The 123,300-nt window shown below is 34.6% G+C and overlaps 8 protein-coding genes across 18 annotated transcripts; 3 read left to right on the forward strand and 5 right to left on the reverse strand.

Annotated features, from left to right (window-relative positions):
* Window positions 1-14,370: 14,370 nt before the first annotated feature.
* On the reverse strand, window positions 14,371-19,107 carry LOC106665634 (H(+)/Cl(-) exchange transporter 7-like). 2 transcript variants are annotated; one of them, XM_014392195.2, is made up of 17 exons: window positions 18,951-19,107; window positions 18,839-18,892; window positions 18,587-18,785; window positions 18,434-18,537; window positions 18,235-18,378; window positions 18,009-18,174; window positions 17,739-17,870; window positions 17,514-17,679; window positions 17,307-17,457; window positions 17,155-17,248; window positions 16,928-17,094; window positions 16,690-16,872; window positions 16,429-16,626; window positions 14,848-14,976; window positions 14,700-14,783; window positions 14,547-14,627; window positions 14,371-14,482 (listed from the first exon to the last, which is right to left on the reverse strand). In XM_014392195.2, the coding sequence occupies exons 1-17, from the start codon at window positions 19,032-19,034 to the stop codon at window positions 14,390-14,392; spliced, it is 2,229 nt and encodes a 742-aa protein (XP_014247681.1). In that variant the 5' UTR covers window positions 19,035-19,107; the 3' UTR covers window positions 14,371-14,389. The 2 variants fall into 2 exon arrangements, with proteins under 2 accessions (XP_014247681.1, XP_014247691.1); XM_014392205.2 differs by lacking the exons at window positions 18,839-18,892; window positions 18,951-19,107 and having other exon boundaries at window positions 18,434-18,521; window positions 18,587-18,675.
* Window positions 19,108-20,035: 928 nt separating this feature from the next.
* LOC106664982 (chloride transport protein 6-like) lies at window positions 20,036-26,555 on the reverse strand. 4 transcript variants are annotated; one of them, XM_014391098.2, is made up of 18 exons: window positions 26,133-26,547; window positions 25,983-26,077; window positions 24,684-24,734; window positions 24,422-24,620; window positions 22,778-22,881; window positions 22,572-22,715; window positions 22,316-22,511; window positions 22,122-22,253; window positions 21,904-22,066; window positions 21,695-21,845; window positions 21,405-21,498; window positions 21,165-21,331; window positions 20,936-21,115; window positions 20,673-20,870; window positions 20,494-20,619; window positions 20,346-20,429; window positions 20,203-20,283; window positions 20,036-20,143 (listed from the first exon to the last, which is right to left on the reverse strand). In XM_014391098.2, the coding sequence occupies exons 1-18, from the start codon at window positions 26,257-26,259 to the stop codon at window positions 20,051-20,053; spliced, it is 2,385 nt and encodes a 794-aa protein (XP_014246584.1). In that variant the 5' UTR covers window positions 26,260-26,547; the 3' UTR covers window positions 20,036-20,050. The 4 variants fall into 4 exon arrangements, 3 of the variants coding, with proteins under 3 accessions (XP_014246584.1, XP_024084241.1, XP_024084240.1); XR_002910578.1 differs by having other exon boundaries at window positions 20,119-20,143; window positions 20,494-20,609; XM_024228473.1 differs by having other exon boundaries at window positions 24,817-26,555.
* Window positions 26,556-38,006: 11,451 nt separating this feature from the next.
* Window positions 38,007-58,379, forward strand: LOC106664937 (trehalase-like). Its single transcript, XM_014391041.2, has 12 exons — window positions 38,007-38,133; window positions 38,202-38,307; window positions 52,965-53,078; window positions 53,134-53,309; window positions 53,368-53,468; window positions 53,524-53,687; window positions 53,744-53,868; window positions 53,928-54,061; window positions 57,336-57,505; window positions 57,560-57,743; window positions 57,794-57,993; window positions 58,047-58,379. Exons 1-12 carry the CDS (start codon window positions 38,042-38,044, stop codon window positions 58,176-58,178), a joined length of 1,698 nt encoding a protein of 565 aa, XP_014246527.1. The 5' UTR covers window positions 38,007-38,041; the 3' UTR covers window positions 58,179-58,379.
* A 2,994-nt stretch (window positions 58,380-61,373) lies between these two features.
* Window positions 61,374-65,513, reverse strand: LOC106665102 (40S ribosomal protein SA). The gene is made up of 6 exons (XM_014391307.2): window positions 65,411-65,513; window positions 63,000-63,162; window positions 62,729-62,934; window positions 62,495-62,653; window positions 61,986-62,342; window positions 61,374-61,444 (listed from the first exon to the last, which is right to left on the reverse strand). Exons 2-6 carry the CDS (start codon window positions 63,130-63,132, stop codon window positions 61,412-61,414), a joined length of 888 nt encoding a protein of 295 aa, XP_014246793.1. The 5' UTR covers window positions 63,133-63,162; window positions 65,411-65,513; the 3' UTR covers window positions 61,374-61,411.
* Window positions 65,514-66,088: 575 nt separating this feature from the next.
* LOC106668410 (adenylosuccinate lyase) lies at window positions 66,089-81,956 on the forward strand. The gene is made up of 8 exons (XM_014397160.2): window positions 66,089-66,423; window positions 78,461-78,664; window positions 78,728-78,852; window positions 78,940-79,097; window positions 79,176-79,545; window positions 79,605-79,785; window positions 79,845-80,021; window positions 81,830-81,956. Exons 1-8 carry the CDS (start codon window positions 66,295-66,297, stop codon window positions 81,917-81,919), a joined length of 1,434 nt encoding a protein of 477 aa, XP_014252646.1. The 5' UTR covers window positions 66,089-66,294; the 3' UTR covers window positions 81,920-81,956.
* LOC106668812 (protein snakeskin) lies at window positions 74,224-76,018 on the reverse strand. The gene is made up of 3 exons (XM_014397979.2): window positions 75,909-76,018; window positions 74,518-74,724; window positions 74,224-74,455 (listed from the first exon to the last, which is right to left on the reverse strand). Exons 1-3 carry the CDS (start codon window positions 75,954-75,956, stop codon window positions 74,231-74,233), a joined length of 480 nt encoding a protein of 159 aa, XP_014253465.1. The 5' UTR covers window positions 75,957-76,018; the 3' UTR covers window positions 74,224-74,230.
* A 329-nt stretch (window positions 81,957-82,285) lies between the features above and the next one.
* On the reverse strand, window positions 82,286-114,590 carry LOC106668523. Of its 7 annotated transcripts, none has more exons than XM_014397642.2 (7): window positions 114,548-114,590; window positions 114,335-114,455; window positions 85,244-85,370; window positions 83,517-83,606; window positions 83,257-83,463; window positions 82,815-82,890; window positions 82,286-82,760 (listed from the first exon to the last, which is right to left on the reverse strand). In XM_014397642.2, the coding sequence occupies exons 3-7, from the start codon at window positions 85,366-85,368 to the stop codon at window positions 82,539-82,541; spliced, it is 720 nt and encodes a 239-aa protein (XP_014253128.1). In that variant the 5' UTR covers window positions 85,369-85,370; window positions 114,335-114,455; window positions 114,548-114,590; the 3' UTR covers window positions 82,286-82,538. The 7 variants fall into 7 exon arrangements, with proteins under 7 accessions (XP_014253128.1, XP_014253199.1, XP_014252959.1 ...); XM_014397713.2 differs by lacking the exons at window positions 114,335-114,455; window positions 114,548-114,590 and adding an exon at window positions 93,246-93,543 and having other exon boundaries at window positions 83,257-83,371; window positions 83,447-83,463; XM_014397473.2 differs by lacking the exons at window positions 114,335-114,455; window positions 114,548-114,590 and adding an exon at window positions 105,829-106,033.
* On the forward strand, window positions 85,777-118,814 carry LOC106668455 (protein henna). Its single transcript, XM_014397283.2, has 8 exons — window positions 85,777-85,872; window positions 110,226-110,354; window positions 111,849-112,023; window positions 115,753-115,915; window positions 115,973-116,169; window positions 117,874-118,136; window positions 118,193-118,422; window positions 118,482-118,814. The coding sequence occupies exons 1-8, from the start codon at window positions 85,843-85,845 to the stop codon at window positions 118,639-118,641; spliced, it is 1,347 nt and encodes a 448-aa protein (XP_014252769.1). The 5' UTR covers window positions 85,777-85,842; the 3' UTR covers window positions 118,642-118,814.
* The last annotated feature ends 4,486 nt before the right edge of the window (window positions 118,815-123,300 follow it).

Below are 123,300 nucleotides of genomic sequence, written 5' to 3' on the forward strand. Positions count from 1 at the left end.
TTTTTATTTCAAAGCTGAATTGGAATTGCGGTCGAAGTGACCATCAATGACGCGTTTTCACCTTTCCCTATATTCAGCACAGTGGAAGATTCGTTGTAGATTTGTTTGTAAGATCGTTAAATTAGGTTTGGATTTCGCCGGTCAGACTTGGAAACTCTTTTATTATCTGGTTAAGAAAAGTACCCGGAAAATAATGTGTTCGGCATCGGATCTGATTGGCGGTTACGGGAAGTGGAAAGACAGGGTCCGCCGGATCGCCGCAGATACGGCCCGATCGAGAAAGTCTCTCGAACGGGGTGAAAACGCACTTTCAGCTCACATGCTTTACATATCCCAGGGGCCGGGTAATAATTACTGGAGTGTCAGACGGCTACCGTACTTCGCCAGGGGGAGAAAACGATCTACGATATCGTTCCTGGGATCCAATCTCTTTCGTAATAATCATATTTGATATAAATGGTGTGGGTTCAAAACGACACTTATGCTAAAATTAGTAAAACTTTTACTATTTTTGCTTAACTAAAATATACCACTCTATATATACACCAAACTGTATTAAATGTAAAAATTAAAATAATTTCTGTCATACAGGAGGGCTTAATATCCGCGAAGAAAATAAATTAGATTCAGTACGGAGTATTTCCTTCTCTTGCGTTTATCATGTTTACATTCGACGTGGTATCGATTTTATGAGGTGTTATTATTTTTGCTTTTTATGTAGTGCTTTGTAGTATTTTCATTGTTTTCCCACAGCGCCGGTCTTAATCCCTTCAAATTCTCTTGCTTCACTGGAACTCTTTCTGCCCTGTTCGACAACTCGTCCCAAAGGTGTTCGATAGGGTTTAAATCAGGACTACATGCTGGCCACTACAAACATTGAATTGAAGACCGTTCCAAGTAGTCACTAACGATTCTAGCTGTGTGCGGGCTTGCATTGTCATGCTTAAAAACCTAATGCATAAAACAGTCGCCAATTAGTACCGTATAAGACACACCATCTTCTGACCTTGTGTAGATTTGTATGTGTGATAATCATCGAAAGCTTGGCATGAAGTTGGAAGATTCATCGTATACGTGACCTAACACTTGATTATCACACATACAACTTCTTCTTATAACAATTCTTCAATGTATCGACCAGCTGTTGGGAACCCCTTGATAAATTGTACGGCAATCCATAGAAATGCCTGCCCAAACCATAACACCTCCAAATAGCTTCTCCGGAGTTAAAATGTCACGGGGATTGATCGTTTCCTGTTCTTCTCCAAACCCTCTTTCGGCGGTCAGAAGACCTTAAAAAACCTTGACTCATATCGGACCAAATATTGTTGTAAGATAATAAAGGGAGGATTGCCTAAGAGATAACTTACAATTTTAAGGGTGGACACTTTTTTCCCTCTCAGTGTAGTTTCTCAGAATGGATTAATTACAGACATTATGGTATGGTAAAAAAAAGGATACAAGGAAGCAGCCTTTTGGCTTATTGTACCTTCCTAGTTAGTTAGTTCAGTGCAATAGATCCTTCTCCTTAGAAGTATCAGGTCATTGTCTGTCGCTGCTGCAATTTGATTCCCTAAGTTTTTTCCATACGTTAGGTTAAAATTCCATTGAGCTGTTGAGCAATCGAAGATGATATGGGTGGCTGTTTCCTCCTCCTCATTACATAATCTGCAAATGGGATCATCGTTGTATATACTCATGTTGTATAGATGTCTTCTCAGAAGTGGCAGAGCCCTGTCAAGAGTCCAACCAGAATCCTGGTTCGCTTGTGGTTGCCTTCCAATAATTTTGTAAGTCCTTCTACGAATCTCTTCGCGTGCCTCATACATTTGGTGGATGCCAAGACACAGATGAGATTTGCAATACCATAATACTAAGACCCAGAACGTGGGATATGGTATGGTATGGCACTGTAAAAAAGGAAGTGGGGTTTGTGCTCCCCAGGCACGGCTTATTGTATTTTCCTAGTTTATTAGTTCAGTGTAATAGACTCAATCCTTCAACTTAGAAGTATCAGGTCATTGACTGTCGCTGCTCCAATTTGATTCCCTTAGTTTTTTTCCATACGTTAGGTTCAATTTCCATTGAGCTGTTGCTTCGCATTCGAAGATGATATGGATGGCTGTTTCCTCCTCCTCATTACATAATCTGCAAATGGGATCATCGTAGATGTTTTCTCAGATGCCGGTTAGTAGTCCTACCACTCCTCTGAGTCCGGCCCTCTCCAATTGCAGCAATGCTTTTGCCAGTCTTGGTGAGGGTTGTTTCATCACAACTTTACTATGTCCAGTGCCGCTAGAGTTTATACACTTCTCCTTTAGTTTTGTTTGGATCCCTTCTGCGATTGAGGATTCTATATTTGTTTTTGTTATCCCCAGTATAGGTTTGGGCCTATGTACGGTCTTGCAGATCCTCCTCTGGCCAGACTGTCTGCTTTCTCATTACACAAAATTCCCCTGTGCCCTGGCACCCAAGATATCATCAGGTTGTTGTGTTTCCCTAGGTTTTGGAGATTTTGGATGCATTCATTCATTAATTTTGATGTGATTCTTTTATATGCTAATGCTTTAATGGCCGCTTGGCTGTCAGATCTTATGTTTTTTTGCCAGTGTAACCTATTTTTAGATTTTCCAAGGCTCAAGCAGTGAATTTCTGCTTGAAAGACCGAAGTGTACTTCCTTAATGAGTTTGATTGCTCATATTTTGAGCTTGTACAGAAAATGCCCGATCCGGTTCCTTCGTTTGTTTTGGAGCCATCTATACGATGCCATACCATTGTATCTGATGCTCTCCTGTGTTCTTCTTCTCCTTTATAATCCGTTGAGACGTTGTAGGAAGTTGTGAAGAATGTTTTCGGGATCAAACATTTCTAATAATGGGTGTCTGATTGTGTTGATTCTGGTTTTATGCCCGAATTGTTTAGGTTCTATCCAATTTAATTTTTTCTGAAGCCTAAGTGAGCTTTTCCTAGCCTCTCCTTGTATAAATATTTCCATTGGAGGTAGGTCTAGCAGAGTTTCTGTTACATTTGTAGGGGTTTTTCTCAGTGCCCCTGTGATAGGTTTGCTAGTCTTTGTATGGTGCTTAATGTTTGAGTAGCTACTTTTTGTTAAATCTGTTCCACCAGATCAGTGATCCATAGGTTATTCTGGGTCTTATTACTGCCTTGTATAGCCAATAGGCCATTTTCGGTCTTAATCCCCAAGATTTGTCTAGGGTTCTTCTTGTGGTCATTAGCGATATTTTACTTTTTGGTATATTATGTTGCAGGTGAGGGTCTATCATCCCTAACCAGCAGGTGAGGGTTCCATTACAGGCATTAACGTATTTATATTTTATAAAGAGTAAAGGTTATAAACAAAGCATCTGAAGTCCCCAAGTAAACGAACTTGTGTGTAGTACGGTAGAAGGTACGATTTCTTTTAACATTTGATTTTTTTTTTAAATTTCGTTTAGGTGATAAAACAAATAAGGTATATATATAACAAAATAATCATAGGTGGTAGGTCAATTTATAGAGAACAGGTTTGTACAAAGTGCTTTTTTTATAAGCCATGTGTTTTGTTTTTCTCGGATTACTTTCTTCCGTCTGAAACAATTAGTGTACCGTTCATGTCCGTTGGATGCGAACCAGTGTCTGAATACCTGTTTTAGGGGGGTTGGCTACGGGTCAGCCCCAGATGCAAGAAACTGGTCGAGTGGCTAACGGGACGAGCCACTGGTTTTACATTCACTGACTGATTATACGTACGACGTCAGACGGCAAGGGCAGAAATTTGTCATTTCCTGCTTCTTTCCTTTTTATCCCGAGCCTTTGTTTATTTTCTCTTCTTTCCGACGGAAAATATAAAATCTTAGACCGAAAGGTCATTTACATTTTTAGGTCAGACGAGATACACATCTATCAGAGCTCGCATGGAGAAAGCTCCCTGTTTGGTTGACTCCGTGATTGGTAATTAGTCGTTACGTGTATTAATTTCGTTGTCTTCGTTTCTTCGGCGTTGTGGAGTTAGGATGAAATTATGACTACAACCACGAAAAAAAATAATTTCACAATTGCCAGTTTCAACCCGCTTATTATGCTTGAGAATAAGCCTGGCTTAATTAACAATATGTGCATTTTTGAAGTATGTCAGTGTGCCATTTACTTAATATAATCACTGCAGTAAAAAAAAAATGATGTGTCTGAGTGAAGAATACAGATCGGATCCTCTCCGATTGAACTGTTAATCAGACATGCTTAAATGTAAAGGAATTTTTAAAATAAACACTGTCAGAATAAAACCAGCGATAAGTGGATTCACATTATACACCCGGTCGCAGTGCCCGCTGGAATTACGGAAAATCGCCAAAGAACTTTCTTACAAGAAAAAGTGCAGGCAGAACCCCAAACCATTCTGTAGAAATCAAGATAGTAAAATATTGAAAACAAATAAAGAAGCAGAGGTCTTTGCGAGAAAAGATCGAACTCTTCTGCAGGACTTATGAGAAGCAATAATCAGAGGAAAAATGAACAAGCAGAGGTGCTTGCAAGAAAGGAGCTGGTAAGATTTCATTCTGCATGACTAAGGGCACACAAGAAATATGAAAATTGAAGGACCGAGGTCTTTGAGAGAAAATTAGATGGCAGAACCCAAACCCTTCTGCAGGACTAAGTACACAGAACAGGGATTAAAAAATGAACAAGGAGACATGCTTACAAGCATACGACCCATCTGACTTGCTTTGAATTAGGAGAAATAAATCATAAATTTAAAAAAAAGCTTGCTGGACTCGAACTCTTCTGCAGAACCCAGGAGAAGAGAACGAGCGGACTTTGACAAAAATTTTGGCAGGATTTGATTCTTGTCCAGGACACACGGCATTTTGAAATTAGAGAAAATGACCAATCTTTGCAAGAATAGGAGCTGCCGGAAACCGAACTGTTCTGCAGGTCTCAGAATAAATGAACAAGCGGACCTTTTTGGAGAAGAGGATCTTGGATGGCCCAACCATTCTGCACGACACAAAACACGCGGGCATTGTGGGAAATAAACTAGAGGACGTCTTTGCAAGAAAAGGAACCAGCAGGATTCGAGCCCTTCTGCTGGACTCAAAGCACGCGGGCATTATGAGAAATAAACCAGAGGACGTCTTTTGCAAAAAAAGGAACCAGCAGGATTCGAACCCTTCTGCTGGACTTAAAACACGCGGGCATTATGGGAAATAAACTAGAGGACGTCTTTGCAAGAAAAGGAACCAGCAGGATTCGAACCCTTCTGCTGGACTTAAAACACGCGGGCATTATGGGAAATAAACTAGTGGACGTCTTTGCAAAAAAAAGGAACCAGCAGGATTCGAACCCTTCTGCTGGACTTAAAACACGCGGGCATTATGGGAAATAAACTAGAGGACGTCTTTGCAAGAAAAGGAACCAGCGATTCGAGCCCTTCTGCTGGACTCAAAACACGCGGGCATTGTGGGAAATAAACTAGTGGACGTCTTTGCAAAAAAAAGGAACCAGCAGGATTCGAACCCTTCTGCTGGACTCAAAACACGCGGGCATTATGGGAAATTGAAATAGCACCAATGACCTACAGAAGGACCGAGTCACCAAACTGAACTAATGAAATATACAATAAGCCAGAAAGCGGTAATGGTTTGGGAATACAGAACTCTCCCTTCCTAGCATTTCATCAACTCCATCACCCAGCAATATTGGAATACTGTACTTTCAATGCTTAATTTTTAAATGTGGTGATGTAATTTATTATAGGACCATTTCTTAGCTATCATTCTATTTCAAGTGAAATCCTATAATCCGAAACAAAATTGGTTTTGTTGTTTTGATTGTTTGAGTTCGGCAAGGATGTCTTTTTAACATTTTTATTAATGGTTTCAAACTCTCATCAAAGTTCCGTTCTTCTTATTCCCAGATGACCTAAAAAATTATAAATTCATAGTCTTTCGATCGTATCAAAAAACTCTTCATGCCTTAAGTGAGTTCCCAAAATCATTTTGCAGTTGAATATTTCCAAATTTACATGATATCGGCGTTCCCTCCCCTTCTCAGACTTACAATCTCAATCTTTCCCCTCTTACTCTGACCTGAATCAGACCTTGGGGTTATGATGGACGAAAAGTGTGATAACAACAAAGAAATCTTTAAAAACCTTAGGATTTACAATTCCCTGTTTGGCTTGCCGTACCATAAAAGCTCGTCTGTACAAAAATGGTACGCGGTCGAGAAAGCATGGGAACGGAACTTAATCGGCCTTGGCTTCTAAGCTCGGAAGCTTATAAAAAAGTCAGAGATGATCATTTGGACAAGGAGCTTTTAGAAATCGGATTTGTCGGATACAAATAACCGATTAAAAACACTTTTACTTTGCCATTTTCTCCAATTAGCGGATCGAAAAACGATTCGAATTATTTTTTTTATCCAGTGGCTCGTTGAAAGCTTAAACGTTTAGTCTTAATATCTAGTTACTGAATGGGCAGGTTGAAGCTCCGGGGGGGGGGAAATAATCAACGCCAGTGCAAAATCGTTTCGCAAGTGTGAAGTTTTTGACCAGCTGTTCCTACTAAGTTACGAAATGTCAGACATTAATCTCGCAATGGTTTAAGGTTAATTCGAAAATTATTGTGATTTATGATTGTCGACGTTGGTCCTAACGAGAAGACGGAGGATTCTCACACCGTTTCAATGGCCCTTACACGGCTGGCATAATAGTCTTATCCTTTTGTAAATGTTTGTTAAGACGATTAATGGAAAGATGGGAGAAGGCGAACATTACTTTATTTGGCATTAACGTTCGATAATAAAAGGTTGTTAAATGATAGTGCAATTTTTCTGAGTAATTTGGGAAATAAACCGTTTGATGTGTACGCGAATTATCGTTTTTTCTTCTCACCTTCCTTCCTCTTACATATCCCGAATTTTCTAATGTTCCAAAGCAAGTAAGGACATTTATTTGATCGGATCCTGCTCTGTTACTTGCAAGAACTTCCACTTTTTCATATCCACTAATTCCTGAGACCTCCGGAAGTATCGGGTCCTATTGGTATTACTGAGGAGTACCATGGGCCTCTTTCTTTTCCGTTTAAAAAGTGTCTTGATTTAATTTAATAATAATATCCTGAATGTCTAGATTTAGAGAGATGTTGCACGTGAGTGCTAAAAGAGAGCCGGGGCAAATTATTAAGATGGAATGTGCAATATAAATTATCCATTATATTTAGTGATTGACCAAATTACTTCTTTCAATTAATTAATCTTATGTAAGGTTTTGGTTGAAATAAACAAGCTAGTGCCACGAGCGGGATTCGAACCCACGACCTTCGGCTCCCGCCGCTGCTCTACCACTTGAGCTATCGTGACTTCGATCCACTAGGACACCAACATTGAAAAATGGCAAAAAGGAGGGAAAATTCGAAAGATTGAGATGGGAAGTTAGTGTCTGAGTGGAATCGAAGTCACGATAGCTCAAGTGGTTATAGCAGCGGCGTGAGCCGAAGGTCGTGGGTTCGAATCCCGCTCGTGACGCTTTTTCTTTTCAAACAAAACCTCACATAAAAAGATTAATCAGTTGAAAGAAGTAATTTGGTCAATAGACCATTAAATTTAATGGCTTTTACTAAATAATATAACAATATACAATGTACAATAATATACAACGCAACTCTTTGGAGAAAAAGAAAACGAGTCGTAAAAATATCTACAATCCCTGTGGATGTGTGATGCATAAAATGTATTTCCTGTGTCGAATCCTTTAGTAATTTCTCATCTCCATTTTTATTCGCTACGCTTAAAATACCAGCCATTGGATAACAGTAAATCAAAGCGGAGAGAACAAAAAAGCCTGGGTGATCAGAAAAGACCGAACTACCAACAAGAATGCTCTGTACTGAATAAATTGCATTAATTGTGTTGCAATTAAAAAATAACAATAATAATAACCAATTCTAGCTGTTTCTGTTAAATCAACTGACAACAAAACACTGAAAAAGAAATCGGAAAAAGAAATTACTCAACCCTGCAAGATTACAACAAAAAAGCTAAAAACTAGAACTAAAAATAAAAACTTATCGTCTATATAAAATATTTGTATTGTCTTGACATTTATTATTGACCACTCCTATTCACTACTAAATAATTAATTGATAAACAGTGAACAAAATTATTTGGTTCATATGGCATGAAAGGCGCGTTTCAACCTGTCCACCCTTTGTGTATTGGTACCCGTCGTAAAATTTTATGCGGACGGTATGCAGTTTATTCCTCGTAAACATTGTTCGCGTCTATAGGTGAAAATACGACGGAAATTTTTATCTGCAGGCTGTTATACCGTTCCCTTGATGATTTTCAATACGCAACTCTTCGGAGAAAAAGAAAACGAGTCGTAAAAATATCTACAATCCCTGTGGATGTGAGATGCATAAAATGTATATCCTGTGTCGAATCCTTTCGTAATTTCTCATCTCCATTTTTATTCTTTACGCTTAAAAATACTGAGACTTATTTACTAATAATATGTTTACCTAGTGTTAGAAATTGTCACCTATATTACCTTCGAATTCAAACCTAGGCTACCAAGAAGACTAGGGCAAAAGAATTGTATCAACTGACAATCATTGGCCCACTAATTTTGAAAGAAGGATGGCGTCAATTGAACAGAACTAAAGAACTAGGAAATGTGCAATACGCCAAAGAGATGCAGTGCTTGAGGAATGTCATACCTCTTGCTTCCGAGTATCAAAATCATCATCTGGCCTTTTCTTCGAACATTCACATTGAAAATATAAATCTAAAAACACACCATAAGCTCTTTACTATCTTAGGTTACGCTGTGGAGGAGATACAGGCAGATGCCATTCTAGGTATGTCAATTGATGCCACAACTCCAAAGTACGACTCCACCAAGAAGTACAAAGTACTGACAGAACGGGAAGAATTGGCCAAAGGAACACCAATAAAGGCAAATTCCTACTGTTATACTGACGGCTATAAAACCGACAAGGGTACGGGAGCTTCTTGGGGTCCATCCCAAAGACCGAACTGGCGGTAAACCTAGGCAAGTATGCTACAGTTTTCCCGTCTGAAATCATAGCGATTGAACAATGTGCCAGAGAAATAAAAAGGCTAGGAATACATTTCCGGTAGATAGCCATTTTCTCTGACAGCCAGACAGCTCTCACGGCCTTAAGCTGGGCGCACACTAGGCCGGTAGCGGTCGGACGCCATATTTCTAAAGAAGAACCCAACGTGAGTGACGTGGGGACTCCTGGAAACGCAAAATCAACACTAAACCGCAGCGCTAGCCAGATGGAGAGAGAAAATTCGATCAACGCGGCCGAGAGCAGTTCCTACGTAGTATGTGGACCTTCACAATTCCGCGCCGCGCCGCCCCACCGACCTAGTGTGCGCCCATCTTTAGCCTCATGCGAGGCGAAGGCAAAGAGTATTTTTGAAATGCATGGAGGCCCTGGAAGTCAGCGACACTAATGACCTGGCCCTGGCATGTGTCCCTGGACATTCGGGTCATAGAGGCAACGAAGGGTTGGCCAAAAAGGGAGCCACCAATATGGACTCTCTAGGCCCAGAACCCTACTGCGGCCTAGCAGCCTGCCACAAAAAAGGATACATCTTAAAATGGATCCTTAATGAGTCCAAAACCTGGTGGAACAACCGCAGGTATGAGGCACGCGAAGAGGTTCATAGAAGGACCATCCGCAAAACTTACAAAAGAACTACTGGAAGGCAACCACAATCGAACTAGGATTCTGATTGGACTCCTAACGGGGCACTGCCACTTAAGAAAGCACATGCACCGGATAGGAGTACAAACAGAAGAAACACTGTGCAGATACTACCAGGAAGAGAAGGAGACCGCAGAACACATTTTATGTTTCTGTGAAGGTTCTTGCTACTAGGACAAGAAAAGCCACAAGCAAGATCCTACACCAAGGAACTGCTGGCAAAGCTGTTGAGGCTGGTTAATATCCTGAAGCTGGCCAGTGAGTTATAATTAACAGAGGAGCCTTGTGGCCGCCTCTTTTATCCCTATCCCTATCCCTAGGTTACGATGTGGATTCTTCTGTACTTACAAAAACAACAACTTACAACAAAGGAAATGTGCACTCGTAGTCGAAGGGTAAAAGGACGTGGCAATATCCCAACATTCCTCCTAATACATTAATGTAAATCTTCCCCTGTCAAAAGGTCCATTTATTATTTACATATTAAGGCCTTTTCTCCAATCAACTTTTCACGGTATCATTTTTGATATAAAAGGTTCAAGGTTGAAAACGATTTTACAGAGCCAAGTTTTGAAAATGTAAATTAATTAAACCACACAAATGTACGAAGGATCATCATAATTTGTTTTTGGCCGTCACTTTAGCCCATTATAATTAGCAGTGAGGCTGATTGGACTGAGAAGGACGAGCGTTAACGCCTTGGCGCGATTGATGTACGAAGAAATTTTTTTTAAACCAGAGACCATGAAGTCGTTAAAGCTAAACGGCCCGGAGCTGTAATTTTGATTTCCATTCGATTTTGTATGGCATGACGCCACTGGAAAAACAAAGAAAAGAGCAGATTTTTTACGATTTTTATTTTTATTAATTAACGGAGAATTTTCCTTCCTTATCATTCTTGTGAAACTCCGAAAATTTTTTGGTTTATTAATCCCTGACACTTTTTCCTATGTTTATACATCTTACATTTTTTATTTACTATAATATCAAAATACTTTCAAATTTATTTAATGTAAAATCATTACATTTATAGGATTGAGCGATGCACCTTTCAGAAGAAAAAACTGACACATCTCCAGGGTTTATCATAGATCGAGTTCTTCTATTATATATACATTCCCAAGAATTATTTCAGTTTACTCTCATGTATCAAGAGCACTGTCCATAGATGGCCCACGGAGGATCTGACTTATAGAAGGGGGGGGGTCATCCTTACCCGATTAAGAATAGGCCATGCGAGGCTACCACCCGGAGACTTTTAGGCCAAAGCAAATGTATATGTCCGGCGAAAGGTTGTTGTTCTTAGCATGTGTTAAGAGGGAATGTATCTATTGGCGTGACTGATTAGTGGGAGAGGCCTAATGGCGGAATATTGATAATAATTGCAATAAATAAACAATAACTATGCAATAAAAATAATTTTAACAAAATACTAAATGTAAGTTGACCTACGAAAAACAAATGTTATCATTTGAAAATCGGCCTAGTTGCTATAAGAAAAATATAGAACGATTAAGGAAAAATAAAAAAATCTATTCTTCAATACAAAAAAATATATTGAGACGTTTCAAGTTGTCTGAAGTTATACTTAAAAAGGACGCTTCCGACGTGGGATCAATCAATTTTAATGAAACTTTTTTTGGAGATACTAGGTCGAAAAACATTAGCCTTTGAAGTCTAGTAAAAAATTAAATAATTTAAACAACTTGAATATTGTAGGTAAAACGATTTAGATAATATAAAAAATTACAACAATGAAGAAACTTCGAGTAAAATAAGCAACAAATGTATTTGAAAATAATTCGAATTAGTTTTAAGCACTCTTTTAAAGCCTTTAATACGAATTTTAATAGCAAACTAAAAATATAATTTTTTGTGTTGGATCACCCTGGGAAATTTTTTTTTCTCGCTCATATTTCACTCATCTGCATTTTACTTTGACTAGTCATTGCGTCAAAATTGTATTTGGCAACTATCCTCTAGCTTATCATAGATAAAGACAATTTGTGACCGAGCGACGTAGGAAAGTAGACAAAAAAATTTTAACAAAGAAACAAACTTGATATTCGTTTTCTGCACACAACACTTTGCAGGAGTGACATTTAGAAAAAAATCCAGAGGAATTTTGAATTTTTTAATGGAACACCGGGCACAAAAATTGCTCCCGGCTGATCCAGATCAAAAATTTCTATATTTTGTTTACTATGAAAATTCATATTTAAGGTCTTTAAATGGTGCTTTAAAAAAATCTGAATGAGTTTTTTCAAATAAAATTGTTTCTGGCCTACTTTACCGGAATAGACTTTTAGTTTTTGTAGCTTCATATATATAATCTCATTTAATACTTTCTTACGTATTATTGTCTAATTATTGTCCTACGTGCAAATTAATCTATTCATATGCAATAAACATATTTAAAACAATTATGAAAATAATTTTCTAAATTTATCGGTACCAAGGGCAAGAACGCTCGGGCACTTGTCTAATATTTTTCGACCAATCATCACTAAAAAGATTTTTCATTTCGGTTTCATTAAAATCCCACGTCTCTTGTTAGAGATGCACAAAAAAAATCCTGAAGACTAGCATGCGAGTGTACGATTAATATTGTAAGTATTCGACAATAAAAAAATTAAAAAGTCTTAAAGATTGAGTTCTACGTAAGAATGAAATCATTTGGAAGGGATCTGATAGATAATAAAATAATAATGAAATAATAAACATAATAAATCTTTTATATTGTATTTTTAAGATGATTTTTTTTCCTGTCGGGCTTAAAAGGGACAAAGTGGGAAATTTGATTATTTAAACTTCACAGTTTTCACCTTGCATGTATGCAGTTAGGTCATGAAGTCCCTGAAGTTCGAAAAATTTATCAAAGACGCGAATTTTATAACAGACATGTACGCAAAGCCATTAGTAAAACGACACTTTTCTTACAGCATCCCAAATATATAGAATTGTTTTGTACATTTCACCTAATTAAATAATATTGAATATAAACAATAGTAAATAAACTTTGTAGTCGATCCTTAGAAAAAAAAAATTCATAATTGTTATTACTATGAATAAGTCGAGATATATTTCATAGTAGAAAACACAACTTTGAAATCAAATAATTATGCTTAGATCGTTCAAATCTAAGTCTGAATATTTTCACTCGGAAGGAAACTTTTAGTTTGAAGAAGAGTTTTGGAAATCAAATCCCTGAAGAAGTCGAGAACTTGATTAAAGACCCTCATTTAGATGTTATAATCAACGTTTAAATATAAAAAAAGTCAAATGTAAAAATTTTAAAAATTAAACAAGTTCTGAAATCCGAAAAAATGAATCCTGTTAGCACACTTTCTTATGAATTGAAGTCTCCGGCCTACTGATGAAATATCCTTATTTTATTTTTCTACTATTTTTCGTTTGAAATATTAATCGCACCAGGGAGAATGAAATAATGTCTTACTGACCTGTGGATGTTTTTAAACGGAATCCATATGAAAAGACGTCCGTCGGCGAGAGTCGGTTATGAGCACAGTGGGGCACAGAACACGTGAGGGTCTCGATTCTGACTGAAGACTGGACTCGGAGTTGCGGACCGACGGATCCCCTCCAAGGACCGGGTTCGAGCCTGAGGTGCGCCTTGATTTTCACACGGTTAGGCCAAACTCATAACTCCCGAGTGTTACACCAAGGATAAACTCAACCCAATGGGAAAAAAAGTTCGTTTTCGATGTTTATTTAACTGCAGCAAGTTTGGGTGACGGGGCTTCAGAGGTTATATGGAGCAAAACAATTTTTTGGGCTGTGCTAAACTTTCGATGGTTTACTCCACCATCATCAGGGCCTTTTTATTAAAAAAATTAATTAACAAAAATACAAAATACCTTAATATTAAGCCATTATGGTTAGTTGATCCATAAGATTAAAAGAAGTGTATTAAACGGTACATGTGAATATCTAAGAACATCTTCAAACAAAATTTGAAATTTATAAAAAATATAAAATTTTCTAAAATTTAGATGTTACAGTAAAGTCAACAGTAAAACTTACATTTATTGCCTTGAATAAAATCTACCTGGTATTTGCTCTATTCCTGCAATTAATGGTGAGCCATTTATTTTTGATATTTCCAGGTAGTCAGGTAGTATGCACAGATGTTTGGCAGTTGTTTTGCTCGCTCCTATGACCTCTGAAGAAGATCCCATAAACCAAACTTAAAGCAATAAGTGATTCTCTTTTTCTACTAGGATACTAAGATAAGTTCGGTTCGGATGATGGCTTGTTGGACTTGTTGACCTCATGCTTGCTACTAAAGCATAGTCTCCGGTTATACTTCCTCTTCTCGCTAGTTTTGCCTTTCAGGCAAGGACTTTTTACCATATTCAGTTGATCTGTTTGTTATTTTCTCTTCCTTTCATATGTTTGTAAATATTGAAAATGAATTAATTCAGGTTCTTTTTAATGTTTGCTTCAGATTATTGTGTTTATCAATATTTTATGTTAATTATTGATTCCTAGGTTGCTATTTTGTATTGAACTGTACCATGTGTTTGTATATTAATAAATTTACCTGTTGAAACCCAAATCACTTTGAACTTAATCACTTCTTAATTTTAAATGAAATAATATGATAAATAATTGTTAAATTCATGTTTAATTAAACTTTAGGTAGTTTCACAACATGGACACCAAATATTGAACTATGTTCTCTATATATTAAAACATCTTTCCTGGTCAAAATGCCAAGAACCTGTAAAATAGATTGAAAATGTTAAAAACTAGCCTTAAAAAAAGTACTTAGCTACTTTATTTACTTCGTTCCTTTTGTTGACAACCAATATATGTCTTGTTCCCACAAATGTTATCATGTTATAAGCGTTGTTGTAAGAACTGGTCTGAAATTAATATGCAATGTGATGTTTTTTTGTTTTTGTTTTTTTATTTCATATATGTTCAATTTAACTTACGCCTAGTAGTACACAAGGGGATTTGTTCATATAAGGTTCCAGATCCACTTCTGCGTTGTTGGGATAGTCTTCTTTTACAATATCCTGAAAAAACGGTAGATTTAAAATTTTATGAGACGGTTGACTCGGAGATCGATCGTTTACTTACCGCTATTGAATATGGAGGGTGGTCTTTGAAGGCATACTGTCTATACACTTTTTTTATATTGTTATTCTCAAACATTTTATACTTGAGGATTTTAACCAGCTGATATCTGAGTATTGTTCCCTCTAAGGTCTGAAATGAAATTTAATTGAGTACAAGGATGAAAAACCAAACAAGAAAGGAATAATCAACTTTTGGCTATATGAAAGTCAGCTATGAAAATGTAAAAAAAAAGTAGAGGTTCAAGGATAGAACCTTGAGGTACACCTGATGACACAAAGAAAGGATCAGAAAGTACATCACAAAATTTACATATTAGTAACTTTCCACCAAATAGCTTCTGGACCAATTAAGTAGCAAGCTATAAGCTTATGAATTAAAAAGAAATGGTTCACCTTGTCAAAAACCCTCTGGCTGGGTATCAATCTTCCTTTCTAACACAAAGAACTGAAAAAATGGCTAACATACATTAGTAATGTAGAAATTTATTAGTTAAAAAACTCAGGGGAGTACATCTTGTTAAGAATCTTATACAAGAATAAAGCATCAAGATTCAAGGAAAATTAGCTTGCTGCTGCAGGATGTTGATGGCACATCATAATAGTAAATACCCATTTTCCTGCAGTGTATCCACTTAAGGAATTTATGCTGAATTAGTTAAGTTTAAGTGTTGTAGTGTGAGGACCAGAATAAGGAGCAATTTCTAATAGGGAATGGACAAGGGTAGGGTATAGGAAGGTAGAAAATGGAGGAATTAAAATCTTTGGAGTAGCGACGTATAAATAATAATAATTCATTTGCTCTATTGGCTAGTAATAGTAATTTAGTAATAAATCAAACACATTTCAGCATTGTGTCATCTTCTTAAGTTGCCTGATTGACTGTGTTAAAGTTGATGCTAATGATAGATAAAACTATTAAAATTTAAATTTTGAAACAAGGGGCTGTTTTGCAACGATCCAGATTTCGAGCCTTTTAGCTCATCATAAGGTTGAAGGACTTCCACAACCACGTCTCTCGACATGAAATAGGGGCTGTTTTGTCAAGGTTTTATTGGTGTGCAAATGTATTTATTTATTTTTTACGAGGGTTTGAAACAGCAGAGATCAAATCAACCCTCAACCAGTGTTTTTGAAAAAAGGCCCATTTGTAAGTATGTCGGGTTCAAATGCAGGGCCGATGGATGTATTTTTACCTTACAGTGATGAGCGCCATGACAACGCCAAAACTGTTGCGACCACTGACGCCCCCTGTGTGTGAATGTAATTTAGTAGTGTGAATGAAGGAGTTTTTCCCCAATCACCTCAAAATTTTCAAATGTTTTTATTTTTTATTATATGTATAAAGTATTTTGTGTTTTTACATATTTTATCCTCGAGTGACAACGCCCTGAGATAGAGAGAGGCTGGCAATAGGGTAGAAAAATTACAGTCAGGTATCTTAACAGGCAAAACTTAATAGACAAATATAACTGCAGGCTGCAGCATCAGAAAAATTAATTATTAGGCAGAAAATGCAAAAAGAAAAGGAGAACAGCAAACTCTCTATAATATATGTATACATCAAGTTTTCATTTAACCTCACCTTATGTTTCAGGATGGGATACATGTTGTGTTTCGTGTTTTTCAACATTTCTATAATATTATGAATTTTCTCTTTTCTCTTGAATGATTTAATAGCCGTGCTCATTAAAGTTTGCACTTCGATGTCCATGCAGAATGGTGGAGGCTCTGTTTCTGCGATCGGCATACCGGCGAGGAAGCACTGAGTATGATATATTGACTGGAACAAAAATATATCATAAGTTGCTTGTGAGTTTGACAATCGCTCTCATCATCAACACACATGATTGAATATATTTCCGACAATTGTCGTTATTATCTGTGACAAGAAAACTGGGATTACATATTGCATCGTGCCTGAAGATTCCATCATTATAACGCCGAGTGTGTATGGTATCCTGATCACACCACACAGCTGGCATGCTGCGCCAATAATTGCAAATACAGAAGGCCTGAAGTTTTCATCCTTAAAAAAAATTGTAATATAAATAAGCTTTTTAGAATCAACATGACATACTTACTCTTGAAAAAAGTAACTTTTTAAATAATTCTCCATAAAGCCTACCCCAAACGCTACCGAGAAGTAGATTAGGTATGAAAATACCCGCAGAAATAAATGTGCCCATAGTCCAAACACTTAGGAAGAAAAATATGACACTGAATATTGCAAGTGTTGGGGCATCAAATTCTAATAGATAAATATAATTAATTTTTCTTTATTTTTTTTTTAATTTTTAAATTTTATTACCATCTGAGTCATTAAAGAGGAAACGGATAGCATTTGATTGAGTATGAGTAAGCAATGTGCCTATGGCTGTTATTTCATCTTTCTTACACTCCATCTGAAAAACAAAAGTTTTAAAAATTTAAAAAAAAATTAAAAATTAAATACGATAGAACCTTAAGTGCGCCAAAATGGAATCCTTCAACATGATGAGGTTCATGAACACAGCGACTCTTAAACATGAACAACATAATCCAACCACATGTGGCTGTTACGAAAGACACAATAAACATTTCTAGAATTTGGTGCCACCTAAATTTAATATATCTGGAATTCCATAGCACACTTTAAAAACACAAATTGTCTACATTAAACTTCCTAACTTTTTACGCCAAATAATCAATCGTGTTTGGATTGAGTTCCATGCTGCTCCAATAAGTCCGGCAATCACTGCTTCCAAAAAATAAAGTAACCAATAATGAAAATGATAGGTGAATTCTATTTCATTGATAATAGAAAAGAAGAGAAAAGACTTTGCGCTCAAACAACCTGAAGAATTGTGAATATAAAACAAAAGAACTTTTTTAAATTTTGTTAAACTAAATTACCTGAACATCCAAAAAGTATTGACATCAATGATGTAACTATAATATCTGTCATCATAGAGCTGACTAGAATATAGAAGATTATTTTTAGGTTCCAATATATCATTCCTTCCTCCATGGCCATCACGAAGCCACCTGTAACATAACCAAGTATTTCTAAATTCTAAGTAATTTACAGAAAAGAGTAAATGATTTTTTATGGAGCTGTCTGGCTGTCTACAATGACAAATTTTGTATAAATAAATTGTCAAAAATCCTACTATTTATAAACACCTATTGGAGCAAAAAATGCAGCAGAAATTCCACAGGCTATTCCACCTCCGGCAAGATCTCTTCTGTCATAATCCGTTCTTAGATACCGTAATGGTTCATATGCCAAAATTTTAAAGTCTGGTAAGCAAGCGCCCACAATTGTTCCTATGTGCACCAACGGACCTTCCTCCAATTCATAAAAGAAATCAATTTACACAAAATCACTTTTTTGGATGGGTCATCTTACCATTCCACCAGCCAGTCCCGCGGTGATACAGCAGATAACACTGATCGATTTAATAAGTAAAATTTTCATAGTTAATGTTGCAGATGTATCGACTCCATTAACGAAGCCGACTATGCCAGCAACACCACCACCTGCAGCTTTCGGCTACACAAAATTCCACGTGAGCAAATAAAACACTTACAATTTTAAATATACTCACTTCAATGAAAACAACTAACAAGCATCCGATCATAGCAGGAATAAGTACACCGCCAAACCACACTAATATAGACAAGGGCGACACTATGCTGTGTTTGTCAATAACTACAAATGATATAGATTAGGTTGTTGGTATGTGTAAAGGATGTTTTACCATTTATCAATAGCTTATTCTTCAATACAGCCAATTCTTCGTGAACAAATAAGATCAGAAATGCCACTAGGCCAACTGAAACTCCTACTCCAACAAAAGCTAAAAAACGAAAAGCTTCTAGCTTAATCTGAAGCCTTCTTCCATATTTTACTTCAGCTGCCACTATTAAGCTGCATTCAGGAACTTCAAAGTCCAAAACCTAAGGCAACAGCCGTAAAACATCTGCTCAGACAAATTTTAAAAAAAACTTACCTCCGCTTTTGTGTTGATGAATGAATGACCTGGTGGTTCATCGTGGATTTTTGGCTAAAAGAAATCCATCTAATTATTTAGAGAATAACTCATGAGTCAAAAAATCACTCACATGTTCTTTTTGCACCTTCTTAATAATGGCAGAGAGCCGAGACACACGGGTCGCGTCTTTGCTAATAGCCCCAATAGTAAACATCACGACATAAGTTGTAAGTTCAAGTTCAACCACATATGTAATGAAAATTTTATTCCAAGTAACTTATTTTTTTATTAACCAGCTGAAATTAATTTTATTTAAATAATTACAACTTGCAAGAGAAGACACTTTTTCCATTATGTGTTAATTTATTTATTCAATTTTTTTTTAAATATCCCTCTGTAATTTAATGTACAATCTATAACTTTTTTTTTTTTTTTTGTATATATATTAACATATAATTTTATAATGTTTTAGCTTTAATGAATGCCAACCGCAATGCAGGAAACCTGTTAGAATAGAAAAATTGTTTTCACAGTTTACCAATCTTTATTTATTTTTTTTTTTTTTTAATATTTTTTACAAGGGTTCGCAACAGCAGAGGTTATATCAACCCTCGGGGTGCCGGTGTTTATCAATCTTTATTATTATTACTTTGGGCTATGTAGATGTAAAGTTGATGGTGGGTTACTTATCAGGTCCCTTTCCACATTTACTCACTGAAGATGGCGCATTTAGTGTAGACAGACAATGCTGGTTAAAATTTGGCATAATATGCCCTTTAGGAGTCATTACCCTGTCCTGTACTCACAGTACACCAGTGAGTCCCAATTCAAGGAATTTGATTATCTGGATTCTAGGTTTAAAGAATTTTCTCTTTTGGATAAGTATAGAATTATGCCTCTCAATTGCATGGGTTTGTTGTATTTGGATATTTGAAAGCTACTGGTGTAACCATGGGCTCTGAATTTTTCGTTCTGGGGGACAAATACTCCTGTCCGTGAACCTTCTTGCATTCTAGATCCTTTGGTGTACCAACAGATACTTCCTTGATTGAGCTATTTTTTTCCTTTTTCACATTCATTTTTGGTACTTAAAAATTCCAACATTCTGTTCAAGTCATCCACTAGGAATGACCATCTCTTGTTTGTCAATAAAAATCTGAAGTTTTAATCAATTCAAAGTGAATAACTTAAATAAAATATTTCATAAAAATGACAAAAAGTATTTATTAATCATTTTCTAGGCAAATAAATAAGCCGGACGGCACAAGTCGAGACCTTCTTCCGTAAATATACAATATCTTTTCTCGTCAAAATGCCAACAACCTTGAAACGGAAATAAAATTAACTTTTAGTTTTTAATTGAAGATTAAATAGGGGTTCACCTCATTAAGTTCATTGACGATGATTACATGCCTTGCGCCCATGTGGGACATTAACTTATGAGCGTTCACAATTGAGCTGTCCTGCAATTTAAAACAAATTAATATTCTCAAAAAAATTTTATAATTACTGTTAAAATAATAACCATTTTTAAAGAATAAGGTGAGTTGTTCATGTATAAACCTAAGTCGATGATTTGATCTAGGTCATATAGGTTTAAGTCAATATCCTGTTGTAAAATTAATTAATTAATTTAAGAAAATTAATTCAAATTGATATTTGGGCATTTTTACATTAATGGTCCATGGAGGGTTATCATTGCCTTTCATAATCTCATAGCTTTGAACAAAGTCTTTGTTGAAAAGATTATACCGCAGTATTTGGATTAGTTGGCACCTTCGGACCGAACCTACAAGTATCTGAAAAATTCAAACTTCCTTTCGACATGCTCTGTTTAGAAATAGTTGAGTACCTTTCCTTTTAAAATAGGAAAAATGTTGTGTGTCGTTGACATCAAGTTGAACAAGACATTTTGTATCGATTCCTCTTTTTGCAGGCTGACAACACTTTTTTCCATCACATCTTGAACTGAAATTCTCATGCATAACGGTGAAGGGTCTTTTTCAATTATTGGCATGCCTGCCACCAAGCACTGGATATGGTATATAGACTAAACAGACACCATTAATTTTTTTTTTTTTTTTTGGGGGGGGGGTTTGCACATCGTACGCATACTTCATTAATCGTGTTGCCGACCACTGTTGAAATCATCATTGCAATAAAAATCGGAAGAGTTAGATAATATGCTGAACAAGTTTCAATCATAATAATCGCTATGGTTAAAGGCACTCTGATCACACCACAGAGCTGCGCACCGGCTCCAACAATCGCAAATATATGAGGTCTGAAATCTTCCTTAATAAAACAATAACAAAAAATTATTTTTTTTAATGTATATATTTACATATGGGAAAGCGACAGCTTTCCAGAACTCTCCATAGAATCTCCCCCAAGCAGCTCCAAGCAAAATGTTCGGTACGAATATTCCAGCAGATATGTACGTACCCATCGTCGCCGTTGAAAGGAAGAAGTATGTAATAGAATATATTAAAAGTGTAGTCATGTCAAAGGCTAAAATGACAAATTCAAATTACAGGGATTTTTCTTCGGGTGGGAGTGGTTTATACTTCAGAATTCATCGTACAGTCAGAATCGTAGAAAAGAAACTTTATCGCACTTGGCTGAGACAATCCAATAAGTGTGCCAACACCGTTTATCTGTCCACTTTTGCATTTTAACTGAAACAGATCAGTTTTTGTTAAGAGACCTTCAAAAACTATAAAACAAAAATGTTCCACAATCCAACTGAGATGGTGAAAAAGAATGGTGTGCCTTTTCTGTAACTTTATTAATGTTCTATAATAAGTGTTAAAGATGACAAAGAATCCTTTATATGTTAAGTTAGTATAGGTTGTTGTTTCTGATGTTTCTTACTTTCAACGAGGCAAAATTAAATCCTTTGACATCAGATGGTTCATCAACACAATTTTGCTGCAAACCTGCAAGTTGCAACCACCCAATACCAGCAGTGATCAAAGCGAGCACTAACGCTTCAGAAATTCTACGACCATTTGTTTTAACATATCTGCAATAAGAAAATTTTTAATTTATAAAAATAGATTTTTTAATTACAGAGCACGTACATGTTTCTTAATAAAATCAATCTTAGTTGGCAATAATTCCATGCTGCACCGAGAAGGCCAGCAATCACCGCTTCCAAGATTATGAGCCCGATGTCCCTGTATTTGTAACCATTCGACTTGGTCGGTGTCGAAAAAAATAATAAAGCTCTTTGATTTTGGCAACCTTTGAAATAATTGCAATTGTAAGCATTGTAAGTTGAAGTTCAATTAGTGCTAACCTTCACAGCCAAAAATTATTGACATGACAGTCACAACAAATACTTGACATACAATAGAGCAAATGAGGATACCAACCATAACATCACTGGTACAATAAATCAACCCTTCTTCTAAAACCATAATCAAACCTCCTGAAATTAAAAAGAAAAATTTAACAGAAAATTTATATAAACTTGAGTGTAATGAAGTATACCAAAGGGAGCAAAAAATCCTCCAGAAATCCCTGCTGCCATGCCACCTCCGACTAAATCTCTTCGGTGTAAATCAGTTTGTAAACGTCTGAAAGGCTGATTGAAATTTGGTTCAGGTCTTATACACCAATGGAAAGGCAATCGAAGATTTGATATACAGCTAGCTATGCAAGCACCGATATGAATTAATGGACCTTCCTGGAAGAAAATAAAAATAAAATAAAAAGTTTAAAACAGTTTGAGTATTTAAAATCCCACCATCCCCCCTGCAATCCCTGATGCCATTGTGCCAAAAACGCTGAAAAACTTTACAATCATGATTTTCATCGTATTACCAGTCGAAGTGTTCACTCCATTTAAATATCCGATAACGTTCGCTATACCTTCACCTGCTGCTTTTGGCTAAAATAAACAATTTATTTTATAACAAATTAATAAAAAAGTGAATTTTGATCAGCACTGACCTCGATGTAAATAACTATGAGGCAACCGATCAGCAAAGGAATAATGACACCACTGAACCAGAAAAGAATCACCAAAGGTGATGTTATTTGGTGATTATCTAAAACTGCAACCAAATGGCATTTTTTTACTAAATAAAAGGATGTAAATCAATAATGTTTTTTTTTTATCATAGATTACAATCACTTGTCACTGGGCAACATCTACAAGTGACTCAAATGACATCAAATCATAAAGTTACATCTCATTAATGTCAGATATTTAAGAACAATCTTGGCAAAAGGGATGAATAGGAACCTCCAGACCTACTGCGATTCAACACTCCGACTCAAAAACTGATATTAAAAACATGGTTAATAGGAAATGTCAGCATCGGTGGCTGGATCGACAGAAAAGCTCTTTTTATCAAGAGCTCGATCAATAGGTGGCCCTTGAAGAGGATATTCACCCAACTAAGAATAGGCCATGCAAGGTTGACACACAGATGATGCTTTGACCCATGTATCTGCCTGGTATGTTATCAATATGTTATCAAGTTTAATGTATCCCTCATAACTGAAGTGTCCTTACTTAGCTCTATAGAAAGTGCATAGAAATGCCAACCGATGTCAAAATTTTGCTTGAATAGCTAGTATTTGTGTTGTTTCAAAGTTTTATTGTATACAGTACTAATGGATATTGTTTTATGTTCCCTTTTGCTTTTATTGAGATTGAATGTATTTACTAGTGAGAATGTTTAGTATGTACATGACAATTGTGTTGGTAAGCCCTCTTGATTCCCCCTGTAGGTCCGTTCTGGCTGAGTATGTGGCTCCCGGGAATCACCTGTCATCCCCTTTGGGAGCTATGGCTAATTATTCCTAACCTACAGCTTAAAAAAAGTTGTGTTTGAGCAAAGCAATTAGTGAGATTGAATTTATTTATTAGCGAGAATGTTTAGCAGACGAGAATTGTACTTGAGCGAAGCAGCGAATGTGCCCCCTGTTTTGATTTTTGGAGGAAACAACTGTTTTATTGGATATAGTACTTGATAGATATTTTCATGTTCCTTGTTTGTGTTCATGGAGACTGAATGTATTTATTAGAGTGAATACATAATGTGAGAAGGCTGAAGTTGAAATATTGAGTATTTCATAGGCTCTCTTTAAAAAGCTATACGAATACCGAGCACCGCCTTATTTGGGTGAATATGTAAATAGAAAAGAATGTATTTAAAAGTGAGTGAGAGTGTGAGTGGGTCTAGGTTTGTTCAAAAACTGTATGTGTTGGTTGTTGAATTGACCTAGCTGTTGCTGACAACCCCTGCAGTCTAACTTTCAGGTCTGACCACGATCAGCCAAAACTGAGGTAGGTGATTTTAGGTAATATTTAAGAATAAAAGTTAACATTGCTCAGAGAGCCTGAACAATATTACAATAGTTTTCCCTTTTACAAAAAAAAAAATAATAATAATAAAAAAAAATAATTAGAATATTGAAGGCATTGAAACTGCTGATTTGTAAATTTTTTTTTAAGTTACAAAATGAGTTGTTTTATTAATTATTAATTGTCGATTGTTTTATTTGTTGTTTTTTGGGTTTAATTGTCATGGAAACTCTTTAACATTTCTTGACCAAAGTGTGCTGTAATATGTGTGTGTTGTGTACCATTTAGCAAAGCATGATACTTGAATTCCGCCATCACTTCTTGAAAGATGAGAATGAAAACCGCTGCGATGCCTGTCCCAATGCCTACAGTGGCAAAGCAAGCGGTCTTCATAATGCAAGCGCTTCTTATCAATCTGTTCCCGAGTTTCACTTCTCCGTTGCGTATCACTTCATTTTCCGCCGGCTCCAAGTCCAAGACCTTGCGAAATAAATATCACATGAAACTTTGAACCTGAATCCACTCAGTCTTAGGCCAACCTACCTCATCCGTTGAGTTGATACAGAACGGGTTCCCGAAAGCCGCTTTTACCTTCTATTTTTTACCAATAAAAAAAGTCATATAAATTAGTTCACATATTCATTTTAAACTAGTTCTTAGATTTATTGTTTTATACTTTATTTCAAAAGCTGCTAGCCAGAAGGAATGCAATATCATACTGACAGTCTGATAAAATGAACTTTTCATTGAGTACTGTATATGCTACTTTAATGGATTCACTTTGATAAGTTTTCTAGGTATTATTGGTAAATTAAGTCTCTTCTTCGAATTAAGTGTAAAATGAGGAAAGTTAGAATGTTGTCGTTTAGTTAGAATGAGTAATGATCTTGTACTCACTAATAGGAGGATATTCTGGAATCTTCAGGTGGACTTTGAAGCAGTTAAAAATTTTAAAAACTTAGGTGCAGTTATAACTTCTTCAAGCAGGATTAGTGAGGTTATTAGAAGAAAAATGGCAGCGAGAAATGAATGTCTGTAGGCGCTCCAACCTGTGCTAGGCAGCCAAATAAAGAATTTACAAGGTGGCATTAAGACCAGTCATCACCTATGGCTCAGAGTGGATGAATATAGATTGAAATGATGGGAAAAGAAAGTCCTAAAGGGGGGGAGTCATATTTTGGTCTGTAAGAAGTTTTTCTCCTGTAGTTCTCAGTGCCATTTATGCCCAAAACAGAATATTAATTGTGTGCATTTCTTAAAGTCAAGTTTTGACAGAACAGCCAATCCCTATTAGGTTAAATCTATGGTGGGTTTTAGTCGGAGAGTCGCTGAAAACATGTTGAACCGGCTCTGGGTCCATCTACACTCACTATTATGTTATGCTATTTAGATTTTGCACAATCCTCAATGAGGAACTGGAATTGTAACCTAGGCCTACACAAAATAAGTCTTCCCGTTATATTTGATCTAATTAAATAAAAACGAATTTAATTTTAAAAAATAAAAAATTAAAATGTACTTTAGCCCAATCAAAATTTTGATACCATCTGTCATATTTGGTCTGTGAGCAGTTTTTTCTTCAACGTGTAGGTCTCAGTGTCATTTATGTTCAAAACATAATGAATATTTATTGTTTTCATTGCTTAAGTTTTGATGAAATTGCCAATTTCTCTTGTAAGTTTGGTTAAAGTTGATGGTGGGTGGTCTTGTGAGTACACTTTGAACAGGCAAGGTGTGCATACACTTGCGGAACTCACTGAAGATGGCCGCAAAGCCGTAACACGGGCCCAGTGCCGGTTCAACACTCTTGCCTTTTTAAGTGTTTCGCTACAAATTATTTACCTCGCAGGAGAAAGTATTCGATGAGGAAGTCGTCTCTTCCGAAGACGTGTTCGTCGTTGTTTGTATAAATGTATCACCCGAAGCGCTTGATGTTTCTAAACAAATTACAACTGTGAACGACTCTGAATGCCCCAGGCAAATTCGACGTACCGTAGTTCGATCTCCAGGCTTTCGAGGGTCCGGCAAGTTCGGAATCGCCGGCGAACGTCTTCTGCTGATCCGTGTACGACACCTTGCTCGAACGCCTTTGGATGAACGTCTCCCATCTCGATGGCATCACGATATGCTGAATCCGAGTTTATTCGAGTATGCTAGCAGTGTTTCTTATACCTTTAAAGGACAGCTATTCATCAATCACATTAGTATGACAGGAGTAAGTTGTGATCCACGAAATCATCGCTTCAGATCCTAGTGTTGCTTTCTGACTGTCCATAATTTCAGGAGAAACTATTGTGATCACAGAAATATCACTTTTTTTAAACGCTTAAAGATAAACCTATTTATTTTTTATTTAAAAAAATAAATAAATCATTTCTTTTTTTTATAATCTAACAGGGCGTCATTTTGAAAAAAATTCAGCTGTTATGCCGAGTCAGATGGTAATATTTTCAAAATAAAACTTTTGAAAATAAAATAGTACAAATTTTTCAGCTAGATCATTTTAAGCTCAGGGACTTGAAATGAAAGTAGAGTAAATGCATATAAATAATATTTTAAAAAAGTATCCTGAAGAATGAAGCATTTTTTTTTAGGCGGATTGTTTTCTTATAAGCCAAGATTGTTTCTTTATAGACCTGAAATTCTGTTAATTTGGTTATTAGAAATTTTCCATAATTGTTAACTAGGACAGCCTTGATCTGACATTCAAGAATGAAAACAAAACGTCTCGACAGTCAGACTCAGAGGACAAGGTTGACCGCTCCAGTCCAGCCTAACAGGACATTAAGATCATTAGTGACTCAGTCGATCAGGCGAAAAAACGCCCAACTTCACTTTGAAATCCCCATTTTTTGTTTGTCTTAGCGTTCAGGTAATGCAATATATATTTTAACCAAGAGTGGTTATGTGTGAAGTCATGCGTCATATACCCCAATCGAGCGACTATGATGGTTAAAGAGAAAAAAGGTTGAATTCCCCTGACTTTATCCTTCAAATTAAATAAAAACCGTTTTATTCAAAGTATTTACTTTCTTATTCTAGGCACTTTTCCCGATGTGCAACCAGTGCAGAACTTTAGTGAAAAAATCTAGTCAAAAACGCTTTTTGACAAAACATTTTCTCTTGATGAAGTTGTCCAAATTGCTTAAAAAAAATGGCATGGTAGACAAGACTGGAGTATAAGGTGGGTGAGGAAGAACTTCATAGCTAACCTGCCTATAATTTATTCAGAACCAGGCCACCATTGGTTTTTCGAGGTGCCAAAGTTTGTTTTGGCTTGTGTTCTGGCACATTCGTGAACATTTATACAACCTGACCTACTTTGATCCATACACAATCCATTTTTATGGCAAGTTATTATTCCATTTAGAAAAGCTTCGATTTTTCGCAACTGGTGCCGCTATTTGAGCTCATAAATCAAGCATTTTGGCTTTACCAGTCTTTAAGTGTCTCAAAACTTTTTGTACTTGTATTCAGGTTTGAGTTTGAAAACTTCATCGTCAAAGATGCGCATAATCAGAGTTGCACAGCAAAAAGGCTTGAAAAATAAATACAAAATTTGGAAATTTCAATTTTTTTTAATTCGGCGGCACGTGTCAGAAATAACGACATACATTCTTACATTTGTATATCGTAGATGGATTAATTCTTTTGTGGATCACTTTCCATGACCTTCCATTTTTTTTTCTTCCTCTATAATACACCAACTGTTCGAATGTAAATCACGATTTTCGTTCTCCCACACCCAGAATTGCGGCGTGACGGATGAAAAAGGCCATGAAATTTTCCTCGTCTTTCTTTTTCTTTTGTCCCGCGGAAACCTCAAGAATCTCGATCCACTGAGCGGAGGCTGAATTGAATTTTGAAAAATTGTATATCAATCGGAACCGTTTGTTTGTGCAATCAAACACGCGTGTACTGAGGGAGATGGAGTGAGAGGAGAGAGAGAGAGTGTGTGGGAGAGAGGAGGGAGAGAGAGAATGCATGACAATGTGGTTGTATTTGGAGTCGCAGAATTTGGTCAAATACTGACATCATATTCAACAACATAAGAGACTCAACAATCGCCATGGAAATAAAGAGAGTAAGAGAGAAACAAGCAAGAGAATGGGAGGGAGAAGAGAGTGATAAAAGAAAGAGAGACAACGAAAGGGCAAAAAGTATGAAGGAAGGAAGAAAAAAGAGAGACAGAAGAAGGGAATAAAAAAGACCAAGAGACAAGCCAGAAAAAAAGGAGGAAGAGAGTTAAAGAAAGAGACAGAGAGAGAGAGAGAGAGAGAGAGAACAAAATGTAAGGAAGAAAATAAATTTTGCATTGTATAAATTCACTTTTCCACATCCAAAATGTAATTGTATTATGTAAACAATGTTTGTAAATCTCAGGCCCTGAAGATGATCTCAACAAAGATCGAAACGTTGGCACGATAAAGAAAATGTTTTTCTGAAACCTACATCACACCAGACCGCATCTCACGATTTCTAAATAAATATTTTATTTATAAAAGCTCGTAAAATTTAAAAAAAGTCCTCAGGGACCTTTCTTACATTTAATGGGCATTCCTACATACAATTAAAGTTTGCATAGGGGGAATATTACAATAGGATAGATAAAAACCATTTTCTAAGCTCAAGCTCTGATAGATAGATACATTATTTACAGGGTGTTAACCTGAGATCCCACTCCATTTTCTGGCCTACTTAAATAATGTTAAAAAAATAATTTAGGGATGGTTGTTTATTTTGAATACACACGAAATATACGAAAGATAATAAACCTTGTTTTATGTTGAACAGTTTTGGAATCTCTCTCTCTCTTTTTTTTTTCTTCCTTCCTTCATACTTTTTGCCCTTTCGTTGTCTCTCTTTCTTCTATCACTCTCTTCTCCCTCCCGTTCTCTTGCTATCTCTCTCTCTCTCTCTCTCTCTCTCTCTCTCTCTCTCTCTCTCTCTCTCTCTCTCTCTCTATATATATCTCTCTAGCCCTCTCTCATTCTTCTTTCTTTTTTCTTTAATTTACTATGTCTGGCACCTCTGGTATTAGTCCACATCTCATTTTGTTTTTTTGTGGACCTATTCTGAGATGGAGTTTTTTTTTAAATTTCATCTTCATGAAGAATGAAGGAGCGTTATCCCACGTTCTCAAATCTTGGGGATTAAAACAGAAAATGGCCTATTGGCTATACACGGCAGTAATAAGACACAGAATAACCTATGTATCACTGATCTGGTGGAACAAAGCTCAACAAAAAGTAGCTACCCAAACATTAGGCAGCATACAAAGACTAGCAAACCTATCACAGGGGCAATGAGAACAACCCCTACAAATGCATCAGAAACTCTGCTAGACCTACCTCCACCGGAAATATTTATACAAGGAGAGGCTAGGAAAAGCTCACTTAGGCTCCAGAAACAATTAAATTGTATAGGAACTAAACAATTCGGGCATACAACGATAATCAACAAAATCAGACACCCATTATTAGCAATGTTTGATCCCGAAAACATTCTTCACAACTTCCTACAAAGCCTGAACGGATTATAAAGGAGAAGAAGAACACAGGAAAGCATCAGATACAATGGTAGGGTATCGTATAGATGGCTCCAAAACAAACGAATGAACCGGATCGGGCATTTTCTGTACAAGCCTAAAACATGAGCAATCAAACTCATTAGGGAAGTACACTTCGGTCTTTCAAGAAGAAATACATGTTATCACTGCTTGTGCCCTGGAAAATCTTAAAAGAGGTTACACTGGCAAAAAATCCTTATAAGATCTGATAGCCAAGCGGCCATTAAAACATTAGCATATAAAAGAATCACATCAAAATTAATTAGTGAATGCATCCAAAATCTCCAAAACCTGGGGAAACAACAACCTGATGATATCTTGGGTGCCAGGGCGCAGGGGAATTTTGTGTAATGAGAAAGCAGACAGTCTGGCCAGAGTAGGATCTGCAAGACCGTACATAGGCCCCGAACCTATATTTGGGAGAACAAAAACAAATATAGAATCCTCCATCGCAGAATGGATCCAAACAAAACAAAATGAGAAGTGGATAAACTCTAGCGGCGCCTAGACATAGTAAACTTGTGATGAAACAACCCTCACCAAGACTGGCAAAAGCACTGCTGCAATTGGAGAGGGCCAAACTCGGAGGAGCGGTAGCACTACTAACCAGTCACTGGCATCTGAGAAGACATCTATACAACATGAGTATATAAAACGATGATCCCATTTGCAGATTATGTAATGAGGAGGAGGAAACAGCCACCCATATCATCTTCGAATGCGAAGCAACAGCTCAATGGAAATTTAACCTAACGTATGGAAAAAACTTAGGGAATCAAATTGGAGCAGCGACAGTCAATGACCTGATACTTCTAAGGAGAAGGATTGAGTCTATTGCACTGAACTAATGAACTAGGAAGGTACAATAAGCCAAACGGCTGCAGGGCCTGGGGAGCACAGACCCCGCTTCCTAGTATCCTTTTTTACCATACCATACCATATCCCACGTTCTGGGCCTTAATATTATGGTATTGCAGATCTCATCTGTGTCTTGGCATCCACCAAATGTATGAGGCACGCGAAGAGATTCGTAGAAAAACCATCCGCAAAACTTACAAAATTATTGGAAGTCAACCGCAACCGAACCAGAATTCTGGTTGGGCTCCTGGGCACTGCCACTTAAGAAAGCACATGCACCGTATAGGAGTACAGACAGAAGAAACACTGTGCAGATACTGCCAGGAAGCGGAGGGGACTGCAGAACTCATGTTATGTTTCTGCGAAGGTAGAAGTAGGTGCAGGTTCTTGCAACTAGGACAAGAAAAACCAAAAGGAAGATCCTACACCAAGGAACCGTTGGCAAAGCTGTCGAAGCTGGTTAATAGCATGAAGCTGGCCAGTGAGTTATAAATAACAGAGCAACACAATAGATCTATTTAGGTCGAGGTGCAGTAAACCTCGTGGCCGCCTCTTTTATCCCTATCCCTATCCTGGCACCCACGATATTGTCATTTCTCCAGGTTTTTGAGATTTTGAATATATTTATTGATTATGTTGGATCTGGCCTTTCCATGTACTAATGCGTTTATAGCTGACTGATCAGATGAAGATTCTTTTATCATTGATCCCTTTGAAGATTTTCTGTGACATCAGCATTGAAGGCGAGACCATGTTTAGGAATTTGACAAAGGATTTTTTTCTGTCCCGAGGATTTTACGAGCAAGATAGGATGCTGAAATCTTGGTGAAGGAAAATATATCCCTAGAAAGCTCGGCGAAGAAGATGTCCTGCCCTCTACTGATCTTTTTTTATAGTATTAAATGTTAAATAACAATTTACAGCAGATATGAACAGAACAGTTGATCATGCAGGAAGCTGTTTCTTCATTTGAAATGTAAAATTTGGTAATGATCATTAAAATCGAAGGTTTAGTAGAATGTGAATGAAAAAAGAGTATGAACGACAGATCAGTTTGGTCAACCATCGCCCATAATTAAGCAGTACTTTTCATTGTCAGGAAACATCCTGGCATGGTTTTGACATAGAAAATGCTTTCTACACTGTTTGGCATAATAAAGTCAGTAGGCTGATGAAATATAGCGCCCCTACATAATAAAAATAGTCCACAACTAGGTCGTATCTAGGCAGTTATTCTAGGCAATCCTTTTTGCTGACGCCTATGAAAGGCTCTCCAAATTTGCTTGTTTAATTCAAAGTAGCAGTATAAATGTATTGATTTCGCCTATTTTATTTTTTTATTTTTTTAAATATTAATATATGTAGGTTAAAAGATGAAAATTTAATTAAACCACGCTGAAGGAAAACTTTTGTTACAACGTACTTTAAATTTAACGATAAGTTCTTTTCTCAGCACTCATAACACTTAGAATTCAGTTTTCATTAATTTACGTATCCTTGTCAATAAAACGAATTAATGTCTCGATAAATCTGTAAATAACTATTGGCTAAATGGCCACTTGTTTCTGAAGAAGTTATTTTCCTAGGCTTTGCAAGGCCGATCATCGATTTTTATCTGGCCGGCAAGATATAAACTTCTTAACGTACTCCCTGGACCCAGAAATACAATAAAGAAGCAGCCTGAACATCTGGTAATACCAGTGTAGGACATCCTCTCGCTACTTGAAACTCGAGATGGTTCCAATCCATTCGACATGGCGTTTATCGCCCTTCCCGTATCTTCATGGGGGCCACTCACGGCCAGAAATGGGCCGTATTGTATTCTTTGCACCGACGATAAATAAGCACTGTTTTACATATCTTGAGAGGAAAAGCTTTTGTTCCCTGAACAATCGCACGGAATCTCGCACTTACGTTAAATACCTCTCAGAAAATGTGACCCAAATTCTGTTAAAGAAATATCGTCAAGGTAGCAATTAAATATACTCATTGAAAGAGATACGTGTCAAACGAGGCCATTTTAAACGGATTGTTTCATAGCAACCACACAATTGGTCAAATTTGAAAAAGGTTTGTCTCTTCAGCGCCCTGTGGAATCTGAAATACATCTTACTTAGTTATTACCTAACCTTAAACTAGTTGTCTGATCGCTATTTCAAAAACAGACATGGCATATCGATATCCCCTTTCTCTCAAGCTGGCGTCGCACAGGGGAGCATCCTTGAACCCTTAATTTACACGATATACACCCGCTGACATTATCATCCACCAAACCCTTTCACCACATAATGTCTTCATCTCGTCCAGAAACCGCAAAATTTGCCTTGATACGTTGTCCAAAAATGGAACGAAGCGCCACGTGGAATCTGCACTTTAACACCGAATGAACTAAACAGCTGAACTTCTATCACTACTCCACAGGCTTATTGGCTAATATAATACTTTTAAACATATATAAAAAAATAAATAAAATGATAATTAAAAAAAGTACTTTTCAACTCTCAAACCAAATGTGAAGAGACGGAAGAGGATAAAGAAGTCGCTTGGTCGTTTTGGTTCAACTCAGTCTGCTTCTCTCTGTTTTAGTCTAGTGCCACCTTCAGTGGTCTGTTATTCTATCTATTCTATCCGTTTCGTACTTCACCCTACAAACTATTCCAAGCAATAGTCTACTTTTTCTCACGTCGTAGATTCTTCGACTTTAATCAATGTCCGGTGCATAGTTTTCAAAAAGGTTGGCGTTGTGCTACTACAGAAACAACAAGCCGGGAGGGAACACACTTACCCGATGCAACGCTATGCGACGCTACCCGATGCTACCCTAATTTTCCATAAGAATGTATTACCCCCGTGCACATCTGGCGGATGCTATGCAACGCTACGCTACTCTACGCTCTGCGATCCCCACTGTCCAGATTTTCGTCGGGTAGCATCGAGTACAGTCGAAGACAAAAGAACCGGACACTCAAGCGTTTAATTAAACTACATGTATTATTGACGTTTATTATTTACAACATACTTATTTTAATATAAATCAAATTAACCGAGATCAAAAATTCATTAGTTGTTTTTTTAAATTAATTATAATGGTTTGGTAGAAAATTGATCAAAACACCGGAATACTATTTTTTGATATAAAGAATTTAATTAACAATTTATTTCATGGTTTTGCTCATAAAATTACACCATTTTCTTCGAGTCGCATCAGAACAGGACACTCGTATTTATTATAGTTTATTTCAAACTAAGTATTTGTAATTTTGTGGCTATATTAATTCCCATTATAATGTAAACCAAATTAAACGAGATCAAAAATTCATGTTTTTATAAAAATTATTTAATTATGACGGTTAGGCAGAAAATTTATCAAAACACCGCAATAAATGTATTTAAAACAATTAAGTTTAACAAACAATTTATTACATGGTTGTGCTCATAAAATTTAACTGACAATTTATTACATGGTTGTGCTCATAAAATTTAACTAACAATTTATTACATGGTTGTGCTTAAAATAATGCATTAAGAAGAAAAGAGGCGTTGCGATTGTGATACACGCTGTGGCAGACCATCCGAGGAAATTTATCGTTTTAAACAGGTTTTCGTTCATTTTTAAGTCATCATGGCAAAACTACTAACTAGTTTAACTAACAATTTATTACATGGTTGTGCTTAAAATAATGCATTAAGAAGAAAAGAGGCGTTGCGATTGTGATACACGCTGTGGCAGACCATCCGAGGAAATTTATCGTTTTAAACAGGTTTTCGTTCATTTTTAAGCCATCATGGCAAAACTACTAACTAGTTTAACTAACAATTTATTACAAGGTTTTGCTCAAAGTAACGCATGAAGAACAAAAAAAGACGTTGCGATTGTGATACACGCTGCGTGACTGTACATGGCGTGCTCTTGATGTCGCATAGATGTACACACTACCAAAACGTGACAAGGCGTCGGGTAGCATCGGGTAGTGTCACATAGCGTTGCATCGGGTGTCTTCCCCGCTTAAATTGAGCACAACCATGGAATTTGGGTAATAATAGGATTTTTTGGCGTGAACTCTAGGCAGCAACTGACTCGCCAATCGGCCGGCAACAACCAAACGGGTTCAAAAGGGCAATCGCCAACGATATTCAATATCTTATAATTCAGAAAAATCTACGACTGATGATGTTGCAAAGGAACGTACTTATCGTCACATATTGTTCAAATTTTGCAAGGTTGCCTAGTGATTCTTAGCACCTCTGTTCTGAAAGGTTTCTTACCAGGATGAATTTCTATGATGTAGAAGTTCGAGACTGAAAGCCTGTTAGCTCTGAGCCTGGATCCTGAGTCAGTGTGCTCATAAAATTTAATTAACAATTTATTACTTGGTTGTGCTCATAAAATTTATGTAACTATTTATTACATGGTTGTGCTCATAAAATTTAACTAACATTTATTACGTGGTTGTGCTCATAAAATATAACTAGGAATTTATTACATGGTTGTGCTCATAAAATCTAACTAACAATTTATTACATGGTTGTGCTCATTAAATTTAACTAACAATTTATTGTGATAGTGATTATTGTGATACACGCTATGTGACTGTACGTGGCGTGCGCTCGATCAGTCACCAGCAAGCAATGACCCATTTTCTTAAGAAAAAACCTAAACACTATACAACATATAAAGACTAGTATTTAGTAATCTTACTCAAGTACTAGTACAAGAAATTAGTCATTATCACGCTTCTAGTTTTTTAGAGTTCAGAGACCGCTCCTATTTCATATAATTTCGGAAATTCTATTATTAGACTAAGATATTTTAAACCCTGTCTTATGTCCTGTCTCTTCCTAATTCTTTAGATAATCCGCAGAGAGTTTTATTCGTATCGTTTGTATAAGTACATTTAAAGCAGAGATGCCACTATCTATCAATATATCCAACGGTCATCATGATAAAGACATATCCATACAAGATCTTTCTCAATTCAACACTTTATTTATTTTATTAACAATCGTTCAAGTTTCAAGTTACAATGCTTGAAATATATCGTCAATTTTTGTTCAGCCTATGATGTCAACTGCTTAGAAATGATGTTCTTCATCCTAGAATCTCTTTGATTGTCCACCTTCAATAAGGTTATAAACAAAATCCCCTTATGATCCAAAAAGGAACGAGTTTAAGAACCTATCTCTCTGACCCCAGTTGGGTGAAAAAACAGGCCTTCCTGATGCCCTTCGTGACGAAGCGCGAAAATAATTTCTTCCTGGCGTGGAAAATCGTTTCGAGGGATAATCCAATTCCACCATTCATGATATAGAAAAAAGGCTTTCAAATGCTTGACTATTTATTTGAGTAGCAATTGCGGTTTTTTTTTGTTTTTTTTTTTTTTAATTAGGGGCTAAATTGATGTGCTCGGGTAATCAAAGTTTCTAAGATATGCTAAAGGGTGGAAAGTAAAGCAGGATGTGATTATAATAATTATAACTATGGATTTGGATGTTATTTATTCAACATTTTAAGCATGTTTCGCTCTCTCTATATTTCAGGGGGTGGAGATGGAAAGTTTTAAAAATTCAATGAATCTAAATGGACGAATTTATCCTTCAAACTGAGCCCGAACGGTGGGTTGAGATGGGAAGTTGGTGTCCGAGTGGATCGAAGTCAAGATAGCTCAAGTGGTAGAGCAGCGGCCTATCTAGCCGAAAATCGTGGGTTCGAATCCCGCTCGCGACACTGACTTTTTCTTTTCAACCAATACCGTACATAAAGATTAATTAATTGAAAGGCGCTATTTGGTCAATCGGACCACGAAATCTAATGGCTCTAAATATTTTATAAAGTCGATGTGAGAAAACGGGTATCAACCCTAAGAAAACCTTTCTCATACTATTCACAAGGACAAGGAAACTAAATTTAAAAGCACCTACTGTAAAAGGCGAAGCCATAATCTTGTCCAAAGAAACCTAGGTACAACCTTTGACCAAAGGAGGACATAGACAACATTCTACATACTACCAAGGCACTACTAAGCATTGAAAAGAGATTATGCAGCATAAAACTGTGGAGTAAATCCTAGGATGGTAGATAAAAAAGAGTTCCAGCACTGGTTGGTTTCTCACACCACTGCCTACTGTCCATCTGACAGATTTGTTTATAACTATACTTGATGTATGATCAACTATACTATTTGCTCAATGTATATTTTGTAAAGGTAGCAATAAATAAAATAAAGTTAAATAAATATACAAAAAAAGAAAAGGTAAAAAAGTAAAGGTGGGATTTATTTTTAAAAACTATTAGGGTTTAAGATACTTTAAACATCATTGGTTTTAACTAAAGCATTCATGTATGAATTGCTCACAATAAAACGTGACAAAGATAGAAAAAATGTATTTTGAGAAATAAAAAAGAGCACAACATGAATATTTGTTTTGGTAATCTATTAGGACGTGATGAATTTTAAAAATTGACGATGGAATTATGTTTTTCTTTTCAAATCGCCTTGTCTCTGATTTTTTAATAGACAATTATAATATTAACCCTGATATCAAATATATGATGGTTGTACTTAAAAATATGCTTGTTGAAGCAGTTTCCACTTGGGACTTTTCAATTTTTCGCTTTTTTGTCGGAGGAGGTAGCACAAAATCTATTCCTTTTGCGTTTTCTGAGTTAAATTCTGCAAAATTAATTTAAACCTAATTATTTTACTAGACTTATTGTTTAAAGATATTAGATATCCTTGATTGAACTTAAAACCTCTCTTTTAGTTGACACTATTAGTTATTAAAGCATGTTCCACAAAAGATGGTAAAAACTAAGTTTGTTAATAAATGCTTAAAGTGGTCAAGTCTTTCTAAAAATGTTTCTTATAGATTTTTCACTATTTAGTTCTGAGAAAATAATACTGTAATGACAAATTAACTGGTTGTCTTTGGGAAAATCAAAATTTACAGTGCAAATTAAAACTGTAAGTAAAATCACAATTTTGCTCGATTTTATCCGAATTAACCAACAAGAAAGGAACCGATAAATAATCTATGTTGTATATACGTTATATTAAATCTTTTCTGTTATCAGGGAGGGAATTAAATTAAGTATAAATTGTATTTAATTTGATTTCAAGTTCATTTATAGGCTGACCTTCTTTTGCCAAGTTTCATATTAAATTTCCCAAATATTATTTTATGTCTTCATTTCTGTTATTACTTTGGTTGTTGTTAATAAATGCTCGTGCTTAAAGTGGTCAAGTCACCCCTTGATTGTCCAATCCTCTGACGATGTCATTAGAGCCCGGCTTGTTCTTCGACGAAGTCCACCACCCAAAATTCCTAATACCCAAGAAGCGACGTATAAATTTTAATTTTCAAATTGCGGATTGCAATTCCCCCACCCGTTCCGTTGGGTAGGACGGCCGGCCCGATAAGAGCTAATATAAATCGAAAGGGTCTCAACTCTTCCGAGCTTAGTCCCTGGATCGCCATGCGGCCGGTGAGCGTGTTCTGTGATACGATCGTTTTTATGATCCTTAGGTTGACCTCGGCCCGAGCAGAACTGAAGCCCAGTTGCGAAAGGTAATTTGTGAATGAAAGGTGTCGAAACAACCGATTCGATCAATTTGGATTGTCTTTCAAATTTCCAGTGCCGTTTTCTGTCATGGCGATCTTCTTCACACAGTTCAGACCCTGAGGATTTTTCCAGATCAGAAGACTTTCGTCGACCTGCAGCTCAAATATCCCGAGGAAACCGTGAGTTCTTGCTTATTAATAATATTTACATTATTCATTTTTTAGGACCACATTTTCTGACATAGTCATGCGGGATAACAAAGTTCGAACAATCGGCACCATAAAAATCCTCCATATTAGAAAATACGGAGGAGGGCAAGGATTATAATGCCATTCGATTTTAATCAAAAAGTACTTAAACAATTTAAGCCAAATGTTTAAAATTAGCTTCGATTTAACAATGTTTTACGAACCCTATATAAGATCTTATCCCTAAGTAATAATTTACTTAAGCATTGTCAAAACTATAATCTTTTAGTTTTGAAAAGACCCGGTACCAAAGAAAAACCACCCAAAGGATTTTCTCAAGTTTCTTATCTTGAAATTATACATAAATCTTGTAACTATTAAATTACCTACAAGTTAAAACGTAAAAAACAAACCCTTTGCAATTTTTGGAAGGGAAGCGGCACAAAATATATTTCTTTTTCAGTTTATTTATGTCAAAAACATTCTATAAGATCTAGACTTTTATTGCAATTTAGCCCACGCAAAGTTTTTATTTAATAATCCTTTTCCAAAATAAAAGTCTGTACAAAGAGTGACAAGATTTCTCTCTGTTTTGACCATTTTCTGAATGCTTATCTTTTACAATATTATTTAAATCTGAGTAATTGTTTTCAGTTAATTAATCTTTAAGTAAGGTATTGGTTGAGATAAAAAAAATTAGTGCCACGAGCGGGATTCGAACACACGACCTTCGACTACATGCTACTCTCTCAAGTGGTAGAGCAGCGGCGTATGAACTTCGTAGGTTCGAATCCCGCTCGTGGCACTGACTTTTTTATCTCAACCAATACTTACTTAAAGATTAATTAATTGAAAAGAATTTAATTGGTCAATCGGACCACGAAACCTAATCGATGTAATTATTTGTGTTGAAATCTGTTATTTCCTTCTTCTTTTGTATAAATTTATTATTTTAAAATTTTATATTAATTTTTACTGTAATAATATGTTAAATCTAACTTATCTTACACCGTCTTACACCCTAAAAGCGTGTATAAACAAAAAATAATTTTTTATTGAGGGAGAAATAGCACTAAATATCGACCTTTTTGGACTTTTTCTATGTTAAATTTCTGTCCTTTACTTAAGACTTATGATGGTTGATGTGACCTACTCCCTAAAAGTTTATAAAAACAAATAATTTATTTCTCTTACCTTTTCTTTTTCAAATAATAGGTTTTTTTGTTTACATTGTGTATGTTAGATTCTGAGCATTTAATTACCTACCTTTTTGGACCTTTTTTTATGTTTAATTGTGAAAATTGACAGATTCTCAGAAATCGGTACTGTAATGATGCTACTTAAAACAAAAGTATTTTAAAGTATCTCACGTCCTAATAGGTTACAAAACTGAATCGTGTATCTCTTGTATATTTTCTTTTTCTCAAAATATATTTTTTTCTACTTTTGCCATAAGAAATTCTGAGAAATCAGTACTATAATGACGCTACTTAAAACCAGTGTTTTTTAAAGTATCTCACGTCCTAATAGCTTACAAAACTGAATCGTGTATCTCTTGTATATTTTCTTTTTCTCAAAATATATTTTTTTCTACTCTTGCCATAAGAGATTCTGAGAAATCAGTACTGTGATGATGGCTACTTAAAACCAATGTATTTTAAAGTATCTCACGTCCTAATAGCTTACAAAACTAAATCATGTATCTCTTGTACCTTTTTTCTTTTTCTCAAAATATATTTTTTTCTACTTTTGCCGTAAGAGATTCTGACAAATTATACATAAATCATTAAATTTATGTATAATTTCTTTTAAATTGATAATGTACTAATAATTTGTTAATGTGTAATAATTTTTCTATCTTACCTTTATTTTGTGAATTTAATAATGTACTAATAATACGCCTTACGCAAGTTGCATCAAAAATCTACCTTTTTGGACCTTTTTTATGATAAATTGTGAAAATTGATAGATTCTGAAAAAATTAACACTTTTTTTCTACCTTTGCCATATTAGATTCTTAGAAATTAACGCTTTAAAGTCTTCTTTACTTAAAGCCTTAAGCTTAAGTTTTTAAAGTTTCATCCTAATAGATCATAAAAACATATCCTATAAATCTTTTACATTTTTCGCTCATAATACATTGTTCTACTTGTCTTATTGCAGTAAAATCAACCTTTTTGAACCTTTTTTATGATTTATGCTGCAACCGTATACGCTTGAATGTTACGTTTAACTACTTATAGACGAAGCAGAAAAAAACTCCATGAAAAATTGATAGCGTGAAAGTTCTTTAAAATATCAGAAAATTTTTTGATACAGTTCATGCAGTGTTAATTTTGTAGTCGTATAAGTGTTTAATTGATAATTTTTAACTAATTAATTCTCCTTACATTCCAAACTTTTTTGTCCATTTCTAATTGTAACTTCCAATCTAAGGATTTTTCTAATTATTATAATATGAGGTTTTTCTCATTTTGAAAAGAAGAAGAACAACAACAAGCCGGGAATGTTTGTAATGATTTTTCGAATTAGCCTTCTATTAAATCGAGGTGAAACAAATAAGGAATGATTCACTGGTCAGAGTGCAGGTTTTTAATGTAGAAGTACATAAACAATTAAAAATATTCAATATTGATAAAATTATGTTTTCCTGGATAAAAATTCTGACGTAGTTTTGTCACAGGTGATAACAGACGAACCAAATTGGTTATTAATGTTTTTTTTTTTTTCAATTTTCAAAATTTGAAAAATGATAGACAGAAGGAGAGAAAGAGAGAGAGATAAGTGGATGAGAAAAAGAGATAGCGAGTAAAGTGGTTATTAATATGATTGTTTTTGCAATTCGTTGGATTATTTCAATGGTTTATTTTCATATTTAAAAACAAGTCCTAGCTGAAGAAAACGACTTAGTGATAATTTCCCACCTCTATTATATAAACTATATACTAATAAACAAAACAATATATTTACCATATTTATTGATTTCAAGGTGTAAATTAGTGCTAATTATTTCCAGTATCAATATTTGCTAGTTAAACTTGATAACAAGGCTTAACTTGTTTTAGAAAGAAAGATACCGACCTAAGCAGATAAAAAAGGCAGTGTCACGAGCGGGAAGAGACGATAGAATGTCCTAAAACTTAAAAGTGCAAAATAAAGTTTATTTTAAACAATTCTTATAAGTGTGCAAATTCCAGTTCGATGGGCAGACAAAATCGGTGATAAAAATCCAATTATTGTGAAATACCTATTAACGGCCGTGTTAGACTAAAACCCGGTTTATGAACTATCGTGTCAGACTAATTACAAATTCGTTTTTAGGTTTTTCTGAAAGAGTTTTGGTACCTTTATGAGAAATCATGTTTTAGACTAATTGCAAAATATGTTACGCATGGTCCAATTTTTGTGATAAAAAACATTAAATGATGTTAAAACCATAAGTCACGTTTTGACAATTTCATATGCAAGGATGTCGCATGAAATCAAGAATCACGCTTCGACCTGGTCTTGCACCTAATCCGTGGAATCAATTGTCCCATGCCTGTTGCTAAATTTGACCTTAAAACTATTAAATCAATAAACAACCTATTTTTCATTTGCAATGATTTCCCATTTAAAAATACACAAAAAGAAAAACCTGTTTAAGCTGTAAATTTATCATTAGGCTACAGAATATCAAATTTATTTGTAAATTAAAGGAAAATTAAAACATTCAAACAAACTGTCAATTGTGAAATTTATAGTAGAAATTGTTCTAAACTCTAAGACATTTACCTATTGACTATGCTTAAACCTTTTTATAGTAAAAGTCAATATTTGATTAAATGAAAATATGTATATCTTCAGTTTTCTTCTTACCGATAATATTTACTGTATAAGTGAATGACTTTTATGTAAAGTTCATGTAGATTTGAACAAAATAGAATTGTTTCTGTGCGAGATTAATAACTCCCTCGTGGGTATCAAATGATACTAAATATAGCCTTTTTTCTTTCATTTTTTATATTTACTTTGTTTATGCGAAACATGGTCCAATAAAGCGCTAAGCAAATTTCAAATTTCGAATAGTATACATTAAGTTGATATCAAAGTTAATAAAATTAATCGTTGGTTTTAAATCTTTTGTCCCAGCGAATGTGGTCAGATGAGGGAGAATGATGTGTGTGTGTGTGTGTGTGTGTGTGTGTGTGTGTGTGTGTGTGTGTGTGTGTGTGTGTGTGTGTGTATGTGTGTGTGTGTCATGCGCGCGTGGAAACATAATAATTGGATGAAAAAGAAGACTGAGTTAGCGAGAAAGTAATTGTAAGTGAAAGAAAGAGTGTGAAACGTTGGAAAAGAAAGAAACAGAGAGAGAGAGAGAGAGAGAGAATAAGTAAATGATTGAGAAAGAGATAGACTTAGCGGGAGATTAAGTGTAAATAAAATAAAGAGTTTGAGAGAGGGAGAGGGAGAGAAAAAATAAATGGATGAGAAAAAGAACATTAACGAGAAAATAAATGTAAACGAAAGAAAGGTTTTGAGATGTTGAAACAGAGAGAGAAAAAGAGAAATAAAGTAAAAAAATAAGAAAGATGCATACATATGAAAAGAGACTGAGTGAGGGAGGAGAGAAAGCGAAAGAGAGAGATGGAATAAGAGACAGAGAAAGAGGGAGAGAGAGAAATAAAGAGAAATAGTAAGAAAGAACGAGTGAGTAAGAAAGATACATATGAAAGAGACTGAATGAGGGAGGGTAGAAAGAGAAAGAGAGAGTGAAAGAGAGAGAGAAAGTGGGAGACAGAGAAAGGGGGAAAGAGAGAGAGAAATAAAGAGAAAGAGTAAGAAAGAACGAGTGAGTAAGAAATATACATATAAACAGAGACTGAGTGAGAGAGAGTACAAAGAGAAAGAGAGAGTGAAAGAGAGAAAGAGAAATAAAGAGAAAGATTAAGAAAGAACAAGTGAGTAAGTAAGATACATAAAACATAAAAAAGGGACTGAGTGAGAGAGGGTAGAAAGAGAAAGAAAGAGTGAAAAAGAGAGAGAGAGAGAGAAAGAAAGATATAGAGAGAGAGGAATAAAGATAAAAAAGATAAGCCAGTGACACTTTGAGTGCGAAAAAGGTAGACTGAGCGATAGAGCGAGATTCAATAAAACATATAGTCAGAGAGTCAGAAATTAAGATAGAGGGAAGAAGATTAATCGATATTTTATTTATAGCCGCAATAACTTGACCATCTTTGACGACTCACATTCGTTTGAAAGAATCAATATGAATGAGAGCGATAGTGAGTGATAGATTACTATCTGTTGTACATTTAGATATTTATTTTAAAAAAGATATTTATGTTAAAAATTCATTCATTCGTTTTGGCATTCCACATTAACATTGGCCTACTTAAAGCATTCGATCGATCATTAAATCACCGAATAATTACATTACAAGCATGGTAAAGTTAAAGATTTTAATAGATTTTTATTATCGTTTCCTTCCTGATTGGCATTCGTGCAAGTGGAGAGTGCGGAAGAATCCTTCGGCAGATTGTCATCTTAGTGCATCCGGTGCCGGATATAAAACGCTACATATTTTTCATTTCCTGCGTGACAAGCCGAGCCTGCTTGTCATCGTGGCAAGGTTGTCGTTCACGGTCGATCGGGTGCCACATTCGCCCCGATATCGTGATCGAAAAGCCCACATTTCCACGAACACCAACCGGCGTCTCCTTGAGCAATTTCATGTGAAGACTCTCGCCGATCGACAGGCGGAAAATAAGGTCAAAGTAGTCTGGTCTGACGTTTAAATATTGTGCAAAAACGTTATTTCAAGATCTATGGAACGGTGGAAGAAACGACGGGTTTATAGCTGATCATCATGTTTTTTTTTTGTTTTTTTTTAGCACTGTATCTTTTAAGAGGATCCCCTTGCGGAAGGAGGATCGAGGAACCAGTACACACCAGAAGGGCGCACCCGCACCAAATCTGAATGGGGCCCTTGATATCCAGAACTTATATTTACCACTATTTGTCCCTCAGCGACCACTAGGAACCGCAAATTGTTCTTTGATCCACATTGCAAAACAGAATATGGACTAAACTCACCCATACGGAGTATAATGAGATTGCTGAATTATTATTCCATTGAAATAGATGTATTTCACGATTCCTTGTACACAGTTAAAGTTAAATTAAAACCCTGGAAAAATGGCAAAAAGGAGGGAAAATTCAAAAGGTTGGGTTGAGATTGGAAGTTGGTGTCCGAGTGGATCGAAGTCACTATAGCTCAAGTGGTAGAGCAGCGGCGTATTTAGCCGAAGGTCGTGGGTTCGAATCCCGCTTGTGACACTAGCTTTTTTATTTCAACCAATACCTTATATAAAAGGATTAATTAATTGAAAAAATTTATTTGGTCAATCGGACCACAAACCTAACGGAACTAATAACAATGAGTAGTGAAAACGAAAGTTTTATTTTGCAGCAGCAGTCATTGTGTACTCCACAGACATGAATGAAATAAATGCCAGAAAGTTTTGGATGAGTCTGTTCAAATTATTAATTGTCAAGTCATGGCCACTGAAGTCAAGACTTATCACAATAACTGGTGATGATATGGGAAGCCTTCATCATTATTCACCATGCAGAATGGCTGTCTCGTGGGAAAGCACTCTCACGATTGTGTTCTGAAGTTTTATTTTTACTGATGGACCATAATGTCAAATTGCCAACGTTTCCATTGGTGAGAAATGCCAATGTGTACTGTCATATGTATATTTTCATTAAAATGAATGAGTTTAGTCTTTCTTTGCAAGAGACTTTCGATGCTAATGACAAACTTCACACTTTCAAAAGGAAAATCCAGTTTTGGGTTGCATATGTTGAATATGTGAACACCTTCAATGTCCTTTGAGCGCTGCTTCCCAACAGCTCGAGTTACAATGCTGCTCGACCATGCAATGGTTCGTCAAATTTCAATTTCGACAAAACCAACTAGTCTATCTTCAAGTGCATACGAATGTTTGATAGTCATTACTTCAGAATCCAGCTTGAAATCTAGTTTCGAGTCCGATACTTAACCCCATTTTTTGAGTCCGTCTGAAAAACAAAAAAATTCAACCGCTCGATGAAAAAGCAAAATGCGCTCTTGCATTTGTCAAAACTAACCTAGCGAATCAGGATTTTCTGTCTATCCAGTCACCATAAACTATATACCGAAGCTGTCCAGATTCTGAACCGGAAATCCTTCTCCAGCTATCAAACGTTAAACCCAACATATCAAAAAAGCAGGCTAAAACATCCTCACTCTTCCCATTAATAATTACTTTTGAGTTTGGCTCGTTTTAAACACTTATTGATTCTGTTCTGACCAATTTGATTTTTGTGTTCCGGATTTGGTAAATAAAGTTAAGTATGTCAATATAATTGTTTTAATAGTGATATCCCATCTCTTAATGAGAAATCGACTGGCTAGTGTATAAAACTTTAATTTACTACATGTCTATAAGTATCTAATTTTAAATACTTGAATGGGAGGGGTCCGCCCTGGATTTTTATTCCGTGAAAGACCGTTGGCTAAAATGTTTGGAAAGCCCTGACCTATTGTTTTCCTGCTTTTCTAAATTCAAGATGTACAAAACGTTTCCTTGTTTTGAAAGTACCCAGAGAAATGTTAAATTTCCAGTTACCTATCAAAAAGTCATTTCATGTCGACCCAGGTCACGGCGTATCTCCCCTAATCATAATATGCTGACCAAACAATGTTATAATAAATAATTATAGTCTATTTTTCTTTAAGTTATATGTTATGTTATTATGTTCTTTATGTTATATTATTAATTATTTATTTTTTAATAAAAAATTATAGTCTATTTTTCTTTAAGTATTATTTTTAAGACAGAACAGCTCCAATATTGTTACTCAGTCTCAAACGCAATTTTAAATCAACAGAAATCATTCGGTTCGATGAAACAAATCCCCCTTTCTTTATGACTATCTTGTTTATCTCAATGCATTTTTCGCTTCGTTACATTTGTATTTTTTATTACACTCGTAACTTATATAATTTTTGTACATATTGCCGAAAAACAATCAAGGAAACGATAAAGTTTGGTTTGTCAAAAGCCACTTAATGCTGAATATTGATAACCTCTAAAAAAATTATCTGATATCTAAAAAAAATTTTTTAACTTCATATTTCTGTGAGCGGCGACGGCGAAATATTTTTATTCCCGTGTTACTTATTCTTGTATAGGGGAAGATGAGGTTCTAGAACTTAATAACCCAGAGAGAATATTCTTCAACATTTTTTAACACAATTCCGTCTTTTAAATGTTCACAAACAACAAATATTATTCAATCTAAAAAGTCAGCCGCAACTATTGCAAATAATATTTTCCAGGTTCGTTGAAAACATCACGTGGCTCCCTTGGCGATCTGTGACACCCTTCGAAAGTGTTTGTGGTTGTATACGTCTATGGAATAGAGTGGATCAAGATAAACATAAATTTTAACAACAACCTACAGAATAAAATAACAACAACAATATTATCAATATATGATAATATAGTTTTTTATGATAGGAAAATAAGTGAGTGAGTAAAGACAGAGTTAGGGCGTAAGTACAAAAGAGTGAGAGTGAGATAGGGTGGGAGGTAAAGGTATCAGAGTGCATGAATAAGAGACGTAGAGAGAGGAAAAGGAGTAATGAATGAGGGAGAGAGAGTGAAAGAGGGTAGAAAGAGAAAGAGAGTGAGATAAATAAAGAGAAAGAGTAAGAAAGAACAAGTGAGAAGGGAAGATATATATAAAAAGAGACTGACTGAGAGAGGGTAGAAAGAGAGAGAGAGAGAGAGAGAGAAATAAAGAGAAAGAGTAAGAAAGAACAAGTGAGTAAGGAAGACACATATGAAAAGAGACTCAGTGAGAGAGGGTAGAAAGAGAGAGATATAAATAAAGAGAAAGAGTAAGAAAGAACAAGTGAGAAGGGAAGATACATATAAAAAGAGACTGACTGAGAGAGGGTAGAAAGAGAGAGAGAGAGAGAGAGAGAGAGAGAGAGAGAAATAAAGAGAAAGAGAAAGAAAGAACAAGTGAGTAAGGAAGACACATATGAAAACAGACTCAGTGAGAGAGGGTAGAAAGAGAGAGAGAGAAATAAAGAGAAAGAAAGAACAAGTGAGTAAGGAAGATACATATGAAAACAGACTCAGTGAGAGAGGGTAGAAAGAGAGAGAGAGAAATAAAGAGAAAGAGTAAGAAAGAACAAGTGAGTAAGGAAGACACATATGAAAACAGACTCAGTGAGAGAGGGTAGAAAGAGAGAGAGAGAAATAAAGAGAAAGAAAGAACAAGTGAGTAAGGAAGATACATATGAAAACAGACTCAGTGAGAGAGGGTAGAAAGAGAGAGTGAGAAATAAAGAGAAAGAGTAAGAAAGAACAAGTGAGTAAGGAAGATACATATGAAAACAGACTCAGTGAGAGAGGGTAGAAAGAGGGAGAGAGAGAGTGAAATAAAGGGAAAGAATAAGAAAAAACAAGTAAATAGGTAAGAGTAAATTAAGCTTCGCTGGGCCCCTCCGCTTGGTCAGAAGGGGGCGAGAATCCAAGATCCATTTGGTTACACCTCCACTTCTTCGGGAGCGTGAGACCTGTTACGCGGAAATTACGGTTGGAAACGTTTCAGTTGAGAAGCGTGGCTAAGACCTTCTGTCTTCCCTTCTGGTGCCCTTAGGTTGTAGGTATTTCCAGACTTCTGCAAAGTACAACGGATCTATGTATTTTGATGCAAGTTTGTAGGCAAACTCTCCCTGAAGAGAGTTTGGGCCTGCATGATCATACCCCCTTACCCCTTATGGAATGTTGATTCTCTCCTATATAAATTATAATATTTTATATAGGATATGTTCTCGCAGAGGCATTACGAAATTTTAACTTCGCTACCTTTCTACGTTCTTTTATTTTTTCTATGGTTTTGGATCAGACACAAATATCGGCAATGATGAGCCATCATCGAGCAGCCTCTGAAAAGTCGCGAGAACTCCGCTTAGTTCGAAAGTTTTTTTTAAACTTGAAAATCCGATCCAATCTTTTTTCATTTTCTTCTCCCTTGCTCTAATTTACTAACTCATATAAACCGTCCATCTTTCTTTGTACCTTCTTTCTCAATATCCCTTTATATTGTTTTGTTGTCCATTTGTTCCTTCTTATTATTAATTTAGTTTTCTCCTTCAGTACGAAAATTCAAAAAGACCTAAATCTGCAATTTGTAAACGAAATGTAAAATCTATTCTAAATCTATGCAAGGATTTTTCAATGTTTTCTTTTTACGGAATTTTAAATGTTTAATCAGCCTCATTCGAATTCTGAAGCAATATACTGTTTAGTTTTCATCTTTGTTTTCTTAATTTCAATTTTTAAACTTAAAACGCCACTAAGTGGTGAGGATGTTGCGCGTGGTGCGGCACTTATCGATGGTGGACGTTCCATCCGGTATGCGGCTATTGTCAGTTGAGTTCCCTATGAAACTCTGCGAGACGCCGTTAGACGTTTTCGAGAAACTGGGTCCTACCATAAAAAGCCCGGTTCTAGACGCCCTAGGGTAGTAGAACCACAGGATGACCGTTTTTTGACTTTGAGAATTTTGCGAAACTGGCTCCTTACGTTCAAACGATTCAGCAGCTCCAGGAAGTTCAAGGTGTCCAAATTTCTGAACGCACTGCTCGAAGAAGATTAAATCAGTACGGACTGATGGCTTTTCGCCCCTTAAAGAATTGACCAGAACACACGGAGTTGCACGGCTCCCATTTGCTCAAGAATACATCCATTGGTCTATGGACGATTGGTCAGCTGTACTTTTTAAAGATGAGTGTAGATTTGCTGTACGATCTCCAGATGGGCGTGAAAGTGTGTGGAGAAGACGAAATGAAAGGTACGAAGCCTGTAATCTTTCCCAGAGCCAACCTTTTAAACCTAGCTCAGTGATGATGTGGGCGGGATTTCAATGGAGAGTCGCAAAGATTTGGTTGTAGTTCGTGGAAGGTCTTTGACGGCCTCCCCCTATGTGGATGAAATTTTGGAACATCGTGCGTTGCCTATCTAAGATAAAATAAGCGACAATACTATTCTAATGCACGATAATGCCCGTCCACTATTCGCTCGCATAGTACAAACGTACCTTCAACAGCAACACATCAGGGTCATAAATGGCTATCTGTGCCTGCTGCCAAGCCTCAAGGCCGCGCATAGGTCTTTCCTGATGTCATATTTCTTTCTTTGCTTAGTTCTTTGCAGTCCGTTATTATATACTCTACCATAATAAGCTCTCCACGCAACGGACACCTACGTGGTCTCACCTCCATCCATCATCAATGTCCGTGTGTAATCTTGGTATGACCCATACTCAACCGTAAGATCTCCACAGGCCAGGGACCGTTTTCTTTTTTACATTTGTATAGTTCCGATGTGTTTCTTTCGTTCCAGCGGATTTTCCATTAATTGTTTATACCAATAGCAATCGTCCTTTGTAAATCCGCTGACTTATCTGCTCGTTCGTTCCCGGTTATACCAACGTGCCCGGGAACCCATGTCAGGGCGATCTTTTTTCCACTGACATCGATCTCTTTAAGTTGTTTAGGTCTGCGGATGCTCTTCTCCTGAGTTCCTGTAGTCCTTAGGGAACCTCTGTTTGTTGTTTTGCTACGATTTGCGTCTAAGTCATTTTTCTTTTCTATTTTCAATTGAGTTCGATTCATTATTTTCTATATGTATCGTAATATTCCTTACTTAACCATACATTCTTGTTTAATTTGTCATCTATATTTTAATTTTTTTCTAGTTTTGATGTCATATCTTCTTTACATTATTTAATTTTAAAATATTTTGTACTTCATTTTATTGGGTGTAAATGTTATCACTCATTTACCTGTTTTCTTTAATATTTGGATTGTTTAGACTATCTTCCTTCTCTTAATGCCAGATTCAGATTTGGTCACTTATCCTCTTAAACATAGAACGGCTAGATATTGTCGAGAACCTATGAATTCGAAGAACTGTTTTCTTTCAAATCCATATCTTTGGTTCGTACTTCTGACAGACCTATGGATCAAGACAAGTCTATCCCGGAAGCTACTATTAACACAGGGCTGTGCAAAGACCCGTTGACCACTTTCTGTGTATGCTTATGCTCTGAAATCGGCTCCATCCCTTAGCGCGGAAGACTTTCTTCTAAACGTCGTTGAAAAGCCTGAGCTTATAAAATCGAAGGGACTGAGCTTCTGGCATATTTTCCCGAACTATTTCGAAGCACACCCTTCCAGTGTACTTTCTTTCCGCCTATCAGAAGAAAATCAAGAGACTTACCCATCCGCCACCCGTAGACCGAAGAAGCAAGTCTACTATCGCAATCTCCTCCCTAAATACCAAACGTACATGAGATAGTCTGAGGCGACGTCCCTATCGAAACTGTTGAACCTAGGACAGTTTGAGAGATTTGAAGAAAGAACAAAGACTTTCCGTCCGCCTCGTATATCAAAAAACCTGGTCCCAGAAGCGGGCTATCATCCTCCACCAACTAATATTTCTCTTTTGTTACAACAAACTCTCGCTAAGGAACCTTCACAGCAAACAAAAAGAAAAGACAGGAAATGAGGAAATCAAACCCAAGGACGTTGTAGGTAAAATTCATTCTCTCCTTGTCTGTCTAATGACCGAAGAGGTCTCAGCCGTCCCTGGAATTTCCTTAAAAGAGCTCAATAAATCTGGATCTCAGCAAAGCACGACCCAAATATATGCCGTGTTCGACAACAAATATCGTCTTTTTTCTCGTTTGAAATTCAGACATATCGCTGCTTTGGTCGGCCTAGGTGCTTCATTATGTTCATTAAAGTCAGGCTCTAATTCCACCTGTATATTAAACCTTATGACGTTTTTGTGGCTAATAGAGTTCAAGAAAGAGTCCGAAATGCCGTTGTCTTCAATACCAGCCTAGACGGACATCTTAATCTTCGCCTTACTTGACGACCTTAACTATTCCATGTTTACTTTGGTTGAATATTCTGAGGTCACTTGGTGTAACACCAATGATACTGCAGCAGATACTTAGTAGTTCATAGGTCAACCACATAACACTTTTTGTTTCTCCAAGGAACCAAACTCTCCTCTTACACCAGTTGCAGGAATTAAACATTTGGAACTTGAAGAATCGAAATAATTCAATGAATTATTGAATGAGTTACTGAAACAGATGAAACATCGAAAGGTATAACTGGGCTCGTGTATTCAATTGATGATCCCAGTGATACAAGGTGTAATTAATAAAGCAATAGATAAAATGTTGCAGGTAGGCCTTATCAAACTATCGCAAAGTCCATGGTCCAGCCAGTGGTGAAACAACATAATAGTACAAATCGCTTTTGCTTTGATTTTTGCAAGGACTATGCCATTACCAAATTGGGCAGGTTCCCACTGCCTAATATGACTTCTTTTTTGGACCGGTCATTACATTTCAAAAACAGATCTTGCACAAGTATCCATCAGATACTTTTAGCTGCTTCGTCAAAGGACATAACTGATTTTGTTTTATTTGGTCGCGGTCTCTTCCAGATTAAAAAACTTCCTTGAGGTGCTTATGCGATTTTTCAGAGGCTGCTCGGCCAAATCATCACTTTCTATATTTGTGTCTGTTCAAATGAATCATTCATGAACAATCACATTTTAGTCAAATTGCGAAATAGCTCAAAGCTGTGAAAATTTCCTTATCCCTGTGCACTATCTCTTGAGCCAAACTTACCAGACCTAGCACGTCCAGATTAACTCGTCGAGTCAATGCAAATTATTTAAACAAGAAAACCTTTCTCCGGATATCGGTAAAATCTTTCTTTTCATAAAATAAAAACATACAAAGCATCTAAAACATAATGGAATAGCCTGAACAATATTTTAATTTAAAATAATAATAATAAATAATATAAAAATACGAGGTTTATGCAGGGTATAAAATATTCAACATCATTCCTAAGATAATCGGATCAAGATAAAATATAGAACAGTTGAAAAAGTAGCCATCAGTTTTATTCTTATGTGCAGTTAATCTATTACTATTATTGGCCAGATGAAAAGAAAGGGAATAATTCGTCATATCAGCAATCCTTTCATTTTTTATTTTTTTATTTTTTTTTTTTTTAATCCAATATGTATCCATCTTGTAATTTTTTATTTATTTTTATTACTTACAATAAATTTCTAAACATTCATTAGCTCAAAGCTGTGAAAATTTCCTTATTCGTGCACATTACCTCTTGAACCAAATTTACCAGACCTAGCACCAGACTAACTGGTCGAGTCAAGGCAAAATTATTGAAACCAGAAAACCTTTCTCTGGATCTCAGTAATAAACAATTAAAAACATATAAAAAAATCCACTTTTAAACCTATAACTATGTCAAACCACTTTATTAAAAAAAAAGTCACTGAAGATGGGAAACGTCTATTGTGGAAAAGACTATTTATTTCTTCCAATCAACTTATAAACAATACACTTGTGGTTGAGCAAAGAAGTAATCCTTCAAAAATAATACTAATAATACAATAATAAAATAATTCACTTGTAGTGAAGTATCACATTCACCAATGTTCCTCACATCTTGTAATACAAAATGGTTTTTGGTGTTCTTCCAGGTTCTTAACAAATTTGCGGCTCTGCAGGACAAAAATGCTGACACTGTAAAACAATTTGTTTCTGAAAATTTCCTCAACTGCACTACCTCTGAGAACCAGTGTGAAGAGCTTGATGTGAGCCATTTAAACAATTTTCTAATTTATTAGTCCTTGACGTATCTTCTTCCAGAGATGGGACCCGCCCGATTGGACGTCGAATCCGTCGATAATCAACAAAATAACTGTGAAGCAATATAGACAATGGGCCGTAGACTTGAATAACATTTGGAAGGAGTTAGGTCGCATAATGAACAACAAAGCGAAACAGCATCCAGAGCATACATCTCTCATCTATGTACCAAATGGGTATTTTTTAAAAGTGATATTTAAACTGGAAAAGTAAATAAAAGTGAACATTTTTAAGTTTTATAGTCCCAGGAGGTAGGTTCAGGGAGTTGTACTACTGGGACACATTCTGGATAATTAATGGTTTATTAATCTGTGATATGGAAACAACTGCAAAAGGTAAGATGAAAACGTTCCTATTTGGATTTTGAATTTAATTAAAATATTTTCTAAGGTATTATCGAAAATCTGCTAAGCCTTGTCAAACAAAGAGGACACGTACCGAATGGCAGTAGAGTTTATTACTGGGAAAGAACTCAACCACCTATGCTCAATCTTATGGTCGACTCGTACTACAAAAGAACCAAAGATGAACAGTTCATCAAAGACAACCTTGAGGTATTTTCCTTAATCCTTCTGGCTTTTCTTGAAACAGTAATATATTTTTTCTCCAGTTGCTAGACCAAGAGATGCAATACTTCCTAACCAACAGGCAAGTTTCCGTCAAGAAGGATGGTCACGAATATAGCATGTTCAGATACTATGCACCTTCTGCAGGCCCACGGCCAGAGTCGTACTAGTGAGTACATTAAAATATTGAACTTAACATCAAATATTTAATACTGCTCATGATTTCAGCCAGGACTACACGTTAGCCTCAGATTTAAACACTCTAGAAGAGAAACAGAGACTGTACACAAATCTCAAATCATCTGCAGAGTCTGGATGGGATTTCTCGACCAGATGGTTCATCAAAGACAAGACAAATAATGGTTATCATATTTTCCTTATTAACATCTACTGGCACATTTGATTTTTGACTGGTGTTTTTAATAGACCTTATTTCTGTATTTGCCTGGAAGGTGGCTTTGCTCCTGTAATAGACTCGCTTCTATGTTTGGAGGTCCTTGGAGGCAACATTTATGTTTTTGGGTATATCTCAAGACCTGACATGATTTGTGGTATCCTCAGGTCCCGATGAATTAATTGAAAATTTAATTTCCCTCGTGGTACATGCTATTCCTATATGCCATGGGGTATCAACTATGTTCCTTAGTACTTTGTCTAGGAATTTTTGTACATCGGCTATTCTTTGGCACTGTCCCACAATTCCATATCCAGATCAGTTTATAAAATCATTCTCAAACTATCTTTTAAAGTAAGAAAACCTTATGAAGCAGGTTCGCATCACTGCTCTAGAATCCAATGCCATATCTTTCATGAGACAAAAAAGGGCATAACAGGCTGTTAGCAGTAGAGGACTGGTGTACAACTGGTTTCATCTCTTAAATCCAGTATCAAATCTTAAATGTAGCAGTGACAGTAAAAAGTAATAAAAGTTTGTATTAACGTAGAATCACACTGCAGATATACACAGTTCCGCAATGTAGTACAATCATTAATAAAATGTGTTTCTATATGAAGATGCGATTTGCTTACAACTGGAATAAACTGGAGTTGAAATGAAAAGTTTGTAGGATGGGTGATCGAAGTCACAGAAGCTCGTGGTTAGAGCAGGTCATGGGTCCAAATCCCGCGCGTGACAAAAAAATTTCATTTCCAAAAAAGTTTAGTTTAGTTTAATACTCAATAATCTTGTTTATCCACAACAATCAATGTCCACCCGAAAAATTAAGCAAAGAGGGAATTTCATTTATCCAAGTACATGCCATGCTGAAGTTTACACCTGATGACTTAGAATGATTCAAGTCAAACTTGTTAATATCAAACCCCTGGCTTGCTCCATAAAATATTTTAGCAGTTCAAATAAAGCAATAAGGGGAGTTTGAACCACAAAGTTAGAGTCATTACCACAGCTTATTGAGGGAACAGGTAGGGTAGGAGGATAGGTCATTTACAAACACTAGTAGGCCTATTATGCTCCCTTGAGGAACTCCTATATTATCATGCTTTATAAAAGATTACCAATTTTAATATTGTAGACTGCCTTCCTTGGACATATGAGCCAAACCATGTGCTACTATGTACCTCCAATTTACTGACAAGTATATCGTAAGCAACCAGTCAAAGGATTTAGATAAATCGAGGAATGTCCAAAAGCACAGATAATATGTTTTTCTTCTAAAGCTCATTTAGTGACTGGTTTTGGTGGCCCTTAAAAGGACCGGTGTTGTTTCATAGCGTCGAGCCGATAAATCGAGGCCAGGACCGTACATGTGTGCTGTTGATGGTGGTCCGTGACCATGTGTACTGTTGGCTGAGGTCCGGGGGCCGTGAGTCAGTTGACACCACAGTGGCTGAAGGAACTCTAGTGCAGTAATTATCCGAGTGCAGCAGTTGGGGTTTTTTGGCTGTATTGAGAAGGCGAGAATCAGGCTAATGCTGTGAGTACTCTTGCTGTCATCGTTGTCGATGAAGGTGTTCCATTAGTGATTTGTGAGAGCTCGTTAGACAAATCTGGTTTTAGTGGAGCAGTGCCCCTCCTTATATTCGGAAGGGCTCTACTCTAGCTGCAGAGTGTAGGGCGAGAACATTCCATAAGCAGTAGTGGCATCTAGCGATAACTATATGTGGCCATCATAGCTCACTATAATATATCTGCAATATTCAGATTCTAGAATAGTTTTGAAAACACTGGGAATTGCGTTTATATAACGAAACTTCATTGGGTGGTTTACCAGGTTTTGCCATCTTTCCTTCTTATAGGATTGCAGGGATGGGATTTGTTGGACAAGACTATTAAGGTAGAGAGGGGTGAAACTTGGTAAATATCTATATATTGGGTGTAAATGCCATATTTGGATAGATGGCATTTACGAGTAGTTCTGGAGGGTAGTATTGGACAATACAGAACATTTATGGATCTGAAGACTTTCGATTGAAAGGTTTAGTATTCCTCCAAAGTTCCATGCTGGATGTCAAAATAGGCTTGAAGGTTGAAACTTGTAGGCTGTAAGTTTGTTTTTCATCAATAGCTTAAATTATCATTCCATAAGTCTGTAGAACATAGGTTGTTTCAGTAGCTTATAGTTCCATGTTAATCATGAGCCTAGGTAGCCAAGGTATCAGTCAGATTTGGGGGATAGGAACATTGTAGTAGATTGTGAGAGATTTGCTTTGGAGAGTAAATGTGGCACTTACTTGATCTATATTTTCCATTGATGTCGCTGCACATCTTCTTAAGTATGCAGGAGATCAGAGGGTACTGTGATGTCATCAGCGAAGGATGCAAAGAGTGGTGTATGTACTTGGGACATCTGCGGTACAAAGGAGAGATTGGTCCAAACACACTACCTTACGGTACTCCCGTGGCTAGAGTCAGAGTACTACTATTCTTGTCAGACCTGAAAGGACCAAGGGTTAGATGGTACATGGAAGGGTATGCTTCAGTTTGTAACAAACCCTTGAGACGCGGCTGAACACTTGCACCGCATCAAGAAAGGCTCCCATACAATATTCTTTGCACTCGAAGTTTACAAGGTACCATTTGTACCAATCTTGCTGGACTGTGGAATGATGACAGTGAAATTCGCTATCATTATGAGCCACCTTCCATATTCCAGGAATTTTTTTGAAACCTTATTGCTGTTTTACTAAATACAATACACGTCTGCACTTAAACAATGTTGTTGGATGTATGTTTTTTGGGAATTTTCAGCTGTCCAAGCTATATATCTAACACTTTGGTGGTATACATACATTTGGCTACATATTCCATAGTTTTGACTTGCAGACTCCCAAAAAACATCCAATCCAAAAAAATAAACCAGAGGACCGCGACAGACGAGTGGTTAGTGTGATGGACTCTCGGCTCATAGACCTTATGGTCATGGATTTAATTTCCACTGTCAACCCTGTTCTTTTTTCATGATATCCTTCCCCCCCCCCAAAAAAAAGTACGCATATGCATATAATACACATCTCCTTGGCTAATATGCAGTTCATAAGAGCATTAAAAAATATTAATTTTTAAAAAATCTATAAAATATAAACTGTCAGAAACCCAATTGTGCATACATAAAATAAATCTTTTGTTTTTAAAAATGTTGCTGAGTATATCTATCAATATTTTTTTAATGCTTTAAGGTACTCTTATTGATGTTCACACGGAAAATATAATCCCAGTCGACTTAAACGCTATACTCCACAAGTGCTTCGTCCTCCTCTCAACCTGGCACAAGACGATTTCTAAAGATGACGACAAATCCCATTTCTATGGGAACTTAGCAAATAATCTTCAAAAAGCTATAGACAATGTAATCAGTATTTAAAATGAAAAGATCTTATTCTCACCAGAGGCTTATTTCCAGGTGTTGTGGAATGAGAAAAACAGCGTATGGTTCGATTATGACACGCTGAACAACAAGCAAAGGGAATACTTCTACATGTCGAATTTCGCACCTCTTTGGACCAAGTCGTACGTCCGAAATAAATCAAACTTGGCAAAAGGCGTTGTGAAATACATTAATAAAAACGCGTTGTTCGACTATTTTGGTGAGCTAGTTTGGCTTAAAACCTACAGTTATATAAAAAGTATGTTTTAGGAGGTACACCGACATCTTTGGTTTATTCCAACGAGCAATGGGATTATCCAAACGCTTGGGCACCTCTCCAGGCGTTCCTCATCCAGGGCTTAGAGAGAACTGATACGGCTTTGGGTTCAACCGTTGCGTCCCACTTTGCAAATGTATGGCTCCAGTCCAACTACAAAGGGTTCATAGATGAACGTAAAATGTTTGAAAAAGTAAGTTTATATTGCACAAGTCTTGTGTGAGGTATAACAATTCATTTATTTAGTACGATGCTACGAGCTTTGGGAAATCTGGAACTGGTGGTGAGTACGAGGGACAGGCGGGATTTGGATGGACAAACGGCTTCGTATTTGAGCTTCTCGAGCATTACTTTGAATCTTCAACAGAACACAGTTGAATATATTTAATTTATTATTTTAAGTATTTCAAGATATATAACTATGTGATATCAGTTCAGAGTTCCTCAATGGACTCAACGAATTTTTATATGTTCAGCATGATTGTCAACTACAAGTATATGCTTCAAACTATTTCCGACCAAAGATTTATTGCTTTTTTGTATTGTATTGCAATATACCAAAAACATGTAAAAATAAAATAATTTATATAATAATAATAATTAAAAAATATATTCTTAACCTGACTTTTAAATTTGCTATGGTAAACTAAGGCATATAATTTTTTTTTTTTTTTTTTTTTATTGGCCTTATGATCTTGCATATTAGCCATAGTACGAATTCTTGTAAAAATAAAATAATTTATATAATAATAATAATTAAAAAATATATTCTTAACCTGACTTTTAAATTTGCTATGGTAAACTAAGGCATATAATTTTTTTTTTTTTTTTTTTTTTTTGGCCTTATGATCTTGCATATTAGCCATAGTACGAATTCTTGTGTGTTCCGGGTTATCGGGAAAAAAGGGCCAGAGGCGACGGTGGGAATCGAACCCACGACCGCAGCGTGAGAGTCTCTCATGCTAACCACTCGGCTACCGCAGTCCCCAGGCATATAATATAGAATTCCATTTGGTTTCTTCATGAATCCTTTCGGATATTTCAAATTTTACTCTTCAGTGTATTATTTTCTAAACTGCTTGAAGGAATTAACAAAGCATCTGGAACTGAACGATGCTTCTCGCCTTTTGGCTAAGATCAAAATTTAGTCTACCAGTGCCCTTAGTGCACAATTTAATTTGGAAGTGGGTTATTTAACAAAATGGCTGTTAAATGTCAACAAAAGGTATGCAATTTTTTAAATTAACTTGCGTTTTCTATTTTGTCTTTGATGAAGTTCTCTAACATTCATTCTAGAGGATTCTCTATTTAGATAGTGAAAATGATTAAAGATCTCTCGAAAATACTGAAGTTGTGGTAAGATGCAAAAATACATATCCTAGCACTTTAGAGCTAGAATGGGAGTGAAGTAAGGTGCTTTATTAAGTCCATTGTTGTTCACACTTTTTATAAATGATGTTGAAGAAGGAGGTTTAAATATGAATAGTACGAAGAATAAATGTGCTTTAATCCTTTTTAAAAAGATAGTTCCTACTCACAATAAGTACTTACGGTGAGTAGGAGTGCTTTTGTTCTGGCTTTTTCTCACTTGGTGTAATTACAATTTAATATTAGCACTATTTTATAATGTTGCAATAAATGGGATTTAAAAATAAATTTAAGCAAAGCTAAAATTAAGGTTTGCCATTTTAGTTTAAATGACCATGCAAAAAATAAATCAGAAGAAGCGATCACCCGGATGGGAACAATGTCTGGGAAACATAAGTGCAATAATTACACAGTTGGCCAAAGGGTGTCATAACACAGCAACGTGACGTTTCTCATAAACGAGGAAAACCTAGCCATGCAATAATTACCCAGTTGATCAGATAAATATGACCAATTGAAGGGTGTTGCAGACCCACATGGGAGCCACAGGATGTTCCCACGAACCTGGGACCGAAAACAAAGTTGCCATAGTTAAACTACCGATCAAATAACCGAGTTATTTAGTGCTAAAGGGCTGTCACAAGACTAAAAAATTTTAGTGACGTCGACATCATAAACCTGTGTTGCGTCTACCAGGTGCACGACCACCCATCTTCGCCGGTCCACCCATGGCATGTTAACTACCATGACTTTTTATTTTCCTCCCACCTTTACTCTAGTAGAGAAACTGGTACGAAAAGGAATGATTTGTAAATCAAAAGTCAGTCTAGACCAAGGGTTCAAACCGGTGAACAGTCAACTCAGAATAGAATCTGTGACACTCCGTCAGCAAGGACTTATGAGGAACAACTCATTGGATCAGGTTGACTGTCAAGAAGCCATAAAGGCTTTGATAATGCTGTAGATGCTGATCCGTTGGGTGTCATTTCTAGTAAGTCCCTATGTTAATAGACTCGTCACTGATTTAGAGTTGTGGCAGACTAAATCAATTAATTAAATTTTATTGTGGTTACATACATTTGAAAGGCGGAATTGTGTTCAAATAAATGTTTGAGAATATATTCTCTGGTTTATTAAATTCTCAAACCTTAACTTCCCCTGCACGAAAATAAGTAATGAGGCGCTTACACCGAGTACTCTCTTATCGCTTCGATAAAAGCAAACGAATGTAGAGATGGTTTGGCCATCACACCGCTTACACCATAATGGAGGGAGTTCTCATTCAGAAAAATGGCATTTGCATAAAAAGAAAATTATAATCTTTGAATCTATTTAATTTATATAAACATTTAGATGTCAAATTATCAAAAGAAAAAAAATGTCCAATTTCTGTGTGGAACTTTTTTAGGGATGGTTAGGGAACTTTTTTTATAACACATAAACAAAAATTCCTGTTTCGGCAAAAATAAACTTTCCACCACTTTAAATCGTGCTAACATTTTTGTTACGGAGCGCCAGTATGGGGAGATCATACAAGTGTTTATGTTCTTTATTAGCTTTTTAATAATTCCTATGTTCTTTGTTAAAGATGTCAAGACTTTTATTGGTTAATTGCAACATAACACTTAATTGTTGGATACTTTTTATTAACAAATTATTTTCTCTTTTTTTATGGTAGGCTACCGTCAGTGAAGTCACATCAGCCCCCAATTCACTGTGAGGGCCGACGGGGTACTTGATGCTCCGTCCCCAACCCGCTTCCTTACACATTCACCCAAACAACTTTGTACACATATAAATCAATAATAATTGTATAATGAGGAAACCCCTGTTTTCCTTAAACATCGGAACAGCAGGCCTAACAACCCACTCTCAGGCCCAAGGACTAGCATTATGTCGGGTTGCCATGCCTACACGCTCCCTGTAAGGGGCCAAGTGTAATCACTGAGCAACCTTTCTCTACAAGCGGGACACCTGCGTGGGGTTTGCCCCAAAAGCAGCTGTCTGTGTGTTGATCGAGTATGCCTATCCTAACCGATGAGCACGATTCCTTCCTTGCGTTTCAGATCCCCAACGGGCCATCTCTTCAAAACAAATTGGTTATTTTCCAGTTAATATTTAAATTGGCCACACACATCACACCTGTGATATTTTAATTTTCCTATAGGCGTGTATACATGGGGGTTTAGAATAAAAATACATACGCTTTGAAAGAAGTCCTTTATTTAATAAAAAATGTCAGATTACCAATTGGTATTACCTGCCCATTCTTCCGGCTGAAAGATAAGAAAAACAAAAAAATATTATTTATAATAGTAGAAACAATTAAATAATTCAGATGTTTTTAATAGGTCCTATTTAACCAAAGAAATGATTGACATTGATTTATAATTTATATGTAAAATGTGGTTGAGATCAAAAATTATGTATCATGGGAAAAACTCGAACCCACGACCTTCAGCAAATTTTTTATCTTTACCAAAAACATGCATTAATATTATGATTACACGAAATTTGAGTATATAGCAAAAAGAAGGAAATTTGAAAAAAGTTTTAGGTTGAGATGATGAGTTGTTGTCCTGGGAGACCGAAGTCATATAGCTCTGGTTAGAACAGTGGCGTATTAACGTATTTGACTCCAGGAGCGAATTTGCGGAGGCTGAGTTTGACTCCACTAGTGAGACACCAATTTTAAATCTTAACTACACTTTATATAAAACAAGTTTTATAGAGTTTCTAACAAAGCAGTAAAGCCTAGATATATCAAAAATTTGAAGGGATTAAAATTGAAACATTAAAAAAATATTAAAAATGTACCTGGGGTGCTGTAACCCATTCTCCTTCAGGAACACCTGTTGCCTTCTTGGGCAGCAACAACGGAGCAGCAGCAGGAGCCGCGACTGGTTCATCTCCCCAGGATGGCCTAACTGCCGGCTCGCCGTTGTCGGGCCAGTTCTCAGCCACACCTGCGGTGTAATCGGTTTCGACTGGTTTAGCAGGTACTGGTGCTGCGACCTCCTTGGTCACCTGGTCCTCCTTCTCCGCCTCTTCAGGATCTCTGTAGAAATACAGATCGACGACCACGTCCCATTTAGTGTCGCGCTTGATCTTGCCCTTAAAGCGCAGCACCTCCCTGGCAAGGAGCCACCACATCAACCCGATGGAATTGACAGACTGAAAATCAAAATTAATCAATAAACGACTTGTATTCTTCGCATCAATTTGTACAATTAAAGCATAATTTTTTTCCAATAGATGGAATAATCTAATAGTGCTTTTCTTTTATACAACAATAAATTACAAAATATATTCATTTAGTGATATACCTTATTGTTGCAAGGGATGGCAATATCAACATAACGGAGAGGTGAATCAGCATTGCAAAAAGCTATGACGGGAATGTTGACATAGGAGGCTTCAGTGATAGGTTGATGATCGTTCTGAGGATCACTGACAACAAGAAGCCTGGGCTCACGGAAGGCAGCCTTCAAAAAGGAAAAGAAATATTAACAAAAGTTATATTTAACTTTATAATTAAATAGTAGCAGTATCAAAAGTACCTGGATCTGATTGGTAAAAGCACCAGGTGTGAACCTTCCGGCGATGGCTGTAGCACCAGTGTGTGCAGCGAACTTCAACACTGCCCTCTGACCATAAGTTTTAGATGAAATTACAAAAACTTCGCTTGGGTGCTCGATAACAGCGATAGCACGAGCAGCAAGAAGAAGTTTCTCCCAAGTGTGTCTCAAATTAATGATGCGGACACCTAAAATCAAAATATTATTTTAAGCATGCAAAAAACTACTATTTTGTGTCATTAGCATCTCATACCATCAGAACGGCGCTTATAAATGTACTGCTCCATCTGGTAATCTACGTTGTCACTTCCGATGTGAGTGGTAGCACTCAACATCTTAGTCACATCCTCTTCCTTCAGGCTTAAAATATCTAATTTTCCCGACATCTTTAACGATTACGTTAAACAAGGAGTATCCTGTAAATATTACAAGATTGTTATTATTCTTTTTGGAAACAAACATTTTTTTATTGGGAAAAAGACCTGGATATGTAAATTTTTATTTTTTGTTATCGTTTCTTATGATCCATAAAGTTTTGATCTAACTCTCCAGGATACGAGATACAAATAGGACCTTACCTATTTCAAATAACATCATACTCATCCATTTATAATTTTTATGCAATTATGAGTTGAAAAATTGGTGTCAAGAGCAGGACTCATCCGGATATGATCATTGTCAGGAGGTTTGTGAGTTCTAGGCTGAAAATAGAATTTTGAGCAAATTGATGGGCCAGGCTCAATTGTTGAAACTGATGAATCGAAGGTGGAGAGGAGAAAATGTAACTGAGGCAGATTAGTTGAAGGGCAGTGGATTTTCGGTTTAACTGAGCGGAGCACCAAAGCATTTCGCTTTGAAATTTGTCCTAATAATAAAAGGGATGCCATGAGCCTCTTACCACTTATAACAAAATATGTGAAACTTGTGACAACAATAATCTACAACCAGTAGAAGGAAAGCATAAAGAAGATTGATCAAAATGAAATATTCTCATCAGACGGTCAACCACGCTTTTCATTTTCTTGACATAGATACTCTTGCACACACGCAAACCATCGAATCAACATGGTGGGCCATGAAATGCAAGCTACATGGAGGATTTCACGATATTCATCCACATCTTTATGAATTCTTATGGATAAGGCAATTTCAAATAACGAAAGCTGATCAGTTCTTGTAGTTCGTCCAAATTATTAAAACTTTGTACAATCTGAATTCAGCTGATTAACAACTTTGGCATTTATGTCATCAATAAAATCAACTTATCGGCTAATCATGGAGTTATTTTGTATGGGTAGTGTTTAATGGCCGTTAATTAATTATTTGGAGATAGTGAGACCACCAGACCACATCTCACGATCTCCAAATAATCGTTATTTGTATACTTTTCCTGAACACAACTCATGGGGCAGAACCATAGTTTTGATAACTATTGTTCTGCCCCATATTAGAAAAACCAAATTTGGTGTAAAATAATTATGCTTAGTGAATTTCCAGTTCCTACAGTGTAGGAAACCAATTCACTCGATATTCCAATTAATTATTCTTTTTATCTAAGGTTTTTTGTTGAGATGAAAAATTAATCGAGCGAGATTCAAACCCACCACCTTCGGCTCAATATGTCGCTTCTCTAACCACTTGAGCTATCGTGACTTCGATCCCCTCGGACACCAACTTCCAATCTCAACCTACAATCTTTCAAATTTTGCCATTTTTCAAATGTTGTGTGATCACAGAAACTTATCAAGTGGCCACGGGTTGCTGTTTAGTGAAGTGATACTTCTTCACTTATTAAATATTAATCCATTTATGTTTAGTGATATAATTGACCAAATTACTTATTTCAATTAATTATACTTTTTATGTAAGGTCTTGTTTGAGATAGGGAGTTGGTGTCCGAGTGGATTGAACTCACGATGGCTCAAATGATTGGTGTAGCGACATATCGAGCCGAAGATCATGGGTTTGAATCCCGCTTGTGGCACTTACTTTTCATCTCAACCAAGACCTTGCATAAAAAAAATAATTAATTGAAATTTTATATTAATGTTGAGTTAGTTATAAGCATTATATTGTATATATATTTATTGAGGGGGGGGGGGTTGACCCGTAAAATAAACTATTGAAATTAGGATTTCTTAAGTAACGAGAAAAAACTTTAATCGAAAGGAAAATATAAATTTTGTTGCCCAATTTTGAAATAAACAATAAAATACGAGTGCGTTTTTTTATCTCGTGTATAGAACAAAACTGTATTGCAGATTTTAAATAAAAATGTGGTCATCTTTAGAAGTTAACATAATAACCCGTAGGGATAAAAAAAAAAAATGAACGGGAATAACCTAAATATTACACATGGAAGAATTATCAAAAATTATTTTTCAAACAATTGAATCAGGAGTTTTAAGTAAAGAGAAAAAAACATTAATCTAAATGCAGATATAGATTTTGTACAATTTTGAAAACGTGCTTCGCCTTGAGGACTAGGGGTGGACACGTGGTCCGGCGGGCGGTGGTAATTTTCCCTAAGAGTTTCACTTTACCACCTATGAACCGAAATTCTTCCATTTGTACTTAAATTCCGTAAATAAACCCGAGGGAAAATAATCGAAAAAAAAGCATAAAAACTCAATATTTGAGATAGCTATGGAACGTTTGACTTACGTATACGATGCCACTGGGAACTTTCCAAATTGGAATGGGCCGATCCAGAAAGGAAGGTTAGACGTTAACAGCGGAAAGATGGGAAGCGTCGTATAATCGATTAAACGTTCAAATCGATTTACATGTATTTATTATTAATAAATAAATATCACAAAAAACAATAAACATTATCTTGTAAGTCAAACTAATACGACTGCGCACTACTTTTTTTAAAATATTTTCTTTACATATATTTATTTTAAAAATCTACAAAATGTGATCCAATATAAAAGTCGCTAATATCGATTAAAAATCGATTCCTGACTGGTCAATTTTTTAACTTGTTGAAGTAAAAAAGTCTATATAAATAATAAAGGAATCAATAGCTTACATATAGAAAGCCAAAAATATTAGACAAAATACATATTCTCCATTGATAAAGATTTTATTTTTAATTCATCACTAGCATACAGTTCCGCCATGCTGACTGCAGTGCGTGCACACAATAATTAACTAGATTATACAATAATTCCAAAGCATCTTGAGGATTATTTGTCAAGTCTGTTGATATCTGCGGAGGTTTGTCAGTACGAATTTTTTGGATGTATAATTAAAATCCCTTTCCAAAAAAAAGCAATTCAAGATAGCAACGTTGGACGTTTTTAACAAAAAATGAGTTTCGTCCTTAGTCAATTAGTTATCGTCTCCTAAGTTCAGAGGTTCGTCCTTATCGGTGGTTACCCCCGTCGGCATGGGCCGTTGATTAACCGTCGGTTGCTGGGGACCGTTCTCATAATTTCGTCCACATTTCGAATTTCGCTCCCGACGTCGACGGTCGTTCACTTCGAAAAAAAAACCAGTTTAAATTTCATTTCATAATTTTAATTCAAATTTCCATAAACGAAATGTCGGACAACTACAGGTCGCCCTTCTCGACGAGGTACTCATCGCCGCAGATGCAGTATGTCTTCTCGGACGATAACAAGTTCAAGACATGGAGGAAGCTCTGGATCCTCTTGGCCAAGGCTCAAAAGGTGGGCCCTCATTTTGCCCAATTAATAATTAACAATATTATGCATTTAGTAGATGTACGTCTAATCAGAGCTATTTTCAGCTTAATAATGTAAAATTTTCACATAAATAATTAAATAACTAATTGTAAAATATTCGGTGTGACAAATTTTCAAAAGTGTGCCTTTTCTGAATTATTACTTTGATGCTAAACATCATTGTAATTTCAACTTGCTTCAGTCGATCCTCCCACTTTTAGTGTGCTTATATTGCCTCATTTTCACTTTAATTAAAAGAATTGAAACATTACATTTGAATTAAAAAGATTGATTAAAATTAATTGAAACTGATCCAATAAACAAAAATGTTTAAATAGAGCATAATTCTAATTATAGCTAAAATGAAGCTTTTTAAATGTTGTATATTTTTTGAATAAATGCACGACTGCACAAGATCCTTGACACTTCAGCAGTTGTCACAGCCCCCCTAACTTGAAAGTGCTTAATGTTTTACTTTTCAACTTTATAAAAAGATTTTTAACTTTCAAAATTTCAAACTAATTGGACAGAATTTTTTTTAACAAGCATATATTTCAGTGGATAATCCCATGATGACAAAAAGCCTTGTTCATTTTCAGTTTCAGTGTGCTATCGCTACTCAAAATTCAGAGTATTTCAATTTTTGCTCTTCTCTAAACAAATCCTTGATCTTTTCTTTGATTATCAAGGATTGTTTTTCAATGTGATTAAATGCTTATATTTTTTACTTTGCTTTCTTGACTTTACTTGCTAATTAAACACTAATAAGGGGCATTTTTTTTTTTTTCAATTTGATATATGGTAAAATGTTTGAGTGGAAATTATTCTCAAATAGGGAATTTTAAGGGAGAAAATATTAGGAAGCAGAAGTTCCATTGAACTTTTTCAGCTTCAGGCTGCTGTCACAACCCTAACTTCAAAGTGTTTAATAATTCACCCTTTCAATTCATTAAAACATAAACTGTACATATTTCAAACTAATTGAACAAAATATTTTTTTCAATTTTAGGTAAAAAATTGAAAGTAGTTCAATTTTCAGTTATTCTACCATGATGCAACATGAGAGAATCTTTTAGAAATATTAACTGTATTGCAAAAAATCTTTGATCTTTTCTTTGATTATCAAGGGTTATTTTGCAAAATGATTAAATGCTTACATTTTTTATCTTGCTAATTAAACATTAATTAGAGGAATTTTTTAAAATTTGAAGTATATATTTCGATGGAGACCATTCTGAAATAGAGAATTGTAAGGGGGGAAACATTCCAAAGCAGAAGTTCCATTGATCTTATTCAGTTTCAGGCTGCTGTCACAACTCTAACTTAGTGCTTAATGTTTCACTTCAATAAAAAATAATTCCAATTAATTATTCTTTTTATCTAAGGTTTTTGGCTGAGATGAAAAATTAGTGACATGAGCGAGTTTCGAACCACGGCCTTCAGCTCAATACGGAGTTGATGTCCGAAAGGATCAAAGTCATGATAGCTCAAGTGGTTACAGCAGTGGTGTATCGAGCTGAAGGTCCTGAGTTCAGATCCCGCTCATGACACTAATTTTTCATTTCAACCAAAAACCTTAGATTGAAAGTATAATTAATTGGAATGATTAATATAGTCAATTATTACCACTAAGCAAATATATTGAATTAATTTAAAAAATAAATTAACATAGTTAAAACTAACTGAATGATTTTTTTTTTTTTTAATTCAAGACAAAAAATTTAAGAATTTCAATTTTCAGTTTATTCTACCATGATGCAATTTGGGAAATCTTTTCAAAATAACCAAATAGAAAAAAGAACCTTGATTTTCTTCACCTTCAGGCTGCTATCACAAGCGAAACTTGTACTTTCTTAAAACTTTTACAATGCTAATTAAACACTAATCTGAAGAATTGTAGGGTTTTTTGTTTTTTTTAATCTTTTTCAGCTTCATGGTACTATCAAAATCCAAATTTCAAAGTGTTTGAATTATTATATTTTTCACTTTACTAATAAGATTTTTAAATGTGAAGCTGTAAGACTTTTTTTTGAAAAGTTGAGTTTTCTGATAACCATGATGGAAAAGATCTTCTCTCTTGTCATGATCACCCCTTCCCCCAGCTCAATGTTTATTTTTTCTCATTACTAAAAAGAAATCTTCAATTTGAAACTGATCCAACAAATTAAAAAAAAAAATTGGGGCAAAAGTGATGATGCGTAAGATCATCTTTTATCCTTTCCTCAACTTCAAAGTGCTTAACTATTTTAAATTTTCATTTGACTAAACAAATGCTAAAATGTCTGGTGTTGACATATTCACAAACAAGTGAATATTTTGTTGGAAAATCATCTCTAAGTAAAAGATTCTTGATCTTTTTCAGATTCGGCTTTTTTCACTGCCCCAACTAACTATCAAATGTTCTTAAATATTTTAATTTCCTACTTTAACAATAGTGAATATTTTGTGGGAAAATTGTCTTAAAGGAAAATATTGTTGATCTTTTTCATAATGACACCGCCTTTACTATTCAACTTCAAAGTACATAAATCTTTTAATTTTTCACTTTACTAAGTAAATGATAAATGAAGATACTTGATCATTTGCAGCTTCAGGGTTGTCACTAACCTAATTTCAAATGCTTAAATATTTTAATTTTGAACTTTGTTAATTAAATGATTATTAAAGGGATCTAAAGTCTGTATTGGAAAATACTTGGGGAGAAAACTCTAATAATATTTAGGGTGATATTCTTGTAAATGAAAGAGCCTTGATGTTTTTAAGCTTCACGGTGCTATCAAAACCCCAGCTTAACAAAACTTAAATTTTTTAATTTTCCACTTTACTATTTAAACACTATGAGAGTAATTTAAACAGGATTTGTGAAAAAATTGTACTGTTGTAAAATAATTATAAGGAAGAATATCAAAATCATAGTGGATTTAATCTGGAAAAAATGTCAGTGTAGCAAAAGATCCTTTCTCTTCTTCAACTGACTATATTTTACTAATTAAATGCTAATAAGGGTAAGTGTAAAAGAGATTTTTATGAAATTGAAACCATAGTCAAAAATTTGTCATGCCTTAATAAATAAAGATTTTGCAACATAACAAGAGACCACCAAGTAAGCATCAAAGTACTTAAGTATTTAACTTTTTTACCAAAGAATCAGTGGTTAAAAGGATTTTTGAATACTACCATGACAATCGGAATGCTCTTTAATATTTTCCAGTACCTTAAATGACATAAATATTGAAAATTCAGGGGAAAAGTTTTTAAAAAGTAAAAAAAAATTATATTGATGGAAGAAATCGGGACAGGGTTAAATAATAGTGAACATTTTCAGAAAAATTGTCATGCTGTAATCACTACACCCCCTCAACTTCAAAGTATTTAAATATTTAACTTTTTAACTTTACCATTTAAATATACAAATATGCAGACATTTAAAGTATTTTTTACTTTACTTTTCAATATTAATATAAAAGTAAGTGTTTATATGGTGCATATTGTAATTTTATTTTTTAGTTTGAGTTTGAAAGTGTGAAAAACAACCTTAACAAACAAAAATTCCCCATTTTTAACATACACATTAAATGTTGCCATCTTGCCTTGATATCTACCCAAACATTAAAGTATATAAATATTTAACGTTTTTACCAAAAAAAAAAAAAAAAAGCTTTGGGAATTTAAAGAGATTAGTGCGAGTTCAAAAGTGTGAAAGACAATTTTAAAAACAAAACAATAAAACAACGTTAATTGGTGTATTTTGTCATGATAATAGGATCATGCTATGCCAAAGATTGAGAAGATTAGAAAAGAGGGAGTGAAAAAAAGCATTGTAAAAATAGAGTATACTTTCTGAATAATCACTCTGATTTAAAAGATCCTTGAGGATTGCTCCATGGTGTAATCACTAAACCAAACATCAACATGCTAAAATATTGAATTTTCTTTCATTTTATCAAAATACTAAATGGGAATTTAGAGTATATTTTTTGCATTAATTAAGTTTTATTTTTTATTATCAACTCTATAAAATACCTTTAAAAAGTAACAGTCCTTAGTGTTACAGCAATAGTGTAAATTTTTATGTTATTCTAATCCCCTTCAGACTCACTAATAACGTATTGTATACTATATCTTAAAGCCATCATCGGAATCACAATTTTAAATAACTTTTAAACAAAGAAATCTAAGGATAATTGATATACGTAGTTTGATTGTTTTTGAAAATCTAATAAACTATTTAAAAAAAGAACTTACAGGTCTTTTATAGTGTATCTTTAAGCATTACTTAGATAGTGTATTAATATAAGTATTTAGATGCTGAAAATCCATGGTCGAAGATTTAAATACGTAAATATTTACTAGTTCCCTTTAAAATAAAATAACAGAAGTTCTTAACAACATTTTCTACATGAAAAAAGTAATGACAAAGAAGTGTTTAATATCTAACTTTCATGGTTGATGATGAGTTTTGGTCTGCGAGTTGGTGAACTCATGCTGAATCGGCACTACTCATTGAGTTACCTATCGAACCTAGAACCACTAGAGTGAAGTTGTTAAATTTTATACGTTTCTATAACAAACCAAACCAAATTATGCTAAAACATCTTGATATTTACTAGTGAGATGTGAGGTACAGTACCCAGGGAAATATTATAAATTATTAAGTCAGATTCTAGCTTTGTCATCATCGCTATACCAAAATACACTGTAACAAACCAATATCTTAACCAATTAAGCATCTTCAAGTAGTTTTAAGCTGTCAATAAATTCAATTGCTACCATTTGCTAATTATATCTTTCATTTGTTAAAATACATCTAAAAAAAAGAACCCATTTCATAAATAGTGTACTATCCTTCATGGGCCAGCATACCATAAAAAATAAAAATAAAACTAATTTTTTTAGTTGTTAAACTAGTATTTTTTTATTGTCTCATTCAAGTTTAACTGATGTAAACAGCATACAGATTTTTTCAAAATTCTTTTTGTTCTGATGTTTTTCCACTGAAAAAAGTCCATTTAGAAGTAGTTTTGGATTTGAATTTATGGCCGCCGAGATTGGAAATGAATTTCAGGGTTGAATCACTGTGTCAACGTTCTAACCACTGACGCCCCTGAAAATTTATATACTCTAAAATAAAAATTATTAAATTTAATTATTTATTAATATTCATATTAATGTGATAATGTTCTTATACAAATAAAACTGAATTAAATCTTTATTTTTCATTATTCTTGGGGTCCGCAGTGCTCAAGTGGTTAGGGCGACTCATAGCCTAGTGGATCTGGGTTCGAATCCTGGTAGAGCCATGGTGTTTTAATTGACAAGTGTGAAAAATGAATTGTAAAGTGGTCTAACAGTCCTTAAAAATCCAATGGGTAGTTGAGTGTTAAGCCCTCCTGGAAGACATAAATTAATTATTTTACTTACTTTTATTTCATTATTCTCAGATCACCATAAATGCACCAAATTTTAGAACCCGCAAACATGTAACTTGTTTGTCAACAAGAGCTATAGCAGACTTTTAAAGAATTATTGTAAAACTGAAAACCCTATTTTCACCATTTAGATTTGTTAGGTGCATTTCAGTTTCTCTTCATCTTCAGTGCTGGGTCTATAAGGAAAAGTAATTTTGCTAATAGTAAGTACTCTTAACTGCCTGTTGGGTGTCGTGGGCAATGTATTCCAAAATTCCAGGGGCAGTTGGGGTTTAAACTCACAACTGCTAGCTGGCTAAAGCATGCCCTAAGCATTCAACTATCGCAGTCCTTAAATACTGTTTGTTTTTATTTTATTTTTTTTTTCTTTATCTTAGCTGCTACCACATCTTCAAACTTACTTCTGGACAATATTACATATCACATAAATGCTCAACATAAGTCCCTGCTATGTTTTTCAAAATAATTTAACTAAATTAATCATTAAACAAACAGATATTTTTTCTCATAATGAAAATTTTTTTCAATGTATAAAAGTAATGGTTCCAAAAGAAAAAACACAATTTGTTTTTGTTGATAATTATAGATTATCTACTCAAAAGATAAAATAACTGCGTTATTTGTAAAGGAAGCCCATCTAAAATAACACTACCGGCATTTTATATTGTTACGAGTTCCCAAAATAAGTGGACAATTTTTATTGTTTGTTATTAATTATTAATGTTTACTACAAAACATGAAACTTCAGCTTTTTTAACAACTTAACAATTTATGAATTAATTTACTAGTTTTCCTATTTTTGAATAAATTTGTCAGCATGGTTAAAAATACCAAGATCAATGAAATTTAAATAACTCTGCACTCGGAAACTATTATTTAAAACCTGGTTACGTATAAGAATTATCAGCTGTGATTATGCCTTCGATGGGGTTCTATTTGACAGATAAATTAAATTATCTAGTCATTTAAAATAAACTGGTATTGAACCAAGGTCATTTTTTTTTTTTTTTTTTTTAATTGATGGAAATGATCAAATTTCAAAAACAGCTTGTAAAGGTTTTTCACTGATATCAACTGTGTGTTCAAATGGTTTGTTTTACTCTGTCTATGATTTTTCTTGTAACTGTCGGTTTTGTGGTATTTGTGTAATTGATTTTTAAAGGTGTTTTATATTAATACAAATATAATTTTTAAGTATTAATTTATTCAAGATATTTTTTTAATAATCATGTTAAAATACAAACTACTTTTATACGTAAAAATCTATTATAACAAAAAGAAAAAATTATATTTTGTAGCAAGCTATAAAAATATATTATAAAACAAAGTGTCTCAACACAAATATAATTAATAAGAAATTAATGCGAAATAAAATATTCTTCTTAAAAACAATCATGATACAGATACACAAACTTTTTTTTGTACTCTACATACTTTTCTTTATACATTTTTTGAAGAAAAAAGAAATATAGCAAATAGAATTTTCTGAGAGCTGACCATACTTATTGATCTTATTCTGTTGTTTTTTTCTTATATTTCACAATCTTAGGGTTTTACATTTTGATAAAGACTGACCTTTTAATGGTTTTTCAGATAGTTATTTTTTTATCTAATAACTATAGTTATGTAAAGAATTTGACGCGAAGATTACATAAGTTCTAGTCATTGATGTAAAGTAATGACATATTCAGACTGTTAGCAATAAATGGTATTGTCATAAAAAAGTTCATTACAATTACAGTCATCTGTTAACTAATCAAATCAATGTTTGTAATAAAATGCCAATTTATTTTGTCATATATGAACACATATTGTGTTGAATAATAATTAAAAGGAGGCCTTTTTAACTTTAAGTACTTCAAACATTATTTTTTCATGAAATTGTGAAGTAAAAAATGACATTTTAGTCAGATGGGAATAGTTTTGGGTTATATATTTTATTTTTAACCAATAGATCAAATTTTACAAAAAAAATTGTATCATGGGTGCACGCTTAACATTAACAAAAAATTAAATATTTGCTGATGAGTATGCAAAATCAGAAACTATGGAGTGTATTACCTATATTCTTACTAAATATATAAAAAATATAAAACAAAATTATTATAAAATTTTGGGCAAAGAATGCCTTCTAACAAACTAACTAGTTGGCCTATTTACAAAATAACTCGTTTACACTTATGATAAGAATTAATTTGAACTTATAGTGCTGGATTTGAATTGTCCTGTGCATTTGTCCAAAAAAAAAAAAAAAGTATTTATTCTTACTCTGTATTTAACTCCATTGTCAGAATAATACAATAAATAATCTATTTTATCAACCTCTTGGTAAGATCAGTGGATGAATAAAAAGCAATTAATGTTTAAAAAAGGTCGTTCTTTTTAACTATATGGAAAAAAGTCAACACTGTGTCAATTAGATAGACAGCGCCTTCAATTATGCAAAGACTTCCTACTGCGAACCCAACTTGCTTTTCTGTTGAAATGGGCTGGAAGTGATTCATGTTCTGGTAGCCGGCCCAGTAGTGGAGGGCAACGCCTCCGACCGCGACAAACATTATTGTTCCAACAATATTCATGATTATGTCCTTCATAACAGAAAAAAATAATTAAGCTCATTAGTGGATAAAAGGCAAATTTAAATACTCACAACAACGCTGGCTTTGTGTTTTGTTGTACCAAAACAGAATGCCATGAGTATGACAGAAGTGTAGATGAAAAATCCAACAAGGACGCCCGAAGCAACAACCTCAGCTGTTGCATCCTTCTCCTCGTTCAAGTTCCACGTTCCTCCAATTCCCAAGAATTGACCAGAATAACCATATCGGTAAAGGAAAATGACTATTAAATTTATCACCTAAAAAGAAAACGTTAAATATGTAGTTTATTTACTTTATAAGACAACGCCAAAAGCTTATTGTTATTTCTTTAACAATTCTATTTTTTGGAGGACCACAGTGGCTGAGGGGTTAGGATATTCCAGTATTTGTCAGACTAGTGGGGCTGGGTTCGAATCCCGGTGTAGCCCATGGAATTTTAATTGGTCAAAATATATAAAAGTGACATATTTTGTCCCTTTGTCAGCAACACCCATTGGGTAGTTGGACGTTAACCCTTTCTGTATGATAAGATTTACATTAATTATATTTTTTCATGGACAGTTTTAGGGCATTTACATATTAATTTTCATAAGTTCATTTAGTGCGCTTTAAATAAATTTTATTTTACAGTTCAGCTACGGTTTAATTACAATTTTATGACACATTCTTATTTACAGGAATCCTACGAGTTAAATACAAAACTACTGTTTTTTTGATATAATTATATTTTTTAAATATTTGAAATAAGTAAAATAAATAATAAATAAGTCCGAACATTTGAACTCAAAAAGTAAAAATATTTATTGTTATTATTTGTAAAATAATTTAAAATGTTTGTGGATTTGGTTGTTCTGTAAGTTGTTGAATATCTGTTTACAATTTCAACACCATTGACCTCATTGGCTTGTTTTCGGTGTGATTACAACATGAACATGACGGAGCGGGATTATCATAGGTGTTGAAACTAATGAACAAATTAGAATGTTGATTATCATGATCACAATTAAAGAGATAAATTAAATGTGATTTACATTGATGTTTTCATTAATCACTTTTACATGGGGCATTTTCATGTGTTGTTATTTTTTGTTCAGATTTAAAAAAAAAAAAGCTATTGACCTAGTTTTATTAACATCCTAATCTTATTACCTGAACATATTAAATGTTTCATTACAAAAATTATTATTATTATTTTTTTTAAGGAATATACCATTACTTTTAAATATATTGCAAATATAATTGTAAAAAAAATTACATAAAAACTCGTGACATTTTATTTATGATAATAAAGTGTTAAAATTTATATAATATAGATTATATTAATTTTGCACTCCACTTGTGTTGTCTGACAAGTAGATATTGTTCCCTCTGTCAAAATATCCTTCTCAATCTCCTTTTGCCTTCTTGCACAAAACTGTCTTCCTTATTATAATACACTTACCAATTTTATGACTTTGATGAAAATAGTAATTATAGTTTCCATATCCATAATTGGCAACAATTAAAACGTACACCTGCGGACGTGGGCATTCAGGCTCAACTGGAAAAGATAACTTATATATCTTATCTACTCTTGTTTGTTAGTGATATTACTCATTACCACACCTTGCTTCACTCGAACGGATTATCAATAACGCAAAGTTTTTTATTATACAATTTTTGTGAATTCAAATACATTGGAGGGTGACGAATTTATATGAAAGTCACTCACTAATCATATAGTAGTCATATGTCAAAAAAAGATCAATATATCAAAATATAGTCAAAATTGTTAAACTGATGAAGTTAGTATTTTACAATAAACAGAAATAAAATTAAAACCTAATGCCACAGACTCATTTTCATTGTCCAATGTGCTCTCAAATAAACTGCTGAAAAATGAATAGGGATATTGCCAATTTTGTAGTATTTACTTTCCTTAGCATTTTTATTGCATTTAAATGTATAAGAAATTATTATATTTTTTACCAAAGGAAAATTTAATTAAAGGATTTTGAAAAATAACAAAATAAAAGATTTTATTTCAATAATTTTGTTTATTGGACACAATAATTTTTTTTAAACAATTAATACCGTGTATAATGGTCCTGCTAGCTAAAACCTCTGTGTACCTGTTAGGTGTTAATAAGGTTGTCACTAATTTCATAAAGAATTTCTCCATTGACGTTGCAACGCTGCATTCAGTTGTTGCAGGTCAACTGGCGGTGGATGGTGATCAAAAAGCCTTTTCTGCAATACATCCCACACGTGCTCAATGGTATTGAGGTCTGGAGACAATGGGAAATTACCAAGTTTTCTAAACATTGATGAACAACTCTGCCTCTATAAGGTCTGACATTGCCATCCAGAAATTGAAATTACTTGCCTAGATTCCTGATTTGAGGGGTATATTCCTAGATAATTTCTTGGACATAACAGACTGCAGTGAGGTTGCCTTCAACAATAGTCCGGTTCATCCTCCAATGTAAATCCCAGCCCAGACCAAACACCATCTTCAAACTGCACTGAAGGGAGCACGAATTGTAAGCATGCTCTTGGTAGACTCTTCGGCACCTGCTATCACTACAGACTCATAGTAACAGACTATGATGAGACAGATATGACTTATCAGTAAGCATAAGAGCATTCCAATTGGCAGCAATTCTCTTCTAGGCACTCGCTGCACAATTATTCTTCTCAGTAGTTGTGGCAGGCTGTTGCTGCAGGTCGTCTCAAAGGGACATACGATGTGAGGATCTCGATGACTCATTCACACAATATTGCTTAATTCTGGTTCAAGATGTCTTTCCATGGTTAAAGAGAATACAACTGGATTAAAATGGTGAAAAGACAAGAAAAGGTGCTTATGTACGGAATGAATATTCTTTATGTCTACTATTCTTAAGTAAATCCGTTTTTAAAAATGAGTGAAACATTTGTTTGTTTTTAGTTTGTATTTTCTATTTTATTTTATCCAACTTGTTTTTGGTTTGTATTTTCTATTTTGTTTTATCCAAGTTCATAAACAAAATTGACACATGTTATTATATTATTTTTACCATGTTTGAATGTTTCAAGATAAGAGCTGTTTTGTCATCATACCAATGTTCTGACTGTGAATCTAAAACTGAAACAGAAGTCAAACATTGACACATCGTTGTCATTGAGAATAGTTTTGCAATAACTTCACTATTTGTCATTTGATTCTTTATTAAAAGGGCAACTGTGGAATATTTATTATATACTATTCTTTAAATTTATTTATTTATTATTATTAAATCCTTAGATTTCGTGGTCCGATTGACTTCTTTCAATTAATTAATCTTTATGTAAGGTATTGGTTGAAGTGGATCGAAGTCACGAGAGCTCAAGTATGGGTGGGTTCAAATCCCGCTCGTGACACTGACTTTTTTATTTCAACCAATACCTTACATAAAGATTAATTTATTGAAGGAAAATATTATTATTTTATGTGGGTATTTCAACTGTGATGTCAAATGAACCTTCAGGGTGGTGGCATTTTTGAAAAAAAAAAGAGCCCATTTGTATGTCAGGATCGAATGCAGGGCTGCTGGATTCAAACTAGGACCTTTACCTTAGCGTCTACCTACTAGGACTGCAGACCAAGCGGTAGTGCAGTCATGTACCCATTGAACACAAAGGAGCCCCAAAGTATGCAAGTTTTCATCACTTTGATTCCCATCATATTTGAATTCCCTAGATTTTTTTAATGGCCTCCTTTAGTGAATATGTTTTATTACATTACTATTTTATTAACATTTACTTTGAAGTAAAGAAAGTTGGAAGAGCAGTATTCTTTCTATTTATTTAAGCTATTATGGGTTTCCTTCCAGGAAAGGTGCAAGTTACTGGCACACCACATAATCTGTAATATATCTTTAACCCCTATCTCTAAATTTAAAAATAAATAAAAAAATAAAAAATTATAAAATTCTCAAAGATAATATCTAAAATATATTCTCTATATATGTTAATTTATTTGTTTTGTTTTAGACGCTTGGCTTGGATGTTACCAATGCTCAGATCACCCAAATGGAACACAACCTTGACAATTTGGACCTGGAAGCAGCAGCTGAAGAAGAGAAATCAACCCGCCACGATGTAATGGCCCATGTGCATGTTTTTGCTAAACTTTGCCCTCTTGCTGCTCCTATTATTCATCTCGGAGCAACATCTTGCTATGTCGGCGATAACACTGTAAATATTCAAATCCTTCCTTTAATTACAGTTTCTCTGAATTAATTGTTTCATGCTCTTAAGGACATTATGGTCATGAGAGATGCCCTCGACCTTATCATGCCAAAGCTTGCCACTTGTATTCACCATTTGGCCAACTTCGCCGAAAAGTACAGGGACCTTCCCACCCTCGGGTTTACACATTTACAGTAAGTGGAGAGCTATTACCTGAATGTGCTTTTTTTAAATTAAATCATCTACCTGTATTTTTTTTTTTTTTTTTTTTTTAATTTAAGGCCAGCACAACTGACTACTGTGGGGAAAAGAGCATGTGTTTGGCTCCAGGACATGCTTATGGATGAAAGAGCATTGTCTAGAGTGAAGTCAGATCTTCGATTCCGTGGGGTTAAAGGCACAACTGGAACTCAAGCCTCTTTTCTATCATTATTTAATGGTAAAATGAATTTAAAAAATAGCTATTAGACATTTTAAATTTTTTCTTTTCCAATTAAACAATTTTTTTACATTTTAGGTGATGAGAAAAAAGTCAAAGAGCTTGACAAATTAGTGACTAATCTTGCTGGATTTGACTCTCCTTTTCTAATCTGCGGCCAGACCTACACTCGAAAGATGGACCTGGAAGTAGTTTCGGCCTTGTCGAGCATGGGCGCATCTGTCCACAAGATGTGCAGCGACTTGAGGATCCTCGCAAACATGAAAGAGATTGAGGAGCCGTTTGAAAAGTCCCAAATCGGATCCAGCGCAATGGCGTATAAGAGGAACCCGATGAGAAGCGAAAGATGCTGTGCTCTCTCTAGACATCTGGTTACACTTTACAGCAATGCTGCAAACACTGAAGCTGTTCAGTGGTTGGAAAGATCTCTCGACGATAGTGCCAATAGGTCTGAATTTATATTATGTTATACTGTTACGTCTATTTTACAATAACGGATAAATTTAGGCGAATCACTCTTGCTGAGTCATTCCTCTGTGCTGATGCTCTTCTCATAACTTTGATGAATGTGCTTGAAGGACTCGTCGTCTATCCCAAAGTCATTGAAAGGCATATTGCCGAAGAACTCCCTTTCATGGCGACTGAAAACATAATCATGGCCATGGTCAAGAAAGGTGAAGATCGTCAGGTAACATTCTCATCATCTTACGAGAAAGTACAAATCTGTTGACTGTCTGTAATTTGTAGGAGTGCCATGAGCGGATCAGGGTCCTCTCCCAAGAAGCCGGTGCTCAGGTGAAGATCTTAGGATTGCAGAATGACCTCGTCGAAAGAATCAAGAAGGATCCCTATTTCCAAAAAGTCCTCCCCGAATTGCAGCAAATTCTTAATCCCGCTACATTTATTGGCCGTGCTCCAAATCAGGTAAATAATAACGTTAATCATTTAAGAAAATAGCAGCCACAGTCATCACAATTTAAACCCAGTTGTATTATTTGAATAGTGTGTGGTGATTAGTGACCGTTAATCGATAATTATTCAGAAATCGTGAGATGCGGTCTGGTGTGATGTAAGTTTCAGAAAAGCATTTTCTTTATCGTGCCAATGTTTTGATCTTTATTGAGATCATCTTCAGGGCTTAAAGTGTTTGTCTTCTGTGTAATTGTGCCATTCTTGCGTATCGTGTTGAGAGTCACGCACACTGTGTTCTCTCAACACGACACGCAAGAATGGCACAATTACACAGAAGACAAACACTTTAAGCCCTGAAGATGATCTCAATAAAGATCGAAACATTGGCACGATAAAGAAAATGCTTTTCTGAAACTTACATCACACCAGAAGACCGCATCTCACGATTTCTGAATAATTATTTGAATAGTGTTTAATCTTTTGATATTTGTGATTTGTAATTGAAGTTTTCCATAAGAAAACAGCAATAAAAGGGAATGAAAGATATTTAAAAATCAAATGTGGCAAGAAGACAATACTAGAAGACAAGTGCTAAAACAAATAACTAAAACTGTTTGCCTGAAAACAATTCTAAGACCTTAACTTGCAACAAACTGATTCTTGCCACTGACACAACAAGACATGAAAACATGAAAAAATAAATAGATTTTAAGGTAGAGATTGATCGTAAGAGATGTGCTATTCTGAGTGTGAGATGAAACAAAAACTAAGTGTAAACAAATAGATTTTTCTTGCTTCACTTTTTTTTGGATTTGGATGAGAATCCGGATTATAAAAACTTTGTAAGCTTTTATAATCCATATTTTTATCGTGTATGACTGTGATATTCATAAAGGCGCCAAAATGCCCTTCCACTAACTAGCCATTTAATCGAGGAGGCAGGAAACTTCAACAAGAAGAGGCCTAATGGTAATTATTCAGTGCAGTGTATCAGAAGTGCTTTTGGACAGTTGTTTAAAAATATATAAAAGCCGTATCCTAGTTTAAAAGACTGGAAATTTCTGGGGCATGTTGTTTGTTTGTTGCGTCCATGAAAAATATCCAGCATTTGCCAACCCCCAGCCATTGTACAGCAGCTTTTTTGCAACGGTGATGAGTTTCTTTTCGCATAAAATAAAGAATGAATCTTATACACAAAATAAATAATTAAATAAACAAATTGTAAATCAAACAGTTAATTAATATTAAACTAACAAATCTAGTTGGCATGAAAAAATGAGAAGAAAGTATTTCTTCCTTGTTTTGAAAATCAACTTTTCTTCTCGATTTGATGGATGCCAACAGAAGAACAACTCAGCACAAAAATTTCCAGTATTTAAATTCATTAATTTCGTGGTCTGCTTGACCAATTAATACATTACAATTAATTAAGGTTTTTAGAAAAATGGCAAAAAGGAGGGAAAACTCATAAGGTGGGGTTGAGATAGGAAGTTGATGTCCGAGTGGATCGAGTCACGATAGCTCAAGTGGTAGAGCAGCGGCATATCTAGCCGAAGATCGTGGGTTCGAATCCCGCTCGTGACACTGACTTTTTCATCTCAACTAAAAACCTTAATTAATTGTAATTTCCAGTATTTTAACTAGGACTAGGATACACTTTTTTTTTCTTTTTTTTTTTTAATAAAAATGTGACTGAATAATCCTCAATAGGCCTTTTCTGGTCGAAGTCTCCTGCCTCCTCAGTCGCGTGACTAGTGGAATGGGAGTTTTGGTGGCCTGTGTTGAAGAATATCACTGTCACGTTTAAAAATTTTTTACAGGTATCAGAGTTCCTTGCAGCTGAGGTGAAACCAGTACTGAAAAAATACTCTGGAAAATTAATAGACAAGCCCGTCACCCTCAAAATCTAAATTTGTCGCCATTTATAAGAAGTTTGTTTATTGATTTTACTATATATGAATGCATTGTGTAATTGCTTTTTTCAAATACTGTGCAAATAAATTCATATTTTTATCATAAGTATATATTATTCGTTGTTGCAATCCCCTGATAATAAATTATAGCTGGATTGGTATATCAAACGCATTTTGGCTTTCACCATGTTCAGTGTGTCTGCTATGAAGAGGAGAGAGAGAGAGAGAGACCAAAAGAATCGGGAACAACCAATTTTCAGGTTCATCACCCTGCAGACAAAACAGAGAATCACACCCGCAAAATTATTTTAAAATAATTATTTAGCAACATTGAAAACTCAAAATAAAAAATTATTACACATGCACGTCATTACAATTTTTATTATAAAAGTACTTAACTTCAAAATCAGAATTCAGTATTATTCATTAATTTTCAGTCCCACACTAAAACATTGAAAATAAGTACAAAACGCCAAATAGGAGTGTTTTAGAATAATTTGTAATTGAAAAAACTCCTTCAATTCATTTCAGATCTGCTGATTTCTGGTTTCAAAAAGAAATCATTGCTTTAATCCCCTTTTGGTGGTGAATCTTCACAGTGTATCTCCTTTCTTCTTCAATTGACAATCCTAATCCAGGATAATCTGCTCAGTCGCTGGCCGTCACTGAGCTTGACAGCCTTTACGGTGCAAGTACGGAGCACTTCTTTTAGATAAAGTGCTCCCCAATCTCGCTCCAGCACCACACCGTCCACCTTATACCAGCGAGAATCTAAAAACCAGCCAGTCCTGATGTCGTATTTGTTCGCAGCAATAATGCTGCCGTCAGTTGTCTTTACCTAAAAATATATAAATATCAACATCTGGCATTTAGGAAGATCCTAAAAAATTACCTGGCTGTGGAATCGAAGATCATCCAACCTTTGTATAAGGTAGACATCATTTTGTAGAAAAATACCTCCATAATTCCTGTGAAAGATTTGATTACCTTTTTAGTTTCGTTTGGTTTTTCTAAGCTAAAACTGATTTTTTTCATTATTAATCATCAATACTGATAAATTTTTATAGTTACTATGTTAAGACAATGTGATATGTCAATTATTGAATATGAGTTGACTTGATCATCACTGATAATCAGTCAAGTTGGGATGATTATAGATGATCAAGCTGCACAATTAATTAATTAATAAGTCGCTTCCTCTGTACCTTATTCATAACATTTCTTCGCAATGCAATTAATCATTCAGAGAAAAGTTCTTTAGGGAACTATTTCTTCAAGTATTGTGTATATTGTATAAAATAGTAACAGTTAAATTAAAAAATTAAAATTCTTACCACAATATGTCTACAACTATAGGTAGCTGTATTGATTTCGAAGCAAGGCGGATAGTAAGCGAATCTTGGCTGAAATTTGCACGTCTTAACACTTCACCAGTCGCCAACGGGTTTTCTGAGTGGATATAGACTCGGTTGTGTTTGTGCAATGCAGCTTTTATGCAGATCAACTCGCTCTTTGATATCTTACCTGCTTCGGTGTAGTTTCTGCAACCGAACTCTTGTTAAGTGCTGTTCAACTGTTCACCGACCGAGCCAACCTGTAGAAGTGGATCAAATCTGGTATCCTTGCAAGGCTTTCTTCTTGAAAAGTCATGAGGGACTTGTCAGGGCATGCATCAAACAGTTGCCTATAAACAGAAATGTATAACTATGATATGATGATATATATATTTATTATGTACTAAGATATTAAATGATTCCCTTTCCTCAAAGTCATTGGATCAAAAAACAGAGATAATAGTTAAATTTTGTTATTTGAAGGATTATTCTGTGTGTATGTGTATATTGCTTGAACAACCCAATTATACCTAGTTTGGCAGGCCCAAGAAATGCGAAAATATATTAAACATTTTTAATTTTGCAATTAATGTTTTTAGATTTATGCAAACATGTTTTTTACAAAATGTTTCAGTAATTCACACTAAACAAAATTGTTTAGTAAACATTTGTAATATAATATTATTATTGGTTTTACTGAACATTACACTTAGCAAAGGAAAATACATAAAAATTTCAAAGTGGGCTTTGTTTTTGTAAAGCGGGGTATAACCTTAAAAAGCTTGATCACCTTTGATCATACTGGACTCGCTTGTTGATCAAGCTACAGGTTCATCACCTTCTAGTATGTATATGTATGTCTTTGATATTCCAGGTCTATCTGTTTTTAGATGCATTTCAGCGTTTTGAAATATTCCTGGTTAGTCAATCCCATTAAATGAGAAATGCATCTGACAGGTAAAACTTTTGAGAATGCAAGAATTTACAGACCAGAATGATTGAAGCTGATCAAGCTACAGGCTTGTCCCCTTCCAGATCACACCTGTAAATATATACAGGGGCATAGGAAAAACAGCACATGCTTAAATGCTCTCTGATGCCATTTTCTTAGTTTTCTAGTTAATTCAAATTCAAATGCAGTTTTCGAATCGCCTTCAGTCACAATGTAGTAACCAAATCACACAATTCCAGGTGGATATTTATCGCCTGTACTGACATGATTATCACATGTAATTTGTTACAGATTTGTTAGTAAACATTTAACGAAAATGATATACAATATCGTAAATGATATTATCTCAAGAATATATGACATCATTTGAAATATTTATGTTCAACAAGATACCATCATGAAATTACACGAGGGACTTCAGTTGGCCATATCAAGACTAAAATTTACATCAATCCCAAATCAATTTTTTTGTTTGTCAAAATGTTTATTCATTAATACCTTCACATTGCATAGTTGTAATTAAATTCTTTCAATGTTTACCAAGGAATTCGTTTTAATTAGAAAATTGCAGTGAGAGCGTTGTTTTTCCCATGGTGACAGAATAATACGGCACCCTATGTATAAGAAGCTTAATCATCTCTGATCATCCTGGTTTTGAAGTCCAGGTGCATTTCAGCATTTTGAAATATTCCTCGTTAGTTAATCCATCTTGTTGAATGAGAAATGTATCTTACTAACAAAATCTGCATGAATATGCAGATGAGAATGACTATAGATGATCAAGCTATACTCATCACCTGGCAGATCTTAGTATGAATAAAGGTTGAAGCTTGATCACCTCCGATCATCCTGGTCTTTTTTTATTTTTTTATTTTTTTTTTTATTTCAGCAGTTTGAAATATTCCTGGTTAGTCAATTTTGTGGAAATGAGAAATTTATTGGACAGAAAGATTGCAAGCCGGAACGATGGTAGTTGATCAAGCTACAGGTCCATCCCCTTGCAGATTTCACCTCATAATATTCTTAGTGACAAACCTTTTTTGATTTTTGTTGATCTTGTAGAGAAGGAAGAATATCGTGAAAGATATTGTTAATGTAATCCTGAGGTGGGTTCTCATCTTCCTGCAGAGAATGGCTCCTGAGACCGACTTTACCAACATGTCTGCAATGACAGACAATTTTGTTAATAAGAGTTCTTATGAAATAGATTGTTTGCAATGTACAATTAGTATGAATAATATTTTTTTAAAGAGTTGTTGGACCTGTTTACAGTTTATGTTGTGTTTATAGCCTACAGTTACGTATTGTGAGGTCTATTTAATTAATGTTTTATTTATTTATTAAAATTACAGTCCTAAATGGAAAGCCTATAGTGGCTTGAGACAACATAAAACAATAGAATATTTTAAAAGAAATGAACAAGAAACCTATCTCCACAGTTCCCCTCATAACTGACACTGATTTAATTGTTTTCCAGCCCTCTAGATAATAAAAATCGCCTTATTTCACGGCCAGATCGGCAACAGGTCCCGGAGACGGAGAATGCGAGGAGGGGACGCGATCCGGGCAAGGGTATATAAAAGAAGTCGGGACCCTCCAGAGCAAGGCCAATTATCCGAGAAGACACGGAAGACATGGAAGGACCAACTGCCGTTCAAACCCAGGTAAACACTCAATTCGTCTCCTTAGCGACGGCTTAACAAAATTCTAAATGATTAAATGATCGCGCTAATGGTTTTCCAAAGATTGTGATCGTCATGCCTCGAAGGGGCTCGAGGGCAAACACCACCTCGGGAAATTGATGACCCTGGTGAAAATGTCAAAAGCGAAGTGCTTCCCAATCTATTTTTCTACTGTCATTCAGTTATTCATTTTCAGCAAGTTTGTACTTGGTGTAATCAATTATTTCAATCGATCTTTTAAAACTTTTGACCTATATTTCCTTGTGAATACTAATTTCATTAAAGCAAATACTAACACTGTAGAATTTATATAAATGGTCAAAAAAGCTGTTTTGCAAACTAGATAAATTCAAGAAAATGATGAATTTCATACCTGATTATGTACAATAAAGCCATTGTCATACATCTACATCGCGATTAATATTTACTTATTTGTAATACAGCCAGGTACTTAAATCAATTCGGAAATTCGTTTTTATCAGACATCACAATGAAAAATGAACTTTAAGCCAACAAAGAAATATAAAACACAACTACAAACTACCAGAACTTAACGATTTGTTATATTTACATTATTAATCAATCTTTATAACGGTTGTATTGTACTTTTTAACTACTGTGGAAATTAAAAATAGTTTAAATCAGTATCTCTTGAATCTTTTAATCATTCTATTTACAATCTGAATTTTTTTTCAAATTATTTATCAATTGGGCCAAATAATTGCGTAATTAGTAATGACATACAAGAACATCGTAGATTCGAATCGGAAGATCAATTCGTCGGTTTTCTTTTCCTTTCTGACCTCAGTAATAACCCAAAGTCCTCGTTCAAAATAAGTATAAAATGTAATCAGTCCATACACTGTGCGCGTGCGTGCGTGCGTGCGTGCGTGCGTATGTGCGTGTGTGTGTGTGTGTGTGCGTGCGTGCGTGCGTGCGTGTGTGTGTGTGTGTGTGTGTGTGTGTGTGTGTGTGTGTGTGTGTGTTGTTTTTTATTTTATTTTTTTTTTTTTTCAATTTGTTCATGGCCCACTACATTAGGTATTACATGAATTAAACATAATAACAATAACATAATTAAAATTTACAAAGCATATTTACAATATAAAAATAAAGTAATACTATGGATTTTTTTTAGCTCAATATTATATTAACTCCTAATAATGAATAACACAATTAAATTAACTTTTCTTTAACTCTTCAATATTATTTACAATTATGTGTTAATTATTTATGAACGCCATTATTCCCGACACCAACTTCATAAAGTACGGTAGCATTTCCGTCTCCAAAAAGTATGACTTTGTTGGCCAACGTAAGCCCGGGTCACCTGTGTTGCAACAACTGGAAGCCGTCACTGCATCGCACTCCAGAAGATGGTGATCCACCGTCTGAGGAGGCGCCCGACTTCAAGAACAAGCTGGGTCGGGGATAATATAAAAGCGAAAGAAATACAACGCCAAATTTCCATGTCCCGTCTGGATTTGAGTAAGCCTGTATTCCATTCGCAGATGGCTCTTCTGTAAGCGGCATGAGACCGATGGAAAGAATTCTCTGGCCAGTCGTCCCTGGATAGTTACACCAAATTTCTCCTCATCTAGCCAAGCTGCGATGATTCAGCTATCTCTTAACTGCAGATAGAGGGACCATTGAATATGCAAATGGCAAGTCTTAGTTTTGGAAAGCAGCCTTAACCATTTGGTCAGCAATCTCATTTCCCGCAGCCCATGTGCGCCCTAACCCATGAGAATGAGACTGTGCGACTCTTCTCAATCCGCTTTGTGTGGTGTGTGTGTGTCGGTGGTGGTGGTGGTGATGGTGTGTGTCTGCGTGTGTTATTTAAATTCCATTACATTTACAATAAACGGTATGTGTGGTGTTTAGTGGCCGTTAGTTAATGATTATTTGGAGATCGTGAGATGCGGTGTGGTGTGACGTAGGTTTTGGAAAAACATTTTCTTTATCGTGCCAACGTTTCGATCTTTATTGAGATCATCTTCAGGGCTCAAAGTGTTTGTTTTCCGTGTAGGTGTGTCATTATTGTGTGCCATGTTGAGAGTGCCCTTGTCTGCATTTCAACAAAAAAGTTCTCTAATTGATAGCCGATGCAAGTTTCTTTTCATTGTGGCGATGTCCTTCAGAATGCTCTTTGCTTGGTGTCCGTACGTAGTTGGGCGCTCTCAAGTAATGACACATCTACACGGAAAACAAACACTTTGAGCCCTGAAGATGATCTAAATAAAAATCGAAACGTTGGCACGATAAAGAAAATTTTCTAAAACCTACGTCACACCAGACCGTATCTCACATCTCCAAATAATCATAAAACAAAACTTATAGACATTTTTCTTCAGGAATTCTGCAGTTAACTATCCTTTCAACTTGTCAATAAAAAATATTCGGAACCAAGTTTTCAAATATATCGTCTAAATACAAAAGAAGAAAAACACGAATATCTGGATGCATTTCGCAATACGCAATATAAATTCCAACGTTGTTTTTATTTTTTGAAACTTTACGGTCAACAAATGGAAGGCTGCCAGGAACCGGTTCACCAAGGAATACATTAACAAAATAATAGAAATATCACTTCAAAACAAAGATTTTTTTTTAAACATTTGAAGAAAGTCTCTGCATTTCTTCTAACCAGGGTGGGATCGCAATTTTCATGAAACTTTTTCTGATGATACTAAATAGAAAAATACGGGGGGGCTTTTGTCGGGATGAATCCGAAGACCGGGCAGACATGAAAATTAGGTAAGTAAACTACAATTTTCATGTCTCGAATCATAGGAATTGAACCCTGTGCCAGAGAAATAAAAGAGGGTAGGAATGCACTCTGGGAAGTTAGTCATTTTCTCTAAGCCAGGCGGCACATAATGCCTTAGTCTCACGTTCTGGAATTGTATGGAATAGAAGTCAGTGACACCAATGACCTGACCCTGACAGGGTCCCTGGGCATGCGGGACATAGAGGCAATGAAAATGACCATGCTGGCCAAAAAAAAGGAGCCTAAGTCTAGGCACTGAACCCTTTTGTGGCCATCTTGACACAAAAAAGGATACATCCAAAAATGGATCCTTTATGAGTTCATATGGTGGAACAATACCTCAACCATGATGCATGCGAAGAGATTCATAGAAGGTACACACGCAAGATTAACAAAGGAATTACTAACCGCAACAGAACCAAAATTCTGGTTGGACTACTGACACGGCACTACAACCAAAGCAGGCACATGCACCGGATAGGAGTACAAACAGAAGAAACACTGTTTAGATACTGCGTTTTATGTTTCTGTGAGGGCGTATGTGAGTGTAGACTCTTGCTACTAGGAGAAGAAAAGCCGCAAGCAAGATCCTACACCAAGGAGCCGTGGGCAACGGTATGGAGGTTGATTAACAACCTAAAGCTGGCCACTGAGTTTTAAAAACAGAGAATCGCAATATATCTGATCATGTCTGTTAAAGATATAATTCAAGGGGAAAAGGCTGTTTCAAAGAAAAGGGCAAAAACGGAGATGACCGTTAGGACAGTGAGTGAAAAGGATGCTTCAAATAAATGACAGAAGGAAATACACAAATATAGTTGATTTAATAATATCCAATAACCCATAACATTTATCAACGTTGAGGTGCAGAAGACCTGGTGGCCACCTCTTTTATCCCTTTTCGCCATCCCTTAAGTCGGAAAGTCCCAAGAGACCTCATTCCTTATCCACTTCTACATTTAACAACTGGTCGATCACTAAACTCTTACAGATAATTCATGTCGAGACACGTGTCTTTCCTTCTGATTCTCCTTCTGACTCCTTCAATTTGATGATGAGCGTTTAAAGCCGGGAACACACTTACACGATGCTACACGACGCTACCCGATGCAAATCCCAAATCCAATTTTCCATAAGATGCACCCCGGGCACATCTGCCCGATGCTATGCAACGCTACCCTACTCTACGCTCTGCGATCCCCACTGTCCACATTTTCGTCGAGTAGCATCGAATACAGTCGAAGACAAAAGAACCGGTGACTCATATTTTTTTGTCATTTTATTAATTACAACAAATTAATTAATCAAATTAAACGATATCAAAAATTTATTTATTTTTTTTTTTTTTAATTAATTTTATTGGTTTGGTAGAAAATTTAGCAAAACACCGGAAAACCATTTTTTGATATAATGAATTTAACAATTTATTACACGGTTTTGCTCGTAAAATTTAACTAACAATTTATTTCATGGTTTTGCTCATAAAATTTCACCATTTTCGTCGCGTAGCGTCAGAACAGGACTTTCATATTTTTTGTATATGTAATTTTGTAGTTATGTTAATTACAACATTCTTATTTTAATATAAACCAAATTAAACGAGATCAAAAATTCATGATTCTTTATAAAAAATTATTTAATTATGATGGTTAGGAAGAAAACTTATCAAAATACCGGAATAACTTTTACATGGTTGTGCTCATAAAATTTAACTAACAATTTATTACATGGTTTTGCTCAAAATAATGCATTAAGAACACAAAAAGGCGTTGCGATAGTGATACTGATTTGTGATACACGCTGTGTGACTGTACATGGCGTGCTCTTGACGTCGCATAGATGTGCACACCCTACCAAAACGTGACAAGGCGTAGGGTAGCGTCGCATAGCGTTGCATAGGGTGTGTTCCTCGCTTAATGCTCGAAAGCCGGATCATTGACAACAACCAACTATGAGTAAGAACTATCTTTGGGAAAGATTCAAACCCATACTCACCCCACCATTATCAAATCTATTTGTATAAAGATTTATTTGTTGAAAAAAATCGGATTTTTTAAGCATTCTTTAAAGACCTTAAACGCGAACGTTTGTAGCAATCAAAAATTAAAAATGTTTGAGCTGGATCTGTCTAATTTTTTTCTCCTATGCCTATTCTTCCACTTGACAACTTATAACTTTCCTGAATTCTATATCAATACAAAGTTTTTACAATAGTTGGAAAGTTATTATAAGTTAGAAAGGGACGAAATCATAAAAACCTCCTTAAATATTTTATTTCATATCTTTAGTATTGATTTATTTACAAAGGTCAGATTTGTGCCTTTACTTAGGTTTATAAATTTTAAAGCCCTGTAAATTTTCCTGTGGATCAGTGAAGTCTTATCACTATTTTTATGATTTTCGAATAAAAAATGATTTTTTGATTTTACTAAAAATTTGCATTTTTTTTTGGGGGGGGGGTGAAAAACGAATATCAACTCTGTTTCTAAAAAATATTTTAACTCTACGTCGTTCGATATTGTAGGATATTAAAATACATAAATTGTGACTGAACGACGTAGCCAAAGTAGGTTAAAAAATATATTTTTTTTTATCAGGAAAAATGTTCATATTCATTTTTTGCACCTCACAAAACCCGCGAATAAAACTTTTTGGTAAAACCACATTATATTAATTGTTGCAACTCTGAGATGTTTGTTATTTATTTCGTTAATTATGTTAAACTTCCAATAAGATGTGATCAATATTAAACTTGTAAATGTTCGCCAAATAAGCGTTTTAGTAGAGAGAACATTGAAAAATATTTTTTTTTTTTTTTTTCAAAGTTGACAAACTTACTATGGTGATTCTAAACTACCATTTCCAAACCTAGAAACCAGCAAATTTCAGAAAACGCAACTCCATTTACTTTTTCAAAGGTGAAGAAATTGATGGGCGGAAAGGAAAAAACCGTGGCTGACAGATTGGTAAGATGGAAAATTTTTAAAAAAACTTAAGGAAATTTTGAATTAATTTATTAAAATTTTTTTTAAATTTGGGTTCGAAACCTAAATAGTGCAAGTGTTTACTTATTTGCCAACACGACTGCTACTTTGATTAAAGGATTATTGAATTTTATTCCCCGGAATAAAAGAGTTTTAAGATTCAAAACTTTTTTGTTATTATTTATCTTTCCGAACGTATCGAACCCAAATTAAAAAAAAGTTTAATAAATTCATTCAAAATTCCCTTAAGTTTTTTATTTATTATTTTCCACCTTACCAATCCGTCAACCACGGTTTTTTCCTTTGCTCCATCAATTTCTTCATTTTTGAAAAAAGCAATTAAAAAATAAATTACACCACTAAAAAAGGATATTAAATGGAGTACGTTTTCTGAAATTTGCTGGTCTGTATAGTAAGTTTTTCAACATTGAAAAAATAATTGTTTTTCAAAGATCTGGCTACCAACACGTTTATTTCATCAAAGTTTACAAATTTAGTTTTGATCGCATCTTATTAGAAATTTAAAGTAGTTTTCAACGGTATCAGCGGATTTGTCCAAAACCTTTTAGTTTTGGAGTTATCATTGTTTATGTGAAGTAAGGGCGTAAAGTTTTGAAAAATCAGAAAAAGAATAATAACTCCGAATCTGTTGGAGATTCGGACCATAGTTAATTGGGACTTTTTGGTTCCATTTTGAATGTAGAATCTACTGGAAAAGTTTGTACGAGTAGCCGAACACCTTGTATAAGAAAAATCTTAAAGGGTAACTAGTGTTTTTGCAAGGTGGAGGCAAACATGACCAATAAATAATTAGTTTATTATTTATTACACAAATAAATATTTCTCTAATTGTATATTATACAAAAATATATTAAAAAAACTTCTATACCCGATTTTGTAACCTTGAAAAATGTTGTGGTGATAAGAGCTGGAAGAGATGTTATCGAAGTTGTCCTATTTTTTGAGATAGGAATGTAGACAATGTCAAAGGCTTTTTTTTACCAAGTCTGACTTTTGAAGTGAAAGTTGTCAGTTATGTCATCAACTATTAGTTAAAATAGTTATGGTTCAGTTGATAACATCAGCCTGAATCTAAATTGTCCATTTAAGTTTATTTAGGATCTCCAGAAGATAAGGGTAATAAATATACATTATTCAACTGGCTGGACAAACTTTGTGGGTTTGCCGATGGTTTCAAAGGATTCCCTGGAATTTGAAAACATCTCATTGATGAAAGACATAGAGAACCTACGGGAAAAGAACTGCAGGGTTTTGAGCAATATGCCACTTATCACGTTGTAAAGTACCAATTAGCGTTAAACGATAACCGGGAGAATTTTTTTTTAAATAGATGTACGCTATCTGTTTGTTTTTGATAAAAGGTTTTTTTACGATTATTGACGTGTATCCATTTTTTTATGGTGAGGTAATTAATTTTTAAACGTCCATAACTTAAAAATTTATGTATTAATGTATTTTATATACGTTATTATCCAAGTTGTCATAATAGTTCATGTACATCATTAATTTTTGATTTCGTACATTTGGTTATGGAGAGAAAATATCTTCTCATTCTATAAAAATGGCGAGCAAGCACTTACATTTGAGTTGTATCATGAGACCCCTTTTGAAAATCATGGTGCTGTTTAGCTTGCGAGTACTGCACACATATATTTAACTGTTCGACTAGTTCCAGGCCAGCGATGATCGAGGACTGATAACTGCTATCTGCTTCCCACCTAACGCGGGTGAAGCCCGGTTGTCAAGAAAAATTATCGCTTTAACCAGGATCCGTTTTTGTAAAATATATTTAACCTGGCTTTTTAGCAAGCTATGAATCCTCAGAAGTGTTTTGTAAAGAATTGTTTTGTTCGAAAACGTAGTAGTAAAATATTACAATTAATTAAGGTTTTTAGTTGAGATGAAAAAAAGTTAATGGCACGAGCGGGATTCGAACCCACGATCTTGGGCTAGATACGGCGCTGCTCTACCACTTGAGCTATCGTGACCTTGATCCACTCGGACATCAACTTCCTATCTCAACCCTACCTTATGAGTTTTCCGTTGATGTCCGAGTGGATCGAGGTCACGATAGCTCAAGTGGTAGAGCAGCGCCGTATCTAGCCGAAGATGGTGGGTTCGAATCCCGCTCGTGCCATTAATTTTTTTTCATCTCAACTAAAAACCTTAATTAATTGTAATGTATTAATTGGTCAAGCGGACCACGAAATTAGTGAATTTAATGTAGTAGTAAAAGATGAAACCTAGAACAATTTTTTATTGCCACGTAATTTTGCTATGCCTGTTCTCGCTGCTTTAGAAACTGAGACGCGTCTCTTTCAGTGGTCCGGGAAACGACTCAAACTGTAGGTGACACCACCCAGAAGATCTCAAGAGGAAATCACACAGTAAAAAAAGTAAGACAAAGACGTAGGTTTGTACAGAGGATCCTCTTGTTTATATTATGATGAACTTTTAAAGAGAATGTTTTGCGACTTTTAAATCTACTAAAATCGTCTGTCCATTAATCGAAATCTTTAATGGCTCATTTGTTGAGATTGATAACGATTCGGCAAATCCGACCTTACCCAGGCTCTATCGATAAATTGCTCTTCTATTTCCCTGCGCTAATGGCCTAGCAATTCTGGGCAGCCTCTGCTTTTATTTTTTAATGTTGATGCTCCTTATTGAGGACTTCAAAAGAGAGCTTTAAGCGGGGAACACACTACCCGACGCAAATCCAAAGTCCAATTTTCCATAAGATTGTATTACCCCGTGCATATCTGCCCGATGCTATGCAACGCTACGCTACTCTACGCTCTGCGATTCCCTCCCCCCGTCCAGATTTTCGTCGGGGAGCATCGAATGCAGTCGAAGACAAAAAACCGGGCACTCATATTTTTATTCGAACTATATGTATTATTGTCCTTATATTAATTACAATATACTTATTTTAATATAAACCAAATTAACCGAGCTCAAAAATTCATTAGTTTTTTTTTAATTGTTTTAATGGTTTGGTAGAAAAGTGATCAAAACACCGGAACACCATTTTTTATACGCCAGCTAACCCTAATACGCCAACCGACAATATTTTCCGGTCAAATAGTACTTAAATTTAATTCTGGTCGTAAGATCGATAAAATGGCTTTTAATTATTTAAGGATTAAAATTATCAAAGGGAGGCGACATCTTAGAAGACTTGATGTCTAGAATACTCGATACGAGGCTCAATCCAAATTTTCTAAATGTTTGGCATGTCTGGAAAAATTTGTTCCAAACCCACAGAAATCGTTATCATTGATGATAGGTGGACATTTCTGGCCCTAAGTAACCGTAAACATTTGGAATTTTATAGCTCGTCATGGATTGTCTGAATAGATGGAAAAATGACTGTCTGATCAAGACGTCACTACTGTTCACTACAAACGAATCCCAGAAAACTAGAGAAATGGAAACCAGCTCCGTCCGTCGACCTTCTTATGTCTCCGATACGCCTTCTGACAGCATTTTCCAGTCGAAAGTATACGATTTTTGAAAGGAAAATACCACCTTCGATTAAACAAGTCATCGTTCTTGTATAGAATAAACAAAATCCAACAGCTTGTCTCGACCTGATACCCTGATGCGTCGCCTGACAGTACTTTTCGTTCGAATCGTCCCTAAATACAAACTCAAACTGTAAGATATCAAAATAAGCCACCACTTTAGAAGTTTTGATGCCCGTCCAATCTAAATTTATCAATGCCTGCGCTAATTTCTTACAAAATCCGGAAGATGGCCGATTTTGGTAGAAAACCTTCAAAAAAGCTGATAGGAGTCTATTGTTGAAGTAGGTGAATGGTTTGTATGATTTTCTTAAATGGCAAGATTAGCTTTATGCCGATGGTTTTTAGGATTTTTAAAAGGAATAAATCCAGCAGCTTTGTCCAATAAAAAATCGGTACAAACAGAAGACTGAAAGCCTCACCCAGTACTACCCCTGACCTAGCTAAAACTTAAACTTATACTTAGCTCATCTATTATCTTGTCCATCATTGGTACAATCCGCTAATGGCTATATAAAAATTATTAGGATTTGTGAGTTATGTGTGTTTACATATAAACCTTAAATCAAAGAATTAATACAACCATTGAGGAATATTAAAACATTTAAAAAAATCTAATGACACGAAAAACAACTTAAGTTTTGTTAAAATAAGATCCAACTTTCTGATATATAATTTTATTTATACAGAACAGGCTTAAATTTTATCAACCTTACTTATTCACAGTTGTAAAAAAATACACTCTACCTTTCAGTACTGGAGCTGTGGATTCATGTCTTTCTTGGGCGTCAATTGAACTGTCAAAAAATTTTGCTTTTTATACTTCTTAAAATCGACGCAAAAAAACTTTCACTATAATTCAATCATGATCGAAGGTAGAAAGAAAATAAAGATCTCAGCTGTTTCGGTTGGACTGCAAAACGACTGACAAAACAAAACCTAATGACTCAATATCCATCTTCTACAGCTATAATAATTAAGAAATCGTGATGTTCAACAATGGTAATTTTTTTAAATTGAACATTTGACCATAATTACACTTTTTAAATAACTAGCTAGAAATAAAGAAAAGACATAAAAAGACAGTATGTGAATAGATTAATTATTAATTTCTCATCAACCCCATAAAAACAAAGCAATGCGACAAGTTTTTAATTTTAAAATCTCCTTTATTTTGTTTGATATTAAATTTCGAGGAGTTATTTAACCAGTTTGTGACGTCTGGAAAGTGAAATCGGGGAACACACCCGATGCAACGCTATGCGACGCTACCCGACGTGCATCCAAAGTCCAATTTTCCATAAGATTGTATTACCCCCGTGCACATCTGGCGGATGCTATGCTACGCTACCCTATTCTACCCTTTGCGATCCCCACTTTCCAGATTTTCGTCGAGTAGCATCGAGTACAGTCGAAGACAAAAGAACCGGGCACTCATATTTTTATTCGAACTATATGTATTATTTCCTTATATTAATTACAATATACTTATTTTAATATAAACCAAATTAACCGAGATTAAAAATATTCATTAGATTTTATTTTTAAAAAATAATTTTAATGGTTTGGTAGAAAAGTGATAAAAACACCGGAACACCATTTTTTATATAATGAATAACAACTTATTACACGGTTTTGTTCATAAAATTTAACTAACAATTTATTTCACGGTTTTACTCATAAAATTTAACTAACAATTTATTTCATGGTTTTGCTCATAAAATTTAACTAAGAATTTATTTCTTGGTTTTGCTCATAAAATTTAACTAACAATTTATTTCATGGTTTTGCTCATAAAATTACACCATTTTCGTCGAGTAGCTTCAGAACAGGACTCTCATATAATTGTGCCATTCTTGCGTGTCGTGTTGAGAGTACCCAACATCAATCACTTTATTGGCAGATTTATGTTCCATTTTTTCCTCTTGAACAATTAGAAATTGTGATTGAAACCCTTAAAAATTTATCAATTGATGGTAGTGTAATGCAAGAAACTGCTGTAACTATTTTTTTATCGATAATAAACGTAACCTTTAATATTGTTTATCCTTAATGTTGAGATCGACCGAAAAAAGTTTAAATTTTAATGTGTGGTGTTTAGTTTTGTTGCTCACAAAATTACACCATTTTCGAAGAGTAGCGTCAGGACAGACACTCATATTTTTCGTACTTTATTTCAAACTATGTACATATAATTTTGTCGTTATATTAATTACAACATTCCTATTTAATGTAATCCAAATTAAACGAGATGAAAAATTCATTAGTTTTGATGAAAATTACTTAATTATGATGGTTAGCCAGAAAATTTCTCAAAACACCGGAATAACTTTATTTAAAACAATTAACTTTAACAAACAATTTATTACATGGTTATGCTCATAAAATTTAATTATTTATTTCATGGTTTTGCTCATAAAATTACACAATTTACGTCGAGTAGCATCAGAACAGAACACTCATATTTTTTGTAGTGTATTTCAAACTATGTATATGTAATTTTGTCGTTATATTAATTACAACATTTTTATTTTAATATAAACCAAATTAAACGAGATCAAAAATTCATGAGTTTTGATAAAAATTATTTAGTTATGATGGTTAGAAGAAAATTTCTCAAAACACCGGAATAACTTTATTTAAAGCAATTAAGTTTAATAAACAATTTATTACATGGTTTAGCTCATAAAATTTAACTAACAATTTATTTCACGGTTTTGCTAATAAAATTACACAATTTTCGTCGAGTAGGATCAGAACAGGACACCCATATTTTTTGTAATTTATTTCAAACTATGTAAATGTAATTTTGTCGTTATGATAATTACACCATTCTTATTTTAATATAAACCAAATTAAACTAGATCAAAAATTCATAAGTTTTTATAAAAATTATTTAATTTGGTCTTGCTCAAAATAATGCAAGAAGAAGTTTGTTAAACTTAATTGTTTTAAATAAAGTTAAGATGTTTTGATAAATTTTCTTCCTAACCATCATAATTAAATATTTTTCTACAGTATATATGCGCATAATATTTAGTGGGATAATCCGGGTTTTTCGCACGTTCAAATTTGAGCGACACGAAAAACCAGCTGCACATTGGAACTTAGCATGGCGGTGAATTTACAAGGCATTCATCCAATTTACGCTTAGAGACGTGTTTTTATTTTCTACCTGATGATTACCATTTAATACTCGAATATTAAAAAAAAAAAATTATCGAAATCCGGATCGCTGCCTAAAACGTCGTGAGTACATTTCTACCATCTTTTCCAAAAAGTGGACTGCCAATGATGTCCTTACTTCTGCACTTTAGCGCGAACTAGCTGCTTCATATCACTATGAACATAGTCTTTATTATTTCATTGGTCCTTTCAAAGAGCTCTATTTGGCTAGACTGTCCATCTAGTTTCCGTTTGCAAAATTGACGAAATAGAGTGACTGAGGACTTTATCAGCTTTTACCATTACTAATATCATTATAAATGAATACTTCATAAAAGCTTTTAAGTATATTTTTGAAATATTTTTTAATAATAAATTATATCCATCTTGGAATTAATTTCTAGGTACTTTATGAGTAGAAAATTTTTTAATGTTTTCCGTTGGCAGTTTTATTGTTCGTTGTTACTTAATAGTTGTACGAATCTGGGGGGACGCAAAATTGTAGTCAAGCTTTCGATTCAACGCCTTCATCAGAACTACAATCTATAGCTATAAAATAAAAAGAAATAACATCAAAAGAATTTTTATAGTGTACATGTGGACCTCAGAAACGAAACATCTAGCATTCCAGGTGGTAACTTAACTTATAAATATTAACTCTGAGGCCCACACAGACTCTATAAAAATTCTTTTGATGTTAATTATTTTTATTTAAGCTATAGAATGCAGTCATACTGTATGCATTAAATAAGCCGAAAGCTTTGCAATTTTTTGAGTATTTTGTTGGCCTCTCCCCGATACAACATACATGACATCAGAAGGCCGATAAAACCATCAGATATTAGTTAACTTCATTTTTGATTTTCTAAAATAAATATTGTTTTTAAGTTTGGCCGTTTAACACATTTTAGAATTAAAGGAGTGATTGTCCCTCCAGTTCTAAGTTTATTAAGTGTCCATATTCTGATGGGTTATTTTATTTTGGCTATTTTCTGCGGATTATTTGTTTAATTCTGACCCTTTTTTTTATTTCAAGTGGTCAATCGATATATATAATCGATAGTATTCGACTATATTCGTATTGCAACTGTATATGCTATTTTCAGAGATGAATTTCTATAATTTCAAGGCTTGTAACTTTGTACCCGTTTATCCTGCTTATGCTGAGTCGATTGCGCATCTCGGTAGTTTGGCCGAGTGCCCAGAGGAAAAAAGAGATTGCATGCAATTTTGCATACAAAGTTATAATATTTTAAATACAGAAAGATAATGTGAGGAAAGGATTCTAGTCGGAAAACTGGAAATCATTCACGAATGGAAGGCATTCAAGGTAGAACAAAAGGTCAAAAACTACTAGGACAATTTTTTTGAAGATTGATCATGTTTTTTTATTACCTTGGATAATTTTAAGGTCATGATTTTATTTTTGATTATTCAACGAAGGAAATTAGAACTAGTTTAGCAAATATGATAAAAATCAGTTGATAAATTTTTAGCGAATATCAAGACTTCACAAGGAAAAAGCCATAATTTTGGGCATCCTGTATGTACGTTAAAGAATTTTACATTATCTAAGGAGACTGGTGAATAATATGCAAAAAAATTTATATTGTGTGAGGTTTTTAAGGCAACTCATAGTTAGTATGTATATATTTTTTTGTAGTTTTGTAAAGGGATGCAACTAATATGTTACCTAAACCACCAGATATACATACTGTTTATTTTAATTGGAAACGCTCAGTTAGCAAGACCCATGACAAATCGGCGGAGGTTTCCTTGCCATGAGGAATTCATGGGTAAAGCTGGGAACACACTTACCCGATGCGAAGCATGCTACCCGAAGCAAATCCAAAGTCCAATATTCTTTAAGTTTGTACTACCCCCATGCACATAAGTCCGATGCTATACAACGCTACGCTGCACTACGCTCTGCGATCCCCACTGTCCAGATTTTCGTCGGGTAGCATCGAGTACAGTCGAAGACAAAAGAACCGGACACTCATGCTTTTAACTAAACTACATGTATTACTGCCGTTTATTAATTACAACATACTTATTTTAATATAAACCAAATTAACCGAGATCAAAAATTCATTGGTTTTTATTTTTTTTAAATTAATTTTAATGGTTTGGTAAAAAATTAATCAAAACACCGGAATACCATTTTTTGATCAAATTAATTTGCCTAACAATTTATTACACGGTTTTGCTCATAAAATTTAGCTAACCCTAACCATCCCTAACCATTTAACTAACAATTTTTTTTATAGTTTTTCTCATAAAATTACCCCACTTTACAATTTACATTCATATTTTTCGTAGTTTATTTCAAACTAAGTATATGTAAATTTGTCGTTATATCAATTACAACATTCCTATTTTAATGTAAGCCAAATTAAACGAGATCAAAAATTCATGAGTTTTTATAAAAATTATTTAATTGTGATGGCTAGCAAGAAAACTTATCAAAACACCGGAATAACTTTATTTAAAACAATTAAGTTTAACAAACAATTTATTACAAGGTTGTGCTCATAGAATTTAACTAACAATTTATTTCATGGTTTTGCTCAAAATAATGCATTAAGAACAAAAAAAGGCGTTGCGATAGTGATACTGATTTGTGATACACGCTGTGTGACTGTACATGGCGTGCTCTTGACGTCGCATAGATGTGCACATCCTACCAAAACGTGGCAAGGCGTCGGGTAGCGTCGCATAGCGTTGCATCGGGTAAGTGTGTTCCCGGCTTAAGCCCTCAATGTCCAGAACCGTTTTTGCACATCCCACAATGGCTGTTAGGAGTTTGATCACCCCTGACAATATCAGGCTCACGACCTAAATTGGAAAAAAAAGTAAAAACTCTCGTCTATCGTAATAATCATAAAGTAGAAAGAATTTTTGCTTCCCTTACTCATCAGGGGGGAAATTTTCAAGCAAAGACTCAAGACGTTATCTAAATTCGAAATCTTGATTTTAACTGCGTATTGTTTTTACGACCGTCAAAAACAATTATTTTTTCCAAATAGGAAGAGATAATTGACCAAAATAACACGAGCTGGTTATTTGCGAAATTGCAATCAGTGCGATATCCTTCAAGATCTACTATAAAAATGTTTCCTTGTTCAACTTTTATCACTGACTAAAGAATCAATATAAAATAACATTTTGTGATTACGATACATAAACGGAAGTACAAGAACAAAATATTTTTTTTACAAAACATTTAACTGATTAAAGAGCCACGAATTTTTTTCCTGGGAACTTATTGATTAAAATATGGCAAGAGGATTAATAAAACTATTTATTTATAATTTTTAGGATTTTCAAATCAATTTGTATTCTTCTATTGTTGATAAAATCACTTATTTGGTAAATTTGAAAAATATGGCTTTGTTAATATGAAGTTTAAAGCAGGGGTGGTATTAATTAACTGAACGTTCAAGATGATTTTGCAACATTGGTTATGTTGAACCTTAAGCATGTGGATATGATTACTGCTAGCACTGTTGGAACATCAGTTGTTTCATGCTTCCGTATAATATTCTTAAGTCCGTTGGGTGACTTGAATTCTTTTGTAGTGTGAAAATTGTTTGTTAATTCACGTATCATTTTGAGGTTTTAAGAACATTTAGGATTCAAAAAAGTCAACTCGACTAGGAACATTCTCAATAAAACCAATTTTAAAAGGGAGTGCACTTAAGCAGGTACAACTGTTTAGGGATTGTGAGATGGTCGGTATTACCTTTATATAGGTATAATTGAAATTGTGAAATTTATCCTGTGATCTGAAGAATATTGAACCTGTATTTTGGCATTACCCATCATTTTGGTATGCTGTCAGACGAGTTTAAGTATTTTGCTTTCTCTAGTATTCGGTCTGAAAAGAAAAATGGGAAAAATTTAGAACTGACACAGACCCACTCGGTGAGGATAGGCAGATCAAAGTTTAAAACTGACAAATGTCTTCTGCTATATGCAGATTACCCTACTTTTTACTTAGAACTTTTTAATGGTGGACAGGGAGCTAGTTGATCATACTTTTAAGGGGTCAGCTGAGTGGCAGATGCCACTAAGGTCTCCTAAAATTGACTATCTCCTGCTTATTATCATCATGTTAATGATAATAAGAAAGTAATCTATACTGCCGACCATTTGAGAGTGAGGACACATAACTCAGAGATCAGACCTGAACCTCATTCATATTAACTAAAACATAAAGTAGACCTTCTCCAATTTTCTGCCAGTAATTTTACTATATAAATTTCTTAATAGGATAATTTTCCGTTGGAGGATGTTAAACTTTTAAATAATCCCTTTCTGCTTTTCTTGAATGATTCTGGATATGTTTATGCGAAAGAATGAAAACAGGTTCCGGCATGATTGGGAATCTGGCCAAATCTACTTCTTTGCTGGTCATTCTTGTCCTTGGGGATAATACTATTCCATCCTTAACATCCACGTTTGATTAAAAAACCACCTTGCGAATTTCAGATAGTGTGGCCAATTAATAATTTTGCATTAAAAAAAAAATATATATATATATATATATGTTCTAAGCACTACCTTTACAAAAAACCTGGCGTGTTTCAAATAATACCAGAATTTTTCCCTATATTTTATAACCGGCAAAGTTCGAGAAAGAAAATTGAAAAGAGAATATCTGTACAGTATTAATTGAAATCAATAACGTGGATTTTCGTGCAAGAGATTATCTCTCTAACCCTTTTCCCCACTCTACTGCATTATCTTTAAACCGGGTTTTAACGGCAAACGATACTTAACCTTGTGTTCTAACAAAATAATGCCAAATAATTAATATTTTCAGTAAAATATTATTTTATTTCACACAAAAAACAGACTTAGAAAATGGAATAGATTCTCTATTCTTTGAGTAGTTTGAACACATTTACCGATGTTATGCGACGCTACCCGACGTAAATCCAAAGACCAATTTTCCATAAGATGCACCCCCGTGCACATCTGCCCTATGCTATGCAACGCTACGCTACTCTACGCTCTGCGATCCCCACTGCCCAGATTTTCATCGGGTAGCATCGTGTACAGTCGAAGACAAAAGAAACCGGACACTCATATTTTTATTCAAACTGTATGTATTATTGCAGTTATGTTAATTACAACATACTTATTTTAATATGAACCAAATTAAACGAGATCAAAAATTCATTAGTTGTTTTTTTAATTAATTTTAATGGTTTGGTAGAAAAGTGATCAAAACACCGGAATACCATTTTTTGATATAATGAATTTAACTATCAATTTAATACACGGTTTTGTTCATAAAATTTAACTGACAAATGATTTCATGGTTTTGCTCATAAAATTACACCATTTTAGTCGAGTAGCGTCAAAACACACTTATATTTTCGTAGTTTATTTCAAACTGTGTATATGTAATTTTGACGTTATATTAATTACAACATTCTTATTTTAATGTAAACCAAATTAAACGAGATCAAAAATTCATGAGTTTTTACACAAATTATTTAATTTTGATGGTTAGGCAGAAAATTTATCAAAACACCGGAATAACTTTATTTAAAACACATTTAACTAACATTTTATTACATGGTTGTACTAATAAAATTTAACTAACAATTTATTACATGGTTGTGCTTATAAAATTTAACTAACAATTTATTTCACGGTTTTGCTCAAAATAATCCATTAAGAACAAAAGTGGCATTGCGATTGTGATACTGATTTGTGATACACGCTGTGTGACTGTACGTGGCGTGCTCTTGACGTCGCATAGATGTGCACACCCTACCAAAAAGTGGCAAGGCGTAGGGTAGCATCGGATAGCGTCGCATAGCGTAGCATCGGGTAAGTGTGTTCCCGGCTAAAGTCCGTGAAATGGAAGGTACATGAAGCATTGGTCTTACTTCTACTTCCTCCCTCGGCCATTTACTACACTTCAACACTTCGATTTCACGAACTTTAAACCTCAATCTTTTATAAATACGGCGCTGCGCTTTTGAACAACATTAACTTTAAATGCAATATGCTTATATTCTATGATTGTCATCTCCCAATATTTCTCCTAGGCAACCAACTATATTACACTTCATCTCAAATTGAAAACAATCAGTTTGGACGTGCTTGACGCTACATCCTAACGAGATGTTCTAACAGCAGGTGGCCATTGATTAACGCCTCCCTGTTGTTTACTTTTACTCGATTGCTCAGGATATCAATGCTATCTCATCTCTCAAGTTTGAATATTTTTTATTATGTTCATTTACGGTTGGAGTGGCCAGTCTACTTCCTTTGTAACTCGTTCAAAAGACGACAAACTGTTAACGAACGGAGTAGAGAAGTACTGTAGTAGTACTTATTCTTACTGGTTAGAATTTTGTTAATTGACCCAGTTGTAGGTCCCAAAAAGCCACCATTTTATCGTAAATGTTTTTTCTCTGCCTATTTGCAGAATCTGTTACTGCTACAGTAGTACTACAGTTAACAGTTAACTGTTAAGTTAACAGTTAAACTACAGTTACTGCCTTGATGGCAACCGTTCTCAGACAGCCTACAGCGGCACTCCAAGAAACCTCCTTAAATTAAGGACCTATTCCTGCTCCATCCTGTAGTTTCTTGTCTTTTAAATCTGACAGGAAGCTTCATGGATGTGCCTAGTAGTGATTCTTAGTTCACTCTTACCTCGTTTTCGTTTCTATGATGTAATTCATCGACCCATACACCACTAAAGGTATATGGTTTTGTCTGGAATGTTGCAGTTATTTTTCTGCAAGGACCCCTGTAGAAAGTGTCTCGATTTTTAATATATAACCCATTTAGGTGTGATTAATTCAGCACCATTTTCTAACTGATGATATTTGAGTTTTGTGCAGTAATTATTGTAAATGTTGAGTTTTCTGCAGTAATTACACTTCAACTTATAGGTACAATGTTAATGTTCTTCAGCAGTGTTATGTCTAGATTGATATGCTTTCTAGTATTTTAGATCAGACGACCCATTCCAGCATGGACTCAAACGGCTGCTAGGATATCTGATATAATAACTGTAGTTTCCTAATGTCTGTGCAAAAAGGAATTTAGTGTATTCTAAGTTATGATGTCCATTACCTCTGAGTAATTAGGGACCAAATTCTCCTGCCTCTGAACCTTCTTGTGGATCCATAGTTATACCAGTTTTGACGCCTAAGCTTTGATTGATTCAAATACGTTCGTTTTTTATCATTTCGTGGAGCCGTGAGTACATAATTTTCTCTTTGGTGTAGTCCATCCATTTAAATTTAAAACCCTCTAGAGATGTCGAGCATGGTTTTCTTCGCTGCCCTTATCATTTGATAGGTATGGAATTTTTTTCATACCAACTGTGGAAAATCTCGTCGCCTCTGAACAAATTTTGTACAACCTAACGTGTTTTTAAAGTCAAACCATAAAACGGTATCGTTCTACACTAAAATTTCAAATGTTTTTCCTTTACCTTGATCGTTGTCCATTTTGTACCGATCGAGAAATTGTTTGTCTATAAGAAAATAAATTAAAAAGACTTTTATAACAAGACTAAAGATAAATAAAACACTACGTTCTATAGTCTGGTGAAAACAATGTGCTGTAAACAATCGGTATACTGTCGTGTTAGAAAACGATTTGATGATCCGATGCGTGATGATCTTAAAGACAGATAAATAACGCAAAGTACATATTTTATTTTTTTAATTTTTTTTCCTTACGAAAGTTATATGTATATATATTATGAGCTATGTACAAAACAGCGAGGACACGCAGAGCCAGACAACTCCAAAACTAAAATGTTTTGGACAAATCCGTTGATTCCATTAAAAACTACATTAAATTTCCAATAAGATGTGATCAATACTAAATTTGTAAACGTTGGTGAAAAAAGCGTTTTAGTAGCCAGAACTTTAAAAAAGAAATTTTTTTCAAAGTTGAAAAACTTACTAATATTTCCAAACCTAAAGACCAGCAAATTTCAGAAAACATTCTCCCATTTAATATCTTTTTTTAGTGTAATTGCTTTTTAGATTCTATTTGCAAAGGCGAAGAAATTGATGGAGGAAAGGAAAAACCGTGATTGAAGGGTTGGTAAGGTGGAACGATTAATATTAATAACAAATTTAAAAAAACTTAAGGAAATTTTGAATGAATTTATTATAAGTTTTTTAATTTTGATTTCGAAATGCTCTCCACCCTCCGCAATGTGTTTTCGATTAGAATTATTTTCATTAGAAAAAGAAGCCATAGCGTTAACAAGATATTACACAGATAACTGAAAACGTTTTGAATCTTAAAACTCTTTTATTCCGGAGAATAATAATACAATAATATTTAAATCAAAGTTGCAGTCGTGTTGGCAAATAAGTAAACACTTGCACTATTTAGGTTTCGAAGCCAAATTTTAGAAAAAAGTTTAATAAATTCATTCAAAATTTCCTTAAGTTTTTTTTTTTTTAATTTTATATCTTACCAATCTGTCAGCCACGGATTTTTTCTTTCCTCCATCAATTTCTTCACCTTTGAAAAAGTAATTACACCACTAAAAAGGATATTAAATGGAGTACGTTTTCTGAAATTTGCTGGTCTCTAGGTTTGGAAATGGTAGTTTAGAATCACCATAGTAAGTTTTTCAACTTTGAAAACAAATTATTTCTCTCTACTAAAACGCTTATTTCACGAACGTTTACGAGTTTAATATTAATCACATCTTATTGGAAATTTAACGTAGTTTTCGATGGTATCAGCGAATTTGTCCAAAACCTTTTAGTTTTAGAGTTATCATTGTGTATTCGAAGCAAGGTGGTGAAATCTTAAAAAAATCAGAAAAAGTGGAATAAACTCCGAATCTGTTGAGATTTAGACCATAGTTAATCAGGACTTTTTGGTTCCATTTAACATGTAGAATCTACTGACAAAGTTTGGAACACGAGTAGCCGAACATCCTGCATAAAAAAAAGTTAGTAATAATGAAAATGAAGGGCTTTAGTCATGGATTACAATATTTTTATTGTGGATTATAATTTCCGTGGAATAGTTCTTAGGGGTAATAGTTGTTGAAATCATTGATCATTGACCACATTTTATTGCAAGTTTAACATAATTAACAAAATAAATAACAAACATCTCAGGGTTGCAACAATTAATATAATTTGGTTTTACCAAAACGTTTTATTCGCGGGTTTTGTGAGGTACAAAAAATGAAGATGGTCCATTTTTCCTGATAAAAAATTAACCTACTTTGGCTACGTCATTCGGTAATTTATGTATTTCAATATCCTACAATACCGAAGGACATAGCGTTAAAATATTTTTTAGAAACAGAGTTGATATTTATTTTTCACCCCCCCCCCCAAAAAAAAGCGCAAATTTTTAGTAAAATCAAAAATTTATTTTTTATTCGAAAATCATAAAAATAGTGATAACGACTTGAAAAGACTTCACTGATCCCAAGGAAAATTTACAGGGCTTTAAAACTTTATAAACCTAAGTAAAGGCACAAACCTGACCTTTGGAAATAAATCAATACTAGAGATTTTATGATTTCTTCCTTTTCTAACTTATAATAACTTTCCAACTCTTGTAAAAACTTTGTATTGAAACAGAATTCAGGAAAGATATGAATTGTCAACTGGAAGAATAGGCAAAGGAGAAAAAAATTGGACGGATCCAGCCCAAACATTTTTAATTTTTGATTGCTATAAACATTCGCGTTTAAGATCTTTAAAGACAACCATGTAATAAATTGTTTGTTAAACTTAATTGTTTTAAATAAAGTTATTCCGGTGTTTTGATATGTTTTCTTCCTAACCATCATAATTAAATAATTGTTATAAAGACTCATGAATTTTTGATCTCGTTTAATTTGATTTATATTAAAATAAGAATGTTGTAATTATTATAACGACAAAATTATATATACATAGTTTGAAATGAACTACGAAAATATGAGTGTTCTGTTCTGACGGTACTCGACGAAAATGGTGTAATTTTATGCGCAAAACCATGAAATAAATTGTTACTTAAATTTTATGAGCAAAACCGTGTAATAAATTCATTCAAAATTTCCTTCAGTTTTTTATTTATTATTTTCCATCTTACCAATCTGTCAGCCACGGTTTTTTCCTTTCCTCCATCAATTTCTTCAACTTTTAAAAGTAATTAAAAAAAGAAATTATACCATTAAAAAGAATATTAAATGGAGTACGTTTTTTGAAATTTGCTGGTCTCTAGGTTTGGAAATGGTAGTTTAGAATCACCATAGTAAGTTTTTCAACTTTGAAAAAAAATTATTTCTCTCTACTAAAACGCTTATTTCACGAACAAGTTTAATATTAACCCATCTTATTGGAAATTTAACGTAGTTTTCGATGGTATCAGCGAATTTGTCCAAAACCTTTTAGTTTTGGAGTTATCATTGTGTATTTGAAGTAAGGACGTGAAATCTTGAAAAATCAGAAAAAGGATAACTCCGAATCTGTTGAGATTCCGACCATAGTTAATCAGGACTTTTTGGTTCCATTTTAAATGTAGAATCTACTGACAAAGTTTGTAACACGAGTAGCCGAACAACATCCTGTATAAAAAAGTCAATAATAATGAAAATGAAGGTCTTTAGTCATGTGTATTTTTATTGTGGATTATTATTTCCGTGGAATAGTTCTTAGGGGTAATAGTTGTCGAAATCATTGATCGTTGATGTTTGTGTGGTGTTTAGTGACCGTTAGTTAATGATTATTTAGAGATCGTGAGATGCGGTCTGGTGTGACGTAAGTTTTAGAAAAATATTTTCTTTATCGTGCCAACGTTTCGAATTTTAATGAGATCATCGTCAGGGCCTGGGATTTAAAAACATTGTTTAAATTTTACAAATACATGTAGGGTGCGAAAAAAAATAAATTTATACAATGCTAGAAAATTTTAGCTTCATTCAAAATATTTGTACTCACACAAAGTGTTTGTTTTCTGTGAAAAATTTCTAGCATTGCATAAATTCATTTTTGTTGGCTAACGGACACTAAACACCACACATTTCCACACGAGAAGAACGAAGAACATGGGATTCTATGAACAGATTTCAACTACATTTGGACACCAAGCAAAAAGTATTCTGAAGGACATCGCCAACAATGAGAAGAAACATGCATCGGCTATCAATCAGGGAACAGCACAAGGCCCTGAAGATAATCTCAATAAAGATCGAAACGCTGGCACGATAAAGAAAGTTTTTTCTGAAACCTACATCACACCAGACCGCATCTCACGATTTCTGAATAATTATCGATTAACGTCACTAATCACCACACATCGTTGATATTGTTGATCAAACCCCCTATATTCTTGTTATGTATTTCAGTCATTTTTTATAGAACGTAACATTAAACCTCTGACAAATTTTTATAAATGTACTTTAAAATAAAATACGAATTCTCTGTCCTTTTGCTACTAAGAACGTGGTTTTTCACTATGTATACGTTTATTTATGGTGCAATTTATTAAAATCTTTTCGCATCATTTAAATCGTCATGTTCAAATTTAATCGACAAATATTATTAATTTGTCAATCAGATCGGTGTCATAAACAGGTCGTACGCAAATGGACACGTGTAAATAAGCAATTATAAGAGAAAATTCCTCCAGTCGGAAAGGAACGTGTAATTTACCTATTTCTAGTTTCTGACGAAAGACAAGCAGCCATTGCGTCTCCAAAATATTATAATCCCCCCCCCCCAACCGGAGAATAATTTGCAACTGTGACATTGAAACGAATTACGTAATTTTTTTATTTTTTATTTTATTTTTTTTACCATACCCATGTCTATATTACGAGTGACCCGGTGGGATTAATCATTTCTACGATTGCAGCCGACCCTGATGGACGGTGGAAATTACATTAAGGAAGGGCTGGACAACGCCAAGTCTACGTGCCTCTACTTCTCGCCGAGAAAGGAAGACGAAGTTGGAGCTCTTGTGGCATACCTAGAGCTATTTAAGGTAATCAAATCTCTATATCAAGCATGACTATATAAAAAAAAATCTTTTATTTGTTTTTATATTTCAAATTTATTTACTTACTGTCTATATGTATTTACAAGTTATAAACAAGAGTACCAGTAATAATACTTTGCCTCTCGACTTAAATAAATAAAGAATATATAATATTTAACATTTTAAATGTTAGGAAAACTGGACTACAAAAACCAACCCGGAGTATGTTTTGTTTCAAATTTTGGGATCTAAGGAGAATTCGGTACAACTTTCAAAATGTCTGGATTGGACGATTCATAAGCCCAGTATTTAGAGAACCATTATTCATGTTTATTAAGGAAAATCTCAAAATCAATATTAAAATGAGAGCTAATGAGTTGAGCGCTTTTAACCAGTACATTAGAATTATTTCAACCGCTGTAATTTTGAGAAATCTGTAGTTATTAGTCGGACAACGAGATTGTCCTGCTTAAATTAGCTAAAATAGAGTTTCAATTGGTATAAGAATAATATGCAAGTTTCTAAGTAGAGCATGTAGTTGGGTAAAACCCTGGCACCTCCAAAGCACAGAGCATCGATCGCCTTAAAAACTTTGAAGAAATTACGTTCAATATAATAGTTGAGATGATTGTACCAAACCGAATTAATTGCATTATACAAATTCTTTTGAAGTGTTAAGAAATCCTGTGTTTGGGTGTTAAAATCCCAGAGAGTCAAAGTTAATCTGCAAGGACGACAGAGCGCTGGCCAGTATGGCTACGTCTAATGAGGGAGGTCATTAATGAAGAGCAAGAACAAAAAGGGGCTAAGGTCGCAGCCCTGTCTAAAACCCTCATCAAAAAAATATTGGGAAAACCGCGCTTATTAATTTTTTAACAATTCGAACAGGGCAGCTAGCAAATTCACAAATGCAAATGAAAGGTTTGAAATTTTCTTCAGGTGCCTTTTTGACGATTTGTTCCTTATCAAAATTTAAATACAACCTTGCGTTTCTATTTTTCCATTCAACTTGTTTACTAGATCTAAAATTTCGTGCGATTTAAATAAAGAGAAAAAAGATTGTATTTCTGAGTCTCACCGTCGAGGGGGAATGTTATATTTATATTCTCTACTCTGATAATTTTCCAGATCATCTTTTTTGATAAATGTGTTATTCTAACGAGACCTTCTAGTAGAATATTATCTTAATTGATAATTCATAAACGAAGGGGGTAAAGAAAATATATAATTTTGTTTTTAATTTGAAATCTTGGACGGTTTCGTCTAATGTTGGATGGTCTGGAAACCTTCATGAAGTATATCACGTCAAAGTTAAGTCCAACTAAGGTTGTAGATCACTTTGAGGTGTGATATCAAATAGAAAAAGGTGCAAGTTCTAGAACCGTATGTTTATTTTTATGAACTTTTAACCATCGGTTCTAAACGAGGCTGAAGTTCCCTCGGTTGCGAGTTCTATTTTAATTTCATCGAAATTTCAGTTAAGATGTTACTCCTTTTCAGAAACACAATGTCAACCTCCTCCACATCGAGTCCAGGTCTTCGATGAGATTCCCAGACCGTTATGAGTTCATGGTGGAATGCGCACCCGGAGGTGACCTCGGCGGTGCTATCCAAAAGCTGAAAGAGTCCTGCGAATACTTCAACATCATATCCAGAAACCACACAAACAACAGAGGTGAGAGGAAAAAATAAACTCTTTACTTAAGATGACTCTACATTCTACTATATACCTGTTAAAAAAATGTCAAATTTTAATTTCAATTGGATCAATTAAGTAATTCTAGAATAACGTGAACTATGAATGCTGGTGAACATACAATGTCGAAAAAAAAATAGTATTTTTTCTAATTTAGACTCCTCTATTTTTTTTAACGTTGAAAAGGATTTCAATTTGTACATATTTTACATAAAATGTAAATAAACACGCACACTCAAAACAGCTCTCCTAAAAAATAAACTTAGTCGACTCTAGGGTTGCGGGGTAGAGAAAAAGCACAAAACTCCTCAAAATTTTCTACTAAATAATTGAAAATGTTAATAACGTTTAATATAAATATATAAAAAGCGAAGAATTGACGTCTTCTGAACCTGGGTGCAGGAAACCGCTAAGTACTTTTAGAAAGCAATGCCCGAAGGACATGTGGTAAAAGATGTTGCAGAACATATGTGATTATTTCCAACAGCAATCGGGATATTAAACTACTGATTGGCATAGAGCTTTAAAAATATTTTTTTTAATGAATTTGTTTATTTACACCTGAGCAGTAAAATAAATTGTTCAGTAAATTTCATGTCAATTTTTGTATCTACATTTAAATTTAAGAAAAGTACCTTTTGTAGTTTCTTTGTGGAGATTAGTGACCTTTAGTCGATGATTATTCAGAAATCGTGAGATGCGGTCTGCTGTGATGATTGGGCACTCTCAACACGACACGCAAGAATGGCACACTTACGCAGAAAACAAACACTGAGCGCTGAAGATGATCTCAATAAAGATCGAAACGTTGGCACGATAAAGAAAATGTTTTTCTAAAACCTACGCCACACCAGACCGCATCTCACGACTAACTTTTGTAGTTCGTTGGAGTGCCAAAATGATGCAAATTTATTTCTCTCTCTCTCTCTCTCTCTCTCTCTCTCTCTCTCTCTCTCTTTTTCTCACTCTCTATTTTAACAATCTTTCGTAAACCATCACGATTGAATACATATACTGTAAAACTGTGATTTTTCATACAGCAATTTTACAGTTTATTTAAATCAATATCTTCGACAAACTTTGCAAATTAGTTTTTATTAATATGTCTTCTATCTACAGCCATCGGTGATTTCTATGGTTTTTTATGGTGATTTAAGTACTACAGATTAATAGCAACACTAATAAAACACCGCCTTAACACCTAATAATTTGCTCTACACTCTAAAAAAATTGTCAAAAATTACAGTTTGTTTTTGTTAAAAAATTGATTTATAAACCATTTAGCGCAAAATTCAAAGATGTTAGGGACAATAAATGCTTGTACAAAACGGAAAAAATTGGGAGCTATAGAAATTAATAATTTATTTTCAATGAATTCTGATTTTCTTTTCTTTTATAGTTCCTATTTATCCATGAACATTGGTGTTACCTTAGTGAAGAACTCCAGCATTTTTCTCTTTATTAAAATTAATGAATTTTTGGCTAATTTCATAAACCCATCTTCAGTTGATGATAGTTATTCGACGATCGAAGCATCGTCAGCTGAAGATGTGTTTATAAAATTAGCCAAAAATTCATTAATTTTATTATATTTATTATATTCTCTTTATTAAAATTAATCAATTTTTGGCTAATTTCATAAACACATCTTCAACTGACGATGCTTCGATCGTCGAAAAACTATCATCAACTGAAGATGTGTTATTGGAATTAGCCCGAAATTCATTAATTTTAAAAAGAGAAAAAATACTGAAGTTCTTCAGTAAATTACCACCAATGTTTTTGGATGAATGGGAACCAGAAAGAAAAGAAACCTAGAATTCATTAAAAATAAATTACAACATAAGATAAAATACTTTTATAATAATATAATTAAAATTAATAAAATAAATATATATAATATATGTAATAGCAATAATAATAATTTAAATAAAAAATAAATATAAATAAAGGTACTGGAGTTCTTCAATAAAAGAACGCCAAAATCAAGTAAATTTCTTTTTTTGCGTCATAAAATCCTGCTAGAACATGGAATTCATTTTTTAAAAATTTAGTCACAAATTATGGATTATTTTTTAAATTTTGTAATCCAATAAGCGACGTTAGGGATAATAAATCTATTTAATGAACGAAAAAATGTGGAACTGTGCGGAAATGAAAGTACAAATAAATTTGACGATTTAGATCCACTTTTATGTCACTTGGGAGGTCGCGCGGCCCCGTCAATATTCTAAGAAATTTGGAAAATTGTAGGATGGAAGGTTTCTGACATAAGGATTTGTAATGTTACCGTTACTAAGGCAGCACTCCTTTCCAATAAGAGCAGTAGCAATGTCTGTAACGCGACGGCACTGCAAGAATGTCGTATGAGAGTGTCTGAGCCCAAACTAACGATTTTCCAACACGTGTACCTGCAGAATTGGATAAATAATAATCTTTGGGTTACCTTAAACACCACTTTGTACTAATATACTTGAAAATTCAAAGCCGGAAACACACATACCCGATGCAACGCTATGCGAAGCTACTCGATGCTACTCGACGCCTTGCCACGTTTTGGTAGGGTGTACACATCTATGCGACGTCAAGCGCACGCCACGTAGTCACACAGCGTGTATCACAAATCAGTATCGCGACCGCAACGCCTCTTTTCTTCTTAATGCATTATTTTGAGCAAAACCATGTAATAAATTGTTAGTTAAATTTTATAAGCACAACCATGTAATAACTTGTTTGTTAAACTTAATTGTTTTAAATAACAAAGTTATTCCGGTGTTTTGATAAATTTTCTTCCTAACCATCATAATTAAATAATTTTTATAAAACCTCATGTATTTTTGATCTCGTCTAATTTGGTTTACATTAAAATAGGAATGTTGAAATATTACGACAAAATTCATATACTTAGTTTGAAATAAACTACAAAAATATGAGTGTCCTGTTCTGAAGCTACTCGACGAAAATGGTGTAATTTTATGAGCAAAACTATGAAATAAATTGTTACTTAAATTTTATGAGCAAAACCGTGTAATAAATTGTTAGTTAAATGGTTAGGGGTGGTTAGGGTTAGTTAAATTTTATGAGCAAAACCGTGTAATAAATTGTTANACGATCTTCGGCTAGATACGCCGCTGCTCTATGGCGTATCTAGCCGAAGATCGTGGGTTCGAATCCCGCACGTGCCATTAACCTTTTTTCATCTCAACTTAAAACCTTAATTAATTAAAATAAGTATGTTGTAAATAATATAACTACAATAATACATGTAGTTTGAATAAAAATATGAATGTCCGGTTCTTTTGTCTACGACTGTACTCGATGCTACCCGACGAAAATCTGGACAGTGGGGATCGCAGAGCGAAGGGATGCTGCAGGGGGTTCCTTAGCATCGGGCAGATGTGCCCGGGGTTATACAATATTATGAAAAATTGGACTTTGGATTTGCTTCGGGTAGCATCTGGTAGCTTCACATACCTTAAAGCACAGCACAGATACTGCGATTTCCTAGAAAGAATGAGAGAATAAAGCATACTTAGCACTTTATGGATTTTCATTTCAACTAGTTCAAATATTTAATGCTTTTCCTTTCCAATTGTGATTTCTGATATATTTTAATGTTATACAGGAAGTTGCACAAATATACACTTCCAGAAAGGCATTCTTGGTTCAAAATGTTAATTAATTATGGTTTACACTCTCCTGTTCTAGGTACTGTCCCATGGTTTCCGAGAAGAATCAGAGATCTTGACAGATTCGCCAACCAGATCTTGACATATGGTGCCGAACTGGACGCAGACCACCCCGGCTTCACGGATCCGGTGTACAGGGCGAGGAGGAAGTACTTCGCAGACATTGCCTACAACTACAAACAGTAAGTCTGTCCGTTTTTAAGCACTTTACAGTTCTTCACTGTGACATTTATTTCCAGCGGCGAACCGATTCCGCGTGTTGAGTACACACCAGAAGAAATCGCCACTTGGGGGACCGTCTTCAAGCAGCTCTCCTCTCTTTATCCCACCCACGCCTGCAAAGAGCACAACCACGTTTTCCCTCTGCTCATCGAGAACTGCGGCTTCAGGGAAGATAACATCCCACAGCTCGAGGACATTTCTAATTTTTTAAAGGGTAATTCTGAATTTAAAACTTAAGCCATCTTTCAGGTTAATTTGAATAATGCATTAATTTTAAGTGTAGAGATTAGTGACCGTTAATCGATAGTTATTCAGATATCGTGAGATGCGGTCGGGTGTGATGTAGGTTTCAGAAAAACATTTTCTTTATCGTGCCAACGTTTCGATCTTTTATTGAGATCATCTTCAGGGCCTGGGATTTACAAACAATGTTTACATTTAACAAATACATTTAGGATGTGGATAAGTGAATTTATACAATGCAAAATATATTTTATATTCAAACAAAGTATTTCTACTCACTCAAAGTGTTTGTCTTCTGTGTAATTGTGCCATCGACGACACACAAGGATGGCACAATTACACAGAAGACAAACACTTTGAGTGAGTAGAAATACTTTGTTTGAATATAAAATATATTTTGCATTGTATAAATTCACTTATCCACATCCTAAATGTATTTGTTAAATGTAAACATTGTTTGTAAATCCCAGGCCCTGAAGATGATCTCAATAAAAGATCGAAACGTTGGCACGATAAAGAAAATGTTTTTCTGAAACCTACATCACACCCGACCGCATCTCACGATATCTGAATAACTATTAATTTTAAGCACCATAAAGCCCTTAAATATGATTTTTTTAGCAATAAAAAAATAGACATTTTTGGTCTGGATTGAATTTCATTCATTCAGCCAATATGAAGAATGTTTAGATTTCATGTCATTATAAGTGAGAAAAGTAAGGATGAAGGAATAAGTTCAGAGCTGGTTTGGAAAAATATATATCATCGAAAATGTATACCTGAGAAATGTTCATATTCTCTTTTGGGAGAAGGTTCAATATACAAACACCTTCTCCAAAGTAATTTAGATTTTAGTGACTTGTAAAAATTTATGCTAATACCATATCGGATAACCATAGAAATCATATATACCAGCTACTACTTTTTGGTCTGTCACTCTCTAGTAGTAGTAGATTCTTTTTATTAGAAAATAAAAATCGATGGTTATGCCACCGAGTGAGTTTAATTTGAATTGGTGCCAAAAATTGAGCTTGATTTCCCTCCTCTTTGCCATTTTTCAAATGTCGTGTAATCTACTTGATTCTCGGCGACAAATAAAACGGCCACAGAGAGCTTTTAGTGAAGATATACTTCATTTTGCTTATTAACTCCATTAGATTTCGTGGTCCGATTAACCAAATAACCTCTTTCAAATAATTAATCTTTATACAAGGTAGGAGGGAAAAATCAAAAGGTGGGTTGAGATGGGAAGTTAGTGTCCGAGTGGATGGAAGTCACGATAGCTCAAGTGGTAGAGCAGCGGCGTATTTAGCGGAAGGTCTTGGGTTCGAATCCCGCTCGTGGCACTGACTTTTTTATCTCAACCAATACCTTACACAAAGATTAATTATTTATTACTATAATTTGTGACCGAGCTGAGTAAAAAAGTAGATTAAAAAATTTTTTTAATATTTTTTATAAGCAATCGATTTGTTTTTTATTGCACAACATACAACCTCTCTGAATACAATTTTTTGGGAAAACCAAAAGATATATTTTTTGAGCTAGCCTAATCTCTTTGGTTTTTGTATGTCAATTTTTGATATTTCACCACTTTTGTGTTATTTGTTTATCATTTTACAGTTGAAGTCATTGTTTGAGTATTTCGTTCTAAAACAAAATTGTGTTTTTTTAGATTGCACAGGGTTCACTCTGAGGCCGGTGGCAGGTTTGCTGTCTTCGAGGGATTTCCTCGCAGGCTTGGCTTTCAGGGTGTTCCATTCGACTCAGTACATCCGCCACCCAAGCATGCCGCTCTACACACCAGAGCCTGACGTGTGCCACGAGCTTTTGGGCCACGTGCCACTTTTTGCCGATCCTTCATTTGCCCAGTTTTCACAAGAAATCGGACTCGCCTCGCTCGGCGCGCCTGACGAATATGTCGAAAAAATCGCAACTGTAATTTATCGAACCAAAAAGAAATTTCTCATTTTTACAACGTCTGAATTTTCCAGTGTTACTGGTTCACCGTCGAGTTCGGCCTTTGTCGGCAGAACGATCAGCTCAAGGCTTTCGGAGCCGGACTTCTTTCTTCATACGGTGAGCTTAAGTATTGCCTGAGCGACAAACCTGTCCTCAAGTCCTTCGATCCACCTGTGACCGCGCTCCAGACTTATCCTATAACAGAATATCAACCAGTCTACTTCGTCGCTGAGAGTTTTGACGATGCAAAAGAAAAAATGATGTACTTATTATATATTATATATATGTTAAAAGCATGTAATAATGTTTACCCGTTTTCAGAAAATATGCAGAAATCATCCCAAGGAATTTCGGTGTGAGGTACAACGCTTACACACAAAGCGTTGAAGTTTTGGACTCCAAACAGCAAATTCAGGATCTTCTTCGCCAATCAAGCCGTGAAATATGTTCCCTTACTGACGTCCTCAATAGGGTCTTATAATATAACAATCAATCACTTTATGGTTCAAATTGGCAGATTTGTGTTCCATTTTTTTCCCTCTTGAATAATTAGAAATTGTGATTGAAACCCTTAAAACTGTATCAATTGGATGGTAGTGAAATGCAAGAAACTGCTGTAACTATTTTTTTATCGATAATAAACGTAACCTTTGATATTGTTTATTCTTAATCGGTAAGAATGTTGAGATCGACAGAAAAAAGTTTAAATTTTAATGTGTGGTGTTTAGTGGCCGTTAATTAATGATTTAATGGCACTCTCAACACATCTACACAGAAAACAAACACTTTGAGCCCTGAAGATGATCTCAATAAAGATCGAAACGTTGGCACGAAAGAAAATGTTTTTCTACAACCTATGTCACACCAGAGCGCATCTCACGATCTCCAAATAATCTTTAAATTTTAAATTTCGATGAGGATCATCTCCTTCTGATTCCTTCAATCTGATCATGAGCGTTTAAAGCCGGGAACACACTTACCCGATGCAACGGTATGCGAAGCTACCCGAAACAAATCCAAAGTCCAATTTTCCATAAGATTGTATTACCCCGGGCACATCTGCCCGATGCTAAGCAACCCCTGCAGTATCCCTTCGCTCTGCGATCCCCACTGTCCAGATTTGCGTATTGTCGTTTTTTTTTTGGGGGGGGGGACGCAACCACCAAGGGTCATGATTGTCCCAATGACTAACTCATTATCTAATAGATAGAAAGAGGCACGGTCGACCTAGTATATTTATCTATCTATATTTATTTATTTTTATTCTATATCTATATCTATTATTATTATTTATTATCTTTATTATTATAATATCTAATTATTATTATCTTATTGTCTTTATTATATATTATTTATCTTTATATATCTGATCTTGTATATGTAGAGAAGGACAAACAGTGTGAGCTCATATTTTGTCGAGTAGATTTGCTGACTTGAGAAAATCAAACAAATTGCGTATACTATCATTGTTGTCGCCTAGCATTTCTTGGATGCTTATAGGCAAGGAGTGTAGACGTCTATGGGCTATAATGAGCATGATTGTAGATTGTAGATTGTAATTTCAGGGTATAGTATACTGCGCCCTTTGAGAGCTATTGTATCCCCCATTCTGTGCCTAAAGCACATCGGTGAGTCCTATTTCATCAAGAAACTTGATTAATAGGCCCGGTTTCAGTGGTTGAAGCTCTTCTATGGTCACATTGTACATCCCAAAACACTTCCTCCTGCGGGCTAATGTAGCTCCGCAGTTTGTTAGTAAGTGTGTTGGTGTCTCTTCTGCTTCCTTGCAGAATCTATATGTGCCATCTTGGATTATTCCAATTTTCTTTAGATGTCCATTTAATCTACAGTGTCCTGTTAGGAATCCTGTTAGGATTCGCAGTCTATTCCTGCTTCCTTTGACACATTCTGTGATTTCTTTCTTGCCAAAATTGGTTAGAAGATTCTTGGATTGTCTATGCCCAATAAGTGAATTCCAAAGTTCACTCATTTTCTTTTTGTCCTTCTGTCTGAGGTATTCGTTAATAGTGTGGGTTCCTATGCCACAGAAGGTGTCTATCAGCGGTGTGGCAGCCCCTTTTCTTGCAAGGGTGTCCGCTTCCTCGTTGCCTTCTACTCCCATGTGTCCTGGGACCCAGCAGAGGCTAACTTTATTCTGCATACCCAATATGTTTAGTTTGGTTTTGCAGTTCAGCACCATCTTTGAACTAATGGTATTTGAGCTTAGTGCTTTGATGGCTGCTTGGCTATCTGACATGATAGCTATATGCTTGTTTTTGTACCCTCTATTTAGACTGAATTGGATACATCTTTCAATTGCGTGAATCTCAGCTTGGAAGATACTGGTGTGTTTTCCCAAGGGTTCTGAGTATTTGGTTCCAGGTCCAGATACTCCTGCCCCTGTACCTTCTTGTGTTCTAGATCCATCTGTGTACCAAAGGATGGTGCCTTTTTTGAGGGAGTTTTTCCTTTTCTTTCCCATTCCTTTTAGGTGCCCAGATGTATACGGAATTTTTGATTAAATTCAAACCTCTTGTTGATGTCATCTCTTGGAGCCATGAGTGAGGGATGGTTTTTCCACAGTTTGTTTCGGTCTCTCCATTTCAGTTTTATTCCTGTTTGAGGTTTCTCTCTAATAAAGTTGATTATGGTTTTCTGTGCTGTCCTTTCTATCATGTGATGTAGGGGGGGGATTAGTCCCAATATCTTTTCCATGCTAATTTTAGGACATGTTCTCATTGCTCCCGTTATGCAGATGCATGCAAGTCTCTGTATTTTTGTGAGTTCTTTCCTTTTGGTTATTTGTTCCGCTTTATCAGCCCAGGCTATAGCTCCGTATGTAAGTAGAGGTCTTACTATCATGGTGTACATCCATAACAGGGTTTCTGGCTTACATCCCCAGTTTCTAATGAGCATGATGTAAGTATATGTTTGATTGCACATTCCGCAATTGGAGGTGTCTCTCGCCCCATCAAATGACCCTCGGCTCTACCAGTGTCCAATCCTCAACTGTGCAAGAACCACTTCGTCTTTTCTACTATTTCTGAATGAAGTAGGCCATGCATCTACAGAGTTCTTTATTTCCCGTAGTTTGTTTTCAGATATGTTAGTCCAGACCCTAACCATCCCTAACTATGAGTTAGCCTAAAGAACCTTAGTCGATCGCTATCAATACAAACGTAGAATAGCGGCCATGTACTAAAGATCGTAAATTTCAAACCCCTCCTTCGTCACTTTTTTATTGTCTTTTTCGATGTAAATCGACCTGCAGAGTCGATTGAAGAAAGAAGCTCTTAAACCTAGTGATTTTCGATAAAAACTTAAAAAACCAAAAACAATTTAATGTCTTTTCGATGTAATACGACCTGCAGAGTCGATTGAAGAAAGAATTAAGCCCATAAATCACGTCGTTTTTGAGAAAAACAGAAAAAATCGAGAAAAAAAATTTATTTTCTTTTCGATGTAAAATGATCTGCAGAGTCGATTGAAGAAAGAATTAAGCTCGTAAATCGCGTAATTTTCGAGAAAAACGCAAAAAACCGAAAAATTTTTGTCCTTTTCGATGTAAATCGACCTGCTGAGTCGATAGGAAAAGGAATTAATCTTGTAAATCACTTACTTTTCTAGAAAAACGAAAAAAAAAGAAAAATATTTTATTCTTTTCGATGTAAAACGACCTGCAGAGTCGATTGAAGAAAGAATTAAGCACTTAAACCTAGTAATTTTCGAGAAAAACGCAAAGAACAGACAAATTTTTGTCTTTTCGATATAAAACTATCTGTAGAGTCGATTGAAGAAAGAATTATGCTCGTAAATCACGTAGTTTTTGAGGAAAAAAAAAGGAAAAATTGTCTTTTTCGTTGTAAATCGACCTGCTGAATGGATTGGAAAAGGAATTAGTCTCGTAGAACACATAGATTTCGAAAAAAAAAACCCAAAAAATCGGGAAAAAAATTATTGTCTTAGCAGGTCGATTTACATGGAAAAAGAAAAGAAAATTTTTTTCCATTGGTAGGAGAAACTCGAAAAAGCGATAAAATACTGTTTCGAATTTTTTTTTTCTGACTTGATATTTTGTTAGTTTCAGAATGTATTTGTACATATTTTGCCCAATTTAGGACCTGATTGGTACACAAAATCAAGTTGCACTAGTTGAATACCTCCATTCCCCAACTCGTAACTCGCCCCTCATACAATTGGTAGATAAGATTTACAACCACGAGAGACAACCTGGCATGATCGATGTGTTCAGACCGACCGATGTACTTTTTGTCTTATCTTCCATGTATCACACCCAGTTCAAATTTAACAACTTGGAGAATAACAGTGTGAGATGCATTAAAACAAAATGTGGTACAATTTTAAAAGATGGTTTATTTACTCAACAGTTACACCAAACCTGCACACACTGAACATTTTTTTTTGCCCATTTTGATATATTGACAGTTCACAATTTAAAACCTCACATATTTTTTACTTATATTGTAATTTTAAAATTTTATTATTTTTAAACAAAAACAATTAATTAATTAAATAATGTTTATAAGCCACAAGGGACAAAAAAATGTGACATTACGCAGCCATAACTGAATGGCTGTTTTTTTTAAAGTAAATTATATAGTTTTTAATAGTATAAAACAAACACTGAACATTTTTATACAATATTACGATTAAAAAAATCTAAAAATCATAAAATTAGAATTGGACATGGTGTTTACCTTGTCAATATTTTTTTTTTCTGTTCTCATGGACGGGTTTTGTTGTAACTATCACAATTATCATTAGTAATTATCAGATCTAATGGACTCCCACCGCTTTTCTAAACAAACTGTCTTTTTTTTAACTCAAGAAAAAGATTAAAATTTGTTTGTTCTTTAAAATTAGGTTTAATTTTTCTACAAAAAATGTAATAAATTCCTAAACAACAAAACAACATAATAAAAATAATATCCTTCTCTTTACAATAATAAAAAATAACACAAAAATTAAAGCACTGTATTTTTTTAAATACATATTTCTACACCTATCTACACAATAATACAATGTCAAAAATAGAAAGTACATTATGATAATTCATTATTACAAACCTATAAATACCTTGGATATTCTTTCGTATGAGAATAATAAAAATCACATCAAA

Source organism: Cimex lectularius, unplaced genomic scaffold (assembly GCF_000648675.2).
Source record: "Cimex lectularius strain Harlan isolate CLEC.00 unplaced genomic scaffold, Clec_2.1 scaffold279, whole genome shotgun sequence".
Lineage (NCBI taxonomy): Eukaryota > Metazoa > Arthropoda > Insecta > Hemiptera > Cimicidae > Cimex > Cimex lectularius.

Coding starts and splice junctions, on each gene's coding strand:
- LOC106665634 (XM_014392195.2), bottom strand. CDS start 19,034: ATGTTTACTATTGGGGCTATTAGCAAAGACGCGACCCGTGTGTCTCGG. Junction 18,893..18,950: donor AGAAGGTGCAAAAAGAACAT/GTGAGTGATTTT, acceptor GATTTCTTTTAG/CCAAAAATCCACGATGAACC. Junction 17,871..18,008: donor TGCATTTTTTGCTCCAATAG/GTGTTTATAAAT, acceptor GTTATGTTACAG/GTGGCTTCGTGATGGCCATG.
- LOC106664982 (XM_014391098.2), bottom strand. CDS start 26,259: ATGCCATCGAGATGGGAGACGTTCATCCAAAGGCGTTCGAGCAAGGTG. Junction 26,078..26,132: donor AGCCTGGAGATCGAACTACG/GTACGTCGAATT, acceptor TAATTTGTTTAG/AAACATCAAGCGCTTCGGGT. Junction 24,735..25,982: donor CGAATACTTTCTCCTGCGAG/GTAAATAATTTG, acceptor GGTAAAAAATAG/AAGGTAAAAGCGGCTTTCGG.
- LOC106664937 (XM_014391041.2), top strand. CDS start 38,042: ATGCGGCCGGTGAGCGTGTTCTGTGATACGATCGTTTTTATGATCCTT. Junction 38,134..38,201: donor CTGAAGCCCAGTTGCGAAAG/GTAATTTGTGAA, acceptor TCAAATTTCCAG/TGCCGTTTTCTGTCATGGCG. Junction 38,308..52,964: donor TCAAATATCCCGAGGAAACC/GTGAGTTCTTGC, acceptor GTGTTCTTCCAG/GTTCTTAACAAATTTGCGGC.
- LOC106665102 (XM_014391307.2), bottom strand. CDS start 63,132: ATGTCGGGAAAATTAGATATTTTAAGCCTGAAGGAAGAGGATGTGACT. Junction 62,654..62,728: donor CTTTTACCAATCAGATCCAG/GTACTTTTGATA, acceptor TCCTTTTTGAAG/GCTGCCTTCCGTGAGCCCAG. Junction 62,343..62,494: donor CCATCCCTTGCAACAATAAG/GTATATCACTAA, acceptor TTTGATTTTCAG/TCTGTCAATTCCATCGGGTT.
- LOC106668410 (XM_014397160.2), top strand. CDS start 66,295: ATGTCGGACAACTACAGGTCGCCCTTCTCGACGAGGTACTCATCGCCG. Junction 78,665..78,727: donor GCTATGTCGGCGATAACACT/GTAAATATTCAA, acceptor CATGCTCTTAAG/GACATTATGGTCATGAGAGA. Junction 79,546..79,604: donor CTCGACGATAGTGCCAATAG/GTCTGAATTTAT, acceptor GGATAAATTTAG/GCGAATCACTCTTGCTGAGT.
- LOC106668812 (XM_014397979.2), bottom strand. CDS start 75,956: ATGGATATGGAAACTATAATTACTATTTTCATCAAAGTCATAAAATTG. Junction 74,725..75,908: donor TCATCAAAGTCATAAAATTG/GTAAGTGTATTA, acceptor TTTTCTTTTTAG/GTGATAAATTTAATAGTCAT. Junction 74,456..74,517: donor AACACAAAGCCAGCGTTGTT/GTGAGTATTTAA, acceptor TCTGTTATGAAG/GACATAATCATGAATATTGT.
- LOC106668455 (XM_014397283.2), top strand. CDS start 85,843: ATGGAAGGACCAACTGCCGTTCAAACCCAG. Junction 112,024..115,752: donor AAACCACACAAACAACAGAG/GTGAGAGGAAAA, acceptor CTCCTGTTCTAG/GTACTGTCCCATGGTTTCCG. Junction 118,423..118,481: donor GATGCAAAAGAAAAAATGAT/GTACTTATTATA, acceptor ACCCGTTTTCAG/AAAATATGCAGAAATCATCC.
- LOC106668523 (XM_014397399.2), bottom strand. CDS start 93,282: ATGATTTTCAAAAGGGGTCTCATGATACAACTCAAAT. Junction 85,371..93,245: donor TCTCATGATACAACTCAAAT/GTAAGTGCTTGC, acceptor CTGTCATTGCAG/ACATGTTGGTAAAGTCGGTC. Junction 83,464..83,516: donor GATTTGATCCACTTCTACAG/GTTGGCTCGGTC, acceptor GTTCGGTTGCAG/AAACTACACCGAAGCAGGTA.